Genomic DNA, 144,179 nt, shown 5'->3' on the forward strand with positions numbered 1-144,179 from the left:
AAGGCATCTAGATTATGCTTGTCGTAATGTCACTGAATGTTGGCTTTCAGAATCTAGAGAAAATTAAAACTTTCTTTCATTAGTGTATTCTTCAGTTTTCCTAAGGGATGGGACACCACTCCCACCTCATGTAACATATTAAAAAACAAGCTTGTCTCTCAAGTGTATTGGTGAACAGTTTAAAATGTGTCAGGTACGCCCCTTGAAAGCGAAACAGTTCTATCTGCTTCTATATTTAATGTCATTTAATTCATTTCACTTGAACCCATCAATATAAAAGTAATTACTGTATTCACAGTTTGGTATAACATGAAAACGACAAAAACATGCAACTCATCAACATAAAGATATAATTTTTATTGTATTGATAGACTGTAATAAACTTTAATATTGTTTAAATACTTTCTTCTAACAAAAAGACATAAAGGTTGCTAACATACAAATCAAGAAAACATTGATCAGAATAGTTCAAGAGTGTTTCTAGAAATATTTCGGAAATTTGAAATGAGATCAAAATGTAAAACATAGACTGTTTTAATAAGTAACCATTCAGTGACTTTGTTTAGTGTACAAATGATAAGAAATTTTGATAAAAATCATTTCCTTACCGGTACATTCTACAGAAAGCGATCAAGCAATGTTTTGAATTGTGTTAAAACCTTTCTTTGATGAAAGTAAGCAGCGCTGGAGATTGTATCAGATTTAAGTTATCTGCATTGTGAATTTATAACTATAAGTAAGGCAATTACATTATAACAATGTCTGTATTAAAGCGAATAAATGGTATTGTTTGTGATAAAAAGCCATGAGACATTCGAAATGCAAGTCCATCATAATCAGCACAGATCATTTTATATCAATGGTTTCCAGGCTATACAAGCTGCCAGGGCCTTAAAATGGCCAAGAAAGGACCCTTTGTTGGTCCATAACAATATAATAGATGAATTGCTGCTTCAGTACTGGCAAACAAAATGGCAAAAATTTCGAACAGAATTTAAAAAGATTAAAACATACATTTACTGATATTATAATATAATAGATGAAGATAAATTGATTCAGCATACATGTACATTCATCTTACAGTGTACACCTTGTATTATATTGACTTACTTTTCAAAATTACTTGTATGATACTTTTTAGTCATTTTAATTTAATACAGGATATCAATGGAAATTTCTATTAATGAATAAATATCAGCTCAATTGGTAAAATAATTGCAACAATTATTATGGTCCGCATTTTGGGCAAAAAAAGTGATAGCAAAAAGTGGCTTAAATCGTCATGTGCGAACTTCCTTGAGTAAGACATACCAGAGAATATAAAAGCATATAAACAAGAGTAACACAAAGTGAAAGCCAACACTTGTCTTTACATTAATTAAAGCCAGAGTTATGGATCTAAGTACATATGTGCACATTGTAACAAGGGACATGTGTACGGGTACCAAGTTTCATTCAAATATCACAAACAGTTATTGAGTAATGGCCAAGTTTCAGGTTTTTGCACGATACATATGACGAGGTATATGACACGGTCACACCAAAGCTATTACAATACCTTGACTTGAAAATCCAGACTAGTTAAAAATATACATAAGAGAGCAAATAATGATTTACGTGACCTACTGATAATGATGTTGCTATGTTGTTGTTTTTAATTGCAAATACATATCAAAAGCTAATACACACATTGCATATATAAAACATTACATAAAAAATAGGAGTACATCACATTGCAGTATTTGTGTGCGCAAAGATAAACTGATAAACAAACACATAATGAGCTATGGGAGTGATGGCGTTCTTATTGGGATTTAGGGTGGTCAGTCTTGCATTCAGGTGTGTGACCGTTGGCCTCGCACACAATCTCCCTGGCACATCTCCGTGGAAACCAGCCTCTCTCTCGACGCTTTTCTGAATACAAAGAATAATATAATAGATTTTGAAATTGTATGCCTGCTAATGTTAATGGTATATTGTCAAGGTGTAGCTCAATAAACACTGAATTTATTTATAATGGAACTGGTATATATTAAGAAAGGATACTAGTTATAAGGACAGATCTACCAGTAATTTCATAGTTTATGTGTTTCGTTACATTTTTATATACATGTATATATCAAATAGTGCTCTTATTATATATTGTCCAAAACTAACTGCAAAGGTTAGTATAGAATCTTATGGTAAAGTTCAAAGAGGTAAACAGTATCTTACGAGCTGCCTTCTGTTCAAGAGAGAGCGCTTTTGTTCCATACAACCACTTCCTGCAACGGAAATATGATAAAACCTATGACAAAAGCCAACCAAAAGGGACATGTCTGTCTTACTTCCATAAAGAACTGTTTCCAAAAAAGAATGCAATAAAAATCGAAGAAGGAATTTCAGAAGAATTAAATGCAGGGTTCTACTCTGCCTCATTTTTCCATTAAAAAGACCAAAATTAAGTCTTCTGAAACACAAATATCACAGGGGCTGTGTAATGTATAAGGATAAGTATCATTTGGACCCAGACTAAACAAAAAAAAAGCACAAACGAATACCAATATGTCCGTTTTCTTCTTAGTCAAAAAGGGGTATAACTCAACATTCATTAAAGCCAAAGACAAGAATTATGTGCCCTGCTACAAATGTGTGTATTGTCTCTGCCAATGTGAGTAGTGAAGTTTCATGTGAAAATCTTGCTTTTGATATTAAATGAACTCTTGAGGATTAAAGTTTTCTCACGCTGACAATGCCGCAGACATTAAGGACACCAAGTTAACACAGTATCTCCACTTTTGTTACTTCCTAAAACATAAAAGGTAAAAATGAACTTACTTTTTCCACCGTGTAACTTTAATGGTGTCCCCAATTTGCAAGGGTATCCGCGGCTCATCAGTACAGGGTATACCGAAGCACATACCACAACCCTTGGACAGCGGACATATAGCGCCAGAGTAGCTCTCCACTATTGTGAATTCGACAGTTCGGTCTCTCTTTATTGCTTTCTGTTGGAGCTGTTCTTCCTGTAAGTTAGACATATTGTAGAAATTTAATATTAAGATAATTATACTGGTCTTTTTTCCAATTTGAGTAAGGGTAAAATAATTGAGAATGATTAAAGTTATGGGTTTTGCTATTCATGGGCAAATTGTCTCTGACATTATGTGTACCAGTTTTTGACAAAACTAAAATAAACAAACATAATTTATATTTTATAAACCTCTTAAAATAATTTTTATTTTTATTCATGGCTACTCAATAATTTGAATCACAGTTTCACTCATGTAAAAAAGCACTTTCCCTATTGTAAATGATAATACAGAATTTAAAATAAACCCATCAAGCACGTACGGTGAAGGTGAACTGGTTGCATCCCTGCACTACATCCCAGGTGTATCCGTCAGACTTGGGCCACCCGGACCATGTGAACACCTGTGTCAGGTTCGCCCGCCAGCCAAGGTGATATGGGTACACAAACTCTGCCTCATCATCCTCCCTTTCACGCTCTACTGCCTGGATTGTTTGTATAGTTATGATTTTATTAATTTACACTTATTGAAGCCTGATTGGGTGTAAGTTATAAGCTGATTTGAATAACGTTTGGGTGTGTTTTCTGGGTGAAACCAGTACTGGTGTCCATTTTGAAAGGCTATGAGAAGGAACCACCTGTTGGGCTCGAAAGCACAGCCTCTAGTGTGACAGTCTGATACCTGTACCACTAGACCACCCTTGTGGTGCATCAGCCCACTATCACTTACATGTTGTAGGTGAGAGGGGGGACCCTTTACCACTTGACCATTGTAATTCTGGTTAATTGATTGACTGTGCACAACTTAGATTTTTATTTTGTTTATTTTAGGAATGTGAAACAACTAATTAATATATATATATATGGTAAGCTATAAAAACAAAAGCTTATGTTTATTAATTCTGGTTTCATAGCAATCCACTAAATGAAAACAAATATAGAATATGCCTTCAGCAATTAATATCACTACCCCTACCTTTTCAATGATCCATGATTCTATACCGGTCTCATTCTTCAACACGCTCTTAATCTGAAACATAATTACTGTTAAATAAAGAAATGCTAATATGACCACCAAAAGATACAACAAATGGACAACTTTAAGTTCAAGACCTTCACATCATAAAATAATTCTTTCTAAAGCTGCATCTACAACCATTTACAGACAACACAATTATCAAATGACAATACAAGTAAGGGATGAAATAATGTCAACTTTTATTTAAATCATGATTGTCATGTAAACTAAAGTATTGTAATAATTAGAAAGGAAATACATGTATTATAATGTTTCCTGTCTTGAAACTAATTTGAATATCTACAGCTTTCCGTCTACCACTATGAATCTGACAAAAACAAATGTACAACATTTAATTACTTTACATTGTTTGAATTTTAAATAATGTTTTTTGGGGTGTGGCCTAATTCCTGAGAATTTAAAATTGTATCGCAATTATTCAATTATTGGCAACAACCTTAAAACCAGGTTTTAAATTCACAAATTATTGTGAATATCAATCCCCAGCAAAATTGAAGAAATTTCTCACCTGAATAAAAAAGAGCAACCATACAGCAATGATAACACCTATAGCAAGCCCGATAGCGAACATGGAGACGAGGAACCCTCCGATACCCAGGTAAACAAGGTTGTGTTGGTCCCCATAACGCAGGTACCATGTCTGAAATATGTGAAATGCCATAGAGGTTATTTAACACCTAATGTGACCTATTATAGCAAGTCCAATAGCTAAGGAGCCCTCCAATACTCGGGTATATGAGTTTGTGTTGGTCGCGAGCGCAGGTCCCATGTCTATATTACCATAATGAATGATTAAGTTACTCACAATTTTAGTGAGTAAAGTGCATTTAAGACGTAAAATGTTTATATTCTAAAAATATAAGAGAAAAGAGTTTGATTACATTTTCATTTCGATTCAAATAGCTGCATGCATGTCATTTGTGCTATATTAATAAGCTGTTTGCAATCAAGACTTGTACGCGATAATAAAATTAATGTGCAAATTTCACATGTGCCCATAAGTCGCACTAGTAGCTTGCTCGCTCAAAATGTTAATTTTACTTACATGTAGCAGGGCTTGTTACAGTTTCTTAAGCCAAGTAAGAACTTGGGCTTGCCCATCCAAAAGTCTAATTGCAATGACTATAGACAGGTTTTACCTAGTACAAATCTCACTTTATAAAAACTGTACACAGTTGAACTTTCTTATTCCTCTTACAGACATTACTAATTAAAGTTAGTTTTTAAGGCACTAAAAAAAGTTTTTTTCTGTAACGAATCTCAGGACAATTATTTAATAGAATGTGTTTACGCTTTGATATCATAATTGTAAAAAAAGTACCAAAATGTAAAAAAAAAAATGTGTCGAAGACCGGGTTTGAACCCGTGTCGCCAAAATTGCAGTCCTGTGTCGTATCCACTGTGTCACGAAGGCTTACTCTAAATGAGTGTATATTTAAGCTATATACCTGACTTGGTAATATCACGTGATAACATCGACTAGCCAATCACGCATAAGGAATGAATCCTACTAGGTAGACATACCCAGTAATCTTTTTTAATGGACAAATACAAAATAACTGCTAAACTTAAATAAATTGTAAACTATGTGGTACTTCAGTTAGTAAGTTTCAATGCATTGTACACATTCTACCAAGTTTATGTCAGTTTTCGACAATTTTCTTTTTTTCTTGCAAATTGATCATCTGGTGCACAGTTGACATTTCTTACACAGCTTGTATTCCAGTAAGTATGATAAAGGAAATAATGCCTTGAAAGGAAATGCTTACAAAATTTAAGGCCTTGTAAACACTGGGAACGAGAATGGTGATTGCGTGTATACAACCAATTGGTGCAAAGAAGAGGAAGTAGCAGAAGTTTGCGTGGTTAAAATGTCCACAGCATGTGTTTATCCACGGGCAATGGTGGTCCATCTTCATTACACATCTAAAAATAGAATTGCAAAAAACTTGTCTTCACATGGAAAATCATGTCAGGTTTCACGATTTTGTGTAGTTGTTATTTGGCTATGTTCCCATTTTCCGAATGCCAACATGTGAACATTTTTCCAGATTTGAACGAAAAAAAATCTCAATGCATCATGGAAAAAGATTTGGTTAGATTTCATAGTCTTTTAAAAATAGGTTTGAGGTTTTTTTCACTAACAGGCTGTGAATTAATAATTTAACTTAAATACATAAATATCCTTTAATACTGTTAATTTATATTATTATGTTTTTTTTTTCAAAGTTTCTATGAAAGATGTAGAACATGTAAAAAGGTTGTCAGAAAAAATCACATTATAAACAAACTATGATGACTAAATCTTTTTGGGGGTTTTCAAATCCATGCAAACATACCTATCACATTTTCTACAATGATGAGATCTTGGAGGTTTGTAGCCATCGCACAGCTCACAATATTGAAGTCGTTTGCAGTGGTCTTTTTTCTTCTAAAAAAGATGAATTCAAAGTTTTTAACATCACTTACAACTAGATATGCATATGCATGGGTCAGGTTAATCCTTAATGTAAAATATTTCTTTACTTTCAATCTGAATCTGAAACAGAAAGTCCTAGTTGATACAGAGGAAAAAAATAATCTTAAATTTCCAGTGTCACTGCTTATCATCTTGATGCAGGGTGGCTCTTGAATCTAGGTGATCTTGAATGATAAGTATGAGAATTTCTTTAGCTCAGGTAGGCACTACTACCGTGAACATATACTACATGCCAAAACAAGTTAACAACAATACAAGTTACATTTTTTGTTTTCATAGACTTTTTTATGAATTTTATTGTTAAATCGAATATATAAAAATGCTTTTGAATTGTGTCACTTACTGGTCTCCAGTTTAAAGGAGCGAAGCCAGGACCTTTGTATGCGGCAAGGAAATAGTTGTACAGAGTCAGCACATTCCAGGTCAAGAAAACTGCCATGTTAATCAGACCCCCATGTGCATGCAAGGGCCAGTACATTAAATTACACTGAATAGTTGCATAGGATATGAAGAAAATGATTGATAGGGCCACAATGGGACCCCAATGAAATAGCTGTCTCAAAAACATTTTTATTGTTTTTGGTTTATTTAGTGTTTATGAACACTTAATCCCTGAAAGCTATCACTTGACCAATAAAACGTGAACTAATTTTTACGATACAAGGAATTCTAAAAAAGCACATTTAAATTTCAATTAAGAGAGATATATTGAAACAAAATGAATTGCTAGTTCCTGTTCTGAAAACTCTTCCATGTTTTGACACTGGAGGTTTATGCTTGTCTGTAAACGCTTGCCTCGTTACAGTAACCTCGCTTATATCTAAAACAAAGCGCTTGAACGATTCTCTTCCGGTATATCTTTTAGACAAAAATATAAACATGTGGGCTGAGCAATACGTGGAGGATGTGAGTATCAGAGTGTAGTTTTTAAACAGCTAAAGTGCTGAGGCGCATGTCTTAACCCTAAGAAATTGTCAAAACAGTGATCTTTTTGTCATAACTCGTTACTTTCATATGAATGGTTGGCCATATGTTATGCCGGTGGGTGGGGTAAATAGTGAAAAATATCAAAATATAACTGTATTACCAACTACGGAATAATCAATTAATACTCTTTAAATCTATGTCCATTTTCAAAAGCGTACGAATAATCCCTTTCCCTAAACTCCATTCAACAATTAATTGAAAGTAACATTTATAATCTTTTGCAAACAGTGAATGAACATCCACATGATCCATTATGTTTTATAATGTTACAGTTTACTTATTTAATTTTTACTGTAAAATGGATTGTTTGACTTAACATGAACCATAAATTGATGTTTTATCATTGCTTTTAATAGCATTGGGCCGATTGTTCAGAACTTTATTAATGTTTACAACGTGATTAACGACAACGTTGTTAACTTGAAAATGTGAAATAGTTGAAAATAATTCATATGTTTGCATTAAACATGTACAGCTAAAACTGTTGTCTCAAATCATATTAGAAATATTGCAGAATGACAAGTGCATCCATTAAACTTCCAGAGCAGAAAATATTTGAAAGTTAACAATGATGACGTTAAAAACACATTTCTTAATAATCAGCTCAATATTAATCAGGGTATTCTTGTTAGGAAAATGCAAGGAAAATAGTTAAAATCGCAAAAGGTCTCAAGAACAAAAAAACTTGAATGAAACTTTTATCTCTATTTATACAGTTTCAGTATGCATCCACACATTCGTATGAAGGAGGATATGGTTTTGAGAAAACAGGTAATTCAAATTGTTTCAGACATTTATGCATATTGCAAAATATTTGTCAACGAGCAGTCCATGCAAGTACAATGATAGGTCAGAGGTCGTATAGAGGTTTTCCAGAGAGCCCAAGTCTAAAAAACACACAAGACATTATCAAAATTTCATAAATGATTAGAACATGTCAGTGTTACATTTTGTCCTGGATGCCATTTAATTCATTTCTCTAGAAAAACAACTTGGTCACTAAAATAACATCATTTATTTTTTCACCTAAAGTGATTACAAGTACATACACATGAATTTGGCCTGCATACATTCTAAGAAAGTTAATGTCATGCTTTCATATATTAATACTTCCTTTGGAATCATAAGTTTTCTTTGGTCATCCACTTCCTTTGGAATCATAAGTTTTCTTTGTTCATCTACTTCCTTTGGAATCTTAAGTTTTCTTTGGTCATCTTCTTCCTTTGGAATCTCAAGTTTTCTTTGTTCATCTACTTCCTTTGGAATCTCAAGTTTTCTTTGGTCATCTACTTCCTTTGGAATCTCAAGTTTTCTTTGGTCATCTACTTCCTTTGGAATCTCAAGTTTTCTTTGGTCATCTACTTCCTTTGGAATCTCAAGTTTTCTTTGGTCATCTACTTCCTTTGGAATCTCAAGTTTTCTTTGGTCTTCTACTTCCTTTGGAATATTAAGTTTTCTTTGGTCATCAACCCTCAGACTAGTATCCCCATACTGAATAGAAAAATATAATTTGTTGTGGAATAAGTGGGTTTCCTAAGGGAACTGCACTTGTCCCCCACTGCAAAAGATTGCATTATCATATGCCAATGAGCATAATTAACGTGACGTCATAATAACTTGTTCACACTCATTTTACGATATATTACTGTATATCTTTTTTCATGATTGTTTGGTTTTGATTGATTTTGTGCGGTTTAAGAATTGTGACATTATTATTTAATCATAAGAAATCAGTGTTAATTGAATTTTAAGCTAGGTATCAAGTTTGCATAAAATACGGTAGCGAAAAGTATAATGTTCATGGAATGAAAATCTAACAGTAGTTTAAACTAGACTGGTATTTCAGGTGACCCTCGCCAGGATATGGAGTTTGAGCGTCAGTACCAGACCCAGTCTACATTCATCATCCCTGATGTGATCAAGAACTTCCTCACATACTTTCGCAAGTGTATCAAGGAACAGAATGTCTTTGGAATCCAGGATGCCTATGAAAATGGGTATACACCCCACACTTATTTATATCTCTGATAATGAGATTCTTTCTGCAAAATAATACTGTGAAACTGACTCACTCAAATGTTTATAATAAATTGACTTAAATTGACAAAAGCAACAATATTACAAGAGTAAAGTGACTTACAAAGCTGTGCAGTAAAAACATGTATTACAGATTATAGCTTGTTTTGGTGAAACTGCATTTCAGCTGTTTCTAAAATACAAGAATTGTTTGTAGGTTAGACACACTAAATAATTTTTAGCTGTACTGGCCAAAGGCCAGAAGAGCTTATGCGATGGTAATGTGTAAGTAGTCTGTGCGTTCGTGCGTCTGTAAACAATTGCTTGTGAACACGATACAGTCTTCAGTTTTGATTGTATCTCGATGAAACTTGTACAGTATCTAGATATCCATTAGAGCTCGGTTCCTTTCGAAAACCAGCCAGATCCGCCCATAAATGCCTAGATTATGGGCCATGAAAGTTTTAAAGAAATGCTTTCTTTTTTTAGCCAAGTCTGCATGAGCGAATTCTATTTTTAGCCATTTTTTAGCTTTAAATTCTGTAGTTTGCACATTCATCTTAACAAAATTGGTTGTGAATGTTTAAGTTATGCACCTGGTGTCCTTACTGGCCACACCCAGGGTTCACAGGTTTGGTAAACATAAATCTGGAAAGGTTTGAAAATCTTTTTGTGTGTTCGTGCATCCATCTCAGCACAATTGATTGTGAATGTTTGTTCAAATTGATCAATGTTGTCCTAAGATGCCCTTGACTTTGACCTTTTGACCAACTTTTTTATGCCCCCCGAAGGTGGGCATATTAAAATTGCACCGTCCGTCCGTCCGTCCGTCTGGCTCTGTAACTTTCCCTTGTATGGACAGATTTTAAAATAACTTGCCACATGTGTTCCACATACCAAGACGACGTGTGGCGTGCAAGACCCGTGTCCCTACCTCAAAGGTCAAGGTCACACTTAGTGTTTATTCACAATGGAGTGCTGCATATAAGGACATAGAGTATAGGTTGTCGTGTCCGGGCTGTAACTTTCTCTTGTATGGACAGATTTTAAAATAACTTGCCACATGTGTACCACATACCAAGACGACGTGTCGCGTGCAAAACCCGTGTCCCTACCTCAAAGGTCAAGGTCACACTTAGTGTTTATTCACCATAGAGTGCTGCATATAAGGACATAGAGTATAGGTTGTCGTGTCCGGGCTGTTACTTTCTCTTGTATGGACAGATTTTAAAATAACTTGCCACATGTGTCCCACATGCCAAGACGATGTGTCGCGTACAAGACCCGTGTCCCTACCTCAAAGGTCAAGGTCACACTTAGTGTTTATTTACAATGGAGTGCTGCATATAAGGACATAGAGTATAGGTTGTCGTGTCCGGGCTGTAACTTTCCCTTGTATGGACAGATTTTAAAATAACTTGCCACATATGTTCCACATACCAAGACGACGTGTCGCGTGCAAGACCCGTGTCCCTACCTCAAAGGTCAAGGTCACACATAGTGTTTATTCACAATGGAGTGCTGCATATAAGGACATAGAGTATAGGTTGTCGTGTCCGTGGTGAAACTTTCCCTTGTATGGACAGATTTTAAAATAACTTGCCACATGTGTTTCACATACAAAGACGACGTGTCGCGTGCAAGACCCGTGTCCCTACCTCAAAGGTCAAGGTCACACTTAGTGTTTATTCACAATGGAGTGCTGCATACAAGGACATAGGGTATAGGTTGTCGTGTCCGGGCTGTAACTTTCCCTTGTATGGACAGATTTTAAAATAACTTGCTACATGTGTTCCACATACGAAGACGACGTGTCCTGTGCAAGACCCATGTCCCTAACTCTAAGGTGAAAGATACACTAAGTGTTTATTCACAAGGGAATTCTGAATATAAGGACATAACAGTGTAGGTTGTCAAGTATGGGTGGTATTTTTTTATGTTCAGAGGAAATTTAAAATAACTTGCCATATGTATTTGACACAAAAAGGCAAGATCAACTTTTCATGTACTGGCCTTGTTCGTAGGTCAATGTCACATTCGGGGGTATTCGTCACATACTGTGTCAGCTCTTGTTTAACTTTTAAAACTACAGAAATTTTTACTATGAGTACTGTTTTGAAAGCATTTTTTTTTTGTCAGATGACTTTTACTTGGCACATATTAAAAAAGTTCATGCAACTAATCTGCTTACAATACTTTCTGGGCTCAGATGTTGAACGTGCTACGTTTTCAGGTAACCCAAACACAAAACATAAACTATATGTCTGTTGCCTTTTACCCATACATACATGCTGTAGATTGATATGACCACAAAAGCCATGCCAGTAGAGCATAGGCCCTTTTGGGCCCCTTGTTTTACTAATTTGCATGCAAAATAACATTGATTTCTAGTCCTTCACAACTCCCAACACCATGTATGGGGAGAAAGCTCCACTTGTGTACTAAACCTTACACAAAATTAGAAACAAAGTAATGTTTCTTATAAGAAAAATAAAAGTTGATCAAACTTATTTGTGTAATCATTAAAATGACTACATCTGGTGTATGAGTACAAACAATGCGGTGAAAATAAGACAGTAGATCAAGTCCATTTTTAGTCTGTTATTCAAATCACGAACCATTTAGCTTCAAAGCCTAAACAGATGAAAAGGAGCCAATGGTCTGAGATGGTATAACCACTGTTATGTGTTAATTAAAAACAATAAGACATGTTAAAACGAGTAAGCATTTCCGAATTGTTGTTATTTGCCCTTGTATTCTGATGGTGTGTGTGTATATATATATATATATATATATATATATATATATATATATATATATATATATATATATATATATTAGGGATGCAAACGAATGGCAAAATTGATATTCGAATATTCGGTAATTCTTTTGATCGAATATTCGAATATTCGATCACAGGCAAGATTGTCTAAAAACTTCTATATTGCATCGATCATTTGCGTTCCAAATAATGACTTCCGGTATGACATTTGCCGAATAATTTTATTGATGTCGGATTGTATGACGTCGTCTGTAATACGTGTAGTGGCTTTATTGTGCAATTTCAAAATAACTTTGCATATGTTATCTAGAATTATACTAGTGTGTCATATTGTTTCATTACAAAAACTACGTCGATATATCAAAAGTCAAGGTCATGGCATCTTCACCGTTGCAAACGGTCTGGTTTCCGTCGACTTGTTATTATTTTGTACCCGTCTTTCGTTTGTTACTTGTTTTTATACCAATAAAGATAAAGAAAACAACATATTTGGATTTTAACTAGTATATTGTGAAATATTTTAAATAATAATGCTATTATTAGGATAACAAAATTATATACATGTACATTCTATATTACACAAAACACTTTGAATTTAATTCATAAACAAGAATAATAAACAGTTGCTTTAAATAACATACATCACATATGTTGGCTTGTTTCACTACATTGCTCAGTTTAATTGACATACAAAAGAAATATTTTGTGTTATTGCTGACATGACGAACCCTTAATTGGCATCGTTTAAAATAGGTTCCAATCCCCATTGCCGCTAATTGGCAGGGGACGGCACACGTAAAATTATTTGTTTATTTCGCCATGAAGATGGGCCTTAATTGACACTTGACGCGCCACTGTGTATTGTCTAGATGCTCGCGCCTCGATAATTGGTGACATGGGTGGGTGTATTGAATATTCGAATATTCGTTTGCATCCCTAATATATATATATATATATATATATATATAGTTAATGTACTCTTTGCTAATGATTTACCCTATATGTTGATTGTGTGTGTATTGCAGATTCAGCAAGCTAACTGAGCGGTTCTTCAAGACCAACCCCTGGCCCGATGCCGAAGCTGTCGCTCCAATCGTTCAGAATGGTAGGCAGCCTTATACTTCTTCCTTGTAAATCTATAATTTATTTCCTTATTGCTCATCTCAAGGTTAACTGGCCTGAGAATTTACAAAGGAGTGAAAGAAACTAGGTTCTATCTGGTACTTTATCTAATGTTAATTAGAAGCTTTTATCCCATGACATGCAGTCATTTCTTTCCCATTTATTTACCAACACTGTTTTCCTCACAACTTTCCTCCACTGTTTAGTACATGCGCTGATAAAGCTGAATAGCTTTAAAAAATATTATTAAATGTTTACTTTTAGAAAATCCTACGTGAGAAAAAAATGTTACCACATGCTCAAAGAAGGTAATTTCTCGGAATACGAAGACTTGTCCTGAATATTACATGGGTGGTCATTTACCAGTAACCTGTTTTCTAAAATTGATAAAGTCCCTAACAAAATTAATGTAAGAATGACCCCTACCAACCCCAGTTACTTCTCCTGTATTTCAGACATCGTGTTCCTGAACCTTTACAAAGAGCTCTACTACAGGCACATCTACGCCAGAGTTGCTGTGAGTTTATCTTGGAATGTTACAATACCTCTGTTTTATTTTTAATTCTAAAGTGTTGATGACAAGGTCAAACTAAGGCATCTCATTTTTTGGAAAAAAAATATTAAAAATGTTGTCAAAGTCTTCACACTTAGCATTTATGCCCCTAGACCAATTGAGAAAAACAGACAAGAGCATTGGTATCTGATTCTGGTGCTTTTGTTAGAAAAAAAAAGAAATCTAAATTTGGCCTGTTGAATAACATTTTAATGCTTTCCTCTGTCTTTATAATCAAGTGATGAATGTTTATTTTTAGTTATGTCATCTTTGTCAGTAGCGGTGATGAATGTTTATTGTCAATTATGTCATTTTTGCAGGTAGCGGTGATGAATGTTTATTGTCAATTATGTCATTTTTGCAGGTAGCAGGGATGAATATTAATTGTCAGTAATGTCATCTTCGCCAAAAGACCTCAATTTAACTGCTTTTCATGAAGAACTTAATACAAATAATTATGATGTCAAAATATTTGTGTATTACAGTCCGGGCCAACACTGGAACAGCAGTTTGAATCCTACTACAACTACTGTAACCTTTTCAACTACATCCTCAGTAAGTTGGCCGTTGCTTAGTAATTTTTTGCATTAAATCTGCTGGATTGGCACATATTCCATTTGTGTTTCCACAACATACTTCCAAAACATAAACAGTATAATAAACGTAGTTACGTACAATATATTAACGCGTGTTAAAATGTAATAGATCAGTGAAACGAAGTTTTTATATAGTGCTAGAGTGCATTATTTTGATGCAAACTCGGATGGACAAATAGCATGGTTGTATGTAGGGATTATAAATCAGACAAAGACCCTTATCGGAGGTGCTTTTTCGTTTAATCATCAATTTCATATTCAAACCAATTTTTGTTAAAAAGGGAATGTTGTGCAGAAGTTAACACAACTCACTGAAAGTGACTTTCCAGTTTATTCAACACACAAAGACTACAGTCCTAGCCTAATATGTGTGAATAACGTGAATAACTTAAAGTCCCAAACTAAAAGCTTATTGTCCCTTTGTTTTTGTGTCGTGAATTTATAAAATATCCATTTTTAAAGTGTAATTCTGTAGATTCTAATTCTGTAGATTCTAATGAAAGACAATTGTTTTAAAACAATAATCATTTTTCGGAAAACAAAATCAATTATCACTGACCTCTAAAGGTGGCATGTATCGATTTTCAACAATACTCGATCATCGTTTAATCCCTAGTTGTATCTCTATGCTGTTCAAAATATTGTATAAATTGGTGAAAAAAACTACACTGTGAGGCAAATTATATGAATTGATGGAATATAAGAAGAAATTCTATTGAACCAACTTACTAAAATTTCTTCTGTAAAAACCATTAACCATTAAAGTTTTTTTATATGCAAAAGAAGCGCATGGTTGCCAGTTTGTCTAGAGTTTTTAGCTCGACTATTCGAAGAATAAGGAGAGCTATACTACTCACCCTGGCGTCGGCGTTGGCGTCACACCTTGGTTAAGGTTTTGCATGTAAGCACCTTTAAGTCATTATCTCAGTAAATACATCAGTTATTGCATTGAAACTTTGGATATGTATTCCCAACTATATTACATACTAAATTAATGAAGTTAGATAACAATTATTTGAATATAATGCAAATTATAGGCCTTTATTATTCGACTTAGAAATTCTGGTTAAGGTTTTACGTGTAAGCACACATAGGTTAATATCTCAGCAACTACTTGAGGTATTGCATTGATACTTGATACAATGGTACTCAACCATCCAACCTACTAAATTAACCAAGTTAGATAACTCTAGTTTGCATTTAATGCAAATAATTGCCCTTTATTATTTTACTTAAAAATTCTGGTTAAGGTTTTGCGTGTAAGGACACATAGGTTAATATCTCAGCAACTACTTGAGGTATTGCATTGAGACTTTATACAATGGTAGTCAACCATCCAACCTACTTAATTAACCAAGTTAGATAACTCTAGTTTGCATTTAATGCAAAATAATTGCCCTTTATTATTCGACTTAGAAAATCTGGTTAAGGTTTTGCATGTAATCACATTTAAGACAATATCTCAGCAAATATATCATGTATTGCATTGAAACATTAGATATATATATAATATGTATTCCCAGATAACACTTTTTTGAATGTAATGCAAATTATGGGCCTTTATTATTTGACTTAGACATTCTGGTTAAGGTTTTGCATGTAAGCACACATAGATTAATATCTCAGCAATTACTTGATGGATTGCATTGATACAATGGTACTCAACCATCCAATCTACTTAAATAACCAAGTAAGATAACTCTAGTTTGCATTAAATTAAAATAATGGCCCCATTTTTATTCGACAGAAATTCTGGTTAAGGTTTTGCATGTACCGTACCACTTTTAAGTCAATACCTCAGCGAAAACATCATGTATTGCATTGAAACTTTACACACAGGCTCCCATCTATTTAACCTTCTTATTTAATCAAGTAAGATAACTCTATCTTTTATATTATATAATTTTTGCCCCTTTATTATGCGACTTAGAAATTCTGGTTAAGGTCTTGCATGTTAGCGCACATAGGATAATATCTCAGCAACTATTTGATGTATTGCATTGAGACTTTATACAATGGTATTCAACCACCCAACTTAATTAAATAACCAAGTCAGATAACTGTATTTTGCAAATAATGGCCCTTTATTATTAGACTTAGAAATTCTTGTTAAAATTTTGCCTGGAATCACATTAATTTTAATATCTCAGCACACCATTTATTGCATTGAAATCTAATCTAAAAGTGATCCATGCATGTTTCGCCTAAACGTTTCAATCCTTACATTGAAAAGCGGCGGAATAGTCGAGTGTGCTGTCTCTGTGACAGCTCTTTTTTTACAACCTCTCTCACAAAACTCCCAAGTTTATAAACATTGTACACTAATGACACATAGACCTTCTATCTGACTGTTCCAGATGCTGATGAGCCAGTTGGCTTACAGTTGCCTAACCAGTGGCTCTGGGACATCATTGACGAGTTCATCTACCAGGTAAAAGGATAAAGAATTTCCTTGAATACATTTTAACTTCTGTTTCAAAACATTGAGGGGGGGGGGACTGGAATCCTAGGAGGGAGTTTGTACCTTTCAACAGTGCAGTACAACTCCTTGAATGTTTTTGGAACAGCCATCTGGACAGTTTTGTGAAATGTTTTGAGGTTAACAATAGATTATGTATACAATTTTACAAATAGGGGCTACTTTAGTCGGCGTCAGTAATGGCGGTGGCGGTCGCCTCCCGTTTTCACTTGTCCAAGGCATATATTGTAAACTTTTACTGGTATCAACTTGAAATTCCATATGTAGATAGATCTCATGGAGGGCAAGTGCAGTGCACAATAACAGTTACTCTTGCTTTCTTAGTTTTAGAGTAATTGCCCTTTGTTAATTTTCATGCTTAAAGTTTTGTCCGGGGCATATCTTAAAGAATATAATAGGTATTAACTTGAAAATACATAGCTAGATAGATCTCATTGAGGGCAAGTGCAGTGCACAAGAACCGTAACTCTTGCATATATATAAATTGTTGCCCTTTGTTAATTTTCAAGCTTAAATTTTGTCAGGTGCATAGATCGTAAACTATAAGAATTATCAACCTGAAACTTAATAGGTTGATAGATCTCATTCAGGGCAAGTTCAGTGCACAAGAACTGTGACTCTTGCTGCCATATTTTAGAGTTAGTGCCCTTTGATAATTTTTGTTGTTAATTTTTGTCTGGCTTAACGTTGTTAGGTACCTTCAGTTCAAGTGCCACCTACACTTGAAAGTTTAATGGCAACATCATTGTCTATAAATGAACAAAAAATGCCAATCTAACAGCTGTAATGTTGACAGTAAATTATTCATCAGGCAACACATCCGACTCGCAGATTTCTAGTAGATATCTAACGAAAGTACCTGGTAAGCATTGTTTGTGGAAGTTATTCCATCTCAAATATTGTAATATGTACATTATTTTTTACCAGAAATACACCATTAATTGAGTAAATATCCTTTCAGTTCCAGTCATTCAGCATCTACAGGTGCAAGATCCAAAAGAAATCGCCTGAGGAGATTGATGTCCTCAAAAACAACCCAAAGGTTTGTGCCCATGTACATTTTACATGTACCTTAATCTTAATTTATTTTTTGTTTCTATTTGAATGCTTGTTAGCTCGACTATTCGAAAAATAAGGAGAGCTATACTACTCACCCAAGCGTCTGTGTCGGCGTTACCCCTTGGTTAAGGTTTTGCGTGCAAGCACACATAGGTTAATATCTCAGCAACTACTTGAGGTATTGCATCGAGACTTTATACAATGGTACTCAACCATCCAACCTACCTAATTAACCAAGTTTGATAACTCTACTTTGCATTTAATGCCAATAATAGGCCTTTATTATTTGACTTAGAAATTCTGGTTAAGGTTTTGCATGCAAGCACACATAGATTAATATCTCAGCAACTACTTGAGGTATTGCATTGAGACTTTATACAATGGTACTCAACCATCCAACCTACTAAATTAACCAAGTTAGATTACTCTAGTTTGCATTTAATGCAAATAATTGCCGTTTATTATTTTACTTAGAAATTCTGGTTAAGGTTTTGAGTGCAAGCACACATAGGTTAATGTCTCAGCAACTGCTTGAGGTATTGCATTGAGACTTGATGCAATGGTACTCAACCATCCAACCTACTTAATTAACCAAGTTATATAACTCTAATTTTGCATTTAAATATAACTCTAATTTTGCATTTAATGCAAATAATTGCCCTTTATTATTCGACTCAGAAATTCTGGTTAAGGTTTTGCATGTAAGCACACATAGGTAAATATCTCAGCAACTACTGGATGTATTGCATTGAGACTTTATATTCAAGATTTCAAGATTTATTTAGATCATGGGTTATTACAACCATGTGATCAGAACAATAACGCTTTAACAAACAATTAATTAAACATATATATATAAACAAAGTGGACATATATTACATACAGTTTCCTATAATAGGAAATACTTAGGCAAATAAGTCATATTGTTTTTAAAGGAGAATGACTATTTGACATTAGATAAAAGGGATTTACAAAATATAGCCAGTTTAATAAGTTCTTTTTTGTAAAATGGTACTCAACCATCCAATCTACTTAAATAACCAAGTAAGATAACTCCAGTTTGCATTAAATTCAAATAATGGCCCCTTATTATTCGACATAGAAATTCTGGTTAAGGTTTTGCATGTAACCATTTTAAGGCAATACCTCAGCGAATACATCACGTATTGCACTGAAACTTTACACACAGGCTCCCAACCATTTAACCTTCTTATTTAATCCAGTAAGATAACTCTATCTTTCATATTATATAATTTTTGCCCCTTTATTATGCAACTTAGAAATTCTGGTTAAGGTCTTGCATGTTAGCACACATATGATAATATCTCAGCAACTACTTGATGTATTGCATTGAGACTTTATACAATGGTATTCAACCACCCAACCTAATTGAATAACCAAGTTAGATAACTGTGTTTTGAAAATAATGGCCCTTTATTATTACACTTAAAAATTCTGGTTAAAATTTTGCATGTAACCACATTTATGTTTATATCTCAGCACATCATATATTGCATTGAAATCTAATCTAACAGTGATCTATGCATGTTTCGCCAAAACTTTTCAATCCTTACACTGAAAAGTGGCGGAATAGTCGAGCGCGCTGTCTCTGTGACAGCTCTTGTTATATGTGCCATGGAATATCTGTTAATGTACACAGACTTAAATGTCTTTTTGATATGACAATAAGTTTGTTTATGGAAATGAAATGCTGATACTTATATGTTTTAGGGATGGCATAAAGTAGTAAAATTGGTACTCAAGTACTCGGACAATCTTCCGATCATGTTCTCGGGTACTCGATAACTCTGATAACTTGAATTTGTTTTCGGGAAATACAAGTTTGTGTATACATGTACCATTCATGTATGGTGTGCGTTGGTCGTAATATTGGCATATTTCATTTTTAAATAGGACCGTCATTATGTACCTTACCAGAAAAATGAATAAAAGAAAAATGTTTCATGCTTTTTATTTGTCCTTTTCATTTCATTTTGTACAAACACATGTACTACAATATAAATGGAAAGAAAAACTTGGATTAATTCAAGCGTCTAAATGATTTAGATTACACTCAATAATGAACAACATTCAAAATTACAATGTACGAAAATATTTATTAATTTATTGAGTTGTTTACTCTACGAAATAATATTTAAAATGACAGTTTTTCATACTGAAAATATTGTTGTTTATCTCATTAATTTGCATAATTCCTGAATAAAGATATCCACCATTCAATTGTGATAATTGTTGCAAAAAATATGCCCATTCATGAATCATTGCTCATAACGGTTGTTACTAATTCACGTGTCAACGTCCATTGTCTGGTGAAAACTCTCTAATTGGTAAACAATTCATTTGTGTAGGAGATGTACCGCTATCAAAACTTCGCTAATTGACATCAGTGATGTTTTTAAATTACTGGTAGGGCCCTTTGTTGACAGTTTGCAAGTTCTCTCACAACAACTGTCAATTAATTTATTAGGGTCAATTGTGTACACAGGAGGGATAAGAGGGACCATAAAATGTCGTCTTGGAACCGCGCCAGATCTGATACTTAAATCTGTAAATCGTGTTTTTGGTGAATTTTATGAATTTTTTTTTTTTTTTTTTTTCCAATACTGGAGTAGTGATTTGGTACTCGGGTACTTGACTGATTGATCGAGTACTCGAGTACTCGTTGCCATCCCTATTATTTTTGCATCCAATGTGATAAAAGATAATTCTTACTTATGCTAAGTCACTAGTTGGTATGATGTTTAATCGGAATGTGGTCTTTTGTGTTGTGCGCGAAACCCAAGTACCTGGAAACAATCCCCTTTTCTGGCTTGGTGAACCAAACGCACATATATATAAAGCACACATTTTTTTTTCCCTTTACATTTCCTTGTTAGATCTGGAATGTGCACAGCGTGTTGAACGTCCTTCACTCCCTGGTGGAGAAATCCAGCATCAACAGGCAGCTTGAGGTCTACGCAAGTGGAGGTGAGATACCTAACAATAATGATATCAAACACCATTTGCAAAATAGATTTTGAAAGTGTTGTTTTTTCTTCATTTTTAGTGGTATAATTGATTGATTTTAATTGTTACATTGATATTTTGGGTTTATAAAACATGATATAGCAGTGGAAGTGTGAGATCATTAGGAAAGGTGACTCATGTTGATAAATTTATGACTGGAGCTCCTCTTGTTGTTATTATTTTTTAGGGTTTTAATGTTTAAACAAAATGACTTACCATCTTTCAGGATATGTCTCCTATTCTTACATACCAGCTTTCATGATGTAATGTGTTATATCCCTGGGCAGAGTTCCAGAGGAAATTGGCCAGCAGTCCCTGTATGGGATGTAATGTGTTTTGATCCCCGGTGACCCTGATAGTGTGGCTGGGGAGTTTGGCCAGCAGTCCCTGTACAGGATGTTTGGGTACTTTTCCCAGATACTTTAGGCTGTACATACTGTATTTTGTTCCCCAGGTGACCCTGATAGTGTGGCTGGGGAGTTTGGCCAGCAGTCCCTGTACAAGATGTTGGGCTACTTCTCTCTCATCGGCCTGCTCAGGCTCCACTCCCTGCTTGGCGACTACTACCAGGCTCTCAAGGTCCTCGAGAACATCGACTTCAACAAGAAGGTCAGTTTGTCTTGAAGAAAGGAGTCAAAGTATTGTTGTCATTAACATTGCATGTTTATTTTCATCCTTCCAAACATTTCATGTCTGCTGTTACTAGGAAACTCTCCAAAGAGTTGACAGGAAAATTGAACACATGTTCAGTGATGAAAGAATTTTGTTATACTTTTATGTGTTTGAGCTTGTTCAAGTAAATCTTACAATTATTTTAATTGTAATATGCAGGCTTGTTCAATGATGTCTTGATTACTATGACTGAAGGTTTACAAAAAAACTTTGCATATTTCTAGTCAATTCTATTTTTCTGACTGGAAGATACTAAGAGTTATGCTGTAATCCTGTTGTAAAAGCCAAATTTTCGAAAAATTGGGTCCTGATGTCAGAGTACTGGGGGCCATTCAATGAAGAATTCTAAAAGCCATTTTACACATGGGAGGGATTTCGTCTGTAGTGCTGCTTTGTTGCAAATCCCACCTAGCCTGACCTACTGGGTAGGTACAAAATTGCTCCTGTTATTCTTGATAAAACAGACCCCTGTTTGCTATTGGATTAGAAAGTTAAGTCAGTACGTACATAAGAGTAATGGCCTTAAATCCCGCAATTATAAAACAACTCTCACTTATAATTACAGAACATGTACTCACGTGTGCCAGCCTGCCAAGTCACCACCTTCTACTATGTGGGGTTTGCGTACATGATGATGCGTCGATACCAGGACGCTATACGGACTTTCTCCAATATACTCCTGTATATACAGCGCACAAAACAGATGTTCCAGACACGTGTGCAGATGTATGATCAGGTATAGCAGAGGATTTGTCATGAGGTTGTATGTTTTGGATCAGGTATCTCTAAAACTTCTATGTACATACAGAAGGATAGACAATACTGTGCCTAGATTTTGTAGTTGCAGCACTGTTATGAAGTCACTATATTAAATGTAAAATGAGGATTTTCTATGCAGTTTTGTAAATTGTATGTGTTATTGTGTAGTGCTAACCAAAATCACTTTAAATATTCAATTTACAACATTTTCCTATTGTTATTTATGAACAAGAAGAACTTGTTACAGTGCTAAAATTACTTGCTCAGTTGCTGTCAATAGTGCGTCATACCAGCTTAAGTGTTAGGCTAATGGCTAACTATTATTATTCAATTATATTCAGTCCAAAATTTTATAACTCTGTTCATAAATACGCTCCCTTTTGAAAAAAAAGAAATGGATGTGCAAATATAAGATGGTCTGTAAGTTTGTAGGTCAGTATTCCATGTCTGTTCTGCACAATAGCTGGACAATTGTTTGACCTAGGACCATAAATTTTAAGTGGAAGACCACTGACCCTATTGTTCTGGGGTTAAGTAGGTCAAAGGTTAACAGACTTATGAAAATTTGTCTGTCAATTACTCTTGAATGGCTTGATCTAGGACTGTGAAACTCTGTGGTAGGTGAACCTTGACAGGTACATGACCCTATTGTTTTACGGGTCATAAGGTCATTGTCACAGCCAATTTATTTTGGAAAACTTGTTCGCACAAAATCTAGAATAGTTTGACTTATGACCATTAAACTCCCATAGTAGGTTGCCAGTATATGACACCTATACAATAAAGGTTTGACCTAATAAATTGATGTAGGACCATGAAACATTAATATACCTTGGCACTGCATCAGTTTGTGACCTGTTATTGGTTTAGGATATAGACATTATTCAAATGTCAAATTTTTTATACCATATTAATCATCAAAACATTTCTTCAAATACACCTTAATTCAATCTTCCACATGTTTGACAGACATATCTTGTTCTCTTTGCTTTTGAAAAAAGCATCATTTTCTATGGAAAGAAGCAGCAGAGTGTTTATTAGAGTTGCTGTGTAATGTCTTCCTTGTGTTTAGATCACGAAGATGAACGACAAGATGTACACACTGCTGGCCATCTGCCTTGTCCTCCACCCAATCAGGATTGATGAGAGTGTACACTCCCAGCTCAGGGAAAAGTTCGCTGACAAGATGCTCCGTATGTCCAAAGGGTAAGTGATAGAGGTTTAGAGAGCTTACAGGACTAGATTGCTGACAAAATGCTCCGTATGTCAAAGGGGTAGGTTCAGAGATGATTCACAAATTGTTACAAAGATGTTGTCAGTAATGTTGCTGTGCTGCAAAGAGATCATTATTATGTCTCCCCCTCTCTGGGGGAGACATATTGTTTTTGCCCTGTCCGTCAGTCCGGTAGTCCGTCCGTACGTCACACTTCGTTTCCGATCGATAACTGGAAAACCGCATGACCTAGGATCACCAAACTTGGTAGGGAGGTTGGTCGTGAGGTGTAGAGGATCCCTATTGTTTTTGGGGTCACTAGGTCAAAGGTCAAGGTCGCGGCGACCCCCAATATAAAAAACATTCCTGCTCAAAATCTTGAGAACGGTTTGACCTAGGTTCACCAAACTTGGTAGGGAGGTTGGTCGTGAGGTGTAGAGGATCCCTATTGTTTTTGGGGTCACTAGGTCAAAGGTCAAGGTCGCGGCGACCCCCAATATAAAAAACATTTCTGCTCAAAATCTTGAGAACGGTTTGACCTAGGTTCACCAAACTTGGTAGGGAGGTTGGTCATGAGGTGTAGAAGATCCCTATTGTTTTTGGGGTCACTAGGTCAAAGGTCAAGGTCGCGGCGACCCCCAATGTAAAAAACATTTCCGCTCAATATCTTGAGAATGGTTTGACCTAGGTTCACCAAACTTGGTAGGGAGGTTGATCATGAGGTTTAGAAAACTCCTATATTTTGGGGGGTCACAAGGTCAAAGGTCAACGTCGCTGTGACCTCTAATGTAAAAAAATATTTCCGTGCAATATCAGGAGAATGCTTTGATCTAGGTTCACCAAACTTTGAAGTGAGGTTGGTCATGATGTCTAGTTGATTTTGCGATCAGTTGGTCAAAGGTCAAGGTCACTGACCTTGAGGTGAAGAACCGGTTTCTGCTCAATAACTCAAGAACGTTTACACCCAGGAACTTCATACTTGGTATGCCAGTTAGTCATGACTAGTTGATGGCCCCTATTGATTTTGGGATCAGAAGGTCAAAGATGAAGGTCACAATACTGTGAGGTAAAAAATGGTTTCCGCTCAATAACTAAAGAATGCTTCCACCCAGGAACTTAATACCTGGTATGCCAGTTGATCATGACTAGTAGATGACCCGTATTGATTTTCAGGTCAGTAGGTCAAAGGTGAAGGTGACCTTGAGGTAAAATAACAGTTTCCGCTGATTTACTAAACACAACTTCGGCCCAGGAACTTCATACTTGGTTTGCTAGTTGGTCTTGATTATAAGATGACCACTATTGATTTTGAGGTCAGTAGGTCAAGGTCAATTTCTTTGTCACCAGTACGTACGTCACACTTCTTTTGGCTCAATAACTTATGAAAGCTTGGACCCAGGAACTTCATACTTGGACCCAGGAACTTCATACTTTGTATGCTGGTTGGTCATGACCAGTAGATGACCCCTATGTTTGTTCGTCTCCAGTCCAAAAGTACAAATTTCATGTCCATCATTGATTATTCCTCACCTACGACCACACAATGGGGGAGACATGCGCTTTTTCAAAAAAGCAATCTCTAGTCTAATTACCCTTCTGGTATGATATACACTTGTGGGTAATTTGCAAACAGCATCTATCAAAAAATTACTTTAAAAACTTAAAAATGAACCTTTCACTTTGATTTCTGTGACAGGCATAAATAAAAATGTTGGATTATCCTGGAGACTAAATTTAATGACAATCTAGACATGACTTGCAATAAGGTGCTTTTTTACAGAGACATGCAGGAGTTTGAGCAGAGTTTCTCGTTCGCCTGCCCGAAGTTCCTGTCCCCTGTACCGCCCAACTATGACACCGTTACCTCAGCCACCTTCCACAAGGTGAGAAGAACTTAAAAGCTTTGAATCTATGTATTTTAGGTATCAAAATCCATTTACTTATGATTGTATTAGACAAATAATGGTTGATAAGAAAACTGCAATTAATAATGATGGCATGAATAGGCCAGATCATGATAATGATAATATTAATAGGTTTATTTGTCTTGATATGTAGACATTTGTCAAGATCAGCCATCCTTATAAATTTAAATCTGTATGATCAACACCGAACAATGTATGTACTGCCAGAATTATTTAGCAGGGTTCCCGCTGGCGATCGCCATTGTCGCCATTTGCGACAAAATCGCAAAAGTGGCGACAACTTTTCAAATTTGGCGAATTTATGGCGACAACGATTTTTTTCTAAAATATTTTCTTAAAATGACGCAAGTGGTGACCATGCGGCCTGCATGATAATCGATTCTGTCACTGTCATAAATCAAGCGCATCTGCTGGTGCGACAACAAAAATTAATCCGATAATTAGGGCAAGCAGTCACGGCCCAGTCAACACCTCGCTAATTATTGCAGAATTTTATTGCTTTCACGGATAAACAATGACATCCTTTAACTGTTATGTCTCTTATTAGCAAACAATTTTAATATTTAGCTCAACAGCCTTGTTGTTGCGTAATTATCGTGTAAGTTTTAAATATGCAAATCATAGAATTTTATGTTGTCGGAAAGTCACGTGATATGCAAATTTCGTAATGACGTTTACGCGCTAAAAATAGACTTGCTTTCGGTTTCGTCGCAATTTGTAATTGCTATATATGCAGCATTCTAAGAGTTCAAAAAGTGTCAAAAAGATTAACAGAAATCAAATAAATAGGATTAAACCCCATTTGATAAGGCTTCTAATATGTTGGCTGGAGTAAAGAGTAGGTAGACAAATTTCTATTAGGAAAGTTATGGCCCTAGTTTGACAATGTATATTTCTTTGAGTTTCCATTTATTTTAAATTTATCTCATAATTTCACAAATGTATTCTTTTATTGTATGCAGGCATTAGACTGAAATCAACATATTGATGTTTATGTCACATTTTTTGCAATATTTTTTTATTTATATACTAGTCCATATACAATGAATTTTGTCAACAGAATAACAATTTGCTATTAATATCTTGTGCTTCATGTACAACAAAATGTTATGATTTGCACGACAATGTGCTAATTAAATGCAATTTAAGGCTCTTAAAATGCTTAAACCCCATGAGCTTCAAGGGGCTTCGCCCCCTTGGCCCCCACAAGGGCGCTGCCCTAGACCCTTAAGGGGGCCTATCGCGGCCCCCTTAACCCCCCGCGAAAAAGTGGCGACAACTTTTTAGAACCCAGGGGGAACCCTGTTTAGGTAAGAGAAGGTTAAATATGTTTTATATTTTCCAAGTGAGGTTTTATGAGCATGAAATATTGTAGCTCTTTTTGTTGTCCTCAGGAGCCATTCATGCTGCTGTGTAAGGTCAAATAAGTTTTCCACAACACTTTACGAAAGATTATATGATATGAGCAGCAGTGATTGTGTATACTGTTGTTAGGAGTGATTGTGGCTGATACTTGATATTGTTGTCCTCAGGAGCCGTTCATGCTGCAGTGTAAGGTGTTCATAGAGGAGGTGGCCCAGCAGATCCTAATACCAACCATCCGGAGGTAACGCACCCTGCCATGGCCATCATTTGCCTCTTGATTATGCCGATCAATTTAAGTTTTAAATACATGTACTTTCAATAGTTGGTTGCCCTTTGCAACAGGAAAATTTGAGTTCTGGTTGCTCTACACAATGAATATCATTATATTATTATTAAATCAGTAACCTCACGGACCTATAAACCATGGATTGGCAACTGCCCGATATCGGTGAAACGATAAGAAATAATTATTTACCAACAATCCTTAGAGCGCCCTCAGCAAATATTGGAAAATTCCACGGAATCTTCGATCGATGATTAACGGCGATCTTCGGTTATTTCCGCCAGCTCTGCTGAGAATTATTTTTAACACCGATCGACATGTCGCATGTAATATGTTTGTAGTTTGTTGTTATTGCATTTTCTCTTATCATCGAAGTATTAATCAGGACCTAATAATTATGTTCCTGATTAAATTTATATTTAATAGTTTTAATTAATGTTTTCCTACATGTATATATTCGGCCGATGTCGGACGTCTCGAAAACGACCACAAGGTAAGATCTCGGAATGAAATCGCGCTGCACGCGTGAGTTTGAGCTAATCGCATTAACACAGATGAGAGTTGCCAATCCATGGTTTATAGGTCTGTGGTAACATGAGAAGCAGAAGGCAATAAAAGCTATAAATGAATTGCCTTTTGCCTAAGAGATCATCGAAAAATTGAAGTCTGATTAAAATTGAATATTTAAGAAAAATTGTTTACTTATATACTTCTTGCAGCCAATGGATGATACTGGTTATTTTTTTGGTTTGGCCAAATTTAGCCAAGATGTTTATTGGTTGGTCAGTTTTTATCCAATCAATACTATTAACCAATAAAATAATGGAAAACTAGCGTAAAGTTAAAATAAGGACAACTTACACATTTTGAATGAAGTTGAATCTCCAGTGGGACTATCACTATGTATCTTAGGGCTGTTTCAATGTGACTTTGAATTGTAGTCACTTATAACCTTTGTCCCTTTTGCCATTTAAATATACTTAAGTCATGAAGGGACACATGATGCAGTCAAGCCATATGGCAGCCCATGGGCCAAAACAGACCTTTATAAACTCTTAAACAACATCCAAGTTTTATAGAAATAGATTCAGTGTTGTAACTATTACCGGTAGATCAAAGTAATTGGATTCAAGAAAAAATAGAAATTGTGTACAACACTTTCAGTTACCTGAAGCTCTACACCACTCTACCCATCCAGAAGCTTGCCATCTTCATGGACATGGTGCGTATCACGGACATATCTTTACTATTGTTGAATTATGATCATGACGATAAAATGTCTTAAACAAAGTTGTTCACATTGTCTGTGTAGGGGTTATGAGTTGATTATACTTGACAAAAATATTTCTTTTGTTTTCTGGCAATTAAACCCTTGGTCTTTGTTAATTATGTTAAATAAAGTAATGATTAATGTGGCATATATTATATATGGTATTTACATTTGAAGTCTATTCACTATTGAGTTTGATAATGTTTTTAACATCAAGGAAATCCTCCGATTGAACATGTATCTTTTTTTACAGTCTGAGGATGAGCTGAAGACCAACTTGATGTGTTTCAAGGTAATTGAAACTGTGCTGTAAAACTATTGAAACCTACTATTTGTTCTCGATATATTTAAAGTGCAATAACTTATCACTGTAGAATGATGCACAAAATCTAGAAGTAATTGATATCATTATACTGCTGATCTTTTAACGTGTTGAATAAATGTTTGCAGCACAAGATGAAGAACGTAGTGTGGACGAAGGGAACCAGTGGGCTAGAGGGAGAGTTCCAGTCTGCATCAGAGGTCGACTTCTACATTGACAGGGTATGGTCGAAACATTTGTCAGATTTACATTTCATGCAATTAGTCTCAGGGATTCATTTTAAAATCTATATGAATGCATTCAAAGTCCTCTTTCTTAGCATTTTCCCAGGAGGTGAACCTAATAAAGAATTTTTAGCTCCAGTTATGGAAGGGTGCTGTCATCTTTTGATAGCACCCTTTTGCCCTCATGGAGACCAGCAAGTGTGCCCTTCTCCCTTCATGTAATAAATGAAATATTAATCTAATAAATTAAGATGATACAATAGTTATTTCGTTTTGTATGTACTTTTATGATTATAAATACATACAGACTAAATATTTGGCAGTTCAAACCTAATATAACATAATAAAAGTTGGAATATGTTTCTTTTATTAAATTAAATATGGAAAGTAAAACATTTGACAATAAAAAGGCATCAAATGAACAAATTGAATGAAATGGATGGGATTTTCATATTGTTGCTTAATAGTTGCTCAACTTTATTATTTCCATTTGCCAGGATATGGTGCACATTGCGGACACAAAGGTGGCCCGACGTTATGGAGATTTCTTCATTAGGCAGATTCATAAATTTGAGGAGGTAAACTGATATTTTCACTTTAGATATTGGCTTGTCTGAACTTACTTTGGCAATAACTTAAAAAATGTTCAAGAAATTCACATGATAATGTACACATCAAGTACATTATCATGGCAGAGACCTTATGCACGAGTGACATGCACATGTGTTGCAAAGACCATAACCATAGCTTTTATAATTGTTGTGTTATGCCCATTATCGACAAGGTAAAAACAGATTAGCGCATTAGTGTTGATATCCGCTTGCAATGCTCTTGGTTGTACAGAACAATGGCTTATCTTGCATCCAGAAGCAAATGGAATGATTTGATTTATAATTAACGTAGGTTAAATACTGTCATGAAAAAAAGCTGCAATGAGCACAAGCCAACAAGATTAATATTGTTCAACACATCCTAAGCTTGATATTTTATTTACATAGCAGAGCTTGTTACAATTTCCTGAGTAGGGTTTGAAAGCATCAACAGTTGAATAAAGATTCAATACATTGAAAGTGCAAATGGAATGATACAGGCAAAAAAGAAGTATATTGCTGTCAATATTTTCATTGTGTTTTCTACATCAGATACCACCATGCAGCGTATAAGATAATCTTTTTTTGAGGGAAGTGTATCTTGGGAACCCTTTGTGGAAGTGTTTTCCTAGAGTTGACAAGATGCACTCTCCACCTCAAGGAAGGCAATAATCATCTTTTATTGTAACTATGAATCTCAAAATGTACAGCAGTAGTTTTCTGACTATGAACTTTATAGTAGAATGTGCATGTACGGTATTTCACTTAATTTTGTTCTTTCCAGATAACAAGAACTTTGAAGAACATACAGCAGTGATGGGGAACAGTGCATTTCAGTGAAAACTGATCAGAAATGACATTTTAGTGAATATTTAATATAATGGGTTGAAGATAAAATTGCTGTATTGTATTGTCTGAATAAATATCAAACTGGAAAAAGCTTTTTTAATGCCTGTTTGAAGATATAAGTTTTAAGTTATCTGATTTTTAGCTCCACTATTCGAAGAATATGGAGAGCTATACTACTCACCCAAGCGTCGGCGTCACACCTTGGTTAAGGTTTTACGTGTAAGCACACATAGGTTAATATCTCAGCAACTACTTGAGGTATTGCATTGAGACTTGATACAATGGTACTCAACCATCCAATCTACTTAATTAACCAAGTTAAATAACTCTAGTTTGCATTTAATGCAAATAATTCCCCTTTATAATTCGACTTAGAAATTCTGGTTAAGGTTTTGCTTGCAAGCACACAAAGGTTAATATCTCAGCAACTACTTAAGGTATTGCATTGAGACTTGATACAATGGTACTCAACCATCCAACCTACTTAATTAATCAAGTTAAATAACTCTTTAATGCAAATAATTGCCCTTTATTATTTGACTTAGAAATTCTGGTTAAGGTTTTGGTGTAAGCACACATAGGTTAATATCTCAGCAACTGAGGTATTGCATTGAGACTTTATACAATGGTACTCAACCACCTAACCTACTTAATTAACCAAGTTAGATAACTCTAGTTTGCATTTAATTCAAATTATGGCCCCTTTTTTACATAGAAATTCTGGTTAAGGTTTTGCATGTAACCACTTTTAAGTCAATACCTCAGGGAATACATCATGTATTGCATTGAAACTTTACATACAGGCTCCCAACCATTTAACCTTCTTCCTTAATCAAGTAAGATTATAAGTATCTTCCATGGCCGAGAGTGTAAGATAGGTTCATTCCGACCCGAGCGTAGGGTGTTATGCGGAAACGAGGTTTACCGTACTACGCGGGATGAGACTTTCTGGTTAAGGTCTTGCATGTTAGCACACATAGGATAATATCTTAGCAACTACTTGATGTATTGCGTTGAGACTTTATACAATGGTATTCAACCACCGAACGTAATTGAATGACCAAGTAACAGTGTGGACATACCACGTGGTTTGTGACGTCACATTTAGTTATAACGTGAAGTAAAATACCTCTCGACTCAAAAAGGATTATCGCTGTAAGTGTGTTATTTTAATATCAATTTTTATAAAACCTAGCGGAGGCTAAGCGAAAAAATGTATACTACACTCGGTTACTAAGCGGCATGTTGAGTAATTTATAGTTTTTTCAAAAATCGTGGGCAAATGCTGAAAATGGACAAAATATTGTTTGTTATGACGAGAAGTAAATTGCGTGTCTGGTCCAAAAAGTTGTTTATATATATATTCACCATGTTTGCCTTAAAACGGAAGTCCCGGAATGCATATTCTATCCTAAGGATATATACATACCTACAAATAAGGTATATAGAAATATCAAAAAGTTTGTATTTTGTTATGACGAAAAGCAAAACCTATTTGGTTATGACGAAAAGCAGTTTTAATGAACAATTACCGACCTCTCTCAATCTTGCAATGAGCCCACTTTGAACCTGTTTTGCATCGAGCATAGGTTATGCTTTACAGCAATTAAAAGACATATACATATATGACAACTACATGTCACTGCTAAGTATGTCACTCAATTTATTGATCAGAAAACTTTATGATTCCAACAACACGTTGCATGTTCTTCATAAGCTTGTCTGGTATTTTTTGACAAAAATGGAGTTTATGTGTCGTCGGAAGGTTAGAAGTGCACCTACATGTAGTTCACATTAATTGTGTCAATTAAAACCCTTAAAACATTTGAATGTAAGTTAAACAAACGTTCATTGAAGTAAACGTTGCCATTTTGTCTTTTTTCATTATCAAACTTGATTAAATGCATATTGATAGGCATATGTTAAAGTGGATACGTCAGTGATAAACCTTGATGTCGAACAACTGAAGCAAAACCATGTTTACCGGCACAATAAAGATGGTCAATGATTTAATCAAACAAAATGTTTTCTTTTTTCAGAATGATGCGGCCTCCCCTTGCCATGGGAAAGCGCTGCAGGCGAGCAAAGAAAAAACAAGGGGGAGGACGTAATTTCGTTTCATGCAAACATTAAGTGAGAAAAATGTTTCAAGGCAAACAAAATGGCGGATTTAGAATGAAAAGTACTGATTCAGGAACCAACTTTTGCTTGGTAAGAGGACGTTTTCTTAAAATTTTAATGGAATGCGTCCAGTATGTGGCGTAAAACATCTTAGTTAGGTACCATAACTTTAAAGATAAAAAAGTTATTGAAAAGATTGTGGCTTAGGAGGCAATGTTTACAAATAAACGTGTTGATTTTATCCACAATTTTTCGTATTTTCTCGGCAAATATGGCATATCGATGCATGTTGTAACTGCTTGCATGTATGTATTCCTATTTTCAAAACTTTATGGATATTGCTCGACTGTACACGTTTCCTGGACGATTTTTTGTTCCTTAACCCCCCATTTTGTTTATTGCAAGCACATTTTCCACATTTTGGTGAAATGTAAACAACCTTCTGCACAATTGTTAAGCCTTGAGAGGATACGTTTTTAGTTCTGAGAATCGCTAATGGTCACGAGTCTTTCAGTTTGGCATGTGATGTGTATCATAATTTGAAGTCAATGACTTTTTCACTTCAGGAACTTCACCATGGCCCGATTTAGAAGGCGAACGATCCTCACGTTATACAGAAAATAACACAAGACCGCAGTGGCAAAGATATCCGTCAATACAAGAACAGAAAATGCTAGCCTGTCGTCGATGAAAAAAAGCTCGCTTCTGTAACTACAACGCCCAAAGTAGTTAGATTCTCAGTGTACAAAAAGAGATGTTTAACGTCTTTAACTAGTAACAGAACACCCAAAAGCACACGATAAGCCCTCGAAATACAGTGGAAACTCACTAAACCGGACAAGTTCCGGACTGGGCAAAATTTCCGGTTTAGTGAGGATTCCGGTTTAGTGAGGATTTGATGTACGGAGTAAGTTTACTCAAAATATTAACTGAGTTAACCTTTAAAGGGAAGTTGAAAACTGGAATAAAATAAAAACACATAAAGATAACATTATTTTACATCAACAATGATTCAAGTAACTTGAAATAATGCATAGAATATACATGTATATTCATTAATATATCAATGTGCATGTGTTTGTAACATTACAGATACAGTTTATATCATTGTTCATGTACATGTATCTTTACGCTTCTAGTGTGACACATAATGTTTAGTCAAGGTAATTCTTCTACATTACTTAAAGAAAGTGTCCAGTGTCGTCTGTTTCTGAGCACTACATTTTGCTTTCACAATCTTAGTTTGCGTCATGGCATAATGTCCTGCACCTTATCGAGGTTGTCACTATCAACACATGTAGCAAAGTTCTTTGTATGTTTGTTTAATGCTTGTTAAGTATGTTTGATAGTTTAATTAACGCACCGCTCTAATTTGATTCAATCATAGAAGTCTTTAGATAAAACAATCCTCCAAAATGATCACTTAATAACCGTTTCTAGTTCTTTATTTTCTGCAACAAACAATGTTTCAATCAATTTTCTTTTCACAAGTTTGATTATCGTTTGATTATTAGGTGATTATCGGATTAACACAACATCACAGGTCCAATATTTAACGACGCACCGGCTGTCAAAACAAAGTGACACGCGAATTCCTAATACACAAAATCATTTTGACATGTTTGAACAAATATACGTCCGGTTTTGCGAGGTAAAATCACGTTGACAAATAACAAATTTTCTCGATTTTTTGTCCGGTATCCGGAATTCCGAGGTTCCGGTTTTGTAGGGATTATTTTACATTGAAAATAGAAGGGGAAAATCGGGACTCTGAAAAAAGTCCGGTATCCCGAATATTCCGGTTTTGTGGAGATCCGGTTTAGTGAGTTTCCACTGTACCACATAAACATATGCGCGTTTAACGCGCCTGATAAAATATGGAAAGTATTCAATGAAGTCAATTGCCTACAAGATATTTGAAGACACATTAAAATGATATGATTCGGAAAACACCTCCGCCATGCATTATTCTGAGGAGACGAAAGATTTATATCGGACTTGTTTGGCATGTTCATTCCCTGCTGTGCATCCCTTGTTTATTGCACTGGGTCACAGAAGTGGACAATTTCCTGTGTATTTGTTTATTGACACAGGGGCATTTGGAGCTGACACTTTTAGCGTAGATAGTCTCATTGTCTCATAGATAATCAATTCATGTATAATTTGTATATCCAATGTATTTATTAATTTGACCGATGGGATATAAATAATAAACAAATAAGAGTAAAACGTGTTTTAATAGTTATATAACTGATATATTTCAATCCACTTTAACCATTGTAATATCCAAATTGTGAAGCATCATGGTTAAATCATATTAATGGGCTTTTATATACATGTATAAAATATAACATTACTCTTATTCTTATTCTAAAGCATAATAATAATAATAATAATAATAATAATAGTTTTATTATAATTTGAAAAAGTAAAAAAAAAAACACAAAAAAACTATAAGACAAGTTAATTTGTTCATTCCTATAATAAAACATCTAGCTCACTCAGACTTGAGAACTGATAGACAGCAGACAGCAATACAGATAAAGATCAAAACACAGAAGTTGTTTACTATACACGGATGGGGGAGCTCACTTATAGATGACTTAAACAAGGCCTTTAAACGCTATATTGTGGCACTAAGGTTTTTCAATGTGTCAGTTTCTTGAGTATTTTCTAGCAAAGCAGCTTGTAGTTCTATGGCTTCATCTAATTCGTCGCTTTCAGCATTTATTTTATTTGTCACATACCATTGAACCCCTGTACTGACTGAATTTCCATTATTTCGCTCTCCGCGACTCACTGCACTTTTTCTCACATTCACTTGAAATTATTTTTGTATGCTTCTGTTCACGTGGTATTTCGATGGATACACTTTTCTGGGCTCAAGTTCGTTCCTGAAATGAAAAAAGTCATTGACTTCAAATTATGATACACATCACATACCAAACTGAAAGACTCGTGATCATTAGCGATTCTTAGAACTAAAAACGTAGCCTCTCAAGGCTAAACAATTGTGCAGAAGGTTGTTTACATTTCACCAAAATGTGGATAATGTGCTTGCAATAAACAAAATGTGGGGGGGGGGGTAGGAAAAAAATCGTCCAGGAAACGTGTACAGTCGAGCAATAACCAAGTTTTGAAAATAGGAATACATACATGCAAGCACCGTTACAACACGATCGATATGCCATATTTGCCGAGAAAATACGAAAACTTGTGGATAAAATCAACACGTTTATTTGTACACATTGCCTCCTAAGCCACAATCTTTTTAATAACTTTTTTATCTTAAAAGTTTTGATACCTAACTAAGATGTCGATCGAAGAATATGTTTTCGCCACATACTGGACGCATACATTTTTCAAAATTTTAAGAAAAAAAAACGCTTACCAGGCAAAAGTTGGTTCCTGAATCAGTACTTTTCATTCTAAATCCGCCATTTTGTTTGCCATGAAACGATTTTCTCATTTAATGTTTGCATGAAACGAAATTACGTCCTCCCCCTTGTATTTTCTTTGCTCGCCTGCAGCGCTTCCCCATGGCAAGGGGAGGCCGCATCATTCTGAAAAAAGAAAATATTTTGTTTGATTAAATCATTGGCCCTCTTTATTGTGCCGGTAAACATGGTTTTGCTTCAGTTGTTCGACATCAAGGTTTATCACTATGTATTCACTTTAACCTATGTTTATAAATATGCATTTAATCAAGTTGCACTTCTAACCTACCGACGACACATAAACTCCATTTTTGTCAAAAAATACCAGACAAGCTTATGAAGAACATGCAACGTGTTGTTGGAATCATAAAGTTTTCTGATCAATAAATTGAGTGACATACTTAGCAGTGACATGTAGTTGTCATATATGTATATGTCTTTTAATTGCTGTAAAGCATAACCTATGCTCGATGCAAAACAGGTTCAAAGTGGGCTCATTGCAAGATGGAGAGAGGTCGGCAATTGTTCATTAAAACTGCTTTTCGTCATAACCAAATAGGTTTTGCTTTTCGTCATAACAAAATACAAACATTTGATATTTCTATATACTGTATGCCTTATTTGTAGGTATGTATATACCCTGAGAATAGAATATGCATTCCGAGACTTCCGTTTTAAGGCAAACATGGTGAATATATATATAAACAACTTTTTGGACCAGAAACGTAATTTGCTTCTCGTCATAACAAACAATACTTTGTCCATTTTCAGCATTTGCCCACGATTTTTGAAAAAAACTATAAATTACTCAACATGCCGCTTAGTAACCGAGTGTAGTGTACGTTTTTCCGCTTAGCCTCCGCTAGGTTTTATAAAAAACACTTACAGCGATAATCCTTTTTGAGTCGAGCGGTATTTTACTTCACGTTATAACTAAATGTGACGTCACAAACCACGTGGTATGTCCACACTGAAGTAAGATAACTGTATTTTGCAAATAATGGCCCTTTATTATTAGACTTAAAAAATCTGGTTAAAATTTTCCATGTAACCACATTTATGTTAATATCTCAGCACATCATGTATTGCATTGAAATCTAATCTAACAGTGATCTATGCACGTTTCGCCGAAATATTTCAATACTTACACTAAAAGCGGCGGAATAGTTGAGCGCGCTGTCTCTGTGACAGCTCTTGTTTTATAAACTGGTATATTTAAGAGTGTTTAATTCATATATTATGAAAATATGTTTCAAAAAAAATGCTTCCGTGATTTATGTTCATGGAACCAGACGGTCATATCTAGTCCAGAATATTACCATGAAGAGTTTGGATTGTAGGTTGAACCTTTCCTAACAAATCACGCATACTTTGGGTTAGACAGTAACTTTCCAACTTTTTTCAAGGTTGCAATTAACAAAAAGCATACGAGAGCCCGACTTCGCCGGGTCACTTGTCGGTGGTTGTTTTGTATGAGATGGTTAAAATAAGTAAGCTATTGGATTATACAACCACGTGCTATTGGTCAATTGAATGGTTGAATGACTGTCAGTGGTGTTGTTAATCTTTGTGAGGACCTTGCTGCACATGAGATCATAAGACGCCATGCTCTGTAGAACCCAGAGATGTGATGTGATCAGCTGATCAGAAAAAAATTACACAATTGCAAACACTGTCCAAGGAGTACTTTAATTCATAGCAGTGATTGATAAGCCGTACATAGCTGCTGCAATACTGCAATCTCAATTTGATATGGACTCGTAGTTTTTCAAGCGAGTTTCAGCTGACTTGTATACAACATAGTGTGATTTTTTATACTTTCTTGACACAAAACTGAAGACTTTTGTTGAGAGCCTATTTGGAATATTAATTTTACTGTAAATAAGTAAAACTAATATAATAATGAGAACTTAATTACGATATCCTTTACAAGCGTAGGCATAACTGGTGCATATCTATGGTGTTTACTTGAGCAATTTATCTCCAGATGAAACTTGGTGATGACATATTATGCCTATAAACACAAACTTCAATGAGGTATGACGTACTATTAGCTAGGTCTTTATTGCCGATGCAGCATCATGCTAATGTAAAATAAGCCGATGCTGCATCGGCAAAGCCCATGCACCATCGGCAGGCTGAAGCAGCATCGGCAGAGCATTATGCTGCATCGGCAAAATAATAATTTAGCATCATGCTCGAAAACAAAAGAACCTTTCGTACGCGCAATGCGCATAACTTTTTAAGTGCATATGTTTTATTTCTTCACACGTTTATGAAATCTATATATTTTAATGGGTTTTTCCCGTTTTACGATATACATATTTATTATATTTGCATCAAATTGCATGTCACACCACATGTACGAGTTAACTATTTTTTATGTTATATCCAGTTCTTGCTACGGTGTTGCAACGTTGTAAAACGCTGTAATTAGACTACACTATTAAATGCACAACAGAAAAATGTATGTGATCAAAAGCCTATAAAACGTAAGTATAAAATGATCATTATATTATTAAACAACTAAACATGTCATAAACGATGGACAAACCGATGGATAACTTGCCGATCAGATATTAATACCCCGCCGAGAAGGGCCATAAACCGGCAATATCGCACAGTCCAATACACTGGTATTTTAACCTTTCAAAGGCGCTGTTTTTACATAAATGCTTAAAATTGCCGAGATTGACATATCCTATAATTAAATGGAAAAGTGCACTTGAAAGTACGTATTTCAGTTTCTCAGGAACTAAAATTTTCAGATAATTAGGAATATGTTAAATTTAGACCTCTGTCTGTCCCTTCTTATTTCAATGCTATGAAGGTTATCAAATAAAACCAAAATGTAAATATGACATACACTTTTAAAATACACTGGTCATAGATAATGAACGTAAAATACGTGTAGCCCAATCACGCTTAATGATAAATTTCTATTTATGAAAGATTAAAATGGTTTAGGTCTGGATAATTGATCAAAGAAAAGAAAAACTATAATGTGTCTACTGTACTGGGTGAGTACCTAAATTGGAACAGTACCTAAATATGGAACAGCCAATACAAGTGTTTTTCCGATCAAGATCAGTTTATTTTAATCAATAGAGACGCTTGCCTTAGATACAAGTTCCAAAGAACACAATATTTCAAATACTGCTATCATTTTAAGTTTTTCATGTTCAAATGTCAATACATGGCACGCGGGGGAAAGCTTTCATGCTTGCCCCAATCACAGCATACTTTTACAGCCTGTATTTTACTGAAATCGTCAAATTTTACTGACAAAAATGACAAGCTGAAAATAACAAACTATTAATTTACTTTAACCAAACATGTTTTATTTAAAACTGTTCCATATTTAGGTACTCCGATGACGAAAATGGCAGTCCTCGATTGTGCGGTTAATAAAGTACTTTTCATGCAGATTGGTAGTATCTTGAAAAATGCCATTTTTATCAACCAATTGGTCTTAAATCCTAGTATGCTGATGGAAATGTTTTTAATTGTGGTGCAAATCTAACTAAAAATATTTGCAAAATAGTGGCGAAAGTGTTCTGATTAGGTACTCGCCCAGTACCATTCGGAACTCCTCGGCCATTTTATCGAAAATAAAATGGCCGAGGAGCTCCGAATGTCTAATGTACATGTATTTAATTATATTGACACAAGACAAATCAAGTTAATGTTTAATGTTAAAGGGGCATAACTAGGACTTCTCAGTGTTTATACCCTACATACTCAAATGCAACCAATGCATCAGATTGGACAAGAACTTGCAGTAATATCTTTCAGATGCATTTATTTTGTCAATTGCAAGATAAAACCTTCATAGGATAGCACTTTATTGGGTGCTCCAGAACTGCCGTCATGATTTCAACAACTGAGATGTTTGTAGGCACAGATCCTTTATACCAGGTAGGTCTTTGCTATTGATCAATGTAACTTTTAGCCCAACTGTTACTCCACTTAATAACAAAGTAGCGGCAACGGTCGGTTTTTTCTTTTAATCAGTTCAAGAGTTAGACATTGGAGGGATTTTAAGTATAGCAATAAGATTTAAAATCTTCATGATCAAGGGTGCAGCATATGAGGTCCAGTTGTAAAACCGCAGTTCTTAGTTATCTATAACCCGTGTAATTTCGTTGGGTGGAAATGTAGGTTCAAGTCCAAATCAATATACAGTTTCATTTTTACTCTGTAAGAACATTCTTGTACAAAAATATTCAAAGCAATTGAACTATGCTTTCCTAACAACCAACAGCTTTGGCCTATAGTTATAAAAGAAATCAACATGACCAAAATTTCACATTTATTTACGTTGTAACATTTATTATTATACATTTTAAACGACAAGTTATGACTTGGTCCTTTCCATCAATTTGGACAATCACAGTCATGGAAGCAAACTAAAACGTTGATAATGTAATGGGAGAATGACGAATGATTTAAAAAAAATAAAACATGATAAAGGGGTATAAAACAACAGTGGGGCATCATGGATTATGAAACAATAAATAAACATTAACCATGCAAGACTTGTGACCGAGACCACATCGGAAATATGCAATATTCACAAAAAAGTTCACTTCATTTCACACATGTTCTCATTGTACTAGTCACACATGATTTATTACTAATAAAGACAACATACTGCAAAACACTGGAAACGTAGTAACTTAAATTAGGCAGTGTTATGTTTGTAGAGATAAAAACCAAATGCGTCTATTTATTGCCTCGGAGGGGGTGGAGGAGGGGCACTAGGCCCGGCATTCATCCAGTTGTTGTACATCATTGGGTTCTGTTGGGGAGGCTGCGGAGGAGGCTGGCCAAAGTTAGGTTGGGGGGGAGGAGCCTGGAAGCTGCCATTCATGAGAGAAGGAGGGGGACCACTTGGGTAGCCGCCACGGCCACCACTATGAGCCGCATTGCCACCTCCAAATTGATTAGCATTTGGCTGAGTATTTCCAAACGAGTTCTGTTGAGGGTTACCAAACTGGCTACCCTGGGTATTTCCAAAGCCTTTTTGCTGGTTGTTGCCGTAGGATCCTGACCCCTGATTAAAGCCCCCACGTACAGAGCTTCCTGTGCCCCGCCCCATACTGGAGGGTCCAGCCCCACCACCACGACTAGACTGACCCCCACCACTGGTGTTTCCAAAACCCTTAATCTCGCCAACCCCACTGCTGTTACTACCAAATCGAGAAGATCCACCGTCGCTATTGCCCCGATCACTACGGCCGCTGTCAAACCGGCTTCCACCACTGCGATCACTGTCAAATCTGCATGAAAAGAGAGCTTATTTATAACTTTAATTAGAAAATAAATAACAATAGTCTAATTATCAGTGACTCTTCTTTAATGAATTATTAACATGAAAAATAAAAGGCTTTGATCATATTTTTTCAAGCTCTAATCCATACAACAAGCAATGGGTTACAAGGCCTTGGCTAGAAGTTGATGGCAGCTAACCAAGTAATATTGTTTTTCCAAATTTCATATCAATACAGCAGAACAAAAATTAGATTTTAAATTCTTAAAATGATCAAACATATCAGTAGTTAATACAAAGTTAACAGTTTGAGAATCTTGATGCTTGTGATTGACATTGAAAACGAGACAAGTGGAATTATGTGCAAGCTAGCAATAAATTAACAATCAAAGAAGCATGTGAAATGGTGAGATGGTAATACAATCAAATGTCAAGGTGAAACCATCAATTTATAACTTTCCAGTTGATACATATTTCTATACAGAATCAAGCAAGCAACACCTATCTTGGCAAAAGGCTATATAAATCAAGAATTACAAAATTAATGATTTCACAGCACTTTTGAAAACCCTTCCCCTCCAAAATGCCTATTCCAAAGAGCTCCCCACCTAATAACCGGACATGTACCTCGATCCTCCCCTGGCCCCTCCGCGACCTCCAAACCGATCCCGGTCTCCAAACCTGGAGCCCCGGTCACGGTCACTTCTACCTCCGCGGAAACGTCCTGAAACAAACACACAAATGCTCAGTTAACTGCAAACACATTCATATTAATAGTGAAGTTATTCTTTATTAAATTCTAAAAGAATTTTTTTTTAAATTATTCAAGCGCTGGAAATTTATATCTTAAACCAAAGAAAACCAAACAGGTCACCTCAATAAATAACCTTTGTACACACAACAAACATAAAACAAAGGCGTAAAAAATATTTTTTTACCTCTTCCAAAGCCCCTGGCGCTATCAGCAAGCTGGATGAGTTTGGGATTGACAACCTGCTTCGCCTCCTGTAGCACTTCAACGAGATCCCTTGCCTGTTTTACATTGTTGGGTGTGAAGAATGTATACGCTGTACCACTGTGGTTACTCCTGCCTGTACGTCCTATACGGTGCACATAGTCCTCTGACGAATTTGGGTAGTCATAGTTGATGACAAATTTAATGTCTTCCACATCTATAGAAAGTTGGAAAGAAATAGTTAAAAGAAGAATATGAAATACATCTTCTGCCATCACCAGATCTGTAAAACATCAAAAGTGCATTATTTAATGCAGCATGCACTATTTTGGGTTCTCTGGCTAATCCAACTTGCATTAGATTTTGGATGTCCATATCTTTTCATACTTGCATTGTCAAATTATGGATATCTTTTCCAAGATTTTTTTTTTTTACCTTTAAAGGCAACTTTATATTGTGGAAGCTGCATTAGTATATAAAAAATAAGTAATAAAAACAGTTGTCGAAATTAGCACAAACCTGCAAGCATGCATGAAGTAGGAAAATGTTATTCTGGCTTGCCAAAATTACATTTTATATAGCAGGGCCTGCTGAATGTTTCGAGTGTTGACAACTTTGCTTGTTAATCCAAAAGACTGATTTCAACCACTCGTAGATAAGACAATACATTTATTACTTTGCCAGAAAACAACCCATTCTCCTTTCTTTAAAGATGATTCTGTAAAATTCTTGAGTCCTGCAAACTACCATGGAAACAAACTATCAAATGTTTTGGTAAGAGGCAACTTGCAAATGGAAGCCAAAATATCATTCCAGCACTTAAACAAGGCATGTTTACATTTATAGCAATTTATTCCTATATTTTAAAATGTTTTACTGTCCGTTAAAAGTTACAATTCTGAATACACATGGCTTATAGATGTATGCTGGTCCAATATTTTACACAACTCGCTCTTGCCTTACCAACCAGTAATGTACAGACAGCGTGAAGTATCGGATCCTGGATACTGCAGGGCAGGGCTCTGCGACATGACATCACCACAACACTGTGAGGGAGGGGCCCACTTATACCACATAGCTTTCTGACCAGTCAAAACCCCCCTTGTTCCATTTTTGATATATATTAATACCAGATTAGGAGCCAGCCAAAAATCCAGTTATGTGTTAAAAGTCACAGACAATTAAATCTTGTGAAGAAAATTGATGCATATTATTATTAATATCTTAAACATACTTGTAAACAGAATCCTTAAAATAAATCCTTCAACAAGTGTGTCTGTTGTGCAAACTCTCTGCATTAGTACTTTGGGCATGACAACCTGTTTTCTAATGCAAGTTGGTTGCCCATGCGATGTACTAGTATTGCACAGAGATGGTTTTTAAAAGTAAGCACAGACACCAGCAAAAATATTAAGCAAAACAAAAAGTGAGCAGTCTGAAAATCAAAATGCTGCCCATTTACTTTTTGAGTTTCAAAAAATCCTATAAATCTGCTCATTTTGAACAAAGATTTATCAAAGTCAGAGTCAATCTCGCAGTCTGATTTTCAAACTGCCCATTCAAGAAATAAACAATGGTAAAGATTATAAATGTTGCATGGACTATTTTATTCATAACAATCATTAAACTTCATTATCTGTGACAGGAAACTGGATATTTAATCATCAGAAGGAACATGACCCTTAACCAGTATAAATATTACATTATGTTTTAACGTCAAGTGTCAACAAATGCTTTGCTCCAAGAGCTCTCTGCCTCTTGACCAGTACTTACATGAAGTCCAAACAAGAGGAATGCAGAGAACAAAGCTGCCACTTGACATTTTAAACTCAATGACTGGTCTTGCTGGGGTCAACTCTTGTCCGGGCAAGAGCTTTCCCCACTGTTAGGTAAACGATAGTTTCCCCCTCTATGCCTCCCTCAAATCTTCCAGTCCTGTCATGCCGACGACGAGCCATCTGCCGCATTCAAGCTGTCTTAATCAAGCTAAATACAAGGAATGGAAAACAAAACATTACAGTTACAATAAAAAACAATCCTGAAACGAAACAGCATTTCCTTGTAGCTTGATTAAAATATTTTCGGTTGAACTTAGTTCCATTTTTTTTCTGTTCAATTTTACACGAACACTCAATGCACTGGTTCAATTTGTCAGAAAGAATCGTCTAAACAAACCTAATCCACGTGATGCGACGTCTGTAGCTATAAGTAATGGAGTCTTCCCATGTTTAAACTCTGAAAAAAACAAGTCATTAAAATTACACTTTTGAATTTACAAATGCTAATTTTTTACATATTAGATTTTTAACTACACCATTCAAAGTTAAATATTGACCGAGCCCTGCTGTAGTAGACCCATATTTTGCTTGTTTCAGTAATGTCACTAAATACATGTTGCATATACATTTTCAAGAGGAAGTTCCGTACAAATGTGAAGAAAAAAAATGGTATTTAATGTCCATCATGTTCTGGTCTTCCTCATTAACATTTGATGAATCAAAAAATGCTTTCTACTTGCCTTGTAGAACCCAATCTCTTTCTGGTTGTGATTTGTCACCATGAATGCACAATACCGGCCACCTGAAAATAATTTCATTAAGAAATTGAAAAACAAAACTCTTGTTACATGGTTTACATGAAATATTCAAGCCGATTTGTTGGATGAATTATCTTGATATGCATCAGTAAAAGTAGTAAATATCCAAAGCATTTACATTCTAGCAACAGGCAATACACTGAACCCAATTTGAAAAGGCAAAGGGAGACAAACACAATAATAATATGGAACCCTATCTGTAAAAGTTGTCTCCCTTAAGTATACTAAAACAAGACTACACTATTTCAACGGCTGGATCTGGCTAACGAGCTCTCATGATTTCGACCTACTATGCAAGTTTCCATCGAGATACAATTAAAAGTGAAGACTATATCAGAGCAATTGTTTACAGATGGACACACACACACTGCACCATGGCACATGCACTTCTGACCTTTGGCCAGTAGAGGTAAAAACTCATAAAATCCTTCTAAGACTCACCCATCCCTCTTCATCCTCCTAGCTAGCTCATCAGCCTTGCGCTTTGTCTCCACAAACATGAGTGTCTTGTTCTCCTTCTCTTGCATGATCTCTTCCAACAGTTTCATCAACCTGCGCACACAATAACATATCATAGTTAGTATATCTAATCAAGCAAGTCCAGCCGTGTCCTATAATTGCTTAAAACCCCTAAGATATTGCACAGGCTTGACAAAAAGTTTCAGATTTCAATACGAAAAAAATGATTTTAAGAAGTACTAAAGACAATTTGCAATAGCATAAAATGATCTTGATTTTGACAATTATTTGATTCAAAACCATAAGAAACACAACATACTTGAGGTCTTTTTCTGTCTCCTGACAGACATCGATGATCTGGAGAATGTTGTGGTTGGCGTGGATCTGTAGGGCTCCAACATTCGTTTGTATATAGTTGGTGAGGAACTCTTCAGCCAGCTGACGAACCTCTTTTGGCCAGGTAGCACTCCACATGAGGGTCTGTCTATCAGGCTAAATAATTGGAAAAATACAAAAATTAATTAACATTTTTCAAACTAAAATGTTAAACTAAGTGACATTAAGATAATGTTTCTACAAATTAATTAACAAATTACCTCGATACTTATTCTACATAATGGTTTAAAAATCAAACCATGGCGCTTACTCTGATTTGCTCTATGATCTTTCTAATTTGAGGTTCAAATCCCATATCCAACATTCTGTCAGCCTCATCCAGGACTAGATATGTACATCGACGTAGATTCATCTTTCCCATCTCTAAAAAGTCTATTAAACGTCCAGGGGTGGCTATACAGATCTCTGCTCCTGTAATAGATAGAAAAGATCAGATTTCTGCAAATTAACAACAGTAACATCGCCCCAACGTGTTGTATTCTAAATGTGATTGCAGAAAGGAGTATTCTATTTGTGATAGTTGATAGCGAAATTGGCATAATTGTCCCCATTCATCTCAAAACCATATCAATTGATACCTTTTAAGCAACAAACATATCAACATATTCATGAATGGCACTATATAGCTTACTTTCCTTCATATTGCAGTCAATGCTCCTCAAAAATATATTTTTTTATCTGGGTAGGGGAAAATATATACTTTTTCGCGAATTGGGCGTTATATCTTTTGGGCAAGGATTATGTCATATTTCTAGCATTTTTCACAGGTAACTGTTTAATTGTTCTAAGAAAAATCAAATGTGGCAGTTTCCAAAAGGACTCGCAAAAAGGGAGAAAAAAACACACATTAACTTGGTGTCAACAGTTTTGTAACTTTACAACTTTATTCATCTGGTTAACCTACCTCGTTCCAAGTCTCGAAGCTGTGGGCCCTTTGGTGAGCCACCATATACACAGGCATTTCTGATGCTGGAGGATGTTCCAAAGTCATTACAGATCTGTTGCACCTGTTGGGCCAACTCTCTTGTGGGTACAAGAACCAAACAGATAGGTCCATCCCCTCGCTCTAGGTAAGGTTGATTGTTGATATGAACGATTGATGGTAGTATGAACTGTGAAGAGAAATAAACATACAACATTTTTTTCATAGCATCAGTTCGCATCAGTATTTCAACTATTGAAATAATTATATTAAGAGATTAAGTCAGTAAACTTTTTGCTGCGCCTTGAATTGCAAGTCAAAGAAGCCAAATTATTTAAATTGTCTCAGTGCAAGATATAGTTATCTACAAGTTTGAACTAAAATAAAATCCATCTCATCATTTTTCAACCAACTGTCACATTTAGCATCATCTTTCTACCACAAAATATACTTACAGCAGCTGTTTTTCCAGATCCGGTCTGTGCTATGCCAACGCAATCGTTACCCGAGAGAGCAATTGGCCAACCAACTGACTGTATGGGTGTTGGAGCGGTCCAGGACTGTGTGTGAATGTTGTTGATCACATAATCTGAAGAAAAAAAATTGTATTTAATTGCTTTTAAAAGGTAAATTTTTTTAGCAGTTTAAGACAGAAGAATTATTGATATGATTTTAAACTGAAATACTTGCTCAAGCTGTACTGAAATATTTATATTTTATTATCATCCATTCATGCAAATAAAATAATAGGCAATATTTTACAAGTCTACATTACTCTTGTTTTACCTGGGAAGTTTGCCTCTTCAAATGTAAGTATAGGCTTAGGTATATTGTTTCCATGCTGCGTGATCTGATGTGTTTCAAAGAAAGCTTGTATCTCCATCTGAAATGTAAAGAACACTTGATAACTTGCCATTCGAAGCACTATCCTGTATTTACTAAAATATTAATTGCAGGGATGGTTGCAATAAATGTGCCATAGATATATAAGAAATCTTCTAATCAAAGAGTGACTTCCAAGTCTGCCAATGGCATTAGCTACTTTTTTTTATAAGATCAAATTTTAGTGAACAAAACTTACTGGAGATCTGTTTGTGACCTTTGGATGTTCGGCGTAGAAATTCTTCTCAAACTTAGATAGTCTCATGCTATCCCAATTTGGCCTCCTGAGGGACTGTCCTGGCTGGGATCCCTTCCCACCTCGCCCGCCACCACCGAAACCACCACCGCCAAATCCCCCACCGCCTCGACCACCACCGAAACCCCCACGGCCCCGGTCATCTCGCCTTCCAGCGCCAAAAGAGCTAGGTAGTCCATGTGAGCCAAGACTGAAACAACAAAACAACAGGAATATAAATTGGAAAAACACGTGAAAATTATATAACTTAAAACGTAAAAGGCTACGATCCCGGATTCTACTTTCTTCATGAATTTATAACTATTCAAAGCATTTACCCGATTTTTCTGTCAGATCTTCCAGATGATCCATTCATTCGGTCCCTGTGTGACATGTTGGTTCTTAATTTGAATTAATTTAAATCAGTATTAAACAAAATATCACAAATTTTCTTCGTCCTCAACTGGTCCTTTATCTCGAACACCACGCTATGAATTCCTTCCTTCACCCGATGACGTCAGGACTGAAAATTAATCCGCAGTGTCTGGCTTGTTTCCTTTATTAAGAATGATTTACTTAATATTATAGTTCAAGAAACATGTATTTATATTTCTTTTTTCTAAATGTGCAACAAACCGTATTGTAAACGATGCTCACTAAAGCCTGAGTGACACTTTTAAGAACTCGTTTTGACGCGTATTCTTAATGATAAATGTTAACAGTTTTCACGCTTCCGCCGCGTGACAAACACAATACGGTAGATTAGACGAACCAAAAGAGACCATAACTTTGCAATTGCTGTCGGTTGATTACTCGTGAGATTTGTTAACAGTAATTATATTTGTCTTTGTGTTCATGTGAAATAAATTTAAAAACCTGTATTCTAGTTGATGATTTGCAAGAAATCATGGTTAATAAAATTTTAAGTGTCGCTAGCATTTCCTTGGACCATCTTGCAATCAAATGAACGATTTCGGATAAAAGCATTCCTTAAATCTTCTTTGTTTAAAGTGGTGTCATTGTAGAAATCGTTGATGTACTTGAAGAGCGATGTTCTTTTTAATATATACGTTGTTCACAAAGTTTCAGCTTAAGATTTATCACCTAGTATAACTATTAAGATGATTTAATGAAATATAAAAAAAAACAATTTTTAGATATTAGGGGTGATCTTAAAAGTTGAAGACATGGTGTTAAAATCTTATTTACAACCATTGGCTGTATAAAGCAATTGCAGTATTTGTTCCATCATCATTTTTCTCAATTTACAACAATAATGCACCAGACAATTGTAACCACGGCCCCCAGGTCCGGGGAAAAGCGGGGACTTTGACTTTCGGTCTAGCCAAGCCCGGGCAAAATCCCTGTCCTGCGGGGACGAACTGCTGGTAAAAACACCGCCAAATGCCTCCGCACCCCAGGGACCTTAGGTAAGGCCCATTCCCTGCTATATTTGGCGCGAAGACAAAACCACTGCATTCACCCAGCATTGCGGGGCCACCTGGAAGGTAAAAACACGGCCCATTTCCACGGTATACCCCTCGACCTGGGGGCGCCGTGGTTACAATTGACTGGTGCATAAGTTGTTTAAAGCATAAATCATTTGTCTGTCATGATATTTTTTTTAAACCATATGGAACACATAAGAAATATCTTTTAGAATTATTCCTACATTTTATAAAAACTACCTCTTTCATGTGCATCCCTAGAATATAGAAATAAATTGCATTGTTGGAGAAAAGTCGTAAAAGTTGGTGTCAAAAACTATATTTATGATAATTATGGAGTATCATTGGCACTTTCCCTCTGTTTTAAACAGAATTAGATGAATTATAATTATTTTAATGAATTAAAACAAAATACTTAAAACTGTCACATCATTTTTGTCAACATTGTTAAACACTTTATGCAACATGTGTGATGATTGTTATCCTGATTAATTAATAATTGGTGATGTATTAAGAGTCCACTGAAATACTGTGAATATTCAAGGGTGATGCTGGTGTGACATTGTTCTAGATTCCACATTCATGACCTTATGATATTGAATTTTTTGCATAGTAGTGCAACGTTCAACCTAGCCACAATAATGCGCGTTTAGGGAACTTTTTTAACATTTGGATATTTATTTTGTTCCCTAAACTTAGAGTTGCAAAATAAAAAATCGTTGAAGACTCTGAAGCGGCTGTTTATGAAATTTTGCATGCATATCATTATCAGCAGAAGACATTTATGTTTAAAATAAGGCATTATATTATATTCTTTCTGGTGGTTTATAGAGATTTATCAGTGAAATAATAACAATAATTCACTGTTTCAAACAGTGGAGTAACAGCTGGTATTTTTCACTGTTTCGAAATTTTAGCCACTCTCCCTTCCAAATCAAACGTTAGTGCACTCAGGGCTGGGCCAGTTTTAACCACCAACATCATTTCTCAAATGACGTTATGTTCATATATACAATTTGGTGCTTTTCTGAAAAACTACCATTACCTGTCATTTTACATCCTTTGAAGGATTAGGTATTATAAAAGAGAACTTTATTTATTTCAGTGTAAGATCACTATTTATTTTACCTTGTGAACACCAGAGATAGAAATTTCTCTCATGGCTACGCCACTTGTAAAATATAGCTGTCAGTGCATACTTTGTGAAATATATTACGATCTTACACTGAAACAAACAATCTCCTTTATATTTTATTTCTCGAAATGTATGCAGTCAGTGTCTTTCAACTCCTGTATTATAAGACTCATGGCCTTAAATTTGATAGCAGAACAAACCTTTTTTTTTTTACAGAAGTATAACATTGTGATTGTATTTTTCCCAATCAATGCTATTAATGTTTTGTTTTCTTTTCAGAGTATGAAAATGAATGAGAATCAGTCTGTACCTCATTTGCGGCCAATGAAGTGTGAGCTTGGCCAACTGACGAGACCAGATGGATCTGCAACATTGTTTCAAGGAGACACATGTGTAATGACAGCTGTCTATGGGCCAGGGGAAGTAAGAATGAACAAAGAGTTGATTGGTCAAGCTACTGTGGACATTGTGTTCAAACCAAAATCTGGATTACCTGCATGTGCTGAGAAATACACAGAAGTGACGTTGGCCAACACATGCGAGACTGTCCTGCTAGCTTCTCTGCATCCCCGATCTGCCATTAATCTCACTGTGCAAGAAGTTCAGAATTCTGGCTCGTTCCTGGCTACATGTGTTAATTCTTGTTGTTTGGCTCTTCTCGATGCAAGCATGAATATGAATGCCACAGTGGCAGCAGTAAATTGTTGTATCACCAAAGAGAATGACATTGTAGTTGACCCTTCTTCAAAAGATGAGGAAAACAGTCGTGCTTCCTTAACTTTTGTATTTGAGAGTGTGAAAAAAGACATTATTACTACATCCGCACAGGGACAGTTTTCAGCTGAAGAATTTCAAAGCTGTTTAATTACATGTAGAGAAGCTACTGCATCTGTTTTTCAGTTTTATAGGGACACAATTACCCGGAAATTATCAAAGTGTGTCTGAAGTCAATGTAAAATTTACATTTTATGATTTATCTGTATTAAAGTAGGAGGAACTCCTGTGTCTTGTTAATTTTACTACAACATTACAGTCATGCTTAACCTTTCCATGCCATGTCATCTTGTTTTTAAGGTGGGCATATCAGAAACGCACTGCCCGTCTAGCTCAATTTCTTTCTCTTGTATGGACAGACTTTATCAAAGTGCTTTTTGCTTATTAAATGTTGTGGTAACTAATTGAGTGGAGACCATAGTTTTGACAACAAAACCAACCATCTAGTTTTCACCTGGTTTATATAAGCCAGTCATTTCACATCATGGGATCACTCTGACATCGTTTGAGGGAGACGTCAAAATCAAACTTGAGCCGATCTCATTCAACCCTATTCCAAGCTTTGAGACAAAGTAATTGTAATACAATGTAATGAAATGCTTTTCTTTAATATAGAGGATATAACATTTATGATAATTCAATAAGGAATTTTTTAAGCGAGCTTTCTAAAATTGATAAAAATAAGCCATGACAAGTTTTTGTCAGTTTTATTAAACAATCCTGTTCAATTTGTTTCATATTGAATGGCCATGAATGACATTTTCTACTTGTAATTATATCATAGATATTAATTTTATGAATTGCAGTCCTAGATAATTCAAATATCGCTATATAGCAAGCCTACACTAACTTTGAAATCATAGGTCAGAGTGCAAAGGGCTGTGACACAATTTTAACATCATTGTTGCTGAACTGATGTTAAGGCTGCATAAAATTTCAGTGTAAAATTAAAATTTTATTCACCTTGTGAACACCTCAAGACCATACCGCTCTGTGTCAAAGTGACGTATACATTTGGTTTGCACTTATTTCTTTGAGCTTGATCGAAATCTGTTCCCTAGGTAGAAATCAGTACTGATGTAAACTTTGTGAGGTGATACCCTAGTAGGGTCAAAACCACAATCCTATGTTGTGGAAGATGGACACTTATACCACAACATCACTCACATCACCACATTTGTAATTGTTCTTGTTAAACAAGAAAGAAACTCAAGATCACTGTAATTTGTAAAAGCTATTTAATTTCAAGTATGTAAGGAAAATTCAAATACAAATGAATGGATAGTTCCATGTTAACTTATTAGACTCATCTAACATATCAATAATGGCAAACAGAATCGTAACAAGAAAACAGTCAACACAAGTCAATACAATCTACATTGTATTAACACAACATTTTATGTGTCATAACTGAAATATTTGTAATAATAATAATAATAATAAAACATTAGCAGAGTTATCAAAAAGTTCATCCAAGAAAAGTGTTATTTTACATGAATTGAGAAGTTTCATGCAGTTTTTATGTACAATTCACCTGCTTAAACAGACTTCCCTTAACAAAAACTTCCCATGAAGTTTCTGTTCATCAATTAGCACATAATAAATGTTTACATTTTTTTTTTAATTCTCATCACTTGTATCAAAGCAGGGTGAACAAATTTCACATATAGACCAACCCCATTCTTGTAAAAAAATAAACATCAAAGTTTTAACAATCTAACTTGGTAGCAAATAAATAACGCACTGTTCTTTGCCAGTTTATGAAAATGCTGCCACAAAACAGTTTCAAAACTTGACATTGAACAGATTTTCTTTACCCCAGTACATAATTCATTAATGAAATATATAAGTTGTGGCTTTATAAGTTAATAGAGTGATAGTCTTAAATTGCCAAACATTGCATGGAGAATATAATTGTGTAATTGAAATCACTTTCAATTTAATATAATTATTTGTGTATTTCCTGTACAATCAGCTTATAAAGACAAAGCTATTAAACTAGCACATTAATCGTTTAAGCACAATAAAGGGTCAGATTTATGTATTGACAAGAAGGCTTCAGTTTTCTTGACAAAAACATCCTTACCAAAATCATTACAAAACTATCTTTAATGAGATGATAGTGTTATACAAACAAGCAGGGTGAAGAAACCATTTCCTATTGATTATCCACATCAATGTTACAGTTTTGTAAGGCAAAAAAAAGGTAAAAATTGCACTATTGCCCAAAATGACGGAGGTACCAGGGGGCCGTTTCTTTAAAGCATCTTGATTGTAATTTCACAAATCTTAAATCTATAGGAAAGTCACATTCAGCTAAAATTTATAATTTGTTTTGTTTGCTAAACTGTGTTTTTTACTTAAATACTGGCATAAGTTGAGCACTAACAAACAGAGAAAATGACTAAAATTTGGAATTATTTTTTTTAAAAATTAACAAATATTGAATGAAATATGAAACAACCCCTGACTGACTACCATAACATTGTCTTGTATGTTTGATTAAATTTAGTGAAATATAATAAACAATTCATTTGATGGAGAAGCACAATAATGACATAGTAAGCGACTATTGCAAAACAGACAAACTTGTATGTTGTTAAATGCGTTTTAAAAAGTCTGTATAAGAGATATTCAACACAGGGGAGGGTGTTACACCCCTCTCCATAACAAACACTCCTTCATTCTCTCCGCGTTTTCATAACACGCCCATGGCTACAATATTCTGTTACTACCTGTGGTTGATTTCTTAAACATTATGGCGACATAAATGAAGAGTAATGAAATGGTTCAAGGGAGGGGAGGAGGTAGTTAAGCCTCATTTATAGCTTCCATTAATTTAATTCCATAAAAAAGAAATGCTGAAGAAACAAACTCATTCAAATTATGGCAATGGCCGTAAACGTATCTGCATCACATCATAACTGCATCACAACAAAGTGCATTATGCTGATATGGATAAATGAAGCTATGGTATGATTAAACGCAACATGGAGTTGATAAAAGCATGCAAATGATCCGTTATAGCCATGCATCTTCACAGTTTAAAAGAAAGTTATTTATTAACAAAATACTCAAGAATACCGTGGAGTGGACGCAAATGCTCATCTGTTTTTCTTCTAGTCAATCAAGGGGCATAACTCAACAATATTAAAGCCATCAAGTCTTGTTTTACATGTCCAAATACTCATGGGCAACATGTGTACCAAGTTTCATTTGAATATCTTAAATGTTTTTTTTAGAGTTATATCCAAGGCTTATTTCTTTGCCGATCAACTTGTTCTAGAAACAGATGAAAAAAAAATATGCCTGAATATTCAAAAAGGTCCTGCATCTTTTTTAACACTATTTTGAGCCATTCTATGCCATTGTTTAATAGGAAGTTGACAAGATCAGTTGTTGTACATATCATAGTTATATAAAACTCAAAAGTTCTTCTCCATACCTAAAATGAAGACAAGTTTTATTTAAGCTTGTTTTCATATGAGATGTGAATAGCTAAAATAAAATTCTAAGCACTTGCTACAGCAAGAATGGAATGAATCAATACATGTTTTAAGTCCTAGCAAAGCTGGAATGCTATCTCTTTGGCGGCACTTTCGGTGGAACAGATGGTCGCCTACTTATGGAAGGCCGGAATTGTTCAACTCTGAAAAGCAAGCAAACACACTTGACATGCCACTACCAACAAACTTCTGTAATACAGCAGGAGATTTCAATTGTTTGTCTTGAGATATTTCATCCATCATTAGTTCTTCATTGTTTTTGCAGTTCACTACTCTATTCAACAACTTTCAAGGGTTAGAATTAAAGGACCTTGTTCAAGTTTTATAGTTGGATGTAAAAAATGCTACATGATAATATTTCAGCTCTGATATTAATATTTATCTAAAACTGACCGAAAATTCCCAATTTTTCCGAAGAATGTTAGTTATGGTATTGAAAAAGGATAATTTAGATTTTGATTAACAAAATTCTGTTTGAACAAGTATCTACCATGCAGATGCTGTTAGTTATTTGTTAAAAAATGTAAGAAAAATAATTCAACTACATTGAGTTTCACGATCCAGACCACTGGTATGAATTTCCACAATCCAGACCACCTGTATAAATGCTTCACTCTCAACTGTTACAATCCATAATGAGTCAGTGAAAGATGAAATATTTTTTAAAAACTAAACTTTTCTTCTTTACCTCCCTTGACTTAAATAGTATGAAGAAGTAAGCATACCGGAATATATGTTTAAGAAAGTGAAAATCAAAATGAGCAAATTATAAATTACGGATAATCAAGAATGGAAAGTCTAACAACGATCATTCAAAAATGAAGAAATGCATCAAAAACATCACAAAAAATTAAAGGAAGAGTAGAAAATCAGGTAAGAGAGGACATAACAGTGGCTACATGAAAGCTTGGTACAGCTCTGATCCAAGCAAATTAAGCATTCAAGCATTTACATGTATAAGGTTAGCTCAGTAGATGTGAGGCTAAGCTAATACCTGTTGTTCAGTTAATAAGCAAACAAAATAGGCTTTCAAATCCCTGTACAACGTATAACAAAATAATTAAATGCTAAAAAAAATCATTTAAGTTTGGTTTGCAAAAAATAAAATTATGTTAATATTACCGTATGAGCCTGATTTTTTTGAGAAAAAAAAAATACAAATAGGAAACAGTACACAATTTAAAAAAATAAATATACAATTTCATGTAGTATCATTAATATAGCTAATGTAAGAGCACCAGTTGACTCTTAAACTAAAATAATAACAGGATAGAAATGTGCACAAAACTGACTTCATAAAATCACCACTCAAAGATTACCACACCAATGCTGTGTATCAAAATTTAATAATTATTTTAAGCATACCATACATTATATCATGGCATAATTGTATTCAATAAGTTACCCAAAAATGTACATGGTTACATGTTAGTATTATAAATATTCCAAGAAAGAAGATACTTTAAGTGTGTAGGTAAGTATGTACACAAATAATCGTGAAAGTAGTTGAACATAATACTGCAAGTATAATTTCCCACAAGTTTTCCCAAGGTGATCCAGTAGCATACATTTATTAATAATATTTTACAAAGCGAAGCATGGCAATGAAATATCAGCTGTAAAATAATAATGGCCTGATTGTCTAGAACGATGTTAAAGTTAACAACGGGATAAACGACATCGTTGTTCACTTTCAAATTGCTGCTGCTCCTGTAGTTTAATGGATAGACAGTCATGATCTACAGTGTACATACCAGTGTTTAAGATGCATGTTTCAGCTGTACTTGTTTTATTTGAATATGTTTACATATCATCAAATATTTTAAGTTTAAATTTAACAAACAAAGTAGTTATTCACGTTGTTAACTTGAACAAAGTTCTGAACAATAGGCCCAATGATTAAATTCTGTAAATGTTATCAATATAAAAATGAGCTTTGCAAGTGTATACAAGCGCTTGTCTGTTTTTTAAAGTGATGAAGGGGCATAACTAAACTATTTATCAAAGCCAGTGTTACGGACCTATGCGCATGTGTACCAAGTTTCATGTGAATATCTGTAAAGGGTTTTGAGGTGAAGGCAAAAGTTAAAGCTGTAGTACAAGGCCCCTGACGCCGCCAACGCTTCCATCATAGCTACTGCAACCAACGCTTTGACAATATCTGGACTTCTGTCTTAAAAACAACAACAACAGATGAGGTAATAAAAGCTGAAGCATTCCCTGTAAAACTTCCGAGCTATGACTATAAATTCCGAGATCTAACTGCACACCATGGGTGATAGACTTACACAATCGGGAGTCAAAACAGCCTGAATCCCTTAAACCATAAAAAACAAAGTCATGCTTCAATGCATATAACACTGTTGAAATACAGAATGCCAGTAATACATCATTTATACACTCTATGTATTATAGATAGCAGGGAATTAGGTATAAACATTGTATTGTAAATTTCTATATATACATGTAAACCACTTTTTAAATCTTATTAAAATCAGAATAGTTAGAGATAGCCTACAAATGTTTGTAACTACAGCATATTTAAAACTAGGAAACATTATTAGAAATATTGTAAGAAATTTAACAATACAGGAAGCACATACAAACATGTGCTTTGAATATTACAAAGCTTCTGTAAAGAAATGTAGATAATAAATATTGACGACAATGGAAATGTAAAAAATGAAACTAACTATTCCTTTACAAGCATATATTATCATGACAAGCTACATGTACATATTTAGCAAGTATAATTCCACAAATTGGATGCATGAATTGGAAGGGTTGCCTGTATGCACAACCATTGTAATTCTATTTAAAGTTACCTTGACCACAAAATATCTAAGGGTCATAATGAACAATGTGCATACCAAGTTTAAGAACTCTACACCAATTTGTTCAAAAGTTATTTATCAGAAACATGATAGTGATGATGGCCCGGACATCACCGCCAGACAAAGTAATCCCTTCACAGGCACCACAATCAATCTACAGGCTATAATAAGCTGCTGGATGATTTTGAAGCAAGTTCATGTACATTATAAATAGAGAGTTTCTTCCAGCTTCATGAAATATATCTAATAATAATGAGAGAATGATGCAGTTTTAGGATTAAAGCCATGAAATTCTTGATATTTCTTTGAAATTCTTGATATTTCTTAAAACATGCCTCAAATTATCGATATTAATAAAAATGTATGTGTAAGGTCGGACATAAAAGCATGAGACAGAAAAACAAAGTATCACAATGACATCTATAGATATTGTGTGCATGTTTTGTACAGAACAAGTAAATGTAGTAAGTTACAACAGGCAAATATCACAGTTAGTTTTACAAGTGTGTTTGTTCTATAATGGCAGAATCTGGGGGTGGTGGCGGAGGCGGTAATGGTCGCGGAGGCCGTGATATACTTTGCCTTGCTAAGCTGCTAGATGATTGTGGCTTACTATCTGCAGTATTTGGTGTATATTCAGGCGTAAGCTGATTGTTGCTATTACTGAGAGGACGTGTGGTTTCATGCAGGCCTCCAGTATCCAAGGAGCTACCTGATGCAGATCCAGCCAGGTTCTTGTTGCCAGACACCTGCAGCTGGTTGCTAGGTATGGTGACTGGTGCCCCTGTGGATGCCGACCGTGTGTGCTTCGGAGGTGCCACAGGGGGAGGGACCTTTGGCCTATCCGGGTGGTGATGGGGTGCTGAGGAAGACAGGGAGGAGATTCGCTCTGGCGGGTTTGGTCTGCTGGGCTTATCAGCAAGCAAGGTTGTGGTTGTCTGCTCACTCTCTTCACGTGTGTTTATGTCTGGTTCTTCTTCCACCACTGGTGAGGCCTGTCTGGGCCAAGTCTTGTACTGACTGTCCAGTTTGAGGCTGGCTGTCACAGCAACTGAGTGGGGGCGTTCAGGAGGGGGTGGGGGTGCAGGTTTTCGGGTCTGACGGCGCTGAATGCTTGAGGGCTGCATATCTTCACTGTATAAACATAGGAATACATGCTGTTAGACTAAGTGACCCCTTCCCCAGTGTTATTGCTGAATGTTACATTGTCTGTCAACCTGTACATAATCCACCCTGTGAAAAAACGAACTCTTCCACTTCTTTCTCATCCTGTACATATTGTGTAAAAAGCAGTACTCCAGAACAAGAATAAGACCAGGGAATTTAAGATTTTCATCTACACACACCAGGAGAAAAATTAAGGCAATCATGCTCAAGTTCTTATTCTTGCATTATTTAATCAACTAAGATAACAGAAGCTATTCAGTGAAAAGAACAATAATAAGTTGTTGTTTCTCTGTATACTGACACTGTTAAGGTTTTGTGGATGAAGCATGTTAAGTTTACAAGTAGCAAGCAAACATAGGCTCAAGAAGAGATGTGTGAAGTGCCTACCTCTCAGCAAGAGGGGCACCAGCCACATTGTTGTTACTGGAAGCAGGGGATACAGAAGGAGACCGGGAACCATCTGGTGGGGTTACAGGGCCTGGTGGGGTCACCTGGGTCTTATTAGCAATTGCTGGCTCCTGATTGGCCGGTGGACTAGAGTAGGGCGTGCCAACAGAGGAACCTGATTGATTGGATGGGGTCCTGGCTAGAGGGTAATGCTCAGCTGAATCTGACGACATGTTCAGGTTAGAACTGCTCTCTCCGGAGTATTGAAAGTTGATGTCTGAAATATAGATACAGGAGATTAATATTATAATGAAACAATCACATTGCTATATATTGATCTTAACGAACATCTGGGATAAGAAACAACAACAGCAGTTTACCATAGGTACTTTAAATAATGCATTAACACAATTATGACAAATGTGTAAAATGTTTTCCTCTTAACAACTACACTTGAGGAAATATTGGAAACATTTGAACACAAACCATGAAGATAATCATTATCTGACATTGTCAATCTAAAATAATTAACTATGAGAAATAATTGTATAAATGTCTCAAACTTCCTTTATTGGGAAGCAATCACTTATATTAGTCATGAAATGTTCAATCAATATACTAGCAATATTAGTTGAAACATCAAATACAATTTTTGAATAAAATAATGATGTTAATTTAATGCAAACTGTCCACAATACATTCTCTAAATCTCCTCCAAACAACTAATTTAAGGAACTTGAGCCTATATTCATATCATATTACTGGTAATCATTTGATATGTAAATTTACACACCATTAATCAGAACACCGTTTATCCAAATTCATCATTATTTTTAATTTTATTTTTTGATCCCAATTGTATTTCTTCTTTGTTTAAATAAAAAAATTCCAATGAACCGAAATTGCTATTTTGAATTGATCGCAACTTCAAGGTCAAAATTTAGGCCCCCATTCAATATATTTCACATCTTTTCATCAATCATTGATTTGAACACAGTCATCTCATAGTTTTCAGACCATACTGTGATTACATACGGACATCTTTATTTTGGGTTGTGTATTGACAACAATTTTTCAACATACATGTATACTGAATGATATCTCAAACAAAATGCAACATTTCGTTAACGTGTAGCAGATATTGCAATCTTCACGACTAAATATTTTACATCACCAATAATTCGCAAGTGTTGTCATTTTCTAATATTGTTAATCTGAATTAAAGTTAAACCGAACTATTTATCTGAGTCCTCACGACTTCGGATTAACAGTGTTTAAATGTACTTAAAATACAGAATGGTTAGTGGGTTTATGGAGATTTCAAGCAAATTTGAGAAAAGATTTCAGGCAATGTTATACAATTCTTGATTTAAACCTCCCATTTGATTTTCTTGTAACATTTCTAAGAAAAAGTCTTTGCTTGCATTGCTGAAAAACAATGTCAAGTTCCTTTGCTTGTTGGTATGCATGCTGTTAATTGAATGGCAATGGTATGTCATGGAGTATACCAGGTACCAACCAGTTGTATAATATCTTTAGTCAAACAAAGAGTATAAGCATGAGGAAGGGAGGCATCAATGCCTGTCTGTTTGTCTCAGGTGACCAAGAGGCATACAGTGACAGAGTTGTGTCTTATACACACATCAATGTTTTGGCCCTACAGGAGAGTGACAGGAACATCCAAATGAAGAAGACAAACAACACATTTTTGTTGTTGTCGATTTCCCACCCCTGGAGAAAGGAAATTTGTCAAAATCCCTGGACTTGTGTCCAAAAATAAAAAAGGTTTGAAACAAAATTTGACTAGGTCTTTTCCTCAACTGGCAGCTCATCAGACCTGTAAAATTCTGCCTGTTGTGAATCAGTGGCTGCTTTGTCCCCTATCGTTTTACATGCCATCTCCATGCCGGGTAAAAAATTGATAGGTGCATTACTAGTTTAATTATATAATAATATATGCATATTATTGGTACTGGTAAAAGGTTTTTGCTCACTGTTGCTGACAATATTTATGCTTTGGAAGTATATCGACTTATATCATTTGAAAAAAAAACAAGCACATAAAATACTAATATATCAAACTTTTGTATCCTTAAAAAAAAGTTACAAACAAGCGCTACAGAGCAAAGGCCGATGTTTGTCTGTAATTTTTGGGTCGAAACAGGGGCTTAATTCAACAATTATTACAGCCAGAGTTACAGGACATGCGATACATGTGCATATTGTCTCTGGCACCATGACATTGTGTGCCAAACAGGGATGCCAACGCAAATGAAAAAAAGAAGAAGAGGAAACCAGTACAAAGTAATAATATCCCTATCCCATTGTATACGAAAAATCAATGTTTGTTTAGAGAAGATGAAAGCCATCAATTTATTTTTTTAAATTTTGTTGCCAAGATCAGCTGAAAAGAGGAAAAAAGGCATCCCTGGTTCCAAGGTTCATTTTTTTGAGAAAGGGTCAAGGTTAAAGATATTGCATGATGCTAATGACAACAACGCCAAGGCTATGACAATATGTGGCCTTTTTTCTTCCAAAATCAGACAAGCTAAAAAAGGAATAAAAAATAGGATTCAAAATTCTTCTGAAAGGCAAAACACAATAATTAATCAGCATTTACTAGCTCAAAGTAAAGAAGCAAATAAATGACCTGCATACAACCAGCATATCTCTCTCTATATATAAACACTACTTGTAAGACTAGCAAAACAAAACTAGGACACAGTTTCACCACACACCACCAGAATGCAGAAAGCCGATGAGGTTAAGTCAATGAAGAGGAGCAGTGAATCTTCAAGTTCATGCATCACACAGTCAGACAACAGGTCATGAAAAGGTCAGATCAGAGAACAGGTTTGGGCATAAAAAGAGTCATCTATTGGAATAAGTTATTAGTTCTTGAATCCAGAATTCATTGAGTTCATGAATACACATGTTTTTTTTTCAAGTTCATAGAGAGGAAAGACAGACCTTATAAGTTACAATTTCTCTAAACATAGGTTAAGTTCAAGCAAAGATACAAACCTTCTTTTTTTAAACCTCTGTTTAAATGTTTTCAAACAAATAAACAAACAAGACTTCACTGCAAAACATAAATTTCTATGCATTCAGCAGCAAACAAGGAAATAATTGGAAATGAAAATCTCTTGCAATCAAGGGTAGAAGAAAACTGGGGGCAAACACGACGCAAGCAAGATACCGAATACTGACCCTGATCTGACCTTGAATGACCTTGACCTTCTTTGCATGTCAGACTATCACCCTTCCCGCCATTTCCATTTGTTTGGAGCTTATCATCCCACATTGTGCGCACTGTGTTAAGATAGGATGGCCAATTTCCCCCATCATCAAGAGATTGAAGAGCGAATGCCGTGCTATACATTTCAGAATGCACATTCTGCAAAGAAGTAGAGCCAGGTGGGGGCTGTTTTGGTGGCAATTCTTTTGGGACTGATTCTGCTCTTGGTGCAGGAGCAGGGCTTTTCTTTGTGCTAGCCTTCTTATACTTATATCTCTCATTGGGATTGAAAGGAGTTATGACAGGGTTGCTGCGTTTGTTAGTAGGAGTTGCCGTTGCAGAGTTTGGTGTTTCACTAGACATTCCTAAATCACCTCTGGCTGTTGCATATTGATCTGCGCTACCTCTTCTCTCCAGGGTGTCTGCATTTTCATAATCCTTCATCTGCGGTGATGATTCAGAGAGGCTTGTTGAATCACTGGAAGATGAATCTTGGCTGTACTGTTGGCCAGATACAGGTCCTAGCACAGCACTGAACGCCGCAGTGCACACCTGACCTGTGGCGCTCTGTGACCTTAACCTATGGGGGGTCTTCACTAGCTGGGAGGTCATCGGTATGGCAACTGATTTGACCTCTCTGGAGGAAGGGTTTGGCCTCATGGGCACTGGGGGTTTCGTGGAAGCCTGATGCTCTGGGGCGCAATTCCTCTGGACCGATTGAAAATCCTGATCTACACAGATGATGAAACAAATACAGTTTAAAGTGGCTCAAGAAGCAAATGATATGTCCATGTTTCATGTATTATTAAAGTGCCAAAAGTGTGAAATGCTGTTTTATCAGAAAATGAAACAAGATCTCTAAAAACAATTTTTTTATTGACATTATTTGAAAAAAATCATCTGTACACGTAACATTCCCAATTCATCTTCAAAATATTTTAACAAAAAAATATTTCAGTAAATGTATATGAAAGTACGGTATGATGAAGCAAAAGCAAGGTGATTGAGACACAGTCACCCTGGGGATTTACAATATCTACACAAAAAAGGATTGAATTAATTGGCACTATGACCCTAAAGCAAAACATAAAGTCAAACTACACATCTACCAAAGCAAACAGTCAACATGGAAGTTTGGAGAGGGAATTGCTCACAGATTTTGTATTCAATGTTCCTGTGTTTTAGGCAGGATGTGAGAAAACAAACTTGAATACACAGTCTAACAGTACTAACATAAATATATCATACCAACTATCCATTTAACCAACGAGTACGCACAATTTGCAACTCAGAAAAATAAGCAATACAAACAATCAAACATAAATTTTTATAATTGCCTAGACTTTTGTATACTCTTGAAGTTCATATTGCATAAAACGTAAGAGGTTATGACACTCTGTGCTCTGATAACATCATATTGTCATTTAACCAATGCTATTTTATTATGAATTTGCAATTATCACCTATTCTTAAATACAAATATATGTTGGCAATTACCTTTCTAAAACACAGGCACAGATTTTATTAATCTCTAGTTGTGATGAAATTTTTTTTTTTTTTTTTTAGGAATAGATTTATCATATGTTCTGGCTGTATGAGCACAAGACAGCACACGCCTAAATTCCATGAAGCGCTCTATCAATCCTTTAATTACAAGATAAATTAATCATCCTCCTCGCTGATATTCTACAGTAAGAGATAAGTGCTTTAATGAGTGAAACTGTACATAACAAAAAATATTTTGAAAATGGTAAAAAAGTGTTCAAACTTAATAAAATTGCCTGTATTAAACAGTTAACTCCTACTTAAACAAGTACATAGTAAAAAGAAATTAGTCCAGTGTTTTGAAAAAATAAATAAGTAGTTATACAATATATGACACCAATACTGATCCAGTCAGCCTAGCACTACAACAGGTCAGGAACATCAGAGAAGATTTTGCTTGAACACCTACCCCCTGGGAAGAACCAGTCTGCATGCTGGACAATCCACTCTGTTATCAGGCTCAGAATCCCGGTGTTCATCATGTTGGGCCTGCAATACAGTTGGGCTCTGATAGCAGTGTCAATTTCAAGTTACAATACTTCAGCCTTGTGCTTGTCAGGAGACACTGTATCTGAAGTATACCTTAGTAACAATGTACATACTAGCTTTATGTTTCATCTTGTCATAATGTTAAATGTTGTTGTCTTGTGACCCAATATAATTTTGGTATCATTTGAAAGGGTAAAGCTTGTTGATTACATAGAGGTAAAATAAATGACTGACAACTCATTATAAATTCATTTGTTTCAATTCATATTTTTCTTGTCTATTTCAACCCAAATCGGTCATTAATCTTTCAATCATGCAACATATCATAGACAAAAAAGATTGATCAATGGTTTCAAGTGATAAGAAAATGCTATGGGTTATCCAGGCATCCAATATTCACATACCGTGTAGTTGTTCATCAGACGCTTTATAACCAGTACATGCACATAGATATTGATATTTATTGCAATATACTATTCAGAACTCATATATTTCAAGGGTTTAGTTACATTCAGCACAAGCAATCTGGTACATTAACTATTTTTCCTTCTATGTTGAATGTAACTTTAACAATCATTAAAAATATTTCTCACTAAACAATTATAATTATACTGTCAAATTGTGACCCAGTAATTGACCTTACGACAGGATTTGATTGACAGGTCCTATCAGCCAATCAGAATGCAGGGCTGATAAGCCGTGTTGCTATCCGCCATTTTGTCCGTCAAACTGACCAGAGTCCGTCATATACTAGGCTGGCAATTCCTCGCCTTTTTAAGTATTATGGTAAAAAGGTGTTGTCATGGCACTTGTAATTCGGATACAAGGTAGCCAGGCCGACTAAAGATGGCTTCCAATTCGTTCCGTATTCGAAACCAGCGAGTTATTTAGAAAAATGCAAGTGCTGTATCAGACTCTGTGGAAGACCTCATCAACAGCTGAACTTGGAAATTTTGAAAGATCGTTCAAAGGCGAAACATCTTTACGTCTGTACAAAAGTATTTTTTTGAACAAAACTACTTATTTCAATCCGCTCAAAATTTATTTAATACTGAAATTGTCCGTGCATGACCTAAATAAGTGTTACTATTTTTAAACTATAAACATCGTACATTTATGCTTTGGCTTGTGTTGTCAAATCGGCATTAATGGCCATTTAATATCAGGTTCAACATGGACACGATTGATTTCATTCAAGATAGAGGTATTTTTGTTGATACCGTTATGTAGTTTTTATAAACTGCTTTGCTTTCAAAGTAAATCAGGAAATATCGTACAACTAAATTTTTTTCCGAACCATCGCATGCTTCCGAATCTCATCTACTCGTATGGATCCGATGTAAACAATGGCTTTTGTAGCTGTCATTCCGACACATTTCATAGATTTCTTATTTTCATATCAGCACTTTGTCGACGGGAAATCCAATCAAGAAAACCATAACCCTCAAGCAGCTACTGTATTTGACCAACTCACACCAGCTAGGCCTCCTCCAAAACTCAGATAAATATTTTAGCCACCAAAAAAAAAAAAACGAGAACAGATCGGTCTGAATCGTTAAGGTATTATTTTCTGTATAAAACAATTTATTTCACTGTACATTTAAATCAATTATTATGTTCATTAGAACTTGATTCTGCCAAACATGTGCTGTAAAGACTTAGACTTATTATGAATAAAGAACAAGTCAAACATGTACATATTTTCATTGTTATTCTTATATTTTAGCCATTTACGTAAATCTACAATATTTAATGATAGTTCATCCAATGTTCAGAGTCCGGATCACATGCACACTCGATTAATAGTATTCTTAAAGTTGCACTCTCACAGAATTCTAGTTTGACACTTTTTGTCTCAGAATCGGCTTATTTTGGCATTCTTTAAATTAAGACCTAATATATAAATCACAAAGCACACTTCTCCGAGCCAAAATATGATAAATGCAATCAATTCCTGTGTAAGTTGTCAAAGTGATCAATCTGTGAAAGTGTAGCTTTAACAGTGAAAAATAACTTCTGCTAATGCTATATATTTTAAAATATATTTGCCATTGCAATAAAGAGATATTCACCTACAATATCATACATAAACACCAAAGAAATATCAAAGTTTAAGTAATGTTTGCAAAACAACAATGTATTTAATAAATCTGATATTAAATATGCAACAACTGGTGTTATAATCCAGAACTGAAGCTAACATCATAGAGGTACATCCTTCCAAGAATCCATCAAAACAACATGCTGAACAACTTCAAGAACTCTCTTCAAAAGACCACACTTTCCTGAAATAAATAAAAGATGCCAATATTAAAATAAATCAGTTACATGTATTGTTAAATATTTTAATACTAGCTGTTAATGCTACTGCCTTTGATGTTTGCTTCATGTATATCATAATGAAATATTGACAAGATAATAGCTAATGTTTTGTGGTTGTTGTTTTTCTCTGGACAAATAGTCCATTACTTTTGTACAGCAAAGTAAAACTAAATGTTATAAAAAGCTTTAAAATAGGTCCTACCGATTATTTGTAAAACTTGTCATCACTGGTTTTCTCTTACGGTTGACATTGCCTGGACTGGCAAATATCATGTGTGTGTGGGGGGCGCGGTTTCCGGTCTTATGCTAGGTCCCCTGTTGCGGTAGGCTTGTTGAATACAATAATAAGGGGACTTCCTTATCTCCATCAATCAGAATACTTTAATGGTGTCAACGGTAAATAGCAGGAGACCCTCCACCAGCCTTAACCGGTAAATGGGGGAGGGTAGTGTGTGTGGGTTAGAACCAGCTGCCCGGTCAGCTTAGTTGGTTAGAGCGCCGGGCTAGTGTTCTGGTGGTTGCGAGTTCGAGCCCCACACCGGGGGCAATTTTCCTCCCAGGTCTACTTTTACAGCCAGAGTGTGTGAACATGTTCCACAATTTCTGTAAGAACAAAAATCAAAGCATGTGAATGTTTGAGCAATGCAAAAGTTACAGATTGGTATCACCCACGATTGTCACTTGTCAACTATTACATTATTATTCATAAGGGGGAGTGTTCAATCGCTTAGAACTGAAACTTTTTATGCATAACTCCAATAAACCATTTCTGCTCATACTATAGAATACAAGGTTATACTGTATAGCTGGCATGTAACTGTTATTTAATGTCACTTCCGGGTTCCCCATTCGGGACATTTATGATTTACTCATATTGTGCGATGATTTAATCTTTAATTCAACAATACTGTAAGAATGACTGGTGTTATTAAAAGTTAAACTTACCCTTGTTTGCATTTACAGTATTCGTCACACACACGCTTTTCCTTTGTATCGATGTCAATGTTGACAACATGGCGGCTATCCGATTTTCTCTGACTTGGATAGATTTCACCCCGTCAATGTTAGATATCGTCATTTTTTAAAGATATATCGAGCCTTCCGATGTAGCAGCCAGTTACAAATTCCTTTGACTTCTATTTTTTTCGCATTGTAATGTCACATTTATGATAATTTGTCAGGAATATCGGAAAGCGAAACGACGCGAGACGCCATTACTTCCTCGTTTGTTTGACGGACATAGACAGAGTTCGCTCCCTTGATATCAGGGGGCGTGGCTTAGAAGCCGCTGTCGTAAGGTCAATTATGATAATATTTACATTTGAAAAGGGTTTAAGTAATGATTTTGTTCAAAACAGTAGGATCAATAAATATGAATTATTATGTTAGGACCCTATGGCACAGGTAGAAATCCCCACCCCCACTCCCACACCCCAACAACTTCTAAAATCCAACTATTTATCAAAGTTTCAATATCAAGAGCCTACATCAAACTTCACCATTCCTAAAGTTGCATACATATGAAGACCCTTTACGAGATTTTGAAGCTTACCCGCTGTCACCCTCTGACCATATCAGATTTGGGCCTATCACAATCGCTATATTGCCAGGGGTCATCTTGTTGATGTCAGACTTCTCCTTTAGTTTGGATAAGAATTTCACTAAATATCTGAAATGGAACCATGTATTGCTCTATTGTAATTCAAAACATGGCGGACACAACAGTTTTTCAAACTTAAGCATAGAATATCAGTAGTCAGTTCAAGGATTTTAGTATTAACTGCAATTTTCTTAAATCTATATAAATGGTCCCTAGGTGTCTTAACAGGGTCTTAACATTCATATACTAGTGTACTTTTAAATGGAAATCTTACAAAATTATTAGTTTAAAAATGTATGGACTTGTGGGATTATATTTCATACTACAGGCTAAACAAAGGAAGTTTACTGTACATAGGAAACAATATTTAAAACAAAAAGGGAAACTGGCTTGACAGAAAAATAGACTCATCTTACCTAAAGTTGTCATAATTTGGCTTTGGTAAACGGTCTACAACTACCCACAATGCCTGTAATCTTTGTTGTTCTCCTTGCCTGCAAATAAAAAGTCAAGCAATTTGATACACACATTGTTACTTCAACTATTTGTTATTTAAAGAGGCTCAATGTTTTAAGAATGCATGTAATAGTTACGCAATCCACAACTGAATCATTGCAATCATTCACAAGAGCTTCACTGTGAGTATAATTTCAAACTCGGGTAAATTAACTGTTTTGCACAGAGATGTCAAGGACAAAGTTCAATAACAAATGTGTGTATAAGTAAATAGGGTTGTAATTTCCTGCACAAGTGTTACAGAATGGTTAAGGTCCACAAGCTTGTTACCATTCCAGTATCATATGGGAGCTAATGTATTGACGAAAACAAAGGAAACACTCTCGAACATAGTACCATGATCTTATTTTAAGCAGATCATGACAACCAAATGCCAGAAAGGCTTTTAAGTTTTATTTTCCCCAACAGAGGTAAACTAATAAAAAACAAACATCAACAAGAGCATCATCAGTGGAGGCCAAGTCATCTCGTCTGTTATTTTCTTGCCAAGAAATCGGAACTACTCAAATAAGAGCTGTCACACTAAGTGATGAAAGCCCCTAAAGTGCCCCAGTTCAATTGATTATGCAATAACTAATATGCCTCCGAAAGAGCCATCATAAACTATAAGCATATGCCGGCCCCCATCATAGTTGACCTCAAATGTGGAGGAGCGATGCAGTGAGAGTGGAGAGATGGAAGTGTTAGATTTACCTTTGAGGTAAGGACTTGGTCTTGCATGTGACATGTCATCTTTATGTATTGAACACATGTGTCAAGTCATTTTAAAATCACTCCCTGCATGACAAAGTAACAGCCCAAACATGGAATAACAGACTGATGGACAGATGGATTATAATATGCCCTACTTCAAGAGGCATAAAAAGATGATGGAAACCAGTGATGGAATCAAGCTACACTAACTTATATGCAGTTTGTCATGGTAAATATATATATATATTAGGGATGCAAACGAATGGCAAAACCGATATTCGAATATTTGGTAATTCTTTCGATCAAATATTCGATAAAAATTGAATCTTTAAAAAGTGATAGTTATCTATTGATTTTAGTTATACACCATGAGACCCTTTTCTTTATCTGTCGAATGTTTCCAGTGTTATCGTAATACAAGAAATCATTGTAGCGTGTCGAATATTTTCAACGTTATCGGATTCTAGAAGTGCACAATTAATGCTTACTTATACTACTAAATATGATAATATCTAATGCTGATGATGTTTGAGATTTGAAAATAAAACATAAATACGTATGATTGCAACTCATCTATTGTACAACAATACAGGATATACATTAAAATGCTATGACATTCATTTTAAAGTTTGAAACACGAACTTTACATCGAAATATGAAATACATATCTAGCACATAACAAGCACATAAACCCTGAGACTCCACGATGCTTATGGGCAAGTAATCCGTCACCACCATATTCACCACTTTCTTAGTAATTTCCTCTGAACACAAATCATGTCTAAGACCAGAAACGGTAAACTTTTTCATTGATTGCTGTTTGCTGTTTTCACTTTGAGAACTCGGATGCTTAGCCTTCACGTGATTCCAGAGATTAGTCGTCGTGCCCATGTACGACAACCTCACACTGCATAGTTTGCACATGACAGATTTCTTGTCAACAGAGCGTGTGAAATATATCCATACTTCAGATGTGGCTGGCATCTTTTACGTTGTTAAGAAATAATAATCTAATATATAATAATAATAAGTTTAACTTAGAATGTTTTGCGAACATATATTCTGAAGGAAGGAAGTGGTATCTACATTCAGCGTTTTATATCAATCACCGATTTGAGCAATATTGCTCCGCTTAATTGGCAGGCAAACTGACAAGAGGGTGTGAAGGCCGCTTCCTTAAATTCTTAATTGGCATGGTCATTTAAAAGAACCGAAAATCAATTAAACCTGTTTGATGTCTTTTCCTAATAGCCAGTTATTTTACAATTACGGACACTGTTTATAGTACCCTACGATCGGTCCCTAATTGACACATGGCGCACACTCGATTGTCATCTCGTTATCGCCTCGGGCATCTTATATGCGTATTGTTGTAAAAACAAGACAGTATAATTTTAAACACAACAACTGCACTGAAGACTCAAGGTTTATTTCATCATTTTTTGAAAAAATAATCGAATATTGGAATACCGACTTTAACATTCGAATACTAAACGTTCGATCGAATATTCGAATATTCGTTTGCATCCCTAATATATATATTCCATGCATGAATCTTCTATGGTTATCTCAAGTTTGGTCAGCATGACCCCATCAGCATCAACGACTGTTTCAACGACATCATGGTTTGACAATACAACAACTTTGGGCCAATTATTCAAAACTTTGTTTTAGTTGCCATTGTTAATTTTCAAATCTGTATTGCTCTGGAAGTTTCACAGATACATTTATGATTCGCAGTATTCCTTACAAGATTTAGACAATTGTCACTGTACTTGTTTTATTTACATAAATGAGAACATCATAAAATATTTTGCCGTAAAAAGTTAGGATCAATGTTATTCATCACATTGTTCACTCTAACAAAGTTAGACAGGCTAAAAATGTTAACGCAAAGAACGTACTGCTGAGCTGCAGCCATGAAATCGTTGAATTTGTCAAATGTCAGCAAGGGTTCAGGCAGTTCCCTCAAGTACTGTTTTAAGGCCCCAGCCACTGTGTGTGGGTCAAGGTCACCTGTGTCGTCAAGGTCAATGCCAGCATCAAATGAGGCCTGGAATAAAGATATATTGTATAATTCCCTTGAACTGTGGACAGGTAACTTTATAAGGAACTTTAACAACTTTTAATATTAATTAAAAACAGATCTGATTTGTTTTTTAATGGTCCAGTACAAGAAATACAGGCTATGAATTTACATATAATGTATATGAAAACATCTGTTTCATATAGCAAATCATACTGAACTTAGGGTTTCCTTTGTTCAACATTCAATTACTTACTTTTAATTTCTTTACTTTTGAAGCCATTCCTGCTATTCTGAAAAGCCCCTGAAAAATAAAGTAGTGCGCTCTATATCCATTTAATTTCAATTTAAAGTTATAAGGAAGTTTTGGGTATATTGAGCAGAAATCATTTTGACTATAATTTACCACAACATAAGACCTTCTGACCTCATAATCAACAGAAGCTATCTACTGGTTAGAACCAATATTCCAACTAAGTTTGGGGAATGTGGGCTCAACATTCTGAATGCGTTGAGATGAAACTCTTTTTTGAGTTTCAAAAGTATTTAAAAGAGCTGATGTATTAAATGTATGTATCATCATAATTTTAAACAATTTATACTAAAAACAAGAGGCACATCAGTGCCTGTGCTCCACTGGCCAAAAGGTTCAAGCAAAGACCACCTAACGAACATTTTCGTCAAGTTTCATAGAAATACAATCATCAATTTTTGAGAAGTTATTTAAAAAAATTTTTTACTTTAATAGCTCTGGCTGCCATGTTGTGCAGTGGACCGAAATGATTTGGGCAATTTGAGTAAAGGAGCACCAAACAAACATTTCTGTCAAGTTTTATCGAAAAAAGGTCATCGGTTTCGACGACAAGTCGTATAAAGTTTTTTTTATTTTTTAGCTCTGGCAGCCATGGTGTGCAGTGGACTGGAACCATTTAACAAATTTTGGTTAATGACCACCCAAGGAACATTTCTGTCAAGTTTCATCAAAATCTGATCATCGGTTTCTGAGGAGAAGTGGTGTAAAGGTTTTTCCTATTTTTGCTCTGGCTGCCATGTTGTGCAGCAGACCAGAACTGTTTGGGCTATTTTGGTTAAGGACTACCCAAGTAACATTTCTGTCAAGTTTCATTGCAATACGATCATCGGTTTCTGAGGAGAAGTCGTTTAAAGGTTTTTCTATTTTTACCTCTGGGGGCCATCTTGTGCAGTGGACCGAAACTATTGAAGCAAATTTGATAAAGGACCATCCAAGGAACATTTCTGTTAAGTTTCATCAAAATCTGATCATCGGTTTCTGAGAAGATGTTCTTTAAAGGTTTTTCTATTTTTTTGCCCTGGCAGCCATGTTGTGCAGCGGACCGGAACCATTTTTGGTTAAGGACCACCCAAGGAACAATTCTGTCAAGTTTCATCAAAATCTGCCTATCCGTTTCAGAGGAGATGTCGTTTAAAGATTTTGCTATTTTTAGCTCTGGCGGCCATATTGTGCAATGGACCGGAACCATTTGAGCAATTTTGGTAAAGGACCACCAAAGGAACATTCCTGTGAAGTTTTGTCAAAATCCGCTTATCAGTTTCAGAGGAGATGTCGTTTAAAGTAAAAGTTTACGCACGCACGCACGCACGCACGCACGCACGCACGCACTCACGACAGACAATCTGTGACGACATAAGCTCCATGGCCTTCGGCCAGTGGAGCTAAAAACCACAAGGGCCGATATTCATAAAGCATCATAAGTCATTTCTCAACTTTAAGTAAAGTCGATTTCTTAAATTGTTCAGTCAAATTAAAAGGAAAGTATAAGTGCTTTTAAAATTAAAGTATGTATATTGAATTAAATCAATGTCGATAAAGTATTTCAGACAATTTTAAATTATTATATGATATGATCAGTGAGATGCTTATCTTAGGAAAATGATTTATAATAGGAAATGATATGAATACCAGCCCAGTTAGTTTTGTCCAGTTTGATGACAAGCAAGCAAATCATATGAGCATCTCCTTGATGACTTTTAAGGATAATTGACTGTAATTAAACTGTAAGGAACGCCACAGAGCTTCTGTCTAATCAGACTGGTGGCAACACTATAGGAAGAGACAGAGTAGTCTACTTCGATAGGTGTCTCATGCATGAAGTCATGGATTTAAAACCCACCTTGTGCAATATTCTCTTAACTCATTTATATGGATACCTGGACAAATTTCTTGAAAAATCTTAAGCGTACAAAGCTTACAGTAAGTAGCTCATTTCATTTAGCTAAATTATTTATTCTTGATTTTATTTATGAAGATAAGACTATCATGATTATCATATATATAATTTCCATTTCCTAAAGTCCAAAAATATCTAGGAATGTAAATATAACACAAACTAGAGATTGCTTTTTTGAAAAAGCGCTTGTCTCCCCTATTGTGTGGTCGTAGCTGTGAAAAAATAAATGATGGACATGAAATTTGTAACTTTGGACTGGAGACAAACCAACAGTGAAGTTTGGTTTATTCGATTATATTAAATAGTGAAGAGAAGAAAGTGTTGTTGATTAATCATGGAAAATGTAAACGAAGTTTGCATTGTATGAAGTTCCTGGGCGCAAGCGTTATTCAATTATTGATCGGAAACCATTTTTCAGCTCACAGTCATCGTGACCATGACCTTTTACCTACTGATCACAACATCAATAGGGATCATCTACATAACCAACTTGCATACCAAGTATTAAGTTCTTGGGTGCAAGTGTTCTTTAGTTACTGAACGGTAACCATTTCTTCAACTCAAGGTCATGGCAACCTTGACCTTTGACCTACTGATCTCAAAATCAATAGGGGTCATCTACTAGTCATGACCGACTAGCGTACCAAGAATGAAGTTCCTGGGTACAAGCGTTCTTAAGTTATTGAGCAGAAACCATTTTTAAGCTTAAGGTCACCGCCAACGTATCATTTTTTACCTGAAGGTAACCTTGACCTTTGACCTTTTGATCTGAAAATCAATAGGGGTCATCTTCTAGTCATGAACAACTAGCTTACCAAGTATGAAGTTCCTGAAACCAAAGGATCTTTAGTTATTGAGCGGAAACTTTTTCTTCACTTCAAGGTCATGGCAACCTTGACCTTTGACCTAGTGATCTCAAAATCAATATGGGTCATCTTCTAGTCATGGCCAACTAGCATACCAAGTATGAAATTCCTGGTTGCAAGCGTTCTCTAGTTATTGAGCGGAAACAGTTTCTTCACCTCAAGGTCACGGTGACCTTGACCATTGACCTACTGATCTCAAAATCAATAGTAGTCATCTACTAGTCATGAACAACTATGAAGTTCCTGGGTACAAGCTTTCTTTAGTTATTGAGCAGAAACCATTTTTAAGCTTAAGGTCACTGCCAACATAACATTTTTTACCTGAAGGTAACCTTGACCTTTGACCTTTTGATCTCAAAATCAATAGGAGTCATCTAATAGTCATGAACAACTAGCATACCAAGTATGAAGTTCCTGGACCCAAAGGATCTTTAGTTATTGAGTGGAAACCGTTTCTTCACCTCAAGGTCACGTTGACCCTGATCTTTGACCTAGTGACCCCAAATTCAATAGGGGTCATCTACTAGTCATGACCAACTAGCATACCAAGTATGAAGTTCCTGGGTCTAAGAGTTCTATAGTTATTGGGCGGAAACGAAGTGTGACGTACTATTGAGCGGAAATGTTTTTTACATTGGGGGTCGCCGCGACCTTGACCTTTGACCTAGTGACCCCAAAAACAATAGGGATCTTCTACACCTCATGACCAACCTCCCTACCAAGTTTGGTGAACCTAGGTCAAACCGTTCTCAAGATTTTGAGCAGAAATGTTTTTTATATTGGGGGTCGCCGCGACCTTGACCTTTGACCTAGTGACCCCAAAAACAATAGGGATCCTCTACACCTCACGACCAACCTCCCTACCAAGTTTGGTGATCTTAGGTCATGCGGTCTTCCAGTTATCGATCGGAAACGAAGTGTGACGTACGGACGGACTACCGGACTGACGGACAGGGCAAAAACAATATGTCTCCCCCAGAGAGGGGGAGACATAATAATACAAAAACATAAATAGTGGGCTTTAAAAGCTTAAATCAGTTATAAGAGACTTAAGATGGTTCCAGAAATTGGGGCCAGTTCTGTTTTCTACACAGCAAACAAGCCCAACTTTCTTGAAAATTCTCAAGTTCGCAACGCCATTGGTCCTGGTCTGTTTAAGCGGTGACCCCATAATTTTCCATATTGGGTCACCAAATTTATATCGTACCAAAATGGTGTCTTTTTTGAATAAATTGATACATTTAAACATGTAAACAGGTTGTCGAAATGATATATACGTTACGGGGTTAGTAGGTGACCCGATATGGGATATATGGGGTGCAGGAAACCATATTCGGGTTCGAGCTTTGCTTTCATCCGTTATGGTTTCCTTTGCCCCATATATCCCATATCGGGTCACCTACTAACCCCTTAACTTATAATATTCTTCCAATCAAATATTGTTATATATGGAGAAATGTTTTTCCCAATAATACCGGTACCCATCTTGCTCAGAAGTGATTCTTAATTAATAACTGTTTCCACAATCAATCTAAACAAACTAGTTTACATCTTAGTCAAGACAATATTTACTATACCTCTTCCTCAAGCCCATATTCCAGAAGATAGCAGACACACGCCTCCAGCACCGTGGCGATGTCACGGTTTGTCACTCGCAGGTGCTCCTCTAGCGACATGCCATATACAGGCTTTGTGGGGTTACACGTGAGAGACTCACGCATTTTTGGTATCACATCTTTTATTATGGCTAAAGCTTGTTCGTGGTATCTGGATTGTGCTTCCAGCAACTGAAATCATTATAACTTTGTGTACTGTCCATACAATCTGAAAATCACAATCCTGAAAATTATGAACATTTTGTTAAGTACCAGGGATTCAAGCCCAAAGCTGGGTTAAGGTGTTTAGAACAGACTTCTCGAAAACCCTTGGTCATACCGACACAACCGACAATTTATGATCTGGTCTGATGATTTCTGAACAAAAATTTATCCAACAGTCCGGCTTTTTCCATCCCCAGTATATCGATTTTAGAATTAAAGAGTAAGAAAAAAATACATGTGTTTTCATTGATCGCTTTTGGCACAATGCAAGTAGAGAAACCAATTGCTGTGCTAGTAGCATACTGCACGGTATGCATCAAACATGGCATTCTTACAATCTAATGAAGGTGCCAAGGCAGGCAAAAAAAGAAAATATTAACGACTGAACGTTCAAGATGAAAAAAGAAACAATGTTTTTTCTTTGTATTTGTTCCATATGTTTTGGTCTCACAGATTTTCTTTCCATCAGACAGATTTTTGTGTCTTGTCAGCTCAAATGTCAAACACTTTTTTTGACTTCGGGAAGTCTGATAGAACCCGGTTAATTTCAAAAGCCATTTGTATCTGTTTCAGTGGACTTCTTAATGCAAATCATCTCCAGCAAAAAAACAAACAGTTGTTTTAACACCAAACTTAACCATCACTGATTTGACAGATACATTGAAGATAAAGTCATCAAATATGGAGGGCACATTTTCTTTACAATCCAAAGCACATGTTTTAGTGTTATTATTGTTCAGTCCTAAGTATGCATTCCATTGTGCATGAAGTAGGTCCTGGTGCATTATTTTATCAGTGAGCCTTTCCATAACTCAACTTTGAGTTATGACATGATTTAAAATCTGTCCATGTCTCAATTTCTCAAAATAACTACAGTACATTGTACAAGTATAGTAAAAACTTCTAGCAGCACCACAAAGGAAACACCAATAATCATGTAATGGTGGTTTTTTATTCGAACAATGGGCATTACTTAGTTTCAACAATAATATCCTGTCATTTTCATAAAAATCAACCCGATAACAGGGAGACTTATACGTTTTACTTTATCAGGTCAATTGATCACAAGATCAACTCTATGGACTATTTTCAAAATAGATTCTTGTATTTTAACTTTAATATACCCTAGATTTTCTTCAGTGATTTTTTTTTTACATGAACATGATATCTATAAATTCCTCTGCTTTGTCAGATAATCTTTGCCCATCCAGGGCCTGTCATTTCCTATATTACTGCTAGTACTATAAACCTTGCTACACACTCATGTACATAATATCTATGGCATTAAATGTTACAATCCAAGTCATATGTGAACATCTACATGTATAGCCATTTTTAAATTTTGGCCATGTTAGGCATTTTTACAAGCTGAAGCCAACACTAAGTCTATGAAAATCCCTGAACTTTTTTTCTTTGAGAATTATACAAGCTTAAAATTCACAAGCAATGAGAACAAAAGGTATGGTTTCATTCTCTATATGGTTCTTACGGTGAGCAGGTTCTGACAGTGATCCGTTTCTTTTGCTATGAAGTTGAACATTCCCGTTGTGTAGGCATCCTGAAATACAATCAATTTTTTTTTTTATAAAGGCAAAAGAATATAACTGTTTGTTTCGGATTTCACTGTACAAAAATATGGGGTAGTTAAGTTGGCATTTTTTGTCAAGTTGTATCTAAATGTCATAAAAAAACTACCTATAATTTATTCAAAGGGTTACCAAAAATAACCGTCAAAAATTCATTGTCAGCTGGCAATAAAATCTTGATGCCAAATGGCGTGATTTTTATAAATCCTATAATCCATGGTAATTATACAGCCTGAACAAGATGTAGGCCAGTTCCTATAAACAGTACTGATCTCAAATGTGAACTTCATCCTTTAGGTAACAGACCTGTTTATTGTTTGCGACATGCCACTTCATCCTCATAAATATTAATGCCAAATTTCTTGAAAATCTTGTTATGGTTGATAAAGAGGCCCAGTCAAGGTACAGTCCAAATCAAGAGTACACATTTCAACTTTAGACCTCAAAGTGTTACCCAAACCTCCAAGAAGCAGACCTTAGGCTTGAACACAAAATGCACCTTTGTGGCAAGTTTGTTTTGTGTTTTTTTTTAAATCCTATGATGCATGGTCACGATACAGACCAGATAATGATCATTTCAACCTTTGAACTCAAAGCATGACCTTGTAGTTTGAGGTACAGACCTGGGTTCTTTAACTTTAAGAGAATTAAGGTCCCATTACCTTTGCCTGGTCAACACGACCCTGGGCTTCCTCCAGCTCTTCTCGAACAGTGTCCACTTTCTGGGCAGCAGTTGACATGTTCACTCCAGGGGTCTGTGTCTGACGGCATGCGCTCTGCCATCTATATGAAATGGTTACAAGAGTAGTTCAGTTACAGCTATCTTTAATGTGTTTCCAGTACGAAGGGGGAAATCTGACCCATGGGCTCACAAGGTAAAAACGCTTTTAAAAAAACTGCTTACTACAGAGATGGATTTTCCCATCCATACCAGAAAAACTGGACACAAATGATTTACGCTAAAACAAAGGGCCCGACCAAGCATCCATATCCAAGTGTTTGTCTATATTATGAGCACTGCTAGTATCAATGGTCATATAGTCGTGTACAATACCTGCTTTTAGCCGAGTCCATATCAAGGGTAACTTTGGTAAGTGCTTTCTTAAGTCGAGATATGTTTGGAATATCAGTCTGTAAATATAAAACAACAAAAACATGAGCTAAGAGTGACTCATTAGAAAAAGGAAGATGAATAAACAAAGGTATAATTTACAAAGAGCTAATAGTACAACATGTTTGTCCTATATGTAATAGATAAATATAAAAGTGTGTGGCTTTTTTACAAACTCTAGCCTAAACTAAAAGCGCTACAATGCAACAAAACCAAGTTTTTCATATGGGGGGATTAGAAATTAATTTCTTGTACGAGTTAGAAGAAAACAGCAGCCTTTCTCTTTACTTTTATGAAAAAAAGAAGTAACTGAAAATTACTCTAGTTAAGTATCTTGTGTGCTGCAATATTCAAATCTAGTTTCTTAAAATATCTTTAAACTATTTTTACTTATGACTATCGTTAAACTTTTTGCAAGCTGACAGCACTGAATACCAACTGAACATTTTTATGTACGAAGCAGGATGTTAAATCTGATTATAAACATTTTTGTATAATTCATTCATGCTACAGTTATGCACAATATCAGCAAATATCTGGGCCAATATTCACTATAGTCTTCAGTCAGAGTTTGAGATTCACCACAAAAATTTAGCCATTTCTAGTAAAAGTGACCTTGACCTTGACTCCACATCCCTCAAAAGCAATTTTCAAGCCAGCTCTTCACTTAATAAAGCTACTTTTATACTTATCATCACTATCCATTATTTCTCTAACCTCCGCCCAGCCAGACATCCTCATTCTTATAACCAGGTTTTCCTTAAAAAGCTTGTCCTTATTAGTTAGCAAAGATTGGTGTGTGGGTGTGTGTACCGAGAGTCGTTCACTAGGGTACAAATTTAAAGCAATAATAACCAGGCGTGCTGTAACAAAATGGTGTCTGATAAAAAAAAATACAGCAAGATTACCGGCAGCAGTGTTGTTTAATGAGACACACTTATCATCATTAACCCAATCAAAATGAACAAACATTTCCATTTATCAAATCAGATATAATTGAAAATTCCGAAATTTGGTCGATTGTCAGAAAAAACAAAAACAAGTATGAACTAATTTATGAACTTTCATAGCATCAATTTGAAATCAATGATGAGGTTATGACTCCACAAAGATATCATACATGGTTTTTTTTATTGTCTTAACTTAATTATTCAAGCTTAATGAACACTGAAAATGAATGATCACAAGGCCTAATTGTCACTATTTTTTGACAGAATATAGCTCCATAACAACAGCAATAATATGAGTGACATTTGCAAGAAACAAAATCCTACCTAATAATTATGAAGATGTTACCCTAAACAAACATTCTTTTTTAGGACTTATCAACAATGAAACACAGAATAATGGATTTTTACCGATGTTGGGAGCCCATTGACAATTATTCTATTATCAGGGTATCACTAGAAATTAGCTCATTGTTTTCAATAATAATAAGTTTGTGTGTTTTTTAAGAATGAACAATGTGGCACTATTATTTGAAGAAGGAGATACATCATTGTATCATGTAACTTTTTGGCAACAGTAATGTCAGAATATGTGTGAATGAAACCATACAAGGGACTGCATGATCTTCTATCGTGATAAGAAGATGAATGCATGAAGTATATATGTCCATGAAAACAATGAAACACAAGGAAATTGCTTTCTTAGTTGCAACAGAAAGTAAAACAAGGAAGAATATTACCATGATGGCAGCTTTGCGGTGTTACACATGACTGTATCTCACTAAGTTTCAATGGCATTGTCAAGTACTTTGTAATTGAGAGGCAGCTTAACTTTCACTGTGTATTTCCCACACTTAAATAGATCACGGTCGAGTTTATATAGACAACAAAACAAAGAACTGCACATTATAAAGACGCAGATATATGCACATAATTGAACTCACAGACTTTCATAATGCAAAGAACAAAACATCAATAGATACATGTGCTGTACTGTACTGCATTACAATACAACAATGTATGCCATTACACCATGATATATACATGTAGCATTGTAGGCAGTCAATGTACTTGTAACTCATGAATGTACTGGACTTTCAAACACTGAAATACATTTAAGAGTTAAATGGAGAGAATTGATGATCAACAAATCAATTCATGTGATTCGTTCTATAACTGTATTTTAAAAGGAAAAACTCTCTTATTTCGTCAATTTTAGGCAAAATATTTATTGGTATTTTGGCTGGGAATATGGTCAAATAACAGCTATAAATCATCTGATATACCAGTAGTTGTGTGTATTCTTAGATTTATACAAGTTGTCCCTACCTCTATGATAGTTTGTATAGGTCCGAGGACATTTGTCTCAACATCCTGTTCGTAGTCCAGGTGAGTTCTTGCCAGAGATGACTGACATTCCCCACACATCTGATACATCTGCCTGTAATTGCCATAAATGTGATCGAAATAAACACGAGTCCACACACCCAAAACAAGATCAATCTTGTAGAAATTTTGGGTATCATCATAGTTACATTCATATGAAAATATTCCAGCTTGTCAGTTATGATTTCAATAACATATGAACTTATGAAGTATTTGGGCTTGTTCAAGACAATCTTAATTTCAATGACTTCCAGTTGTACAAAATGACTGTATACTCATGTACATTTGATGGGAAGTGATACACAGTTGGAAAAAAATCCAACACTGGAAACAACCCAAACTTCTTACAGTCTGAATAGCAAACTTTGTATAACAATTATTTAAAAAAAAAATACAAGATAAAATTAACATAAACCCCAATCGATAACTTAAAAGAACACTGAACAATGTTAAATATTGATTTGCCTTGAAAAAAAATTGTATGAAGGTGTTTTTCCACTACCTTCAGACTTGCGAAACTTGATTTGGGCTAGTGGATATTTCAGTTACTAGCCAAGTTTGGCTAATACTGTTATAAATGTCACAGAGAGCATTTTTCCATAAATGAAAAGTAACGACATAAAAAACATTTTGTATAACATAAGACTGCAGTTTAACCCAAATGTATTCAAGCGTACCCCATTATACAATCAGTACTCAGCACTTGAGCAGACTCCACCATACTGTGAGCAAGACCAGCCTCTGGCATCTTTTTCTGTAAGGGATATGCTAAAAGTTGAGTGCACTTGTACAGGAAAACACCGTAAATAATAACTTCTTCTTATTCTCTTTTTTTAATGACTTCTTACAAGATTAAGACAAAGTTGATATTTCTAAACTCAATTCAATCGCTGCAACAAAAAATATTTACATGAAATATCTGGGGGGGTTTTAACTCTGAAGTATAAAATTCATTTAATAAAATACGCTAGATTTATTTGTTGAGTCATAACGTCATTATTATTTGTTTGCTTAAAATAATTTAATCATTTCTATTTTACTGCTGATAGAAATGTTCCTCTTTTACCAGTCTTTTCTCAGGATCAGATGCTGATGTGGAAGACACCAGGAGACTGGCTGTGATCTTCTTGTGAGAGTTTGTGGACACTTGTTTGACAAGCTCCACCCGCTTCTCTGACGTCTGAAGGTCATCTGACAGCACCTCAGTTTTCTCACTCCTTTATCAATTATTAATAACAACAACATGTATAACTTTAAATTGATCACAAAAGCACATAGCACTTATCAAAACCATACTGTAAACATTTACTGTTAAACAAGAACACAAACTGTCACAAAATATGCCTGTTCTAATTTCACGACACTAAGTTTGGTGATAAGTGGTTGTAAGCAGAGCTTTTAAAAGTTTGGAACCTCAACAGGTCCAGACCCGGTGACACCCCCCCCCAAAAAAAGTCCTACAAAAGTCCGAAAAATTTATTTCACACATTTTTGTGATGTGAATTCTGTCAATGACGTAGCAATTCATAAGCAGTGCTTTAGAGGCATCATAGCCGATTTAGATAGTAACTGATACAAAATTATTCCTCAATGAGATTCTCATCAAATTCTGAGGGTTTTTTAACAAGGAACGCTGCAATTGTAATTAATCATTATTAATTGCGACCGTCGAAAAGCGGTTTAGACGACAAAAAGTGAAACAGTGTTATACGTAATTTGCGTAAGTCTACTACAGTTGATCAACATTCAACTGAAAATCTTTAATTAAAAGATATATCTTTATGCATAATCGGGTCTCCTACAAGTTAACTATCAACAACAAATTTTTTATTACATTTTCTTAAAATGATGTTAGCGGCGCTTCACAGCTTTCAGACTCTGTAGTTAATCAAACATGTCGCTGTTGTTATTAGAGCACGAGCAGTTATATTAATTCTAAATTTTGTTTCTTTCGCGGATTAACAATGACAATTTCATTAATAATATAATGATAATGGATTAGTGTTTTAGCCAGGAATTAAACAGGGCAGGGTGGGCCAAAAAAAGGGCAGGGACGGCCAAAATAGGGACATGGTGCTTTCTTAAATGGGAAAACAATGCGCACAATGTTAGCTTTGTATTGTTGTAAAACGACCATGTACCTTATCAAAGTACATGTATGTTCATGCACACATTGTAGTAATATCCCTACAGAATACTCTTAATTCTTCTTCCTTGTTCATTTTCACTTCAGACACTTTCTTTACCATCTCGGGTTGTTGTCACCAGGGCTCTCACAAGGCTGATTGTTTGGGGAGAAGTCAATTCTCAAACCAGTCAAATTAAGGAGAAGTGGGGAGACTTTATATTGTGCCATGTCACAAAACTTTAAATTCACATTTATTTTGATTGCTTTTACTAGATGGAATGTTAAAAAAAAGTGTTCATTTTTGGCCTATCAAAAGTGTTCTTGTCTTGAGACTCCTTTTTGCAATGGATAGTTTACCTCCAAAAAGCGTCTAAAATAAAAACAAAGACATTGTCACATTCAGCTTTGCTGTTGTTAACTTGTCTTTGGTTAAATAAATTTCAATATGCTGACATTTTAAAACAAAATGACATTTAAAATCTCTATCCTCCATGAAAACTCACTAATACTTAATAATAGAACTTGAAAATCCAGAAATAAACTCCGAAAAATGTTATGACAAATTGGCCGTGACTCGCCGAATCTTCTACTTTTAAACATCGTACAAATGAGGAAAATACTGTACATAAACGCTATATAAAGCAAATAAAAAAGTTTTGAGATTACAAAACAAATTTTCATTATTAACATTTCAACACATAAACTATCAAATATTGATCATGAAGTCAAGTATTTGATTTTCTTTGCGCCACCTTGCCAATGGCAATGACCGTCTGCTTTAAACGAAACAATGTTCAAAAATGTGTGCCTTGTTTTTACACTGTAAGTATCAATTGTTTACTAACGCTTGACAACATTTTTCATCATTTCTTCTATTTTTCTATCGCAATTTAACAAACTTATTATCATTTGACCAGTGTCTTCTCTATGTACATTCTGATTGGTTAACATCCAATGGCTCAGCCTTAACTGGGGATGTTTCGATAATTGGATTATAGACGACCAAATTATGGGATTAGGAGATTACGGATTATAAATGGCTAAATTAATTAATTTGTAACAACATCGGCATCAAAGATTGACATTTAGAGGTACAACTTTGATGTCTCAGACAAGGAATAATGCATACATGTGATAACGTCCCGGACGTCCGGGATTGTCCCAGAAATCGTATCTCTGTCACGGAGGGTGCATGTTTGTCCCGGAAAGAAATAAAAAAAAAACGAAAAAAAAATCGCGGAATCGATTATCTTAATTTTACCAATGTAAGTTAGCTATTTTGCCTGTCCGGGACACTGGTCGTAAAACACAGGACATGTTGACACTAATCCGTTAATTGGTACGTGTGTCGTCGAGGTCACAGTCAATCAACTGATAATTGATCTATTGGCCTATTGTTGTGCTTAACGAGTCGGGGAGGGTTCTTGTATACAAATTCATTGTTTTCATATTATGGATTTGCTTGGTCTTATGAATGATAGCTTTTAATCGATGAATTGATATTTTTCACACATTTTACCGACAAATGAGCATGAAGTTAAGTTGAAAGAAAGTGACAAAATGAGTAAAAAAACTAAATTAAAACACGGAAAACATCCCATATTCCTTTCAAATTTCAAAGTCGATACGTCGTTATACTTTAAACAACTTACACGTCCATAAGGAATTTTAGTGTTTTGAACTTTTTTTCGAACTATCGTTATGTATTTTTACGCCGAAATAAAACTGACGATATGAGTTAAAAGGTGGTTATATAGAGTGCTTTAATCACTTGACCATGGTAAGTCACGTGAACGCTTTATAAAGCCGATTGTTGACACGTCTCTATCAAAATTATATGCATCTCCAAACGGAAAAAAGCTCATCGACTGGAGGATCTTCTTGATTGTCTGGAAAATATTGTGTGTCATAAATTGCAAATGTTTTAAATGTGATGAAAAAATAAATACTTTGTAACGCCTGTTCTCAAAAGCGCGGGAAAACAGGTGCCCGTATAGTTGATTATTTCCTGTTTTGATGAAACCGAAAGTAGACTGCATATCCTCCTGGTTAGCACTTCATTTAAAGCCTGGGAAAATATCTTGTGGTTTTATTTTTTCAAGAAAATGCAGAAAAAAACAAACCATGTCAAGTAAAAAATACGTCTTGGCAGTCAAAATAGGTACATTTTCCCGACGTTAAAAACGACTGAAATAGCCCCAGATATGCTCTAGAATGCACCACAGACTTTCCCCATTTAAAAAAATTCAGGGGGGGCATGCATCCGGACCCCCCTAGTCTGCGTTGACATTACGACGAATGTCCCGTAATCGACCCAAGAAATTATCACATGTATGAATAATGTGTCATAATAAACAGCAATTAGCAGCCTGATTATAAGCGTGAATTAGCGTTATCAGACCCGCGGTGATGACAGTCGTGTTCATTAGCACACACTGATCTGTGACAGATTAGGAAACAGCGACATTGACCAATGAAATACTTTTATGGCGTAACTTTGTGATAAACAACGATCTGAATGGTCAGAAGGGTGCAAGGGGGCGGGGAAAATATGACAGGGCGTATAAAAAGGGGCCAAGAAGGGCAGGGCGGGCCGCCCTTCCATTCCGCTTTAGCTAAAACACTAATGGATTTTCATAGCAAAAGTGTGACGATTGTTTCCAAGAGAAAAAGACGGCGAATCTGACATCATGTTGATGTAATGCGAAGTCATATAACACAGAAAGTGATCACCTTAAAGAATGTCCTTAAATAGTTAAGGATGTGGTTTGTCAAACACAGTTTAAATAATACAAATTCTGTTTTTTTTACTGATTAGCCATTTTGGACTGAAATTCCAAATGTCATATGATTATAAAAAATCCCCATTTCCATTTTTCAAATATGAAAAATTTCAAACATTTCATTGAATGGACATTATAACTGATAATTAGTATATCTGTCACTTTCCTGCACATGTTTTGCAGAATCTAAGTATCAAAATAGTCTTGTGTATAGAGTATGGACCCAGGTGGCAAGTTCTCTCTCACCAACAGTACAATACTATTTACTCCATTAATAATAATCATTAGATTAAAACCCATATATGACAATCAAATTCTTATTCATACAAACAAATAAAACAGCCCCACCTTCCTAGTTTTTGGTCAGCTGTCTGCTTGACCCGCAAGAAGTTTTTACGAATGTTCTCTTTTTTAAACATTTTTAAACATTAAGTAGCATGTCCTTGCACAAAATAAGTCAACAACTTCACTCTGGTTAAAATAAATCGCAAGAAATTAATCCAGGAATCATAATCGATGACTTAACTTGTTCCCGGAAGTGCTTCACAGATAGAAATATGTTTTCATTGTATATTGGATTTTAATTGGTCAAATGGGCTGCCAATAATCCAATCAAAATGCTCGTATCAACATAATGTAAACATGGCCGATATTGTCGAAAACGTGTTGCGAGAAGCAGCTGAAAAAGAGGCGAAATACAAGACAACAGAAGTTATAAAGGATATAGACCTTGATATAGATGCTGGAAATCTCTTTACATACGATTCAAATCCGTTTGATTCGAAAAAAACAAGGTACTGATGTATTGAATTTGAATTGTCATACATTTTCGGTACCCTTTTTAGCTCTAAGTGTGACTAAGGTACGAGCTGATTAAAAAAAAATAACAGATATAAAAGAGTGATAGATTCTTCGTCACTTAAATTCATGACACGAAGTAAGATAGTGTATACACAAGATGACATTCACAAGATTTTAAGAAGTTGAGCAGAATGTGATATATGTCACTTTTTATGTGCCAGACCTCGAAAAATTTGTTTTGGTTCACTTGCGCTGCGGGGCTAGTGCTCCTAAACTTCTACTCGCACTGCACTCAAATTACCTGCCCTACCATTTCCAAAAAATTTCCGAATCAAAATTGGGTAACACTGCAGGCCTCGTGAACCTGAACTTCTTACTAACCCTGCACCAAAATTACTCGCCCTATATTTTCAACATAATATTGGCACAAAATCAGGTAACACAGATTACACATTAGCTAGTTTAGCAACCACACAAATTTACTATCGAAAACTATAATTTTTGATCCGCTTGATTATTATTAGTGTTCTTTCACCTAGAGTTCCAGCCACTTACTTCTCCGCCATTCATTTATTTAGAAGTCTGAAACAAGATCATCTATAACTATCTTACAATTCAGTATGAATTATAAAAAGATATATAAAATGGTCGTAATTTAACAATTGATTTGGGATTTATCATTTGTTTTCCTCGACTCCCTGAAGAATGATAGATCTACAACATACAATCAATTAAACAGTCTCCACATTTGATCATGTGCACTTGATAAAAAAGGTACTAAATTACATGCCCATCATGAGGTTACATTTTCAGTTTCCGTTTGACTGTTTACATCCCGTAGTTTAATAATAATGTCTATCGCATTCATTTTGTTTGGGAAATAAATAGGATTGATATATGAATTTGGAGAAACTTACCCAAGTGTGATTGAATTTCCTCTTGCCTGAACTTGATATTCACTTGCAAACAGGAGTGGATTTGTCAAGGCCATGTGCAAGGCCAAATAATAGAATGTTGACAGATTTATCAATGGGATTACTCCTACCAACCTAGCATAGAATTACTTCAAATTTTAGCAGTTTTACAATGTCAGAAAATCTCAAAAGTCCTAAATAGCCTTAAAGTCAAACAACTCTTATGTTAGTGAAAAGTGTTGAGTACGAAAGACATGTTAAGAAAATTACCCAAACCAAATAATGCAACAAAAGCCTGCCGCCTACATTAAAATACAACTTACAATAACAACCAGAATTCACCTGATTAGTGTTCAGTTGGAGAAAATTGTTTAAAGTTTCTGAAAGTATTCATACAATCTTTCAATAAAGCGATCCGGTCCACAAGTAACAGTCATTTCAAGGGAGTGAACTCCCTTTCATGAGTTCATTCTCTTCTAACTGTATACAGTGTTTACTTGTGGACCCGATTCCAATGGTTTCTTCCATTATTTGTACTTATTTTCATAGACTTTACAAAATAACTATGATGTTTTATGGATGGAGTAGATAACAAAAAGTCCTAACACTAAAATTCAATAGTAACTGAATGTAAAAAAAATATGGATATATCAATGTTAGGCAAAGATTAAAAAATTGTCTTGATGGTATGAGTCACAAAACAATAAAAACAGTATGTGTATTATTTTTTTATTTATAGTGATAGAATTAAGAGAATTATTACAGACTCTACAAATATCTCAAAAACCTGAAGTGCCAGAATTCAATCACTAATTTCAAAAATGCTTAAATGTATTCGTGCACAGCTTTTTTTGTTAACAGGTGGATTAAATTTAATGAAACTTATTAAAAGTGTGTATAAGGTAGTGATAAGGGCACAAGTTTTGCTTGTATCTGGTTTGGTTCTTCATCTATGAATCCGTCGTTGGGAGATATCAATTCTCCAATTTGGCCGTTCTCCTTTAATGTCAGGTTTCTATATACATTGCCTTAAATTGTTTCAGGTCAAACAGAGAGGCTTTTCTCAAAGATTTAGCTAGAGACAACACACAATTGTTAATAAATAAAATTTGGCAGGTATGTTTGATTTATTATCCTTTTGATATTGCCAACTTTTCAATACAATTAGATTTTTATGTATGTTAAAATTGTCGTAAGGAATCCATAAAAATCTGAAAATGCCATTCAGATTCATTTTACATCATGTATTCTTTGACTGTATCATGTTCATTATGTGTAATATGTAAAATATTCATACACAAAATTATTCCATGATAGTTTGATAGAACCTGATGGTTCATTTTATTTCAGCCACCAAGTTAATTGTTTATTACTTTTTATTTCAGCTACCAACAGAAAGAATTGAAAATGTTGTTGTGGCGCAGGTTTGTCATCACTTCTAATTAGTGGAACTCTTTCTAAGCCTTATAAACAGTTTATTGTACAAGATCTTTTGTACACAACGCCTTCAATTTTGTCCACTGTCATTTAGTTAGCTATACTTTTTATGAACTTGTTATCATGATACATTGTATTGTACAAACAAACAAAGTATACATGACATTTTATCATTGAGAGTGTTTCTGTAGACATATTATTAAAGGGTTTCAGAAACAGAGCTTAAGAGTTGTTCTTTTTAATGTTTTAAAATGACTTCATCGAAATTGTTTATTACTTGAGTGTATGCCTGATTTGGAACCTGTAATAAGATATTTATGTATGAAAGGTACCAGTAAATATTAAACCTATTTTCAGAAATAAAGAGCATACCGGTAATATTGATATTGCATTTATATCTTTTTTTAGCTTCCGGGTCCATCAACTCCTATTCCAAGAGAAAAACCAGTACGTATTTCAACTAAAACTTAATCTTTTTTGAAAAGATAATATAGAGAACAATATGATAGCACAAAAGAGATAAAAGGATGATTGAGTACTGTTGAAGGTGAATCCTTTGCTCCATGAGTTGGTGATAATCGGTTTTAATTTTAAGAAACAAATTATCTCTAGAAGTAAAATCATGTCATAAAAAAATTGAATTTCCTTGGTAAAATTTTATAATAATAAGATAAAATTTAAGTTTTTTTAACCCATTGTGACACTGATGGATTTGACAAACATTTATTTTTAAGTCAAAGTGGATATTTCAATTTACATTGTATTTGGTTTTCTTTTAGTAATGAATATCAGTTTAAAAAATGTAACAAATTCCAATTAATTTGATAATCCATTATGGATTTTCAGTCCCTAGAGAACTCTGTACAATTATACACTCGTCTACCTGTATATGAGGGCATATAACATGTTACATAAATTTAAATAAATATTATTGCGTATAGGCTAAACATGGTAAAAACCAGCAGTTTTGTATCATTGTACATGCATACATGTATGTACTTAATTTTCAGGTACCTAAACCCAAACCAGAGACAAAATGGGAAAAGTATGCGAAAATTAAAGGAATCCAAAACAAAAAGAAGTCAAGAATGGTTTGGGATGAAGAATCGAAGGTATACAGGTTTTTTGTTTGCTTTTTGTCTGAAAGACTGATAAGATGTGAGATTTTATGCATTTCGCATTCGTAAACTCAATTAAAAGGTATGAATCCCCATCCTTGTAAAACATTTTACTCGGGGCCCAAATTTTCTTGAAATATCTGAAGTGTAACATGTTTATCATATTTCAATCAGCCAAATTACTTGCTTTATCTTGACTTTATAATTCAAAACATAGTTTATCATTATTATGTTTAAACAAATGTCTCAAAACTCATTAAAAGGAGAAAATTATACAAATAAAACCAAATCCAAGTAGTGAGCTTACCTTGATCCTGTTAAATGGGACTTGAGACTGGTCAAGAAATTTTGGCCAGTAATTCATTTGTTGCTTTGAAGTACCTGGTACAAGTTGAGTGCTTTTTGAGTAGCATGCTCTATTGGTCAAGGGCAGGGTTTAATAAAAAAAGATGGAAGTCAAGAAAATAATTTTCAACCTGAAATCCTTACATCCATTTACACAATAATAGTACTGTAACAATCATATCAGGTGGCGCGAAAGACTTTGATTAGTTTTTTATGTGACCGTACTCTTCTAAAACCAGGCCATGATTTCAATTTCTTGAACATTCTTAAGTGGCTTATACTAGGATCAAGCTAGCACACTATTTTTGTTTTGATTGTGTAATGTTCTACTTTTAAAGAGTTTTAAAGGGAGGAAATGCTTAATAAGACCATCACAATAGACTAATCTTTGATCCATAAAATCAGGTTTAAGCTAGATTGGGATAAATAAAATGAAATAAGATGTATCGAGAAATGGAGCCAGTTCAGTTCAGCTTTTTTGATTCAAGTTTACATCACAAAAAGGAATAGTAAAAGTGCAATACATCTTGGACTTAAGTTATCATACATTAATTTATATATGTACTGAAGCCATAATCTCCTCGTTGCAAACAAGTTTAAAGAACTGACCTATTGGTTTTAATTTTTGTAAAATGTATCTGATTTATGTATTACTAAAAAAATGCTTGTCTTTTAATTTGAATTGAATGTTCATTTCAGACGTACAAACCTAGGTGGGGCTACAAGCGCGGGAGGGATGAGACAAAAAGTTTTGCCCTTGTCGTGCCACAGAATGTTGGTATGTATTTCTGCTATCAGGGATCGTTGTGATAATGTATAGCTTAGCACTCTGCACAGTCACTTTTTGTTGGAATTAAAATTTTACATTGGGGTTGTATGATGCTGTAACCCTGTTTTAGAGAAGACCAATTGTTGGTTATTTTTCACAGCAGTTTTTAAACCGTGACCCTTTTTCAATAGGTCAAGTATCAGTTTTGAAATATCATCTCCTTAGCCATAATTTTGTTTTAATTAAAAAAGATGACAAAATTAGATGTAAGTGTTTTTTTAAATTCAAAATGTAAACTAACGAAATTCATCAGTTTAGGAATTTTAGAAAGTAACAAAAATTTGTTGGAGTTATAGAAAAATATATGTGCCTTGTAGGTTATGGGTCATAACTTCACTATTTAATATGTATCTGTTTTAAGATATCTTTAGAAGGTAAACCGGTTCAAACTTTGTTCTTTTTTTCTCTGTGATAAAACCCTCCAAACTCAAAAGAACTGTTAGCTTTAACTTGCAAACAAGTTTGTTATTTGAGCTTAAATGTCAATAATAAGAAACAAAATGATGGAAGGCCACACCTTCCACATTAATATTCATGAAATATTTTGAAAGCTTTAACACCAGTAACTTCCTTATTTTTTGAAGGCTTTGAAAACTTATTTCAGTTTTTGGTTCAGATTCACTATTGGACAGAAGAGATTAGGAATGCAGGTTGTTTTACATTTAATTTGTTTGTATTTTCATGTTTGTTCTTAGATCCTTACGAGGACCAGTTTGCCAAAAAGATGTCCGAGAAGAAGGAGCGAGTGGCAAAGAATGAGCTTCAGAGACTCCGAAATATTGCCAGGGGACAGGGCAAGAAAGGTGAGCTTAACTATGTGTAGATTATAAGTATCTTCCATGGCCAAGAGTGGCTATTGTAGATGCTTTTTCTCCCACCTCAGTTAAACAAAATTAAGTAAAAATGTATTTTTTTGCTGGAACTCTTGTGCTTAGTAAAAATAATTGCGGTAATTTGTGGTTGTCATGGAACAGCGCGCAGTGACTCAGATTATGTAAATAGTCAAATCGGTCTTTAAATAGTTCTAAGGAGAGTGAAGCATATTTTGCGTGAAAACAGTTTTATGGTGACATTTGAAGCGAGAAATAATAAATTAGTGTTCTAAATATTGCCACAAGACAAGGTTTCCATGATGCTAATGACAACAGTCTTCAACAAGGGAGGTAACTACAATGTGGTGACCATTAAAAAGGAGTTTCATATGGGCATTTTATCTTCGCCCGTGGAAGAGATAAGAATTTCTAGCATGGTCAAATTATTGGATCTACTTATCTGAGGTGTGAGAAATTATAATAGTATAATGACAACTAAGCTGGATACCTAGAAAAGTGTGAAGCTACAAATTAGCTTAGTGCATCATTCTTTAGTCAATTAAAGTGTCCATATTATCATCTGAAGAAGAAACACTTACGTAGGTAGGATGCCTTTTTACTGCTTACCAAGAAGTCTCAGTTAAGATTATAATTTACTGATCAAGATAAAGTCATTCACTTATTACTCTGTAATTACTATTATTACCCTGATGGCTCTCTTTGCCTTCTTTCAGGATTTGCCATGATAAGTTACGTATCTATCGTCTATTTTTGGCTTGTCTGGTTTTCAAAGAAGAAAGTTGAGGCATTGTCACAGCCTTGGTGTCCTTGTTGTTGGTGGAAAACAAAAACTTGGCCATAACTCAAAAGCATTAAAGATATTTCAATGAAACTTAGAACACATGTTGCAGGTAATGGTACTCACCTGTATAGCAAGTCCCATAACTCTGGCCTAATAATTGTCAAGTCATACCCTTGGTCCATTGAAAAAAAGCAGAAAAGTGTTGGCAATCAGTCAGCAGCACTCTTGTTACAATATTTCTTAAAAACCAACCACAATCTCCCCTATTTACAGTGCCAGGTGTGGGTCTGACACCAACTGAAACCCCCAACAAGGATTACCTGAGCAAGGCCCTGGCCGTCGCCAAAACCTCCACTGCATCCATTGGCAAGTTCACAGACAAGCTTCCGAAGGAGAAGGCTCCCAAAAACATGGGCAAGAAAAGGAAGGTAGAAAAATGGAGTTATCTTTCGGAACAAAATTTTAAGGAATGGCCTATTAAAGTTTATAGCAGTGCCAATATTTAATGCCATTTATTAATTTCTCTTTTTGCTCTCTAGGAAATATGCAGTCCATTGATTGGCCAAAATGGTTATTATCATTAAAACGGTTGACAAGCTCTCTTAGCATTTTGCATACAAGCATGTATATGAAAAGCTTGTGTTGCATTTAAAGATATCTGAAAATATGAGGAGCTTGATTTCGTAATAATGCTTAAACCTCTTTTGAACAGTTTCAGTCAAACCATGGTGACATAAAGACAGAAATGACTCGGCAGATGGACATCCTCAACAATCTCCATAGTGGCCGGCCGATAGTGGACAAGACAAAGGCGGCCAATATGCAGAACCGAGACTGGGAGTCAGAGAGGTATAGTGGTCGAGGGAACAGCATTGTTATTGTAGAGTATTCATAAAAATAGTTTGTAAAAGTGCCTTATTAAATCAAAATGTAACTTTTAGCCCATCTGTCTTTAAAGAAAAAAAAATTAAGTATTGTCATTGACATGGTGTTGTAATCGTTGGCAGGGTTCAAAATCTTTATCCTTAGCCATAACTTTTAAATAGATATTAAGATGAAACTTGGTACACATGTTGCCAGAGACAATACACACAGTAAAGCAAGACCTATTACTAATTTGGTCATCAAGTTTATTTCCAAAATATCTTGGACAAGTGATAATTAGCAAGAAAGTCCAAGTTGCTTGAGAGTTATGACCCTTGAATGGATGAAAATTAAAGAATTGAACATGTGCACACTCTTATATGGGCAAATGTACAACAATCATCACCAAACTTTGTCAACATGTTTATGGCCATTATATCTTGGACAGGTGTATTTTGCGATAGTTGGCGCTCTTGTTTATCAAATATATTGAACAATATTAAAACCAAGGGAGGTTTTCATGGAACATTTGTCAACTTTCCAACATGACTAAAACATACATCATCAACATTACCTGAATATGTGAGCTATGATATTTACAGGTCGAAGAGACGGAGGGAGGACCCAGAACTGCACAGGAAGAAACCCAAGGGGAAACGCAGCAACCAGGGAAAGAAGGGAAACCTCCGTAACTTCAAGGGTGGGAAAAAGGGGCGGGGTGGTGGTGGAGGTGGGAGAGGTGGGAAAAGTTAAAGACCATGTCATTACTGTTATGATTTGTAATGTATATTCAATAAATTTTGGAACCTATGACCATGTATCCCTCCTCCTTTTGTAACATGAATTGTGATGATTTTGATATATCGCCTGTTTGAACAGTTTTAGTCTGTCCGTCCTTCCATCCGTCACAATCTTGTCCGGAGAACAACTTTAAAACTACTGATGTGATTGATATAAAACTTGATATATAGATAGATGGCAATGAGAGGAAGTGCAGTGCACAAGAACCATAATCATATCATGCATATTTATTAAGTTATCTCCCCTTAACAATTATTTTATAATTGGTGCTTGCACACCCTTGTCTGGAGAATAACTTCAAAACTACTTATTGGATTGAAATAAAACTTGATATATAGATATATGGCAATAAGAGGAAGTGCAGTAAACAATAACCATACTCCTATCATGTATATTAATTAAGTTATATCCCTTTCCCCTGTTTTCTATGACTTGTGCTTATTCAGGCCAGATCTTGGAAAACACTAGAGGGAATTAAATGAAACTTCGAATATAGATAGATGGCAGTGATAATCCAGCCCTGCATATTTTTAGTTTTCTCCCTTGAAACTCCCCTTATTTGATAGTTTTTGAAAATCGGAGTTTGTCCAGGCCATATCTTGGAAATTGGTAAATTTCAATTGCTGATTTTTATAACCACGAAGGTGGGCATATTAAAATCGCACCGTCCGTCCGTCCTTCCGTGTGTCCGGCTCAATAACTCATGTCCGGGCTGTAACTTTCCCTTCTATGGACAGATAATCAAATTACTTGCCACATGTGTTCGATATACCAAGACGACGTGTCGCGTGCAAGAACCGTGTCCCTACCTCTAAGGTCAAGGTCACACTTAGGTGTTTATTCACAATGGAATGCTGCATATAATGACATAGAGTATAGGTTGTCGTGTCCGGACTGTAACTTTCCCTTGTATGGACAAATTTTAAAATAACTTGCCACATGTGTTTGACATACCAAGACGACGTGTCGCGTGCAAAACCCGTGTCCCTACCTCTTAGGTCAAGGTCACACTAAGGTGTTTATTCACAATGGAATGCTGCATATAAGGACATAGAGTATAGGTTGTCGTGTCCGGGCTGTAACTTTCCCTTGTATTGACAGATTTTAAAATAACTTGCCACATGTGTTCAGCATACCAAGACGACGTGTTTCGTGGAAGAACCGTGTCCCTACCTCTTAGGTCAAGGTCACACTTAGGTGTTCATTCCCAATTGAGTGCTGCATATAAGGACATAGAGTATAGGTTGTCGTGTCCGGACTGTAACTTTCCCTTGTATGGACAGATTTTAAAATAACTTGCCACATGTGTTCGGCATACCAAGACGACGTGTCGCGTGCAAGAACCATGTCCCTACCTCTTAGGTCAAGGTCACACTTAGTGTTTATTCACAACGAAATGCTGCATATAAGGACATAGAGTATAGGTTGTCGTGTCCGGGCTGTAACTTTCCCTTGTATGAACAGATTTTAAAATAACTTGCCACATGTGTTCGGCATACCAAGACGACGTGTCGCGTGCAAGAACCGTGTCCCTACCTCTTCGGTCAAGGTCACACTTAGTGTTTATTCACAATGGAATGCTGCATATAATGACATTGAGTATAGGTTGTCGTGTCCGGGCTGTAACTTTCCCTTGTATGGACAGATTTTAAAATAACTTGCCACATGTGTTCGGCATACCAAGACGACGTGTCGCGTGCAAGACCCGTGTCCCTACCTCTTAGGTCAAGGTCACACTTAGTGTTTATTCACAATGGAATGCTGCATATAATGACATAGAGTATAGGTTGTCGTGTCCGGGCTGTAACTTTCCCTTGTATGAACAGATTTTAAAATAACTTGCCACATGTGTTCGGCATACCAAGACGACGTGTCGCGTGCAAGAACCGTGTCCCTACCTCTTCGGTCAAGGTCACACTTAGTGTTTATTCACAATGGAATGCTGCATATAATGACATTGAGTATAGGTTGTCGTGTCCGGGCTGTAACTTTCCCTTGTATGGACAGATTTTAAAATAACTTGCCACATGTGTTCGGCATACCAAGACGACGTGTCGCGTGCAAGACCCGTGTCCCTACCTCTAAGGTCAAGGTCACACTTAGTGTTTATTCACAATGGAATGCTGCATATAAGGACATAGAGTATAGGTTGTCGTGTCCGGGATGTTACTTTCCCTTTTATGGACAGATTTGAAAATAACTTGCCACATGTGTTCGACATACCAAGTCGATGTGTCGCGTGCAAGAACCGTGTCCCTACCTCTAAGGTCAAGGTCACACTTAGTATTTATTCACAATGGAATGCTGCATATAAGGACATAGAGTATAGGTTGTCGTGTCCGGGCTTTAACTTTCCCTTGTATGGACAGACTTTAAAATAACTTGCCACATGTGTCCGGCATACCAAGACGACGTGTCGCGTGTAAGAACCGTGTCCCTACCTCTAAGGTCAAGGTCACACTAAGGTGTTTATTCACAATGGAATGCTGCATATAAGGACATAGAGTATAGGTTGTCGTGTCCGGGCTGTAACTTTCCCTTGTATTGACAGATTTTAAAATAACTTACCACATGTGTTCAGCATACCAAGACGACGTGTTGCGTGGAAGAACCGTGTCCCTACCTCTAAGATCAAGGTCACACATAGGTGTTTATTCACAATGGAATGCTGCATAAAATGACATAGAGTATAGGTTGTCGTGTCCGGACTGTAACTTTCCCTTGTATGGACAAATTTTAAAATAACTTGCCACATGTGTTTGACATACCAAGACGACGTGTCGCGTGCAAAACCCGTGTCCCTACCTCTTAGGTCAAGGTCACACTAAGGTGTTTATTCACAATGGAATGCTGCATATAAGGACATAGAGTATAGGTTGTCGTGTCCGGGCTGTAACTTTCCCTTGTATTGACAGATTTTAAAATAACTTGCCACATGTGTTCAGCATACCAAGACGACGTGTTTCGTGGAAGAACCGTGTCCCTACCTCTTAGGTCAAGGTCACACTTAGGTGTTCATTCCCAATTGAGTGCTGCATATAAGGACATAGAGTATAGGTTGTCGTGTCCGGACTGTAACTTTCCCTTGTATGGACAGATTTTAAAATAACTTGCCACATGTGTTCGGCATACCAAGACGACCTGTCGCGTGCAAGAACCATGTCCCTACCTCTTAGGTCAAGGTCACACTTAGTGTTTATTCACAACGAAATGCTGCATATAAGGACATAGAGTATAGGTTGTCGTGTCCGGGCTGTAACTTTCCCTTGTATGAACAGATTTTAAAATAACTTGCCACATGTGTTCGGCATACCAAGACGACGTGTCGCGTGCAAGAACCGTGTCCCTACCTCTTCGGTCAAGGTCACACTTAGTGTTTATTCACAATGGAATGCTGCATATAATGACATTGAGTATAGGTTGTCGTGTCCGGGCTGTAACTTTCCCTTGTATGGACAGATTTTAAAATAACTTGCCACATGTGTTCGGCATACCAAGACGACGTGTCGCGTGCAAGACCCGTGTCCCTACCTCTTAGGTCAAGGTCACACTTAGTGTTTATTCACAATGGAATGCTGCATATAATGACATAGAGTATAGGTTGTCGTGTCCGGGCTGTAACTTTCCCTTGTATGAACAGATTTTAAAATAACTTGCCACATGTGTTCGGCATACCAAGACGACGTGTCGCGTGCAAGAACCGTGTCCCTACCTCTTCGGTCAAGGTCACACTTAGTGTTTATTCACAATGGAATGCTGCATATAATGACATTGAGTATAGGTTGTCGTGTCCGGGCTGTAACTTTCCCTTGTATGGACAGATTTTAAAATAACTTGCCACATGTGTTCGGCATACCAAGACGACGTGTCGCGTGCAAGACCCGTGTCCCTACCTCTAAGGTCAAGGTCACACTTAGTGTTTATTCACAATGGAATGCTGCATATAAGGACATAGAGTATAGGTTGTCGTGTCCGGGATGTTACTTTCCCTTTTATGGACAGATTTGAAAATAACTTGCCACATGTGTTCGACATACCAAGTCGATGTGTCGCGTGCAAGAACCGTGTCCCTACCTCTAAGGTCAAGGTCACACTTAGTATTTATTCACAATGGAATGCTGCATATAAGGACATAGAGTATAGGTTGTCGTGTCCGGGCTTTAACTTTCCCTTGTATGGACAGACTTTAAAATAACTTGCCACATGTGTCCGGCATACCAAGACGACGTGTCGCGTGTAAGAACCGTGTCCCTACCTCTAAGGTCAAGGTCACACTAAGGTGTTTATTCACAATGGAATGCTGCATATAAGGACATAGAGTATAGGTTGTCGTGTCCGGGCTGTAACTTTCCCTTGTATTGACAGATTTTAAAATAACTTACCACATGTGTTCAGCATACCAAGACGACGTGTTGCGTGGAAGAACCGTGTCCCTACCTCTAAGATCAAGGTCACACATAGGTGTTTATTCACAATGGAATGCTGCATAAAATGACATAGAGTATAGGTTGTCTTGTCCAGACTGTAACTTTCCCTTGGATGGACAGATTTTAAAATAACTTGCCACATGTTTTCAGCATACCAAGACGACGTGTCGCGTGCAAGACCCGTGTCCCTACCTCTTAGGTCAAGGTCACACTTAGTGTTTATTCACAATGGAATGCTGCATAAAAGGACATAGAGTATAGGTTGTCGTGTTCGGGCTGTAACTTTCCCTTGTATGGACAGATTTTAAAATAACTTGACACATGTTTTCGGCATACCAAGACGACGTGTCGCGTGCAAAACCCGTTTCCTTACCTCTAAGGTCAAGGTCACACTTACTGTTTATCTTAGTGTTTATTCACAATGGAATGCTGCATATAAGGACATAGAGTATAGGTTGTCGTGTCCGGGCTGTAACTTTCCCTTGTATGGACAGACTTGAAAATAACTTGCCACATGTGTTCGACATACCAAGACGATGTGTCGCGTGCAAGAACCGTGTCCCTACCTCTAAGGTCAAGGTCACACTTAGTATTTATTCACAATGGAATGCTGCATATAAGGACATAGAGTATAGGTTGTCGTGTCCGGGCTTTAACTTTCCCTTGTATGGACAGACTTTAAAATAACTTGCCACATGTGTCCGGCATACCAAGACGACGTGTCGCGTGTAAGAACCGTGTCCCTACCTCTAAGGTCAAGGTCACACTAAGGTGTTTATTCACAATGGAATGCTGCATATAAGGACATAGAGTATAGGTTGTCGTGTCCGGGCTGTAACTTTCCCTTGTATTGACAGATTTTAAAATAACTTGCCACATGTGTTCAGCATACCAAGACGACGTGTTTCGTGGAAGAACCGTGTCCCTACCTCTAAGATCAAGGTCACACTTAGGTGTTTATTCACAATGGAATGCTACATATAAGGACATAGAGTATAGGTTGTCGTGTCCGGACTGTAACTTTCCCTTGTATGGACAGATTTTAAAATAACTTGCCACATGTGTTCGGCATACCAAGACGACGTGTCGCGTGCAAGAACCATGTCCCTACCTCTTAGGTCAAGGTCACACTTAGTGTTTATTCACAACGAAATGCTGCATATAAGGACATAGAGTATAGGTTGTCGTGTCCGGGCTGTAACTTTCCCTTGTATGAACATATTTTAAAATAACTTGCCACATGTGTTCGGCATACCAAGACGACGTGTCGCGTGCAAGAACCGTGTCCCTACCTCTTAGGTCAAGGTCACCCTAAGGTGTTTATTCACAATGGAATGCTGCATATAATGACATTGAGTATAGGTTGTCGTGTCCGGGCTGTAACTTTCCCTTGTATGGACAGATTTTAAAATAACTTGCCACATGTGTTCGGCATACGAAGACGACGTGTCGCGTGCAAGAACCATGTCCCTACCTCTTAGGTCAAGGTCACACTTAGTGTTTATTCACAACGAAATGCTGCATATAAGGACATAGAGTATAGGTTGTCGTGTCCGGGCTGTAACTTTCCCTTGTATGGACAGATTTTAAAATAACTTACCACATGTGTTCAGCATACCAAGACGACGTGTTGCGTGCAAGAACCGTGTCCCTACCTCTTAGGTCAAGGTCACACTAAGGTGTTTATTCACAATGGAATGCTGCATATAATGACATAGAGTATAGGTTGTCTTGTCCGGACTGTAACTTTCCCTTGGATGGACAGATTTTAAAATAACTTGCCACATGTGTTCGGCATACCAAGACGACGTGTCGCGTGCAAGACCCGTGTCCCTACCTCTTAGGTCAAGGTCACACTTAGTGTTTATTCACAACGAAATGCTGCATATAAGGACATAGAGTATAGGTTGTCGTGTCCGGGCTGTAACTTTCCCTTGTATGAACAGATTTTAAAGTAACTTGCCACATGTGTTCGGCATACCAAGACGACGTGTCGCGTGCAAGAACCGTGTCCCTACCTCTTCGGTCAAGGTCACACTTAGTGTTTATTCACAATGGAATGCTGCATATAATGACATTGAGTATAGGTTGTCGTGTCCGGGCTGTAACTTTCCCTTGTATGGACAGATTTTAAAATAACTTGCCACATGTGTTCGGCATACCAAGACGACGTGTCGCGTGCAAGACCCGTGTCCCTACCTCTTAGGTCAAGGTCACACTTAGTGTTTATTCACAATGGAATGCTGCATATAATGACATAGAGTATAGGTTGTCGTGTCCGGGCTGTAACTTTCCCTTGTATGAACAGATTTTAAAATAACTTGCCACATGTGTTCGGCATACCAAGACGACGTGTCGCGTGCAAGAACCGTGTCCCTACCTCTTCGGTCAAGGTCACACTTAGTGTTTATTCACAATGGAATGCTGCATATAATGACATTGAGTATAGGTTGTCGTGTCCGGGCTGTAACTTTCCCTTGTATGGACAGATTTTAAAATAACTTGCCACATGTGTTCGGCATACCAAGACGACGTGTCGCGTGCAAGAACCATGTCCCTACCTCTTAGGTCAAGGTCACACTTAGTGTTTATTCACAATGGAATGCTGCATATAAGGACATAGAGTATAGGTTGTCGTGTCCGGGATGTTACTTTCCCTTTTATGGACAGATTTGAAAATAACTTGCCACATGTGTTCGACATACCAAGACGATGTGTCGCGTGCAAGAACCGTGTCCCTACCTCTAAGGTCAAGGTCACACTTAGTATTTATTCACAATGGAATGCTGCATATAAGGACATAGAGTATAGGTTGTCGTGTCCGGGCTTTAACTTTCCCTTGTATGGACAGACTTTAAAATAACTTGCCACATGTGTCCGGCATACCAAGACGACGTGTCGCGTGTAAGAACCGTGTCCCTACCTCTAAGGTCAAGGTCACACTAAGGTGTTTATTCACAATGGAATGCTGCATATAAGGACATAGAGTATAGGTTGTCGTGTCCGGGCTGTAACTTTCCCTTGTATTGACAGATTTTAAAATAACTTGCCACATGTGTTCAGCATACCAAGACGACGTGTTGCGTGGAAGAACCGTGTCCCTACCTCTAAGATCAAGGTCACACTTAGGTGTTTATTCACAATGGAATGCTACATATAATGACATAGAGTATAGGTTGTCGTGTCCGGACTGTAACTTTCCCTTGTATGGACAGATTTTAAAATAACTTGCCACATGTGTTCGGCATACCAAGACGACGTGTCGCGTGCAAGAATCATGTCCCTACCTCTTAGGTCAAGGTCACACTTAGTGTTTATTCACAACGAAATGCTGCATATAATGACATAGAGTATAGGTTGTCGTGTCCGGGCTGTAACTTTCCCTTGTATGAACAGATTTTAAAATAACTTGCCACATGTTTTCGGCATACCAAGACGACGTGTCGCGTGCAAGAACCGTGTCCCTACCTCTTAGGTCAAGGTCACCCTAAGGTGTTTATTCACAATGGAATGCTGCATATAATGACATTGAGTATAGGTTGTCGTGTCCGGGCTGTAACTTTCCCTTGTATGGACAGATTTTAAAATAACTTGCCACATGTGTTCGGCATACGAAGACGACGTGTCGCGTGCGAGAACCATGTCCCTACCTCTTAGGTCAAGGTCACACTTAGTGTTTATTCACAATGAAATGCTGCATATAAGGACATAGAGTATAGGTTGTCGTGTCCGGGCTGTAACTTTCCCTTGTATGGACAGATTTTAAAATAACTTGCCACATGTGTTCAGCATACCAAGACGACGTGTTGCGTGCAAGAACCGTGTCCCTACCTCTTAGGTCAAGGTCACACTAAGGTGTTTATTCACAATGGAATGCTGCATATAATGACATAGAGTATAGGTTGTCTTGTCCAGACTGTAACTTTCCCTTGGATGGACAGATTTTAAAATAACTTGCCACATGTTTTCAGCATACCAAGACGACGTGTCGCGTGCAAGACCCGTGTCCCTACCTCTTAGGTCAAGGTCACACTTAGTGTTTATTCACAATGGAATGCTGCATATAAGGACATAGAGTATAGGTTGTCGTGTTCGGGCTGTAACTTTCCCTTGTATGGACAGATTTTAAAATAACTTGACACATGTTTTCGGCATACCAAGACGACGTGTCGCGTGCAAAACCCGTTTCCCTACCTTTAAGGTCAAGGTCACACTTACTGTTTATCTTAGTGTTTATTCACAATGGAATGCTGCATATAAGGACATAGAGTATAGGTTGTCGTGTCCGGGCTGTTACTTTCCCTTGTATGGACAGATTTTAAAATAACTTGCCACATGTGTTCGACATACCAAGACGATGTGTCGCGTGCAAGAACCGTGTCCCTACCTCTAAGGTCAAGGTCACACTTAGTATTTATTAACAATGGAATGCTGCATATAAGGACATAGAGTATAGGTTGTCGTGTCCGGGCTTTAACTTTCCCTTGTATGGACAGACTTTAAAATAACTTGCCACATGTGTCCGGCATACCAAGACGACGTGTCGCGTGTAAGAACCGTGTCCCTACCTCTAAGGTCAGGGTCACACTAAGGTGTTTATTCACAATGGAATGCTGCATATAAGGACATAGAGTATAGGTTGTCGTGTCCGGGCTGTAACTTTCCCTTGTATTGACAGATTTTAAAATAACTTGCCACATGTGTTCGACATACCAAGACGATGTGTCGCGTGCAAGAACCGTGTCCCTACCTCTTAGGTCAAGGTCACACTTAGTGTTTATTCACAATGGAATGCTGCATATAAGGACATAGAGTATAGGTTGTCGTGTCCGGGCTTTAACTTTCCCTTGTATGGACAGACTTTAAAATAACTTGCCACATGTGTCCGGCATACCAAGACGACGTGTCGCGTGTAAGAACCGTGTCCCTACCTCTAAGGTCAAGGTCACACTAAGGTGTTTATTCACAATGGAATGCTGCATATAAGGACATAGAGTATAGGTTGTCGTGTCCGGGCTGTAACTTTCCCTTGTATTGACAGATTTTAAAATAACTTGCCACATGTGTTCAGCATACCAAGACGACGTGTTTCGTGGAAGAACCGTGTCCCTACCTCTAAGATCAAGGTCACACTTAGGTGTTTATTCACAATGGAATGCTACATATAAGGACATAGAGTATAGGTTGTCGTGTCCGGACTGTAACTTTCCCTTGTATGGACAGATTTTAAAATAACTTGCCACATGTGTTCGGCATACCAAGACGACGTGTCGCGTGCAAGAACCATGTCCCTACCTCTTAGGTCAAGGTCACACTTAGTGTTTATTCACAACGAAATGCTGCATATAAGGACATAGAGTATAGGTTGTCGTGTCCGGGCTGTAACTTTCCCTTGTATGAACATATTTTAAAATAACTTGCCACATGTGTTCGGCATACCAAGACGACGTGTCGCGTGCAAGAACCGTGTCCCTACCTCTTAGGTCAAGGTCACCCTAAGGTGTTTATTCACAATGGAATGCTGCATATAATGACATTGAGTATAGGTTGTCGTGTCCGGGCTGTAACTTTCCCTTGTATGGACAGATTTTAAAATAACTTGCCACATGTGTTCGGCATACGAAGACGACGTGTCGCGTGCAAGAACCATGTCCCTACCTCTTAGGTCAAGGTCACACTTAGTGTTTATTCACAACGAAATGCTGCATATAAGGACATAGAGTATAGGTTGTCGTGTCCGGGCTGTAACTTTCCCTTGTATGGACAGATTTTAAAATAACTTACCACATGTGTTCAGCATACCAAGACGACGTGTTGCGTGCAAGAACCGTGTCCCTACCTCTTAGGTCAAGGTCACACTAAGGTGTTTATTCACAATGGAATGCTGCATATAATGACATAGAGTATAGGTTGTCTTGTCCGGACTGTAACTTTCCCTTGGATGGACAGATTTTAAAATAACTTGCCACATGTGTTCGGCATACCAAGACGACGTGTCGCGTGCAAGACCCGTGTCCCTACCTCTTAGGTCAAGGTCACACTTAGTGTTTATTCACAATGGAATGCTGCATAAAAGGACATAGAGTATAGGTTGTCGTGTTCGGGCTGTAACTTTCCCTTGTATGGACAGATTTTAAAATAACTTGACACATGTTTTCGGCATACCAAGACGACGTGTCGCGTGCAAAACCCGTTTCCTTACCTCTAAGGTCAACTTCACACTTACTGTTTATCTTAGTGTTTATTCACAATGGAATGCTGCATATAAGGACATAGAGTATAGGTTGTCGTGTCCGGGCTGTAACTTTCCCTTGTATGGACAGACTTGAAAATAACTTGCCACATGTGTTCGACATACCAAGACGATGTGTCGCGTGCAAGAACCGTGTCCCTACCTCTAAGGTCAAGGTCACACTTAGTATTTATTCACAATGGAATGCTGCATATAAGGACATAGAGTATAGGTTGTCGTGTCCGGGCTTTAACTTTCCCTTGTATGGACAGACTTTAAAATAACTTGCCACATGTGTCCGGCATACCAAGACGACGTGTCGCGTGTAAGAACCGTGTCCCTACCTCTAAGGTCAAGGTCACACTAAGGTGTTTATTCACAATGGAATGCTGCATATAAGGACATAGAGTATAGGTTGTCGTGTCCGGGCTGTAACTTTCCCTTGTATTGACAGATTTTAAAATAACTTGCCACATGTGTTCAGCATACCAAGACGACGTGTTTCGTGGAAGAACCGTGTCCCTACCTCTAAGATCAAGGTCACACTTAGGTGTTTATTCACAATGGAATGCTACATATAAGGACATAGAGTATAGGTTGTCGTGTCCGGACTGTAACTTTCCCTTGTATGGACAGATTTTAAAATAACTTGCCACATGTGTTCGGCATACCAAGACGACGTGTCGCGTGCAAGAACCATGTCCCTACCTCTTAGGTCAAGGTCACACTTAGTGTTTATTCACAACGAAATGCTGCATATAAGGACATAGAGTATAGGTTGTCGTGTCCGGGCTGTAACTTTCCCTTGTATGAACATATTTTAAAATAACTTGCCACATGTGTTCGGCATACCAAGACGACGTGTCGCGTGCAAGAACCGTGTCCCTACCTCTTAGGTCAAGGTCACCCTAAGGTGTTTATTCACAATGGAATGCTGCATATAATGACATTGAGTATAGGTTGTCGTGTCCGGGCTGTAACTTTCCCTTGTATGGACAGATTTTAAAATAACTTGCCACATGTGTTCGGCATACGAAGACGACGTGTCGCGTGCAAGAACCATGTCCCTACCTCTTAGGTCAAGGTCACACTTAGTGTTTATTCACAACGAAATGCTGCATATAAGGACATAGAGTATAGGTTGTCGTGTCCGGGCTGTAACTTTCCCTTGTATGGACAGATTTTAAAATAACTTACCACATGTGTTCAGCATACCAAGACGACGTGTTGCGTGCAAGAACCGTGTCCCTACCTCTTAGGTCAAGGTCACACTAAGGTGTTTATTCACAATGGAATGCTGCATATAATGACATAGAGTATAGGTTGTCTTGTCCGGACTGTAACTTTCCCTTGGATGGACAGATTTTAAAATAACTTGCCACATGTGTTCGGCATACCAAGACGACGTGTCGCGTGCAAGACCCGTGTCCCTACCTCTTAGGTCAAGGTCACACTTAGTGTTTATTCACAACGAAATGCTGCATATAAGGACATAGAGTATAGGTTGTCGTGTCCGGGCTGTAACTTTCCCTTGTATGAACAGATTTTAAAGTAACTTGCCACATGTGTTCGGCATACCAAGACGACGTGTCGCGTGCAAGAACCGTGTCCCTACCTCTTCGGTCAAGGTCACACTTAGTGTTTATTCACAATGGAATGCTGCATATAATGACATTGAGTATAGGTTGTCGTGTCCGGGCTGTAACTTTCCCTTGTATGGACAGATTTTAAAATAACTTGCCACATGTGTTCGGCATACCAAGACGACGTGTCGCGTGCAAGACCCGTGTCCCTACCTCTTAGGTCAAGGTCACACTTAGTGTTTATTCACAATGGAATGCTGCATATAATGACATAGAGTATAGGTTGTCGTGTCCGGGCTGTAACTTTCCCTTGTATGAACAGATTTTAAAATAACTTGCCACATGTGTTCGGCATACCAAGACGACGTGTCGCGTGCAAGAACCGTGTCCCTACCTCTTCGGTCAAGGTCACACTTAGTGTTTATTCACAATGGAATGCTGCATATAATGACATTGAGTATAGGTTGTCGTGTCCGGGCTGTAACTTTCCCTTGTATGGACAGATTTTAAAATAACTTGCCACATGTGTTCGGCATACCAAGACGACGTGTCGCGTGCAAGACCCGTGTCCCTACCTCTTAGGTCAAGGTCACACTTAGTGTTTATTCACAATGGAATGCTGCATATAAGGACATAGAGTATAGGTTGTCGTGTCCGGGATGTTACTTTCCCTTTTATGGACAGATTTGAAAATAACTTGCCACATGTGTTCGACATACCAAGACGATGTGTCGCGTGCAAGAACCGTGTCCCTACCTCTAAGGTCAAGGTCACACTTAGTATTTATTCACAATGGAATGCTGCATATAAGGACATAGAGTATAGGTTGTCGTGTCCGGGCTTTAACTTTCCCTTGTATGGACAGACTTTAAAATAACTTGCCACATGTGTCCGGCATACCAAGACGACGTGTCGCGTGTAAGAACCGTGTCCCTACCTCTAAGGTCAAGGTCACACTAAGGTGTTTATTCACAATGGAATGCTGCATATAAGGACATAGAGTATAGGTTGTCGTGTCCGGGCTGTAACTTTCCCTTGTATTGACAGATTTTAAAATAACTTGCCACATGTGTTCAGCATACCAAGACGACGTGTTGCGTGGAAGAACCGTGTCCCTACCTCTAAGATCAAGGTCACACTTAGGTGTTTATTCACAATGGAATGCTACATATAATGACATAGAGTATAGGTTGTCGTGTCCGGACTGTAACTTTCCCTTGTATGGACAGATTTTAAAATAACTTGCCACATGTGTTCGGCATACCAAGACGACGTGTCGCGTGCAAGAATCATGTCCCTACCTCTTAGGTCAAGGTCACACTTAGTGTTTATTCACAACGAAATGCTGCATATAATGACATAGAGTATAGGTTGTCGTGTCCGGGCTGTAACTTTCCCTTGTATGAACAGATTTTAAAATAACTTGCCACATGTTTTCGGCATACCAAGACGACGTGTCGCGTGCAAGAACCGTGTCCCTACCTCTTAGGTCAAGGTCACCCTAAGGTGTTTATTCACAATGGAATGCTGCATATAATGACATTGAGTATAGGTTGTCGTGTCCGGGCTGTAACTTTCCCTTGTATGGACAGATTTTAAAATAACTTGCCACATGTGTTCGGCATACGAAGACGACGTGTCGCGTGCGAGAACCATGTCCCTACCTCTTAGGTCAAGGTCACACTTAGTGTTTATTCACAATGAAATGCTGCATATAAGGACATAGAGTATAGGTTGTCGTGTCCGGGCTGTAACTTTCCCTTGTATGGACAGATTTTAAAATAACTTGCCACATGTGTTCAGCATACCAAGACGACGTGTTGCGTGCAAGAACCGTGTCCCTACCTCTTAGGTCAAGGTCACACTAAGGTGTTTATTCACAATGGAATGCTGCATATAATGACATAGAGTATAGGTTGTCTTGTCCAGACTGTAACTTTCCCTTGGATGGACAGATTTTAAAATAACTTGCCACATGTTTTCAGCATACCAAGACGACGTGTCGCGTGCAAGACCCGTGTCCCTACCTCTTAGGTCAAGGTCACACTTAGTGTTTATTCACAATGGAATGCTGCATATAAGGACATAGAGTATAGGTTGTCGTGTTCGGGCTGTAACTTTCCCTTGTATGGACAGATTTTAAAATAACTTGACACATGTTTTCGGCATACCAAGACGACGTGTCGCGTGCAAAACCCGTTTCCCTACCTTTAAGGTCAAGGTCACACTTACTGTTTATCTTAGTGTTTATTCACAATGGAATGCTGCATATAAGGACATAGAGTATAGGTTGTCGTGTCCGGGCTGTTACTTTCCCTTGTATGGACAGATTTTAAAATAACTTGCCACATGTGTTCGACATACCAAGACGATGTGTCGCGTGCAAGAACCGTGTCCCTACCTCTAAGGTCAAGGTCACACTTAGTATTTATTAACAATGGAATGCTGCATATAAGGACATAGAGTATAGGTTGTCGTGTCCGGGCTTTAACTTTCCCTTGTATGGACAGACTTTAAAATAACTTGCCACATGTGTCCGGCATACCAAGACGACGTGTCGCGTGTAAGAACCGTGTCCCTACCTCTAAGGTCAGGGTCACACTAAGGTGTTTATTCACAATGGAATGCTGCATATAAGGACATAGAGTATAGGTTGTCGTGTCCGGGCTGTAACTTTCCCTTGTATTGACAGATTTTAAAATAACTTGCCACATGTGTTCGACATACCAAGACGATGTGTCGCGTGCAAGAACCGTGTCCCTACCTCTTAGGTCAAGGTCACACTTAGTGTTTATTCACAATGGAATGCTGCATATAAGGACATAGAGTATAGGTTGTCGTGTCCGGGCTTTAACTTTCCCTTGTATGGACAGACTTTAAAATAACTTGCCACATGTGTCCGGCATACCAAGACGACGTGTCGCGTGTAAGAACCGTGTCCCTACCTCTAAGGTCAAGGTCACACTAAGGTGTTTATTCACAATGGAATGCTGCATATAAGGACATAGAGTATAGGTTGTCGTGTCCGGGCTGTAACTTTCCCTTGTATTGACAGATTTTAAAATAACTTGCCACATGTGTTCAGCATACCAAGACGACGTGTTTCGTGGAAGAACCGTGTCCCTACCTCTAAGATCAAGGTCACACTTAGGTGTTTATTCACAATGGAATGCTACATATAAGGACATAGAGTATAGGTTGTCGTGTCCGGACTGTAACTTTCCCTTGTATGGACAGATTTTAAAATAACTTGCCACATGTGTTCGGCATACCAAGACGACGTGTCGCGTGCAAGAACCATGTCCCTACCTCTTAGGTCAAGGTCACACTTAGTGTTTATTCACAACGAAATGCTGCATATAAGGACATAGAGTATAGGTTGTCGTGTCCGGGCTGTAACTTTCCCTTGTATGAACATATTTTAAAATAACTTGCCACATGTGTTCGGCATACCAAGACGACGTGTCGCGTGCAAGAACCGTGTCCCTACCTCTTAGGTCAAGGTCACCCTAAGGTGTTTATTCACAATGGAATGCTGCATATAATGACATTGAGTATAGGTTGTCGTGTCCGGGCTGTAACTTTCCCTTGTATGGACAGATTTTAAAATAACTTGCCACATGTGTTCGGCATACGAAGACGACGTGTCGCGTGCAAGAACCATGTCCCTACCTCTTAGGTCAAGGTCACACTTAGTGTTTATTCACAACGAAATGCTGCATATAAGGACATAGAGTATAGGTTGTCGTGTCCGGGCTGTAACTTTCCCTTGTATGGACAGATTTTAAAATAACTTACCACATGTGTTCAGCATACCAAGACGACGTGTTGCGTGCAAGAACCGTGTCCCTACCTCTTAGGTCAAGGTCACACTAAGGTGTTTATTCACAATGGAATGCTGCATATAATGACATAGAGTATAGGTTGTCTTGTCCGGACTGTAACTTTCCCTTGGATGGACAGATTTTAAAATAACTTGCCACATGTGTTCGGCATACCAAGACGACGTGTCGCGTGCAAGACCCGTGTCCCTACCTCTTAGGTCAAGGTCACACTTAGTGTTTATTCACAACGAAATGCTGCATATAAGGACATAGAGTATAGGTTGTCGTGTCCGGGCTGTAACTTTCCCTTGTATGAACAGATTTTAAAGTAACTTGCCACATGTGTTCGGCATACCAAGACGACGTGTCGCGTGCAAGAACCGTGTCCCTACCTCTTCGGTCAAGGTCACACTTAGTGTTTATTCACAATGGAATGCTGCATATAATGACATTGAGTATAGGTTGTCGTGTCCGGGCTGTAACTTTCCCTTGTATGGACAGATTTTAAAATAACTTGCCACATGTGTTCGGCATACCAAGACGACGTGTCGCGTGCAAGACCCGTGTCCCTACCTCTTAGGTCAAGGTCACACTTAGTGTTTATTCACAATGGAATGCTGCATATAATGACATAGAGTATAGGTTGTCGTGTCCGGGCTGTAACTTTCCCTTGTATGAACAGATTTTAAAATAACTTGCCACATGTGTTCGGCATACCAAGACGACGTGTCGCGTGCAAGAACCGTGTCCCTACCTCTTCGGTCAAGGTCACACTTAGTGTTTATTCACAATGGAATGCTGCATATAATGACATTGAGTATAGGTTGTCGTGTCCGGGCTGTAACTTTCCCTTGTATGGACAGATTTTAAAATAACTTGCCACATGTGTTCGGCATACCAAGACGACGTGTCGCGTGCAAGACCCGTGTCCCTACCTCTTAGGTCAAGGTCACACTTAGTGTTTATTCACAATGGAATGCTGCATATAAGGACATAGAGTATAGGTTGTCGTGTCCGGGATGTTACTTTCCCTTTTATGGACAGATTTGAAAATAACTTGCCACATGTGTTCGACATACCAAGACGATGTGTCGCGTGCAAGAACCGTGTCCCTACCTCTAAGGTCAAGGTCACACTTAGTATTTATTCACAATGGAATGCTGCATATAAGGACATAGAGTATAGGTTGTCGTGTCCGGGCTTTAACTTTCCCTTGTATGGACAGACTTTAAAATAACTTGCCACATGTGTCCGGCATACCAAGACGACGTGTCGCGTGTAAGAACCGTGTCCCTACCTCTAAGGTCAAGGTCACACTAAGGTGTTTATTCACAATGGAATGCTGCATATAAGGACATAGAGTATAGGTTGTCGTGTCCGGGCTGTAACTTTCCCTTGTATTGACAGATTTTAAAATAACTTGCCACATGTGTTCAGCATACCAAGACGACGTGTTGCGTGTAAGAACCGTGTCCCTACCTCTAAGATCAAGGTCACACTTAGGTGTTTATTCACAATGGAATGCTACATATAATGACATAGAGTATAGGTTGTCGTGTCCGGACTGTAACTTTCCCTTGTATGGACAGATTTTAAAATAACTTGCCACATGTGTTCGGCATACCAAGACGACGTGTCGCGTGCAAGAATCATGTCCCTACCTCTTAGGTCAAGGTCACACTTAGTGTTTATTCACAACGAAATGCTGCATATAATGACATAGAGTATAGGTTGTCGTGTCCGGGCTGTAACTTTCCCTTGTATGAACAGATTTTAAAATAACTTGCCACATGTTTTCGGCATTCCAAGACGACGTGTCGCGTGCAAGAACCGTGTCCCTACCTCTTAGGTCAAGGTCACCCTAAGGTGTTTATTCACAATGGAATGCTGCATATAATGACATTGAGTATAGGTTGTCGTGTCCGGGCTGTAACTTTCCCTTGTATGGACAGATTTTAAAATAACTTGCCACATGTGTTCGGCATACGAAGACGACGTGTCGCGTGCGAGAACCATGTCCCTACCTCTTAGGTCAAGGTCACACTTAGTGTTTATTCACAATGAAATGCTGCATATAAGGACATAGAGTATAGGTTGTCGTGTCCGGGCTGTAACTTTCCCTTGTATGGACAGATTTTAAAATAACTTGCCACATGTGTTCAGCATACCAAGACGACGTGTTGCGTGCAAGAACCGTGTCCCTACCTCTTAGGTCAAGGTCACACTAAGGTGTTTATTCACAATGGAATGCTGCATATAATGACATAGAGTATAGGTTGTCTTGTCCAGACTGTAACTTTCCCTTGGATGGACAGATTTTAAAATAACTTGCCACATGTTTTCAGCATACCAAGACGACGTGTCGCGTGCAAGACCCGTGTCCCTACCTCTTAGGTCAAGGTCACACTTAGTGTTTATTCACAATGGAATGCTGCATATAAGGACATAGAGTATAGGTTGTCGTGTTCGGGCTGTAACTTTCCCTTGTATGGACAGATTTTAAAATAACTTGACACATGTTTTCGGCATACCAAGACGACGTGTCGCGTGCAAAACCCGTTTCCCTACCTTTAAGGTCAAGGTCACACTTACTGTTTATCTTAGTGTTTATTCACAATGGAATGCTGCATATAAGGACATAGAGTATAGGTTGTCGTGTCCGGGCTGTTACTTTCCCTTGTATGGACAGATTTTAAAATAACTTGCCACATGTGTTCGACATACCAAGACGATGTGTCGCGTGCAAGAACCGTGTCCCTACCTCTAAGGTCAAGGTCACACTTAGTATTTATTAACAATGGAATGCTGCATATAAGGACATAGAGTATAGGTTGTCGTGTCCGGGCTTTAACTTTCCCTTGTATGGACAGACTTTAAAATAACTTGCCACATGTGTCCGGCATACCAAGACGACGTGTCGCGTGTAAGAACCGTGTCCCTACCTCTAAGGTCAGGGTCACACTAAGGTGTTTATTCACAATGGAATGCTGCATATAAGGACATAGAGTATAGGTTGTCGTGTCCGGGCTGTAACATTCCCTTGTATTGACAGATTTTAAAATAACTTGCCACATGTGTTCGACATACCAAGACGATGTGTCGCGTGCAAGAACCGTGTCCCTACCTCTTAGGTCAAGGTCACACTTAGTGTTTATTCACAATGGAATGCTGCATATAAGGACATAGAGTATAGGTTGTCGTGTCCGGGATGTTACTTTCCCTTTTATGGACAGATTTGAAAATAACTTGCCACATGTGTTCGACATACCAAGACGATGTGTCGCGTGCAAGAACCGTGTCCCTACCTCTAAGGTCAAGGTCACACTTAGTATTTATTCACAATGGAATGCTGCATATAAGGACATAGAGTATAGGTTGTCGTGTCCGGGCTTTAACTTTCCCTTGTATGGACAGACTTTAAAATAACTTGCCACATGTGTCCGGCATACCAAGACGACGTGTCGCGTGTAAGAACCGTGTCCCTACCTCTAAGGTCAAGGTCACACTAAGGTGTTTATTCACAATGGAATGCTGCATATAAGGACATAGAGTATAGGTTGTCGTGTCCGGGCTGTAACTTTCCCTTGTATTGACAGATTTTAAAATAACTTGCCACATGTGTTCAGCATACCAAGACGACGTGTTTCGTGGAAGAACCGTGTCCCTACCTCTAAGATCAAGGTCACACTTAGGTGTTTATTCACAATGGAATGCTACATATAATGACATAGAGTATAGGTTGTCGTGTCCGGACTGTAACTTTCCCTTGTATGGACAGATTTTAAAATAACTTGCCACATGTGTTCGGCATACCAAGACGACGTGTCGCGTGCAAGAACCATGTCCCTACCTCTTAGGTCAAGGTCACACTTAGTGTTTATTCACAACGAAATGCTGCATATAATGACATAGAGTATAGGTTGTCGTGTCCGGGCTGTAACTTTCCCTTGTATGAACAGATTTTAAAATAACTTGCCACATGTGTTCGGCATACCAAGACGACGTGTCGCGTGCAAGAACCGTGTCCCTACCTCTTAGGTCAAGGTCACCCTAAGGTGTTTATTCACAATGGAATGCTGCATATAATGAAATTGAGTATAGGTTGTCGTGTCCGGGCTGTAACTTTCCCTTGTATGGACAGATTTTAAAATAACTTGCCACATGTGTTCGGCATACGAAGACGACGTGTCGCGTGCAAGAACCATGTCCCTACCTCTTAGGTCAAGGTCACACTTAGTGTTTATTCACAATGGAATGCTGCATATAAGGACATAGAGTATAGGTTGTCGTGTTCGGGCTGTAACTTTCCCTTGTATGGACAGATTTTAAAATAACTTGACACATGTTTTCGGCATACCAAGACGACGTGTCGCGTGCAAAACCCGTTTCCCTACCTCTAAGGTCAAGGTCACACTTACTGTTTATCTTAGTGTTTATTCACAATGGAATGCTGCATATAAGGACATAGAGTATAGGTTGTCGTGTCCGGGCTGTTACTTTCCCTTGTATGGACAGATTTGAAAATAACTTGCCACATGTGTTCGACATACCAAGACGATGTGTCGCGTGCAAGAACCGTGTCCCTACCTCTAAGGTCAAGGTCACACTTAGTATTTATTCACAATGGAATGCTGCATATAAGGACATAGAGTATAGGTTGTCGTGTCCGGGCTTTAACTTTCCCTTGTATGGACAGACTTTAAAATAACTTGCCACATGTGTCCGGCATACCAAGACGACGTGTCGCGTGTAAGAACCGTGTCCCTACCTCTAAGGTCAAGGTCACACTAAGGTGTTTATTCACAATGGAATGCTGCATATAAGGGCATAGAGTATAGGTTGTCGTGTCCGGGCTGTAACTTTCCCTTGTATTGACAGATTTTAAAATAACTTGCCACATGTGTTCAGCATACCAAGACGACGTGTTGCGTGGAAGAACCGTGTCCCTACCTCTAAGATCAAGGTCACACTTAGGTGTTTATTCACAATGGAATGCTACATATAAGGACATAGAGTATAGGTTGTCGTGTCCGGACTGTAACTTTCCCTTGTATGGACAGATTTTAAAATAACTTGCCACATGTGTTCGGCATACGAAGACGACGTGTCGCGTGCAAGAACCATGTCCCTACCTCTTAGGTCAAGGTCACACTTAGTGTTTATTCACAACGAAATGCTGCATATAATGACATAGAGTATAGGTTGTCGTGTCCGGGCTGTAACTTTCCCTTGTATGAACAGATTTTAAAATAACTTGCCACATGTGTTCGGCATACCAAGACGACGTGTCGCGTGCAAGAACCGTGTCCCTACCTCTTAGGTCAAGGTCACCCTAAGGTGTTTATTCACAATGGAATGCTGCATATAATGACATTGAGTATAGGTTGTCGTGTCCGGGCTGTAACTTTCCCTTGTATGGACAGATTTTAAAATAACTTGCCACATGTGTTCGGCATACGAAGACGACGTGTCGCGTGCAAGAACCATGTCCCTACCTCTTAGGTCAAGGTCACACTTAGTGTTTATTCACAATGAAATGCTGCATATAAGGACATAGAGTATAGGTTGTCGTGTCCGGGCTGTAACTTTCCCTTGTATGGACAGATTTTAAAATAACTTACCACATGTGTTCAGCATACCAAGACGACGTGTTGCGTGCAAGAACCGTGTCCCTACCTCTTAGGTCAAGGTCACACTAAGGTGTTTATTCACAATGGAATGCTGCATATAATGACATAGAGTATAGGTTGTCTTGTCCGGACTGTAACTTTCCCTTGGATGGACAAATTTTAAAATAACTTGCCACATGTTTTCGGCATACCAAGACGACGTGTCGCGTGCAAGACCCGTCTCCCTACCTCTTAGGTCAAGGTCACACTTAGTGTTTATTCACAATGGAATGCTGCATATAAGGACATAGAGTATAGGTTGTCGTGTTCGGGCTGTAACTTTCCCTTGTATGGACAGATTTTAAAATAACTTGACACATGTTTTCGGCATACCAAGACGACGTGTCGCGTGCAAAACCCGTTTCCCTACCTCTAAGGTCAAGGTCACACTTACTGTTTATCTTAGTGTTTATTCACAATGGAATGCTGCATATAAGGACATAGAGTATAGGTTGTCGTGTCCGGGCTGTTACTTTCCCTTGTATGGACAGATTTGAAAATAACTTGCCACATGTGTTCGACATACCAAGACGATGTGTCGCGTGCAAGACCTTTGTCCCTACCTCTAAGGTCAAGGTCACACTTAGGTGTTTATTCACAATGGAATGCTGCATATAATGACATAGAGTATAGGTTGTCGTGTCCGGACTGTAACTTTCCCTTGTATGGACAGATTTGAAAATAACTTGCCACATGTGTTCAGCATACCAAGACGACGTGTTGCGTGCAAGAACCGTGTCCCTACCTCTAAGGTCAAGGTCACACTTAGGTGTGTATTCACAATGGAATGCTGCATATAATGACATAGAGTATAGGTTGTCGTGTCCGGGCTGTAACTTTCCCTTGTATGAACAGATTTTAAAATAACTTGCCACATGTGTTCGGCATACCAAGACGACGTGTCGCGTGCAAGAACCGTGTCCCTACCTCTTAGGTCAAGGTCTCACTAAGGTGTTTATTCACAATGGAATGCTGCATATAAGGACATAGAGTATAGGTTGTCGTGTCCGGGCTGTAATTTTCCCTTGTATGGACAGATTTTAAAATAACTTGCCACATGTGTTCAGCATACCAAGACGACGTGTTGCCTGCAAGAACCGTGTCCCTACCTCTAAGGTCAAGGTCACACTTAGGTGTTTATTCACAATGGAATGCTGCATATAATGACATAGAGTATAGGTTGTCGTGTCCGGACTGTAACTTTCCCTTGTATGGACAGATTTTAAAATAACTTGCCACATGTTTTCGGCATACCAAGACGACGTGTCGCGTGCAAGACCCGTGTCCCTACCTCTTAGGTCAAGGTCACACTTAGTGTTTATTCACAATGGAATGCTGCATATAAGGACATAGAGTATAGGTTGTCGTGTTCGGGCTGTAACTTTCCCTTGTATGGACAGATTTTAAAATAACTTGCCACATGTTTTCGGCATACCAAGACGACGTGTCGCGTGCAAGACCCGCTCCTACCTCTAAGGTCAAGGTCACACTTACTGTTTATCTTAGTGTTTATTCACAATGAAATGCTGCATATAATGACATAGAGTATAGGTTGTCGTGTCCGGGCTGTTACTTTCCCTTGTATGAACAGATTTTAAAATAACTTGCCACATGTGTTCGGCATACCAAGACGACGTGTCGCGTGCAAGAACCGTGTCCCTACCTCTTAGGTCAAGGTCACACTAAGGTGTTTATTCACAATGGAATGCTGCATATAAGGACATAGAGTATAGGTTGTCGTGTCCGGGCTGTAACTTTCCCTTGTATGGACAGATTTTAAAATAACTTGCCACATGTGTTCGGCATACCAAGACGACGTGTTGCGTGCAAGAACCGTGTCCCTACCTCTTAGGTCAAGGTCACACTTAGGCGTTTATTCACAATGGAATGCTGCATATAAGGACATAGAGTATAGGTTGTCGTGTCCGGGCTGTAACTTTCCCTTGTATGGACAGATTTTAAAATATCTTGGCACATGTGTTCGACATACCAAGACGATGTGTCGCGCGCAAGACCTTTGTCCCTACCTCTTAGGTCAAGGTCACACTTAGGTGTTCATTCACAATGGAATGCTGCATATAATGACATAGAGTATAGATTATCGTGTCCGGGCTCTAACTTTCCCTTGTATGGACAGATTTGAAAATAACTTGCCACATGTGCTCGACATACCAAGATGACGTGTCACGTGCAAGACCCATGTCCCTACCACTAAGGTGAAAGATACACTTAGTGTTTATTCACAATGGAATGCTTAATATAAGGACATAAGAATGTAGGTTGTCAAGTAAGGGTGGTATTTTTTTATGTTCAGAGGCAATTTAAAATAACTTGCCATATGTATTTGTTTGATCTTTAACTTTTCATGTACTGACCTTGTTCATAGGTCAATGTCACATTCGGGGGCATTCGTCACATACTGTGACAGCTCTTGTTTGTAATAAGTTAAAACATAGTTTCATAATGTTTTACCATCCATAGTTGATAAACACTATTCTAGTCATATTTTCTTCATTTTAAAATATGATCTCTTTAGTGCATTTTAGTAACCGTTGTGTTTTTTGTAAGATGTTGTCAACATAGTTTCAAAATCTTGATTCATTAATTTCAAAATCTTGATTCATTAATAGTTTATGATCACCAGTCACACTAGTCATTCCTTTTTCATTTTAATGTCAGTTTTAGCATTCTTAATATGTTTTCTTTATTTGCATTTTATACACATGATCTCATCATTAGATCAACTATTCAAAGAATAAGGAGAGCTATAGTACTCGCCGTGGTGTCGCTGTCAGTGTCCCTGTGTCGCTGTCAGTGTCGGGTCACAACTTGGTTTATGTTTTGCATGCAAGTACCAATTACATTAAACATCAGCAACTACTTCATGTATTGCATTGAAACTTTATACTAGGGTCCCAACCATCACACCAATTGAAATGTGCAAGTAAGAGAACTCTATCATGTATATAATGCAAAGTATGGCCCTTCCATTTTATACTTAGAAATTCTGGTTAAAAGTTTTGCATGTAACTGCATTAAAGTCCATATCTCTGTAGCCACTTGTATTATTACATTGAAACTTCATACTAGGCTTCCCAACAATCACACCAATTGAAATATCAAAGTTAGATAACTTTGTAATGTATTTACTGTGAATTATTGCCCATCCATTTTATACTTTATAATTCTGTTTTAAGTTTAGCATGCAACTACATTAAATTCCATGTCTCAGTAGCCACTTGTTTCATTACATTGAGATGTGTCTCAACCATTACACCGCCTGGAATAATAAAGGAAGATAACTCAAAATATATTTTTTTTATTTCAGACAATTCTGTAGATAACACCATTTTGAAAGATTTTCATCATCCTTAAAATTTCACTTAATACTTAACTTCGTAAAATTCCATGATACTGGTACCCAAAAGTTGTCGTGTTTTATATATAGAAAATATACAGTTGGTGTTCAGTTTTTGGGCGTTGTTGATATTCTAACCTATGCTACATGTATGTATGCTTTTTTCGTGTATGATCTATTCTGCATTGCACTGAATTTATTTTGGTATCTAAAGGTATCATTGAACGTTCTGTTAACACTATAATATTATTTTAATTCTAACAAGTATACGAAATTATTTTAACACAACTATTGTAATAAATGTAGATTGTTTTTTGTCTGACCTGAATGTCAGTCTTGCCATACTTTTTATCAAATTCACAAAAGTTTAGTCTTACACAAAGTTTTGTAGCAAATTTATTGTTTTATCTCGTCTGTTTTGATACTATTTTTTTTATCACAAACTTTTGATATGTATTTACAAAAACAATGCCCAAACTGACAATAAATCATAAATAATAATATCTGTTGTTGTGTTTTACTTGTTGTTTTTAGTAAACCATTGACCTTGCTGATCCAACGCATATTGATTAACTGTAAACACGGTAAGTATACAACACAAAAGCATAGGCGACAACTACAAAATAAATGATTGAAAACAACAACAAAAGTAACAATCTATCATTATTTAAAAGTTTAGTTCACTTTTAAATTTCAATCGTGTAACTTTCATACAGTTATTGTCGATCTGTGAAAAGCCGTATAAAACCCTGTTCATGCAGCGCTATCAGCGCTTTGATATTTCATGGAAAGCATAAATGAACTCTTCAATTAAGGGGGAAGGATGTAGTAATGTGAAATAGACTATAGGTTGATCTTACTTATGGTTTGTATTGTATAAATATATTGTACTGTGATGCTTGTCGAGAAAAAATGTTTGTTAAGCTTCTGAAATCTTAAGTTATAACAGAATGTTCTCAGTGCATCGTGGAAATATGCTTTGTTTAAAAACCTCAGTACATACACTACAAAAGCCTGGCCCAATCATCGATGATCCCTGATCTGCATATGTTCTTCAGTTGAACCCCTTATAATGTCGAGTTGAATGTAAAGGTACAATTGTGAATTCTATGACGGCCGTAAATGTTGCATTGCATGTACTTGCTTGCTTGGTGCCATACAGAAAATCATACTTGCAATACAGCTTTTATGCCTACGTGACACTTTTGTTCATGATTAGTATGATATAGTTAACCAACAAATAAACGGAATTTAAACAATGTTAACAACCATGACCTCATGAACTGTAAAATACACATCGTTTAACTCATTGAAACAACAATACATTCAAATTTCCAGTCGATTATTCGCGAAACTGCAAACCAGTCAGTAGTTGGAGAACATTCGCGAATAATCGACTGGAAATGGACGAATATCCGACTGGCGAATATACGAATAAAAGTAAATTAAAACAGTGCAAAGATACATATGTGTACATGCATAAAGAAACATTTGGCGATTAATGTTCCTATATGTGACCTTTAAAACCATACATATAGACATAATTTGATTCCCCAACTACTGACTGGTTTGTCGTTAAACTTTCGCGAATAATCGACTGGAAATGGTCGAATATCCGACTGGCGAATATACGAATAAAAGTAAATAAAAACAGTGTTTGTCGCAAAGAAACATATGTGTACATGCATAAAGAAACATTTGGCTATTAATTTTCCCATATGTGACCTTTAAAACCATACATAAAGACATAAACTGAATCCCCACCTACTGACTGGTTTGCAGTTGAACATTCGCGAATAATTGACTGGAAATGGTCGAATATCCGACTGGCGAATATACGAATAAAAGTAAATAAAAACAGTGTCGCAAAGAAACATATGTGTTCATGCATAAAGAAACATTTGGGGATTAATTTTCCCATATGTGACCTTTAAAACCATACATAAAGACATAAACTGAATCCCCACCTACTGACTGGTTTGCAGTTGAACATTCGCGAATAATTGACTGGAAATGGTCGAATATCCGACTGGCGAATATACGAATAAAAGTAAATAAAAACAGTGTCGCAAAGAAACATATGTGTTCATGCATAAAGAAACATTTGGGGATTAATTTTCCCATATGTGACCTTTAAAACCATACATAAAGACATAAACTGAATCCCCACCTACTGACTGGTTTGCAGTTGAACATTCGCGAATAATCGACTGGAAATGGTCGAATATCCGACTGGCGAATATACGAATAAAAGTGAATTAAAACAGTGTTTGTCGAATCCCCAATTGGCATCTAGCAGGTAGTTGAATATTTGAATACCCAACTGGCAACTGGTAAGTAATTGATTATTCGAATCCCCAACTACCAACTACCAACTACCTTCCAACTTTACCGTCATGACGGATAAATAATCTATGAAAACATGTTCATATGTCTCACATGTGTTGCAAATATTATGACATCTACGTTTGTGAAAAATTGAATAAACTATTTTGTTCATTTTACTGCATTGAATTTATTTACTGGGACACCCTCGCAGGTCACGGAACTTGTTTCAGTAAATCAACGTTATTTGTCCAGTGCTTATACTAGTATGTTTTACAGCAAATTCAAAGTTCATATCAAATACCTGTTCTTCTACGACAACTAGTAAACATCACGTGTTCGTAGTCTTGATGTCGTCGCCGTCGGTGTCGTGCAAGATTTTAACATATGGACAACATCGAGATACTCACGGACGAATGTTGGCATTCGCTCGAGTTGCTATTAATATGTTCAGTGAATGTTTCGAAACATTGGGCCGATTGTTCAAAACTTTGTTAAAGTTAACACCGTTGTAAACAGCATCGTTCTTAACTTTTAAAGGTGCACGTTTTGTTCAGGCACTCTTATATTTATATAAAACAAGAATAGCTGAAACAGTTTTCTAACATTTTGTTAGAAATATTGCAGATCACGGATGCAGTGTTTGTATACCATGTGATAAATTACGTCATATAGGCTACGTGGGAAGGCAACATTTTGCTTAAAATGAAGACTTAAAACAAAGATAACTTTTCTTTGTCTTCACCATTTCAAATGAAACAAAGGGCAGTCTATGCCGCTTAAAGAGCCCCGCCTTCGTTTTGTTAACGGAGTTTGATTAGGTTATTAGTTTCATCAAACACTTCGACAAACCTGTTTCCAAACTATTATTTTGACAGTGCTACATCAGAAGGCGGTTTTGTGAAAAGGTTAGTCGAAGTGTTTTCATAAACTAAACTCTCAATCAAACTCTGGTAAAATACCAAATGCGGGGCTCTGTAGGCGGCGTAGATTGCGCTATGTTTCATTTAAAGAAATAGTATAGTTATCTTTGTTTAAAGTCTTCATTCAAAGCAAAATATTGCCTTTCGACGTAGCATTTATGACGCAATTTATCACGTGGTATACACACACTGTGATGTGTCTATGGAACCCCCCGGAGTAGTGAAGCTTTGAAAGTGAACTACAATGACATTAACAGTTATGTTAAGTTAAGCAAAATGAAGCGAATCGGCCCATTACAAACATAAAACGAAATCAAAGTGTTTCCATTACATGCTTGCTTTTTTTAGTCACGGCAGCCTATTTGGAGTATTAAATAATTGGATACAATATACTTAATGTTCGACTATACTTTATTATTGAATCTGAATTGTAAAATTTGATTGTGGTCTTTTTGTTTCGCTACTTTGTATGCAAGTTTGAAGAACGTAAGAATGTATAAAATTTGGTTGCTGTGAAAAATTCACCGCTGCGTCCAAGAATCGAATTGCTGGTTCGATTTGCTAACTTCTACGATCCGTTTTTGTACTTATACTAATGCATATATACGTAAGTGACGGGACAATACTGTGTAGTGTCACTGTATTTATATCATGGCTGTCATACAATGTCTTTTAATTCCCTGACCTTCACCCTAGAACACGAGGCTGACCATGGCCGGATCCCCCCGGGCGCCATAATCGTGATGAACTCTGGCTGGGCCCGAAAGTACCCGGACTCCAATAAGGTGTTCGGTACACAGAACCTCTCAGACCCTAACTCCTTCCGGTTTCCTGGGGCCAGTCTGGACGCCTGCAAGTTAATGCTCATAAAGCGACAGGTGAGATAAAGCCTTTGTTAATGAAAATTTTAAAACACGTAGTAATCCCCCCTTATAAAGGCCGAGTGCATTGTGCTCTTGAGGATGGCGTTTGATTAGCTCACGTTCAACTGAAGAAACGTCAAACATTCCGTTTATCTTAGTGTGATTTGAAGATCTACAGAATTGTCAATCAATATGCCTGTCTAAACTGCATGAGGTATGATCTCCTTAACTGATGATTACATCATGTTTAGTGATCACATTTTTAGTGCTAGGATTATTTAATCATTTGAATGAAGATGAGTAGCCACGCCTTCATATACCTCCAATGTAGAACCAATGCATAGCAATTTCCCGCATATTCGCCATCCTTAATAACGAGAATGATGGGTTTATCAATGGGGCCAACATTGGTTCCTCCCCGGGTGTCATCGTGCTTTTGTCGTTGTCTACGTTGTGTGTTTTGTGCCAGGCGCTGTGCTTATAGATCGAGGTCCATGATCTAGTTTGCGAGTTTTTATTGCGGTGTTTCTCGAAAATGTGTTGCTTTTTTATTAAAATATATCAGCCGTATGTAGAGCATATCTATACATGAATAGATATATTTGGACTCGCTTAGTTGTTAGGAGTGTATTTGGTGAATTACATGTACATCTATATTTTGCTTTGCTATATGATTATGTTTGTATTTTAAAACACATCAGCCTATAATATACATATAATTAATACAAATATATATTACATGAGTAAATGTTCTATTTTCCAACGTATGTTTTTTTTTTCGCATTCATCGAATTTACAGATGTGACATTATTCTTTGCTTCTTTGCTGCCTTGCTTGTATAATTATATTACATACATCACACTGTATCATATTCCATGTTGTGTTATATATTGAACAATATATATTAAAATGAAAAGCATTAACTCTACTTATTTGTTTTATAAAGTATTCATATGTTTGAGCCGAAAGTGTTTCTTCTATATGTTTCAATGATACTGGCGTTAAAACATTGAGAGATTGCGAAAAACAACGTGAAAGTGTAGCTCCATGTATATGTGAAAGTTAAAGTTGCCTTTTAAAGTCGTTACAATATTCACAAACCTGGACGACGTAGTGCACAAAAAAAACACAATTGCACATACCTGTACAAGTAATGGTTCGCAAACTCTCCAATTTCATGTACGGTTATTTTTGCTATTTAACAACTCAGTAGTGTGCCACCTTTACGTGTTTATACATGTACCTGTTTCTCAGAGGAAGAAACCCGAATTGCTCTGAAAGACTATTGTCCCAGCGTTCTGTGCAAATGGACACATACAAATGTACAACCGTGCTGTCTAGATGTTTTGTTTGTTTGTTTGTTTGTTTTTAATTTAAAGCCATAACTTAGGCCTGAAAAAAAAGTTTGTTTAGGGTAACATCCCCAAATCTACTAGGTAGGGTAGGTAGGGATTTTTTTATTATTTTTTTTCCAAATACAAGGTATGTCATGAAGGTATTTTTCGTGCAAATGAGACTTTCTCGCAAAATCACTTCCATATGTTGCTGTTGTTTAGATATGGAGCTTTATTTTTAGTGCTAGGATTATTTAATCGTTTGAATAAAGATGAGTAGCCACGCCTTCATATACCTCCAACGTAGAACCAATACATAGCAATTTCATGGTATTGTTTGGATATAAAAGTTTGCTACTGTTGACATTAACATGATTTATATATGTTTTGCTAACATGTTATTAGCATTCGCTTTGCATGTATATTTAATTTTTATTCATACGCGTATTCTCGAAAATTCCAATGATGTGTGGCATTGTTTGGTATCTAACTTGTAAAAAGCAGCGTTGAACTCCCCATATGCTATATTTACAGGTTGTGTGAAGTTAGCTCAATAAACGACCAGAATGTCGAATGTCCAATCTCGTGCCAGACCAACATTAAATGTAGAATGGCCAATGTCGTGCAAGCTCTACATTCAATCTCGAATGTCGTGCCAGCTCAACACAAACTGTCGACTGTCCAATGTCGTGCCAGCGTAACATTACATCTCAAATGTCGTGCCAGCTCAACATTTCATGTCGAATGTCCAATGTGTGCCAGCTCGACATTCAATGCCGAATTTCCTGTGTCGTCTGTTGAGCCATCTTCACACTGCCATAACTTCACATGTATCTGTTAGATACACTCTTTTTTTAAATAGAGTAAGGTATTCGTCAAAAATCAGTATTAACATATTGAATATTTTCTGACTGAATCCAACCACATCTTTATGTATATATCCGCAGGTCAGTGTGGTAGTTGTGGACACTCCGTCTGCGGATCCCGGAATCGCCCCACCTCCAGCCGAATGGCGTTCCCATACCCGAATACGTGGCCAACCTGGATGCAATTCCTGTGCGCGGCACCACTATTGTGCTGGGAGCCATCAAGATGCGCGATGGGACCGGCGGACCCACCCGGATATTCGCCCTCCTAAATAACGAGAATGATGGGTTTATCAATGGGGCCAACATTGGTTCCTCCCCGGGTGTCATCGTGCTTTTGTCGTTGTCTACGTTGTGTGTTTTGTGCCAGGCGCTGTGCTTATAGATCGAGGTCCATGATCTAGTTTGCGAGTTTTTATTGCGGTGTTTCTCGAAAATGTGTTGCTTTTTTATTAAAATATATCAGCAGTATGTAGAGCATATCTATACATGAATAGATATATTTGGACTCGCTTAGTTGTTAGGAGTGTATTTGGTGAATTACATGTACATCTATATTTTGCTTTGCTATATGATTATGTTTGTATTTTAAAACACATCAGCCTATAATATACATATAATTAATACAAATATATATCACATGAGTAAATGTTCTATTTTCCAACGTATGTTTTTTTTTTCCATTCATCGAAATTACAGATGTGACATTATTCTTGACTTCTTTGCTGCCTTGCTTGTCGAATTACATTACATACATCACACTGTGTCATATTCCATGTTGCGTTATATATTGAACAATATATATTAAAATGAAAAGCATTAACTCTACTTATTTGTTTTATAAAGTATTCATATGTTTGAGCCGAAAGTGTTTCTTCTATATGTTTCAATGATACTGGCGTTAAAACATTGAGAGATTGCGAAAAACAACGTGAAAGTGTAGCTCCATGTATATGTGAAAGTTAAAGTTGCCTTTTAAAGTCGTTACAATATTCACAAACCTGGACGACGTAGTGCACAAAAAAAAACACAATTGCACATACCTGTACAAGTAATGGTTCGCAAACTCTCCAATTTCATGTACGGTTATTTTTGCTATTTAACAACTCAGTAGTGTGCCACCTTTACGTGTTTATACATGTACCTGTTTCTCAGAGGAAGAAACCCGCATTGCTCTGAAAGACTATTGTCCCAGCGTTCTGTGCAAATGGACACATAAAAATGTACAACCGTACTGTCTAGATGTTTTGTTTGTTTGTTGTTTTTTTTTTTAATTTAAAGCCATAACTTAGGCCTGAAAAAAAAGTTTGTTTAGGGTAACATCCCCAAATCTACTAGGTAGGATAGGTAGGGATTTTTTTATTATTTTTTTTTTCCAAATACAAGGTATGTCATGAAGGTATTTTTCGTGCAAATGAGACTTTCTCGCAAAATCACTTCCATATGTTGCTGTTGTTTAGATATGGAGCTTTATTCTGTCAAATATTGATGTCAGATAGTAAGATGTTTTAAGCAATTTCATGTTTATTGGGGAATTCAAACTTGAAATAAACTTGTTGGCTAGTTTAATGACTTTTATACCGACATATTAAACCAATGCAGTATGATACAAATATTTTTGCTTCTGAACTGACAACTAAATTGAAACACACATATATGTATTGATATAAAGTGAATAGTTCAGTTTGGAGAGGGTAAGATTTATAGAAAATATATGTAGCCAAGCAGGTATTCGAACTCATGACCTTCTGTATAGAAGGTCTTTACAGAAGGTCTTGAGCTCGAATCCTGGTTAGGGTATACATTTCTAAACCCAATCGTGTTTAATACATATATTTTGTTTACAAAACATTGCCTATTGAACTAAATAGCTTACCTATTTATTAACCTAAAAATGTAGATATTAAGAAATCTTTCAAGACCGTTTCCGTCTGTTGCTTTTACAACAATTACTTTTTATAAAATTATGTATGATCATAAATGTTAATATGGTTTATAATAAAGATATTGATGATAGACATTGTGAATTAAAAAGATTTGGTACTGTACTGTAGTGGCCTAAATTATAACATTTCGATTTGTTGTTTATATATTGAAAAGAAAATGACTTTGCAAAAAAATAATAATCAGAGTTCGAAAGCTTATTGTCGATTGGGTAGCTGTATATCCAGAACCAATCAAATACGGCGTTGCAAACGAAGCGTTCATCCGCGTTTATTTCCCTTTGAAGCTCTCTTTTTTGCGAAGGTATAAAAGAATTCGCGGACGAATAAAAAAAATCGTTATGGGAATGGGAAAAAATCGTAAGGGTCGCCAGCTTTTTCTAAGAAGGGTCGGGTTACCCGAAACAAACATTTTTTTACGCCTCAGGAATAGTAAAAGTACAATACAATTTGGACTGAAAGTAATTGAACATTTGTGTATATATGTAGCCATAATCACATCTTTACATGCAAGTTTTATAAAAAACTGACCTATTTGTCTTTATTTTTGTTAAATGTATAATGTATCTTATTTAAGTATTACTATTTGAATTGAATGTTCATTTCAGACGTACAAACCTAGGTGGGGCTACAACCGCGGAAGGGATGAAACAAAACGTTTTGCCCTCGTCGTGCCACAGAATGTTGGTATGTATTTCTGCTATCAGGGATCATTGTGATAATGTATGTATGGCTTGGCACTCTGCACAATCACTTTTTGTTGGAAATTGTGCATCAGGTTTTAAACCATGGCCCCTTTTCAATAGGTTAATAAGAATCAGTTTTGAAATATCTATTCCTTTTCGTTTTAATTAAAGAAGATGACAAACTTAGTTTTAAGTGTTGTTGTTTTTTTAAAATTAAATTTGTGAAATAACGAAATTCATCAGTGAAGGAATTTGGGAAATTAACTGAAATTTGGAGAAGTTATAAATTTTTCAAAACTTCAAACTTTTTTAAGAATTGTTTTCTCTGTGATGAAACCTTCCATACACAAAAGAAATGTTAGCTTTAACTTGCAAACTAGTTTGTTATTTGAGTTTAGATGTCAATAATAAGAAACAAAATGGCGGAAAGCCATACCACCTCATTAATATTCATGAAATATTACCAAAGGTTAAACACCGGTAACTTCCTTATTTTTTGAAGGCTTTGAAAAATTATTTCCTATTTTAGTTCAGATTCTCCATTGGCCAGAATAAATTAGGATTGCAGTTTATTTTGAATTTGATTTGTTTGTATTTTCATGTTTGTTCTTAGATCTTTACGAGGACCAGTTTGCCAAAAAGATGTCCGAGAAGAAGGAGCGAGTAACAAAGAAGGAGCTTCAGAGACTCCGGAATATCGCCAGGGGACAGGACAAGAGAGGTGAGCCGAACTAAGTGTAGATGTAATTTATAATAATAGTATAATGCCGACTAAGCTGGATACCTAGGAAAGTTTGAAGCTACAAATTAGTAAGTGTATCATTCTTTAGTCAATTAAAGTGTTCATATAATCATATGATGAAGAAACATGTATGTAGGTCGGATGCCTTTTTACTGCATATCAGGAAAATCTCAGTTAAGATAACAGATAAATTTTATTTTGAGATAAAGACATTATTTTTTGTTACACTAATGGCTTTCTATGCTTACTATCAGGGTTTTTCATGATGAGTAACCTGTCATATATTTTTGGCTTGTCTGTTTTTTAAAGAAGAAAGTTGAGGCATTGTCACAGCCTTGGTGTCCTTGTTGTTGGTGGCGAACAAAAACTTCGCCATAACTCAAAAACATTAAAGATATTCTAATGCAACTTAGAACACATGTTGCAGGTGACGATACACACCTGTATAGCAAAGCCAATTATAGGCGAGTCATACCTTTGGTCCACTGGAAAAAAAAGCAGAATAGTGTTGGCAATCAGTCAGCAGCACTCTTGTTACAATGTTTCTTAAAATAAAAACACCCTCTCCGCTATTTACAGTGCCAGGTGTGGGTCTGACACCAACTGAAAACCCCAACAAGGATTACCTGAGCAAGGCCCTGGCCGTTGCCAAAACCTCCACTGCATCCATTGGCAAGTTCACAGACAAACTGCCTAAAAAGAAGGCTCCCAAAAACATGGGCAAGAAAGGAAAGGTAGGAAAATGGAATTCTCTTTCGGAACAAAAGATAAGAGAATGGCTTCTTGAGGATTTATAGCAGTGCCAATATTTAATACCGTTATTTTCTCGTTTTGCTCTCTAGAGAATGTACAATCCCTTGATTGGCCAAAAACGGTTATTATCATTAGAAAAGTTTGATTACCTCTCTTTGCATTCAACTAACAAACATGTATATGAAAAGTTTGAATGTTGCATTTAAAGATATTTGATAATATGAGGAGCATGATTTTGCAATATTGTTTGAACCTCTTTTGAACAGTTTTAGTCAAACCATGGTGAAATAAAGGCAGACATGACTCGGCAGCTGGACATTCTCAACAATCTCCATAGCGGCCGGCCAATAGTGGACAAGACGAAGGCGGCCAATATGCAGAACCGAGACTGAGAGTCAGAGAGGTATAATGGTCGAGCGAACAGCATTGTTATTGTATAGTATTAATAACTATAGGTTCTTAAAGTGCCTTATTAAATCAGAATGCAATTTTTATCCCATCTGTTTTTCAAAGAAAAAAGTGTATTGTCATTGACATGGTGTTGTATCACCACAGGGTTGGCAGCATTCACAATTGTTATCCTTAGCCAGAGACAATTCACACAGTAAAGCAATACCCATTACTCTGGCTTTAATAATAATGGGTGATGCATCTTCTTCGATTGAAAAAAACCCAGTAGCATTCACGCTGTGATGCTCTTATTTTAAGCTGAAATAAGTTAAGTTTTTTTTTATAAATAACCAATAAGTCATAATTGTAAGTCAACGTTTGAGAAAGGGTGCTTTTATAGATAGCTTTTGAGTTTAGTTGCTAGTGTTACATTACTGATGTGACTAATCTTGACAGTTTACACACTTTTGGTTGACCTCCTGAGGAGTTACCTACTAATGCACTGGGGTAAAATGCTACTTGTTAGGTATAGTGTTTTTAATTTTTGACTATTTTAAATCACTTGTGGGCGACTGGCGGGCAGAATCCACAAAAGTTGTCCAATCATTAAAACCAGCAAATATGCACCGATTATTACTGAATTTGGTCATCATGTTTATTTCCAAAATATCTTGGACATGTTTGATAATAAGCTGGAAAGTCCAAGTTGCTTCAGAGTTATGGATGAAAAATAAAGAATTGTACATGTGCACACTCTTACATGGGCAAATGTACAACAATCATCACCAAACTTTGGCACCACGTGTATGGGCATTATATCTTTATCAGGCATTACCTGAATATGTGAGCTATGATGTTTACAGGTCAAAGAGACGGATGGAGGACCCCGAACTGCACAGGAAGAAGCCTAATGGGAAACGCAGCAACCAGTGAAAGAAGGAAAACCTCCGTAACTTCAAGGGTGGGAAAAAAGGCCGAGGAGTGGTGGTGGAGGCGGGAGAGGCGTAAAACGTTGAGGCCGTGTCATATCTGTTATGATTTGTAATGTATATTCAATAAATTGGAACCAATGACCTCTTCTATGTATCCCCCTCCTCCATTGGAAACATGAATTGTGATGACTTTGATATGTCACCTGTTTGAACAGTTTTAGTCTGTCCGTCTGTCCTTCCATCAGTCACACTCTTGTCTGGAAATAACTTCAAAACTACTAATGGGATTGAAATAAAACTTGGTATAAAGATATATATGGCAATGAGAGGAAGTGCATTATATAAGAACCATACTCCTATCATGCATATGTATTTAGTTATTTTCCCTTAACCATTTTTTCATAATTGGTGCTTGTCCAGGTCATAACTTCAAAACTTCTGATAGGATTCAAATAAAACTTGGTATATAGATAGATGGCAATGAGAGGAAGTGCAGTGCACAAGAACCATAATCATATCATGCATATTTATTAAGCTACCTCCCCTTAACCATTTTTTCATAATTGATGCTTGCGCACCTTTGTCCTGAGAATAACATCAAAACTACTGATAGGATTCAAATAAAACTTGGTATATAGATAAATGGCATTTAAAGGAAGTGCAGTGCACAAGATCCATAATCCTATCATGCATAGTAATGAAGTTATCTCCCCTTAACCATGTTTTTTATGATTGGTGCATGTTCGGGCCATATCTTGGAAAATACTAAAGGAAAATAAATGAAACTTCAAATATAGATAGATAACAAAGAGAGAAATTCAAGTAAGAATGCATTTATAGCTGGCCAAATAAAAGTATATGAATTATGTGACAACGCCTGTAAAAGGGATACAATGGTGCAAAAATGGTATTAGGTCTGAAAGGAGTAACAAGAAAACATGTTTTTCCATGTCTTTATATAATTTGTAGTAATATATTATACACAGATTAACATATTGTTTAACTAATTTAGCAAAATAATGATAATGTACCATTACATTAAAATAAAATGCTACCATGGCAATCACAATATAAAGCAATACAATTTATAACACATTAAGGATGAAAGATACTTAAAAGACTTCTCAAATAAGTTAAGTATAGGCAGTCACATTAGAAATAATTTTTGAAAAATAAGAGTCGTATAATTAAAATTTTCGTGGTTTATTGGGGATTTAAGTCCATATTAGAACATTGTTGTGCAAAAAAAACCCTCATAAATAGTAATACATGTACAATGTAGTAACAATACAGTTTTGGTCAGGTATTTAGGCATTTTGTTTCTATGCTTATCATACACAATATAATTTCATAACTTAGTAAAATGTAAAATGCTACAATCATTTACCTTCTACCTTCACATTGTATTTCAATTTCTGCCTTCACATGTAAAAAGGACGAAAGGGATGCATCCATCGCTTGAAGCGATATTCTTGTTTTAAAGGTCAGAGCCTTGACCTTTGACCTACTGAAAATCAATTGGGTTCATCTACTGTTCATGATCAATATTCTTTTAAGTTTGAGGAACATAGGATCAAGCATTTTGGATATACAGCGGAAGTATTTTTTTAAACAAATTTAACACAACATTGACCTTTGACTTACTGACCTAAAATCAAATGTTTCTAGACACTGTCCTTCAATAAAATCACATCAAGATCAATATGGGTAATCTACTAGTTTGTGTGATAATCCTACTAAGTCGAGAGCTATAGGGTTGAACATATTGAATATAATGAGCGGAAATTGCTTTTCATTAAAGAGACTCTGATCATGTTTTGGCACCAAACATAAGTTTACCTGGTAATGAATCTGAAAACACTCGTATAACAATTATTTTACTTTTCGATACCGAAATTGTAGAAAAAAAAACAATTTAAAGTATAAAATATCTGGCTGTAGTGGGGAGCGAACCTACGCCGGTACACTCAAGACAAAAAGTAAACTAATACCATATCCACTCGCCCACAAGGACTCGTAGTAAGTTGACAGATAATTTAACCTTCATTGAATACATCGGTAGTATCACGTGATCATGTCAATCAACCAATCGACTTCAAAGACAATATTTGAGCATATATCAACATTTGTTTACGGGTTCCGGCCGTCAGTATAACAGTTTAACACGTCTAATGATTTACCACAATTTATTTCGTTATAAAAAAGTGCATTTTACAGATCATGAAATAGTCCCTTTAAAGGTCATCGCGAACTTTGACCAACTGACATCGAAATAAGTAACGGTAATCTACTGGTCATGACCTATATTTTCAATTTTCAACACAATAGAATCAAGCGGATATATTGAGCGCAAACCATTTTGTTACACACATGTTTCTGACGTTTTACAAATATGTATTTTCATAATAGTCCGTCCTTGCTATAAACTCTGGATTGTAAACATATTTATAACTAGTGGGTTGAATTAACAAAAAAGGATTCGAAATTAACTACGTGCAGATGATCAAAACCAAACATTTCATGCTACGAATCATCGTCTGCAACCACGGTACTTTCTTCCGTTACACTCTATACATACCGTGGGACAATATTGATTGACAACATCTCGTTTTAATGAATATGCATGAGGCATGAGAGACAACTCTTCTTCCAATGAATTCGCATGTTACACTCAAATATTATTCAATAACTTAACAATGTCAGTAGCCTCCGTGGCCGTGTGGTCTTGAATACTGCGAAATATTATGGTACTGAGAAGGCGGACCCGGTTCAACTCCGGCAATCGGCAGAATATTCTTCAACCGTAAAGTATCTGGTACTTTGCGGAACCAATGAAACTGCCTCATTAATTATTCCAGTGTGGACATACCACGTGGTTTGTAACGTCACATTTGGTTATAACTTGAAGCAAAAGACCGCTCGATTCGGAAAGGATTATCGACGTAAGTTTGTTATTTTCATATCAATTTTTATAAAACATAGCGGAGGCTAAGCGGAAAAATATACACTATACTCGGTTACTGAGCGATATGTTGAGCAATTTAAAAATTTTAAAAATCGTGGGCAAATGCTGACAATGTACAAAATATTTTTTGTAATAACGAAAAGCAAATTACGTTTCTGGACCAAAAAGTTGTTTATATATATGTTCACCATGTTTGCCTTTAAATGGAAGTCTCGGATATATTCTATCCTCAGGATATATTCATACCTACAAATGAGGCATACACTATATAGAAATATTAAATGTTTGCATTTTGTTATGACGAAATACAAAAACTATTTGGTTATAACGAAAAGCAGTTTTTGGAGGAACAATTGCCGACCTCTCTCCTTCTTGCCATTACGCAAGCGTTACGTTGGCGATGGGACGTCGCGTGGTAGATTTGACGCACACGTTTGACCAGGATGCGCCCAAATACCCTCTCGATCACTGAGTAGACAAGGGGCTAGATTGGAATTTCTTTAAGATGACTACGCTCATGGCGAAGTACACGGGTCCAAAAAACAATACGTGGTAAGAAACATTTTATTTGAATCTGATCGCCGGCACTAAAGGAGAAGTAAATGATTTTTTATGTTTAGAAATCAGTGGTTTGGGGTGGAACACGTAAAGTGTCTGGTGTCTACAAATGTAGAAAGAATGCCGTTTTCGCTCATATTGAAATATTTTTTCACATCCAATGTTGGTAAAAAATTGGTAAAAAATATGTACTATTATTGTATCATATCGGAGATTGTTATCTGTGTGCGTCTATACATTAACTCCCATATCGGAACGTTATTACTACAAGTAGGCGGAGCTTAATCGTGCAATTCCATAATTCCCAGGTAATTTTTAATGACAACGATATTCACTTATTTATGCATATATGAAAGCACGCTAATCATTTAGCGTCGTCATTGACAACATGGTACATTACAGTTACTTCACCCACTATACGCGTGAATTAAATTTTGTCTCTCGCAAATTAAGCGCTCGTGTGTAAGGATATGGCGTCAATCTCGCTCGAGCGTCTCGTCGGGCCCGGCGTCGTCATTGACATTACGGACAAGGCGCAAAATGACATCAAATTCGCGATCACCGTCGAAGACTTGAAGGGTTTGTCATTTTCTAAATGTAAAAAAAACATAAAAGGATATACTTTCTAAATTCAAGTTAATACACTTGCCAAACATATATTAATGTATTCTTAAGGTTCTCATGTTCTTAGAACGATAAAAAATGCATACAACTATCATAATGTTAGATGCATTTATTTGTGGACCAAAGTATTGTATTCAAATTTCCATGTTACATGCAGCACGCTTCCGGGTCATTATACCGACAGAAAGACATTTAAGCAATTTTCTAATAGAGAACTATGTAATCATCGATAGTTCAGCCGGAAGCGCCCCGTATTACAAGTCACAAGGGAAATTTCGTTGTAGGGTTGACTCTCACTCTTTAAGCCATTAAACCTTTTGTCAATTCAATGCATTTACTTAAAATCAATCATGCTCATTTTTCATTGGTCTACAAATAAGTGCCTACACAAAACGTCTTCAACACCAATAGTTTCGTGTAGAAATGTTTCAAATCGACAGCCCGGCACAAGTCTTCAACACCAATAGTTTCGTGTAGAAATGTTTCAAATCGACAGCCCGGCACAAGTCTTCAACACCAATATTTTCGTGTAGAAATGTTTCAAATCGAAAGCCCGGCACAAGTCTTCAACACCAATAGTTTCGTGTAGAAATGTTTCAAATCGACAGCCCGGCACAAGTCTTCAACACCAATAATTTCGTGTAGAAATGTTTCAAATCGACAGCCCGGCACAAGTCTTCAACACCAATAGTTTCGTGTAGAAATGTTTCAAATCGAAAGCCCGGCACAAGTCTTCAACACCAATAGTTTCGTGTAGAAATGTTTCAAATCGACAGCCCGGCACAAGTATATCCGTTCGAAAATATAACTTAAACAATTTAAGTTAAAGACTCAACATTTTTTTTGAAAATTGTTTGAGTTGAAAGCTGTCTTAAACATTGTATTCATTTACATTGTATAGTACGACCTACAACAAAATGAGTGTCTATGTTTGTCGGGGAAACATGCTTCGTTTAAAAACGGAAGTTCTCAGTGAATCGTGGAAACATGCGTTAAATATTTGTGTTGCTTTCGGACCATAAACCGCTAGTGGATTTACTGAAGGAAAACAAACAAATTCCGACAACGGCAGCCGCAAGAATACAGCGATGGGCATTGACGTTGGCAGGTTACGAGTATGTTTTGCAATACATGGCAGGACCAAGCATTGGCAATGTTGATGGTATAAGTCGATTGCCGAGACATACAGAGGTTTCCGAACCGCAAATTCCAACGAAAATTGTGTTAGCCATTGAACAATTGGATGAAACGCCGGTTACATCACAACAGGTCAGGCTATGGACGCAACGAGATCCGGTTATGTGAAAATTGCTGTTTTTCTGCAAAAAAAACTAATTCTGCTGTTAGCAATGATTTGAGCCCGTTCACTCATTATGGTTTATGACATCCCAACATGCAATTCATTTCGTATGATGTGTTTCAGAATTCAGCTCTTAATGAACATGGGAACATACAGCTTATTTTTCAGCTCTAAGGCTTCATGAATACGTAAACATGGAAACTATAATTAGATGCTGCATTTGCTAGCCTTTAATTCGTCTTTCATTTTTTTGAATTTGTTTTCTAAAATTAATTTGATGTACATTTTATTCTTACAGTATTTCAATATTTTATATTTGCTTTGAAGTGTTTTCCATTACATGCCTTTTCAACACGGGAGTCTTTTTGGAGTAATAAATAGTTGGATACATATAAATGTTCGACTATACTTTATTATTGAATTTGAATTGTAAAATTTGTCTCGCTACTTTGTATGCAAGTTTAAAGATAACGTAAGAATGTATAAAATTTGGTTGCTGTGAAAAACTTACCGTTGCGTCCAAGAATCGAATCTGCTGAATTGTTGATTCGATTTAATAACTACTACGATCCGTTTTTAGACTGTCGGCTGCAAGCCGACAGTCTTTAGAGAGCGGTATTTCAGAAACGCGACTAGTCGCCTGACACGACATATTGAACATGAATATATTAATACACACCACCTGCGTAGCAACAGAACTACTTACGTGAATGTGGGGCGTCAAGTACCTGCTTATGTGTATTTAACGCGTTATTGCCTTTTTTATGACAAATATTGCGTGTTACTCTTAGTATAGTTGTACCGTTACAATTTGTTGAGTTTTATTGAACAATATAATGAAAAATATTGAAAGTATAGCATTTACATACGAAGTCATTTTACCCTACATCCAATAGTAAGCTACACCACATGTTTGCACCCCGTGTGACGTCACACATATCCCAGCATTCAAGACTGACCCGGCAAACCCCGGCAAAGAACTTATTTTATGAATGAAAGCTATTAAGAAATAAATCATACGCGGTTAAAGAGTTCATGTCATGTAATATTTTGTGAAATAGCTTTTATGTTTCAAATGATTTTTTTCAGCAGCAATCGAACTATTGTGTTTGTTTGAGTAAATTATTTGGATTATACCTATCACAGTGTGTCAACGTTATGTCTATTGTTATTTTGGACTATAGGGTGTAGTTTTTAAGTCATACACAATATGGCGGCGATTATGCGGAAATGAAATTGAATGTTACTTCGAACACGTTCTTCTACAAAATAACCCACCTGTATTTAGTGCTATTGCTTTAACATCAATCGAAGCAAAAATGGCATCAATGTATGCGTCTAAAAATGTTAAATTTAGATGGAGACAATCCAGAAATGAGCTCCAAGGAAGTGATCGATTTCGGACACGAAGGTACAGTACATGTACATAATAGACGTGTTATACGGGATTCTTCCAATCCCTACAGTCTAAACGGTTTTGTGCAAAAAGTGGGGGTGTTTGAAAAATATTGGAATTGTATTAAGTGAAGTATTTTATGGTTAAAATGGATAATAAAGTAAAGATTTATATTCATATTTTACCATGGAAGTGCAAAGCTATTTTGACCCAATCGTAATAATTTGGCCACCTCCGACAAGCTTCGAGATAATACATTGTAACAACTCGGCCTTGGCCGAACAATCTGAACACCTCAGCCAGTATCCAACAGGGATTGACTATCTCGAAGCTTACCGAAGATGGCGAGTTGTTACAATTGATGGCCGAAATGTTCCAATTGTTGTAAAATTGTGAACTGCAGCCTTGCAGGTGCCCTTCATGTATATATTGTTATGTTTTGACAGAATGAAATGAAGAAAAAACCATCAAACTCATAATTATTTGCTTGATATTACTTTTTGGTTACGGAATTTATATAAAATAACATTATCTGGTAATATTTCTTGTTTTTATGATATGTTATAGATGCAATATGCCTTAACCCGGAATCCCGATCGGAATAACTACCCACTTTTCGTACAAAACAATTTGTACGTGAAGGATTTGCTGTATCAAAAATCGTAAAAAAATCTGTCAACGTACAATTTTTTGGACAAGAAGGTACATCTAGCTGATCTACATCTCTTAGTCTAAATATTTGTACGTTGACGGACTCTTTTTACGATTAAAAAAAAAATATAGATATATATATATATATATGGCAAATCCTTCACTACAACATCTTCATGTTACTTTTAATTCAGAGTTGATTATTTACTAAAATTATTTCGCATTTTTAATTGTTGTTTAACCTGAAACGTCTCAACCATCAAAAAAGAACATATATGCTTCAATAGTCTAAAAAAATAGACGTGTTATATGGGATTCTTCCAATCCCTTACGTCTAATCGGGTTGCAAAACAGGGTGGGGGTTGAAAAATATTGAAATCGTAGTTAGATAAGTATTATATGTTTGAAATAGATATTAAAGGTTTATTTTCGTATTTTACTTATTACCATGTAAGTGCAAAGATTTTTTTCACAAAACAAGCATTTAATGCATTTAAACACAACCATTTTACATCTATGTAAATCTATGCACTGCAGCCTTGCAGGTGATCTTCATGTATAACAGTTTATATCATTATGTTTTGACAGTATGAAATGAAGAAAAACACTCATCAAACTCATAATAATTCGTCAGCTTTTATTTTTTGTGTACATAACTCATATATTAGATATATTTAATTATCTGACCCGGAATCCCAATCGGAATAGCTACCCACTTTTGGTACAAAAAAATTGTATGTGAAGGATATGCCATTTCAAAATTTGTAAAAAGATCAGTTAAGTTACTATTATTTGGACTAGTGCTTCAAGTGTTTGATTTATTGTCTCTATAATGTATAATGCACCTGTCAATTGTAGAGCCAAGCTGGGAGCTGCCTAAAAATCAGTTACCCAGTTAGCTCAGTTTGACAGATCTCCATGCAAGTGTTCACATGGTCGTGGGTTCAAGCACCATACCAGTAGCATCTTTTCTCAAAGGTTTACTTTAGAACCCATCATCCATGAGTAAACAATTATGATTTTTTTATTAAATATTACAGGCCATGTTCTTTTGTAAACTTTCAGATTGAGAAGTGCCTGGATACAAGGCTAGTATTGTTAACATCATCTGATACAATCAACTGGAACAAAGCTGAAATGGCTGCCTGACCTGACTTAAAAATTGGATGGCAGTACATCAGACTAGAAGATTACAAGTATTGAGGTGGACAAAATGAAACCTGAGCCTACCAAAGCTGACAGATTGCACAAGAAACACATAAATGCAGGTATTTACTGAGATATTGTAATTATTTTTTGAAACTTCTCTTCATTTAGGAAGTTCAGTTGAAACAGAGTTGGCAAATAAAATGAACAAAGGTATATACATTTTGAATTCTAATTCAAATGAGAACTTTACTGGCCAGCACAGAATGGTAAAATGCTAGTCTACCAATATAAATGTGCCTGGTTCGAATCAGAAAAGCTGATGAATGTACTGGTTGTGTAGCCAGGATGTGAGTAGGTCTGCACTTGGCTGATAATGCATATCATATGTTTAAGCTGCACTCTCACAGATTGTCTGTTTTACCAACTCTTTTTTTATTTCTTGGTCTTGTAATGAATTATTTTATGCGAATTTCTGAACACTGGACATAACAGACAACTGGAAAAAGGGGATCGCTGCTTTCTTATATTAATTCAGTCAAAAAAGACAACTGAAAATATTGGAACGCTGTTTTCTTATTTTAATACGGTCAAAAGATGATGTTCTGTGCCAAAAATCTCATTTTTAGTAAAGCGTTAGCTTTTAACCATAAAACCAATAGTTCCAAATGTAAATATAAAAAACATGATCTTATCTTTTGTCAGCAGTCTTATTTCATCAGTTTTCATACTGCTTTTCATTAGCTTATTCCAAGCCAAAAAGTAAACGAAGTTGTCAAAACCTTCAATCTGTGACTGAGAGTGTAGCACTCTTACAGATTGAACGTTTTGACTACTTTATTTATTTTTTGTCTTGGAACGGGCCAATTTATGTGATAATGCATGTTAACCATTCATATTAGATTGCTGACAATAAATTTGTCAGAAAATGTTTATATTTAAGTTCAAAATGTTTTATGCATTTTTCTTAAACCGTTAGTAACGCTTTAAGCCATAAAACCTTTGTTTTCGACCTGAAATATGGAAGTCTGCAATCTAATATTTTGTCAGTAGTCTTATATCACTGGTTTGCAGATATTTTAGCTAAAAAATAGGTCATTCCAAGACAAAAATACAAAAGTTGTAAAAACAGTAAATCTGTGAGAGTGCAGCTTTAAATGACTAAATGTTTTTATTTGGCTTAATTTTCACCTAAAATCTTACAGTTTTGTGGCATCTAAATGGTTTGTTTTTAACAACATTACATGTGCATATGTATATATTTGTTCTTAAATTTGTAATTTAGATTGGAAGATTCATTCTCTGGAAAGTAGAAAAGGGCATGTTATTACATACTGTTATCACTGCCATGACAGAAACCATATTGAGGAGCTGGTCCACCTGTAGGAAGAATTGCGCTATTGGTTGGAGCAGCACTATTACCCAGCCATACACCAGCACTTAGTTTGTCATAGGGAGCATTTCTGAGCAGTTATGGAGACCACTAACTATGCAGGTATGTCATAATCAAAATCTTGGTTTATATATATTTTTTTATAATTTAGCATCTGTTGAGAAGAAATTTATTTCTAGATTGAAGGCACACACTATAATTTGATGCCAAAAATATATTTCTTATTTTAATGCATTATCATGTCTAACTCATTTGACTTAAATGATCAAAGCAAAAGAAATGCAAATGATTAATCTGCAGATATACAAATGTAAGCTTTTTTAACTGGGGAAATTGTTGCCACTTGTCTATTAATTAAAGAACACATTTATAATTAATAATGTTTAATCTGTACACAAATCATATGCCTTCTTTGTTTTAACCATCAATGTCAAATAGTCCAGCATGATAATGCATTAAATTGAAAAAAATGCATTAATTTATATGAACCCTTTAAAACAAAGACATTTCCTAAATCCAATAAAAAATAATTGAATATTGATGCAGAGTTCAGTTAGAATATAACTTTTTTTGCAGTTGTTGCAGTGAAACTGGCACCAGTGTGTTTTCTGTAGAGATAAAGAGATAGTGTCCAGCAATGAAGACCCAACTCAAGATCTGACCTTGTAAGGCCAATATGAAATAACTGTGTGGGAAAATGGGCAAAACCTGCAGTCAGGAATGCACGGAAATCATCAAAAGAACAGTGTTAAATTAATCTTTAATAACTTGACATTTATTTTCTTTGACATATTTATTCATGGTGCAGTGAAAACATTCTTTTTTCTCATGGTTATTTAAATTTAGAATTGATAGGAGGGAACATCACTATGTAGTTTCATGTTCATAGTCAGATCAAAACCCATGTACATGCCCAAATGAGCATTCGAAAATATCAAAATGGTACTTGTTGTATGTAATGTAAGTTAATTAACATAATAAACAAAAATATTTAATCAATTTCAATTTATTATGCCCCTTTCAAAGAAGAGGAGTATATTGCTTTGGACATGTTGGCCGCTACGTCCGTCTGTCTGACAGTAGACCAAAGCTTTTCCGGGTGATAACTCTACAATTCCTAGACCTATTGTCAAACTTGACATGAAAGTTTGGTTTAACCAGTAAAGGACCCCTTTTGATTTTAGGGGTAATATGGTCAAAGGTCACAGTGACCTTGAACAGAAAGGTGTCAAACCATACTTCTGACTGATAAGTTGACAATGCCTGCACCTTTGGCCCTCAAACTCAACATGGAGGCTAAGTCTGACTATTAGAAGATCCTATTGATTTAAGGGGTCATTGGGTCAAATGTCAAGATCACAGTGACCTTGAATGCTAAAAGGTTGTACTAATAATGACTGGACAAAGCCTGCACCCATGGCCCTTGAACAACTTGACTTTGGGGTTGGGCCTGACCAGTAGGTGAGCCCTATTGATTTGTCACAGACCATTGAATGCAAAAAGCTTGCCTGTGTGACAACTCGACAAAGTCTGCACCCATGGCCTTCAAACTTGAAATTTATGTTTGGGGTGACCAGCAGATGACCCCTTTGGATTTGGAGGTCAAGGTCACATCTCCAATATTGGTCATTAAAACTATGTCATTTACTTATTCCCTGCTGCTAAGTGGATACATGTTTATTAACAATTATCAGCCATCATCTGAATATGAATTAAAACTGTACCAACTACCCTCATACTTTGAATAGCATAATCTTAAAACTGCCTCAAAGGCATCTTTTGTCAATGAAAAACCAGCTGTCACTTCGGTCCATGCATATTTCATTCAATTGTCCAGATATTCTTGACAACATGGCGCTAATTAATGCTGCAGGTTTGAAATTTAATACATTAGTTTTTTTTCTTCAGCACCATGCAGATTTATTAACACTTTTATAATAAAAACAAACTAGAAAACAAATTTTAAAGATATTAGTTTTTTTCATGGTATGATGCCACAGCACCATGCAGATTTGTTTTCACTTTTATATCAAAGAAAGTAACTCGAGCACAAATTTTGTAGATATGTGGACTCTGTTGATAGAAGTTCTGGGAGGCATTTTTAGGCTTGAAAGAGCATCATTTTAAAGTTATATTTTTATTATGTCCCTTGAATCTTGG

The 144,179-nt window shown here is 36.5% G+C and overlaps 6 protein-coding genes, 2 long non-coding RNA genes and 1 pseudogene across 19 annotated transcripts; 5 read left to right on the forward strand and 4 right to left on the reverse strand.

Moving 5' to 3' along the window:
- Nucleotides 1–342: 342 nt before the first annotated feature.
- On the reverse strand, nt 343–7,302 carry LOC128202742 (palmitoyltransferase ZDHHC6-like). The gene is made up of 9 exons (XM_052903846.1): nt 6,872–7,302; nt 6,389–6,480; nt 5,819–5,975; nt 4,558–4,689; nt 3,987–4,040; nt 3,334–3,495; nt 2,818–3,005; nt 2,215–2,264; nt 343–1,914 (listed from the first exon to the last, which is right to left on the reverse strand). Exons 1-9 carry the CDS (start codon nt 7,094–7,096, stop codon nt 1,805–1,807), a joined length of 1,170 nt encoding a protein of 389 aa, XP_052759806.1. The 5' UTR covers nt 7,097–7,302; the 3' UTR covers nt 343–1,804.
- Nucleotides 7,303–7,305: 3 nt separating this feature from the next.
- Nucleotides 7,306–30,711, forward strand: LOC128202739 (eukaryotic translation initiation factor 3 subunit L-like). The gene is made up of 19 exons (XM_052903831.1): nt 7,306–7,434; nt 8,232–8,286; nt 9,362–9,512; nt 13,339–13,418; nt 13,891–13,952; nt 14,474–14,543; nt 16,942–17,015; nt 18,025–18,105; nt 21,020–21,110; nt 21,604–21,758; nt 22,387–22,557; nt 23,653–23,786; nt 25,574–25,676; nt 27,251–27,324; nt 28,531–28,588; nt 28,890–28,928; nt 29,087–29,179; nt 29,680–29,760; nt 30,557–30,711. Exons 1-19 carry the CDS (start codon nt 7,408–7,410, stop codon nt 30,587–30,589), a joined length of 1,632 nt encoding a protein of 543 aa, XP_052759791.1. The 5' UTR covers nt 7,306–7,407; the 3' UTR covers nt 30,590–30,711.
- Nucleotides 30,712–40,479: 9,768 nt separating this feature from the next.
- On the reverse strand, nt 40,480–48,406 carry LOC128210872 (probable ATP-dependent RNA helicase DDX17). 2 transcript variants are annotated; one of them, XM_052915229.1, is made up of 13 exons: nt 48,235–48,406; nt 47,861–48,107; nt 47,566–47,662; nt 47,235–47,368; nt 46,762–46,969; nt 46,108–46,268; nt 45,781–45,953; nt 45,444–45,554; nt 44,925–44,986; nt 44,582–44,641; nt 42,390–42,623; nt 42,079–42,175; nt 40,480–41,461 (listed from the first exon to the last, which is right to left on the reverse strand). In XM_052915229.1, the coding sequence occupies exons 1-13, from the start codon at nt 48,288–48,290 to the stop codon at nt 40,909–40,911; spliced, it is 2,193 nt and encodes a 730-aa protein (XP_052771189.1). In that variant the 5' UTR covers nt 48,291–48,406; the 3' UTR covers nt 40,480–40,908. The 2 variants fall into 2 exon arrangements, with proteins under 2 accessions (XP_052771189.1, XP_052771197.1); XM_052915237.1 differs by having other exon boundaries at nt 41,323–41,461; nt 42,060–42,175; nt 48,235–48,405.
- A 212-nt stretch (nt 48,407–48,618) lies between these two features.
- Nucleotides 48,619–51,478, forward strand: LOC128210890 (exosome complex component RRP46-like). Of its 2 annotated transcripts, none has more exons than XM_052915247.1 (2): nt 48,619–48,727; nt 50,759–51,478. In XM_052915247.1, the coding sequence occupies exon 2, from the start codon at nt 50,762–50,764 to the stop codon at nt 51,422–51,424; it is 663 nt and encodes a 220-aa protein (XP_052771207.1). In that variant the 5' UTR covers nt 48,619–48,727; nt 50,759–50,761; the 3' UTR covers nt 51,425–51,478. The 2 variants fall into 2 exon arrangements, with proteins under 2 accessions (XP_052771207.1, XP_052771213.1); XM_052915253.1 differs by having other exon boundaries at nt 48,632–48,711.
- Nucleotides 51,479–52,474: 996 nt separating this feature from the next.
- LOC128210810 (rho GTPase-activating protein 44-like) lies at nt 52,475–86,943 on the reverse strand. 10 transcript variants are annotated; one of them, XM_052915183.1, is made up of 18 exons: nt 86,762–86,943; nt 82,569–82,719; nt 82,180–82,256; nt 81,446–81,557; nt 79,113–79,189; nt 78,721–78,841; nt 77,962–78,030; nt 76,230–76,439; nt 71,833–71,880; nt 71,455–71,603; nt 68,758–68,835; nt 68,294–68,410; nt 64,340–64,419; nt 62,358–63,116; nt 59,148–59,424; nt 58,306–58,727; nt 57,048–57,076; nt 52,475–54,902 (listed from the first exon to the last, which is right to left on the reverse strand). In XM_052915183.1, exons 1-18 carry the CDS (start codon nt 86,830–86,832, stop codon nt 54,897–54,899), a joined length of 2,853 nt encoding a protein of 950 aa, XP_052771143.1. In that variant the 5' UTR covers nt 86,833–86,943; the 3' UTR covers nt 52,475–54,896. The 10 variants fall into 10 exon arrangements, 9 of the variants coding, with proteins under 9 accessions (XP_052771143.1, XP_052771179.1, XP_052771151.1 ...); XR_008257168.1 differs by having other exon boundaries at nt 57,048–58,727; XM_052915219.1 differs by lacking the exon at nt 58,306–58,727.
- On the reverse strand, nt 66,443–68,015 carry LOC128210908 (uncharacterized). Its single transcript, XR_008257169.1, has 3 exons — nt 67,687–68,015; nt 66,944–67,344; nt 66,443–66,704 (listed from the first exon to the last, which is right to left on the reverse strand). It is a non-coding gene; the product is annotated as an uncharacterized LOC128210908 (long non-coding RNA).
- A 112-nt stretch (nt 86,944–87,055) lies between the features above and the next one.
- Nucleotides 87,056–95,116, forward strand: LOC128220437 (ribosome biogenesis regulatory protein homolog). The gene is made up of 10 exons (XM_052928825.1): nt 87,056–87,207; nt 89,172–89,244; nt 89,514–89,552; nt 89,974–90,012; nt 90,576–90,677; nt 91,728–91,806; nt 92,553–92,660; nt 93,745–93,899; nt 94,184–94,320; nt 94,938–95,116. Exons 1-10 carry the CDS (start codon nt 87,056–87,058, stop codon nt 95,086–95,088), a joined length of 1,035 nt encoding a protein of 344 aa, XP_052784785.1. The 3' UTR covers nt 95,089–95,116.
- A 29,026-nt stretch (nt 95,117–124,142) lies between these two features.
- LOC128213779 (ribosome biogenesis regulatory protein homolog) lies at nt 124,143–132,062 on the forward strand (annotated as a pseudogene).
- A 6,588-nt stretch (nt 132,063–138,650) lies between these two features.
- On the forward strand, nt 138,651–143,014 carry LOC128223982 (uncharacterized). The gene is made up of 4 exons (XR_008259412.1): nt 138,651–138,844; nt 140,546–140,748; nt 141,912–142,121; nt 142,596–143,014. It is a non-coding gene; the product is annotated as an uncharacterized LOC128223982 (long non-coding RNA).
- The last annotated feature ends 1,165 nt before the right edge of the window (nt 143,015–144,179 follow it).

This window comes from Mya arenaria, chromosome 2 (assembly GCF_026914265.1).
Source record: "Mya arenaria isolate MELC-2E11 chromosome 2, ASM2691426v1".
NCBI classification, from domain to species: Eukaryota; Metazoa; Mollusca; class Bivalvia; order Myida; family Myidae; genus Mya; species Mya arenaria.

Bases quoted from the DNA above. Each gene is read 5' to 3' on its own strand.
- LOC128210872 (XM_052915229.1), bottom strand. From the start codon at position 48,290: ATGTCACACAGGGACCGAATGAATGGATCATCTGGAAGATCTGACAGA. The intron at 47,369-47,565 runs GTAAAACAAGAG...TTTTTTCTTCAG, and splicing joins TGAAGAGGCAAACTTCCCAG to ATTATGTGATCAACAACATT. The intron at 44,642-44,924 runs GCAAGTAGAAAG...TGTTTTTTTCAG, and splicing joins AAGAGATTGGGTTCTACAAG to AGTTTAAACATGGGAAGACT.
- LOC128210810 (XM_052915166.1), bottom strand. From the start codon at position 86,832: ATGTTTAAAAAAGAGAACATTCGTAAAAACTTCTTGCGGGTCAAGCAG. The intron at 81,558-82,179 runs GTACGCTTGAAT...TGGCAATTACAG, and splicing joins AGTACTGATTGTATAATGGG to GCAGATGTATCAGATGTGTG. The intron at 78,031-78,720 runs GTAATGGGACCT...ATTGTATTTCAG, and splicing joins GTCGTGTTGACCAGGCAAAG to GATGCCTACACAACGGGAAT.
- LOC128202739 (XM_052903831.1), top strand. From the start codon at position 7,408: ATGTGGGCTGAGCAATACGTGGAGGAT. The intron at 13,953-14,473 runs GTGAGTTTATCT...TGTGTATTACAG, and splicing joins ACATCTACGCCAGAGTTGCT to TCCGGGCCAACACTGGAACA. The intron at 14,544-16,941 runs GTAAGTTGGCCG...TGACTGTTCCAG, and splicing joins CCTTTTCAACTACATCCTCA to ATGCTGATGAGCCAGTTGGC.
- LOC128220437 (XM_052928825.1), top strand. From the start codon at position 87,056: ATGGCCGATATTGTCGAAAACGTGTTGCGAGAAGCAGCTGAAAAAGAG. The intron at 93,900-94,183 runs GTAGAAAAATGG...TCTTTTGAACAG, and splicing joins ACATGGGCAAGAAAAGGAAG to TTTCAGTCAAACCATGGTGA. The intron at 94,321-94,937 runs GTATAGTGGTCG...TGATATTTACAG, and splicing joins CGAGACTGGGAGTCAGAGAG to GTCGAAGAGACGGAGGGAGG.
- LOC128210890 (XM_052915247.1), top strand. From the start codon at position 50,762: ATGAAAATGAATGAGAATCAGTCTGTACCTCATTTGCGGCCAATGAAG.
- LOC128202742 (XM_052903846.1), bottom strand. From the start codon at position 7,096: ATGTTTTTGAGACAGCTATTTCATTGGGGTCCCATTGTGGCCCTATCA. The intron at 4,041-4,557 runs GTGAGAAATTTC...ATTATGTTTCAG, and splicing joins GGTTGCTCTTTTTTATTCAG to ATTAAGAGCGTGTTGAAGAA. The intron at 2,265-2,817 runs GTAAGTTCATTT...TTTCCGTTGCAG, and splicing joins AAAGTTACACGGTGGAAAAA to GAAGTGGTTGTATGGAACAA.